Here is a 144,179-nt window from a genome sequence, read left to right as displayed (position 1 = left end):
ACGACAGGGGGATGACCTAAGGGGGGGGGGGGTGATCCCTTAATTGATTCTTAGGCTAAGTGGTGTATAAGGAGATCATACAAAATTCTCACCTGACGCACCTGTCAAACCCAAACTACACCGTTAATATGATAGATAATATGTTCCTAGTTAGACTGATGAACACTCAGGCTGAGGAGATGGAAAAGACGTCATGGAAACCTTCCCCTCCCTATCATCAACATGACCTTTGTCATATAGGTCATGTAGAGTGGTTATCAAACATACTCTGTGTTTAAGAGTTCGAAGTATCTCCTATCATGTGTCGCCATTCGTGTTATTCCATCATCCACATTACATTTACACATTTAATGTCCTGAATTTGAATAAAACACGTGAAAACTGTCAGCAGGCTGAAAGACAAGCCGTAAAAGGCAAGGCAGCCTTCACAGCAACACACCGTTGAGTAAGGTGATCTACAGCGTGGTTATCCAGTGAGAGTGTAACGTATATCAAAGATAGGCCAGAGACAATCACCAGGGTTACAGACAGCTTGGTCTCTCTCTGACACCACTACACCTCAGTTCTACTTGGCTGGGTAATGGCTGCAAGACACACATACAGCTCACCGGGGAGAGAGGGAGCAGAGAGAGAGAGAGAAGGAGAGGGGGAGACCGAGCGATGTCAAGGGGCCTGACGGCTTCGACAGTCCCAGCCAATATTTGTCACTTTCAGAGTGCATGAATTCTTGATTTGATGTGCCTTAATTGATTCAGCTCTGCTCGGTGCTGGCAGTCTGTCAGAGTGGGGCTTCTCTCTCTCACCCCACACCAGCCAGGCTGCTGAGAGACTCATATCCCTGGGACGTAGGAGGGATGAGGGTAGAAGGGAGGGATGGGAGAGGAAGCGAGAGTGCAGCCGGTGCCCTCGAGGTGACCCCTTCCATGACACCATGAGCCCCACACAGCAGACATGTTGGAGGATCAAGTGTTTCAAAGTGAAACAGACAGAGAGATAAAAATATGACTGTATGGCTAAGGCCTTGCTTGGATGGATTAGGCCAAGGAGCGTTTTCGTTGTATGAAGGAGTCGTCATGTGTCTGGAGCCCAGGTGTCAAGTTGCCCTGTCGTTAGGGTGTCACATGGAGGGGGAAATACAGGAAAACAGCCAAAGAATGTGGCTAGTATTGTCAGCAAGTCTTAAAGATTGAAGATGCCTCTGTCTTCTATGATGACTTCATTATGAACCATTTTTTTCTGTCATTGTGTCACTATAATTTCTCTGCCATGTTACTATGGTTTTCCACAAAGGTTAGCAACTATGTCTCTAAGGGTGTGCGGTTCAATTGTCTTACCAAGGTAAAGTGCTTGCATTTACCTTGGTTGTCCTCCCAAGCCTTGGCCCTCTCAAGAGGCTCGACCAAAATATATTTATTTTCTCCCTTTAAATTGTTGTGTCAGAAATGTACAATACAGCTGAGTGGTTTATCTTGAGAGTGCTGCCTTTTCCTAATAGCCTTGAGGTAAATTAATGGTAAAGGACTGAAGGACAAAGAATTTGTTTCATAAGAGCCTGTATGGAATAAAAAAAACTAATGTGTGGAGAGGAGAGAACAGTTCAATGACAAGCTGAGGGGGAGGGGGAGCATACAGACAGAATATATTCATGAATTTAATGTGTGTGTGTGTGTGTGTGTGTGTGTGTGTGTGTGTGTGTGTGTGTGTGTGTGTGTGTGTGTGTGTGTGTGTGTGTGTGTGTGTGTGTGTGTGTGTGTGTGTGTGTGTGTGTGTGTGTGTGTGTGTGGCAGTTGTGCATCAACGATAGTTATGAATTTATATGATAGTTATGTATAAATGGTAGTTATACATATCCAGTGGGGAGAACAAGTATTTGATACACTGCCGATTTTGAAGGTTTTCCTACTCACAAAGCATGTAGAGGTCTGTAATTTTTATCATAGGTACACTTCAACTGTGAGAGACGGAATCTAAAACAAAAATCCAGAAAATCACATTGTATGATTTTTAAGTAATTAATTTACATTTTATTGCATGACATACGTATTTGATACATCAGAAAAGCAGAACTTAATATTTGGTACAGAAACCTTTGTTTGCAATTTCAGAGGTGATATGTTTCCTGTAGTTCTTGACCAGGTTCGCACACACTGAAGCAGGGATTTTGGCCCACTCCTCCATACCTTCTCCAGATCCTTCAGGTTTCGGGGTTGTCGCTGGGCAATACGGACTTTCAACTCCCTCCAAAGACTTTCTATTGGGCTCAGGTCTGGAGACTGGCTAGGCCACTCCAGGACCTTGAGATGCTTCTTACGGAGCCACTCCTCAGTTGCCCTGGCTGTGTGTTTCGGGTCGTTGTCATGCTGGAAGACCCAGCCACGACGCATCTTCAAAGCTCTTACTGAGGGAAGGAGGTTGTTGGCCAAGATCTTGTGATACATGGCCCCATCCATCCTCCCCTCAATACGGTGCAGTCGTCCTGTCCCCTTTGCAGAAAAGCATTCCCAAAGAATGATGTTTCCACCTCCATGCTTCACAGTTAAGATGGTGTTCTTGGGGTTGTACTCATCCTTCTTCTTCCTCCAAACACGAGTCATCTGCGGAGCGAGTGGAGTTTAGACCAAAAAGCTCTATTTTTGTCTCATCAGACCACATGACCTTCTCCCATTCCTCCTCTGGATCATCAGATGGTGATTGGCAAACTTCAGATGGGCCTGGACATGAGCTGGCTTGAGCAGGGGCACCTTGCGTGCGCTGCAGGATTTTAATCCATGACGGCGTAGTGTCTTACTAATGGTTTTCTTTGAGGCTGTGGTCCCAGCTCTCTTCATGGTCATAGACCAGGTCCTGCCGTGTAGTTCTGGGCTGATCCCTCACCTTCCTCATGATCATTGATGCCCCACGAGGTGAGATCTTGCACGGAGCCCCAGACCGAGGGTGATTGACCGTCATCTTGAACTTCTTCCCTTTTCTAATAATTGCGCCAACAGTTGTTGCCTTCTCACCAAGCTGCTTGCCTATTGTCCTGTAGTTCATCCCAGCCCTGTACAGGTCCACAATTTTACACAACTTTACACAGCTCTCTGGTCTTGGCCATTGTGGAGAGGTTGGAGTCTGTTTGATTGAGTGTGTGGACAGGTTTCTTTTATACAGGTAACGAGTTCAAACAGGTGCAGTTAATACAGGTAATGAGTGGAGAACAGGAGGGATTCTTAAAGAAAAACTAACAGGTCTGTGAGAGCTGAAATTCTTACTGGTTGGTAGGTGATCAAATACTTATGTCATGCAATAAAGTGCAAATTCATTACTTAAAAATCATACAATGTGGTTTTCTGGATTTTTGTTTTAGATTCCGTCTCTCACAGTTGAAGTGTACCCATGATATAAATGACAGACCTCTACATGCTTTGTAAGTAGGAAAACCTGCAAAACCGGCAGTGTATCAAATACTTGTACTCCCCACTGTACAGTACCAGTCAAAAGTTTGGACACACTATCACATTCTTTATTTTTACTATTTTCTACATTGTAAAATAATAGTAAAGACATCAAAACTATGAAATAACACATATGGAATCATGTTCTAATAAAAAAGGTGATAAACTAATCAAAATATATTTTAGATTCTTCAAAGTAGCCACGCTTTGCCTTGATGACAGCTTTGCACACTCTTGGCATTCTCTCAACCAGCTTCATGAGAAATGCTTTTCCAACAATCTTGAAGGAGTTCCCACATATGCTTTTTAAAAAATTGTACCCTTATTTTACCAGGTAAGTTGACTGAGAACACGTCCTCATTTACTGCAATGACCTGGGGAATAGCTACAGGGGAGAGGAGGGGGATGAATGAGCCAATTGTAAACTTTTTTTTAACCTTCATTTAACTAGGCAAGTCAGTTAAGAACAAATTCTTATTTTCAATGACGGCCTAGGAACAGTGGGTTAACTGCCCGTTCACGGGCAGAACGACAGATATGAACCTGCAACCTTTCGGTTACTAGTCCAACGCTCTAAACACTAGGTTACCCTGCCGCCCCAAATGATTAGGTGATTAGATGATTAGGTGGCATGAAGGCCAGATTGGGAATTTAGCCAGGACACCGGGATAACACCCCTACTCTTATGATAAGTGCCATTGGATCTTTAGTGACCACAGAGAGTCAGGACATCTGTTTAACGTCCCGTCCAAAAGACGCCACCCTACACTGGGTATTTGTTGGCAAGAGAAGGTGTTCCTAATGTTTTGTATACTCAGTGTAAATGTACTTTATTTGTATATCTGGATAAATCCATATTTAAATGTAGTACAAAGTAGTGACACAGTGTAGCTTTTTTTTCTTGTTCTGACCCTATTGAGCATTTGGTGAAAGGTTGCGCTTGCAAAAAGTAAAAACCTACAAAAAAATCTGACCAATATATGTATGGCCACTTTCAACTGTCTCACAGTTAACATAATTCTAGTTCATCTGCCTTTTCATGTTGGTCCCACTCAAGGCGTCTGATAGCTTTAATCTTGGTCCAAGCTTGTCCTGCTTTCTGATTCATTGTGGATAACACCAAGCGAATCAGGGAGGCTCTCCCGACAATAAAGCACTAAGGAGGTGAACCAGAACTGTCACAGGAGAATTTAGATGTGTACTTGATTGCTTTTAAAGTGAGTGCCACGGATATCTTGTGATCATGTTAAGTCTCTCTTGAAGGGCGAAAAGAGCCAAAGAAAAGCTCTCTAAAAGGGGCCGGAAATGTTCGTCGCTGAGGAACAAGTTGCCAGTTGGAATAGTATTAAGCAGAGCCTAGAGGAGCCTGGCCCCCCGCGCATCATGTGTGTGTGCTAATGTCACATTGATTATGCTGGTCGTAAACTGCCTTTGTTTGTTCCTCCGTCCCCCTGTCCGTCACACGTCTGCTGGGACGAGCCACAGTCACACTAAAAGCCCTCTTTTCCGTGTTTGCCGCAGTTCTACGTTGCTGGGGAGGAGAAGGGCATTCCCATCGGAGGTCTCCCACTCACATTTGCCTCTGCAGTCTCATGTATTAATTGCTTTTTAATGTTTCCTTCTCTCCTGGATGCTGTTGAGTAAAAACAAATCAACAAGAATAGGGGCATAAGCATTTCTCTGTTTGGGCCACGGCCCTGACTAAGAGGGTAGCCACTGAATAAACCATAATTGTAAGCTGGTGAATGAGGGAATCAGGATGGTAAAATACAACGTAAAAACGGGAGCCTGCCGTATGCAGAGTCCCAAGTGTAACAGTCCCATCTGTGTACGTGCCACATGAAGGGAATCTGGTGTGATGAGGACGGAGGATTCTATGAACAAATGTGACATTTGTGACATGTCATTTCCCCCTTGGGCCACAATATTTCCCCCCATATGCACCAACTTTGGGCAAAATCCTACTTTTCAACATTCATTTTTAATATACGAACATGCAGAGAAACCTTGTGTACTGAGTTAATTGCACATTGGTAGTACCATCTGTATGACTGCAACTGAGTGCAATAGTACCTTCATTATAAACCAGAAGTATAATCATAAACATCATATGACTCAACCATCCACAATTAGTCACTATGGCCAGAACATTGGCTAATTTAATCGTAGTCCTTACATACAAACGTCACATAATTACACCACAACCTCCAAGACATCTCTTATCAGAACTGGTGGTGGTTGATTCAACCTAGGCTCTGATTGTGTAATTCATGTTCTGCAGGCCTATGTTCATCATCTATTCCTATCACACACACTGGACAGGACAGGACAGTGGTGGGTGTGCGCGGGGCAGAAATATTTGGTCTGGTCGTGAGCGCATAGGGCGTGAGGGGGACACAGAGTATTTGGGATAGAGTTACAGGGCTAGCATCTGCCATCTGGCCATCAGGCAGTCTTATCCATCATTGGCCAGCTCCACGACAAGCGTTTGTTTGGAGTCTCTGGGCCAGACAGGAATAAAATTAGCTTGATGATTAAGTTCCTCCTCAGCTCCGGCGGGAATAAGACCCACCATTTATTTTCATTACTTCCGCTAGTTGTATGGAGTCTCTCCATTAATTTCCCTGAACCGTCCGGATGCCTGCCTGTGAAACCTGTATCCCTCTCCTGAGCATGGATGGGTTGTTGCATAGGGGTTGTGATGTGTTGTCATTTCCAGCACTGTGCACGTTTAATCAAAGATATTCCCTCGTAAACACACGACTTTGATTTCTGGGCTCTTTGCATACATAATTGCACTCTGTATATAAGGTGACTTAATTGTTTGGAATCATTCCACATAACCTTATGACATTCAATATTGGCTTGGCCTTTTATAGCTATTCCTCAGAAAAGCTTGCAAATGGGCAAAGGTTATAAAGATGGATTCTGTCAGTACATGAGATTTTATTTGTATCATTAGTATGACCTAAACCTGGTTCTCTGTAACAAATGCGTTGCCACATGCAGGACTTGATATTTGAGTAACAGGAGCAAAAGTACTAACCTAACGTGTCATTAGAGAGTAGACCCATGCTACAGTCCCTCAATTTACAACTGAGATTAAGTTATCAACAGTGATACCAACAAACTAGACAAAGGCTCCCCTAGCCAAATCCACCCACTGTTTTCCAAGTAGTTAGTAACAGGTGCACAGAATCAATCAATAAGTCTGATCAAGGTCACAGAAACACAACCAATTGACAACTATATCCTATTCAGCTAATTAGTTCTACTGTCATCAGTAAATATTATCTCTCTCGGTACTGAATAAGGGGACTTGATCATGACCTTGCGATATTCATGCAATTGAAAGAGTGTCTGTGCATCATGTGCTGTAATCATGCCAGCCAAAGTGACTGTGTTGACCACTTATACAGCATGGCTGGGCTGGGCCTCAGGAGTGTAGAAGGACTTCATGGTGGAATAGAATGGAAGCCATAGCCAATCTTTGTCTTTAACACACACATGCACGTTTTGCATGCACAGATGCATACACAATGAGAGAGATAGCCCCTCTTCATTTCCTACACACACACACACACACACTCTCTCACCCACTCTCAGAGATTTGTTACAACTTTTACCCTGGGTGCCTGTTAGAGGGAAATGAAGACATCTTGTACTTCTTTAAAGCCTGTAGCCGTAACACCCTTGCCCCCAGTGTAAACCTGTGTGCTGAGCCCCAGTGAAGAGAGCGCTGTAGCTCTTTGTAATGTAGCGCTAACCCATAGCTTTTGGAAAATGTACTACACGAGAGCTCAAGGCTTTTAAGTCCAGCCTCCCCTCAACTGGGAGAGGAGAGCAGAGCAGAGGAGAAATAGGGGGGCAGGGATAGAGCAGAGGAGAGTAGGGGGGCAGGGATAGAGCAGAGGAGAGTAGGGGGGCAGGGATAGAGCAGAGGAGAGTAGGGGGCAGGGATAGAGCAGAGGAGAGTAGGGGGCAGGGATAGAGCAGAGGAGAGTAGGGTGGCAGGGATAGAGCAGAGGAGAGTAGGGGGTCAGGGATAGAGCAGAGGAGAGTAGGGGGGCAGGGATAGAGCAGAGGAGAGTAGGGGGGCAGGGATAGAGCAGAGGAGAGTAGGGGGGCAGGGATAGAGCAGAGGAGAGTAGGGGGGCAGGGATAGAGCAGAGGAGAGTAGGGGGGCAGGGATAGAGCAGAGGAGAGTAGGGGGGCAGGGATAGAGCAGAGGAGAGTAGGGGCAGGGATAGAGCAGAGGAGAGTAGGGGGGCAGGGATAGAGCAGAGGGACAGGACACGACAGGACAGGAGGTGTACAACACAATGGCCTTGAACTGGAGCTGTGAGAAGAAAGATCCATTCCCAGACTTGGCACTTTAACCCCAACATTTTTATTTTTTTCACTATTTTTTTTGCCTTGTCCAGCTCCCTCTCTCTTTCTTGTTCTCTCTGTCCTTCATTCTAATTATAATATGTAAACAATTCATTTTGTTATGATGAGATCACTACAATGGATGTCAGTTCTGTGTTAACACTTCCATCCTCAGATAGTGACAACAAACCATGAAGAGAGAGAGCGATAGAGGCAGAGAGAAAAAAACGAGAGAGCAGAGAGAGCAGAGAGAGAGCAGAGAGAGAGAATAGAGAGTGCGAGAGAGAGCATGGAGCAGGGTAGAATTACATTACTTCCCAGAACCATTGTTTGCCGAGGAGAGGAACCAATTTTCTCTAATGTGTTTCTGTGTTGTGTCCTGGTCCTCCCCCATTTTGAGCGTATGCCTAGAGAGAGGGGTCCTGGAAGATGGGTAAGAGGGGTGTGTGTGTGTGTGTGTGTGTGTGTGTGTGTGTGTGTGTGTGTGTGTGTGTGTGTGTGTGTGTGTGTGTGTGTGTGTGTGTGTGTGTGTGTGTGTGTGTGTGTGTGTGTGTGTGTGTGTGTGTGTGTGTGTGTGTGTGTGTGTGTGTGTGTGATACTCATAACGAGGATGTCAAATAAAGGGAAGAGAAGCTCCATTTCCCCGGCTGAAGGCACCCTGGGATGTGTAAGCAGGAGGAAATCTTAGAAGGAAGGGGAGAGAGTAGGTTACCACCGGTACCAGATTAACAGCTGCCCAGAGTAACAGCCCGGCCATGCTTATTTCTACAGACAGTTAAAACAACTTGCAGTCATGTTTCAACCGCAGGGCCCAGATTCCTCTGACCTTTTTAGCTCTCTTTCTCACTACAATGTTATTCTTGCTCCAAATTATCTAAATTATTGCTAAATAAATACCTTTACACTTGGTATGTAATCTGCTCTCCTGTTGGAGGACAATCATCCAGTCTCGTGCTTGTTCACCTTCCTCCGCCTCTCGCGTTTGACAATGTTATTATAAACCAGACCTCAGGTTTTTTCCCCACTTGTAATTATCAAGTTAAACTAATTTTGATAACCTTTTGCCATGCTGTCACACATTATTCTTGGTACTATGTAGTCCTAAGAGATACAGTTTACACACAATGAAGATTCCTATACATATGGTTGAAGTCGGAAGTTTACAAACACTTAGGTTGGAGTCATTAAAACTCATTTTTTAACCACTCCACAAATTTCAAGTAAACAAACCATAGTTTTGGCAAGTTGTTTTGGACATATATTTTGTGCATGACACATGTAATTTTTCCAACAATTGTTTATAGACAGATCATTTCACTTAAAATTCACTGTATCACAATTCCAGTGGGTCAGAAGTTCACATACATGATGCTTCTGATAAGCTAATTGACATAATTTGAGTCAATTGGAGGTGTACCTGTGGATGTATTTCAAGGCCTACCTTCAAACTCAGTGCCTCTTTGCTAGACATCATGGGAAAATCAAAAGAAATCAGCCAAGACCTCAGAAAAACAATTGTAGTCCTCCACAAGTCTGGTTCATCCTTGGGAGCCATTTCCAAATGCCTGAAGGTACTACGTTCATCTGTACAAACAATAGTAAGCAATTACAAACACCATGGGACCACGCAGCCATCATACCGCTCAGGAAGGAGACGCGTTCTGTCTCCTAGTGATGAACGTACTTTGGTGCGAAGAGTGCAAATCAATCTCAGAACAACAGCAAAGGACCTTGTGAAGATGCTGGAGGAAACAGGTACTAAATAATCTGTATCCACAGTAAAACGAGTCCTATATCGACATAACCTGAAAGGCCGCTCAGCAAGGAAGAAGCCACTGCTCTAAAACCCCCATAAAAAGCCAGACATGTTTTATTTTTATTTATTTTTTATTTATTTCACCTTTATTTAATCAGGTAACAAGTTCTCATTTGCAACTGCGACCTGGCCAAGATAAAGCATAGCCGTGTGATCAGACAACACAGAGTTACACATGGAGTAAACAATTAACAAGTCAATAACACAGTAGAAAAAAAGGGGGGAGTCTATATACAATGTGTGCAAAAGGCATGAGGAGGTAGGCGAATAATTACAATTTTGCAGATTAACACTGGAGTGATAAATGATCAGATGGTCATGTACAGGTAGAGATATTGGTGTGCAAAAGAGCAGAAAAGTAAATAAATAAAAACAGTATGGGGATGAGGTAGGTGGAAATGGGTGGGCTATTTACCAATAGACTATGTACAGCTGCAGCGATCGGTTAGCTGCTCAGATAGCTGATGTTTGAAGTTGGTGAGGGAGATAAAAGTCTCCAGCTTCAGCGATTTTTGCAGTTCGTTCCAGTCACAGGCAGCAGAGTACTGGAACGCAAGGCGGCCAAATGAGGTGTTGGCTTTAGGGATGATCAGTGAGATACACCTGCTGGAGCGCGTGCTACGGATGGGTGTTGCCATCGTGACCAGTGAACTTAGGTAAGGCGGAGCTTTACCTAGCATGGACTTGTAGATGACCTGGAGCCAGTGGGTCTGGCGACGAATATGTAGCGAGGGCCAGCCGACTAGAGCATACAAGTGGCAGTGGTGGGTGGTATAAGGTGCTTTAGTGACAAAACGGATGGCACTGTAATAGACTGCATCCAGTTTGCTGAGTAGAGTGTTGGAAGCCATTTTGTAGATGACATCGCCGAAGTCGAGGATCGGTAGGATAGTCAGTTTTACTAGGGTAAGCTTGGCGGCGTGAGTGAAGAAGGCTTCGTTGCGGAATAGAAAGCCGACTCTTGATTTGATTTTCGATTGGAGATGTTTGATATGAGTCTGGAAGTAGAGTTTGCAGTCTAGCCAGACACCTAGGCACTTATAGATGTCCACATATTCAAGGTCGGAACCATCCAGGGTGGTGATGCTAGTCGGGCATGCGGGTGCAGGCAGCGATTGGTTGAAAAGAATGCATTTGGTTTTACTAGAGTTTAAGAGCAGTTGGAGGCCACGGAAGGAGTGTTGTATGGCATTGAAGCTCGTTTGGAGGTTAGATAGCACAGTGTCCAATGACGGGCCGAAAGTATATAGAATGGTGTCGTCTGCATAGAGGTGGATCAGGGAATCGCCCGCAGCAAGAGCAACATCATTGATATATACAGAGAAAAGAGTCGGCCCAAGAATTGAACCCTGTGGCACCCCCATAGAGACTGCCAGAGGACCGGACAGCATGCCCTCCGATATGACACACTGAACTCTGTCTGCAAAGTAATTGGTGAACCAGGCAAGGCAGTCATCCGAAAAACCGAGGCTACTGAGTCTGCCGATAAGAATATGGTGATTGACAGAGTCGAAAGCCTTGGCAAGGTCGATGAAGACGGCTGCACAGTACTGTGTTTTATCGATGGCGGTTATGATATCGTTTAGTACCTTGAGTGTGGCTGAGGTGCACCCGTGACCGGCTCGGAAACCAGATTGCACAGCGGAGAAGGTACGGTGGGATTCGAGATGGTCAGTGACCTGTTTGTTGACTTGGCTTTCGAAGAACTTAGATAGGCAGGGCAGGATGGATATAGGTCTGTAACAGTTTGGGTCCAGGGTGTCTCCCCCTTTGAAGAGGGGGATGACTGTGGCAGCTTTCCAATACTTGGGGATCTCAGATGATATGAAAGAGAGGTTGAACAGGCTGGTAATAAGGGTTGCGACAATGGCGTCGGATAGTTTCAGAAATAGAGGGTCCAGATTGTCAAGCCCAGCTGATTTGTACGGGTCCAGGTTTTGCAGCTCTTTCAGAACATCTGCTATCTGGATTTGGGTAAAGGAGAACCTGGAGAGGCTTGGGCGAGGAGCTGTGGGGCGGCGGAGCTGTTGGCCGAGGTTGGAGTAGCCAGGCGGAAGGCATGGCCAGCCGTTGAGAAATGCTTATTGAAGTTTTAGATAATCATGGATTTATCGGTGGTGACCGTGTTACCTAGCCTCAGTGCAGTGGGCAGCTGGGAGGAGGTGCTCTTGTTCTCCATGGACTTCACAGTGTCCCAGAACTTTTTGGAGTTGGAGCTACAGGATGCAAACTTCTGCCTGAAGAAGCTGGCCATAGCTTTCCTGACTGACTGCGTGTATTGGTTCCTGACTTCCCTGAACAGTTGCATATCACGGGGACTATTCGATGCTATTGCAGTCCGCCACAGGATGTTTTTGTGCTGGTCGAGGGCAGTCAGGTCTGGAGTGAACCAAGGGCTGTATCTGTTCTTAGTTCTGCATTTTTTGAACGGAGCATGCTTATCTAAAGTGGTGAGGAAGTTACTTTTAAAGAATGACCAGGCATCCTCAACTGACGGGATGAGGTCAATGTCCTTCCAGGATACCCGGGCCAGGTCGATTAGAAAGGCCTGCTCACAGAAGTGTTGTAGGGAGCGTTTGACAGTGATGAGGGGTGGTCGTTTGACTGCGGCTCCGTGGCGGATACAGGCAATGAGGCAGTGATCGCTGAGATCCTGGTTGAAGACAGCGGAGGTGTATTTGGAGGGCCAGTTGGTCAGGATGACGTCTATGAGGGTGCCCTTGTTTACAGAGTTATGGTTGTACCTGGTTGGTTCCTTGATGATTTGTGTGAGATTGAGGGCATCTAGCTTAGATTGTAGGACAGCTGGGGTGTTAAGCATATCCCAGTTTAGGTCACCTAACGGAACAAACTCTGAAGCTAGATGGGGGGCGATCAATTCACAAATGGTGTCCAGGGCACAGCTGGGAGCTGAGGGGGGTCGGTAGCAGGCGGCAACAGTGAGAGACTTATTTCTGGAGAGAGTAATTTTCTAAATTAGTAGTTCGAACTGTTTGGGTATGGACCTGGAAAGTATGACATTACTTTGCAGGCTATCTCTGCAAAGACTGCAACTCCTCCCCTTTGGCAGTTCTATCTTGACGGAAGATGTTATAGTTGGGTATGGAAATCTCTGAATTTTTGGTGGCCTTCCTGAGCCAGGATTCAGACACGGCAAGGACATCAGGGTTCGCAGAGTGTGCTAAAGCAGTGAGTAAAACAAACTTAGGGAGGAGGCTTCTGATGTTGACATGCATGAAACCAAGCCTTTTCGATCACAGAAGTCAACAAATGAGGGTACCTGGGGACATGCAGGGCCTGGGTTTACCTCCACATCACCCGCGGAACAGAGAATGAGTAGTATGAGGGTGCGGCTAAAGGCTATCAAAACTGGTCGCCTAGAGCGTTGGGGACAGAGAATAAGAGGAGCGGGTTTCTGGGCATGGTAGAATATATTCAGGGCATAATGCGCAGACAGGGGTATGGTGGGGTGCAGGTACAGCGGAGGTAAGCCCAGGCACTGGGTGATGATGAGAGAGGTTGTATCTCTGGACATGCTGGTTGTAATGGGGGAGGTCACCGCATGTGTGGGAGGTGGGACAAAGGAGGTAACAGGGGTATTAAGAGTGGAACTAGGGGCTCCATTGTGAACTAAAACAATGATAACTAACCTGAACAACAGTATACAAGGCATATTGACATTTGAGAGAGACATACAGCGAGGCATACAGTAATCACAGGTGTTGAATTGGGAAAGCTAGCTAAAACAGTAGGTGAGACAACAACAGCTAATCAGCTAGCACAACAAACAGCAGGTAAAATGGCGTTGACTAGGCAACGGGCCGACAGATAAAACAAACAAGCAGAATGGAGTACCATGATTAATGGACAGTCCAGCGTGCATCAGCTATGTAGCCAAGAGATCAGTGTCCAGGGGGCAGCGGTGGATGGGCAGGGAAGCTGGACTGGCGAGTGTTATCCAGGTTTAAAAAAACTAACAATACCTAAATAGCTTGTAGCTAGTTAGCAGGTTAGCGTCTGGAGGTTCTTGAGTGTGTTCTAAAAATTTTAAAATAATAGCGATTCCGTATCACATTGGGTGAGGCAAGTTTCCGGAAGGTATAAACATATTAAAAATCAAAAAGAGATAGAGAGTAAATATGGGTCTAGTGAGTGTTTGGGACGCGGCGATTCAGACGGTTAGCAGGCCTGTGCTAACAAGCTAACAGTTCGTAGGCCCGGGCTAGACAAGGTAGCAGTTAGCGGACCGGAGCTAGGCAAGCTAGCAGTTAGCAGGGCGAATTAGCAAGCAGGGAGATAGCGAGGGCTAGAGAGTAGCCTTTGGGGTGAGTCTGTTTATTCCTCTTCATGCTGTGACATCGATAGACCGGTCGTGGGCCCGGGTATTGTAGCCCAGGAGTGTGCTTACAGGTGCTCTGGCCGGGCTGGCTTCAAGCTAAGTGGGTGGAAACGCTAGCTAGCTAGTTGTGAAGATCCAGCTGAAAAAATGTTCCGTTTTCCGTGGGAATCCGGGGATGAATCCGGGGATGAAAAATAAATAGGTCCGTTATGCTCTGGTTAGTCGCGTTGTTCAAACTGGCGAGAGCTTTCCGGGCTGAAGGTTAGCTGATGACCGGTTAGCTGAAGACCGCTAGCATAGCTGGTGGTTAGCTGGCTAGCTTCAGTTGAGGGGTTCCGGTTCCGAAGTAAATATAAATACTTTAGGAAAAATAGCTACATTGGGTGAGGCGGGTTGCAGGAGAGTATTTGGAAGCTTAGGTTTAGCAAAATGTTTTTAAAGATATGCGAAGAAAAATATGTAAAATGAAAAAGAGACGATATATACAGGGGACACGATACGACAGGACGACCTACTGCTACGCCATCTTGGATGTGTGCAACTACACATGTACTTTTTGGACAAATGTCCTCTGGTCTGATGAAACAAAAATAGAACTGTTTGGCCATAATGACCATCGTTATGTTTGGAGGAGAAATGCTTGCAAGCCGAAGAACACCATCCCAACCGTGAAGCACGAGGGTGGCAGCATCATGTTGTGGGGGTGCTTTGCTGCAGGAGGGACTGGTGCACTTCACAAAATAGATGGCATCATGAGGTAGGAAAATTATGTGGATATATTGAAGCAACATCTCAAGATATCAGTCAGGAAGTTAAAGCTTGGTTGCAAATCTGTCTTCCAAATGGACAATGACCCCAAGCATAGTTCCAAAGTTGTGGCAAAATGGCTTAAGGACAACAAAGTCAAGGTATTGGAGTGGCCATCACAAAACCCTGACCTCAATCCTATAGAAAATTTGTGGGCAGAACTGAAAAAGCGTGTGCGAGCAAGGAGTGCTGGTGGCAAGGAAGTCAGGAGCAGGAGAGTGAACTTGGTATAAACGGAGCAGTTTAATAAAAATGTAAAAACTCCAGAAACCAACATATACAAAATAAAATAAGAGGGTGCAAAAACCGTCGCACACAAGAACATAACTTGCACCAATACATACAACAAACAACCACTGACAGGGACATGAGGGGAAACAGAGGGTTAAATATACATGTAATTGATGGGTTTGGAACCAGGTGTAATGGAAGACAAGACAAACCTAATGGAAAATGAAAAATGGATCAGTGATGGCTAGAAGGTCGGTGACGTCGACTGCCGAACACCACCCGAACAAGGAGAGGAACCGACTTCGGTGGAAGTCGTGACAGTACCCCTCCCCCCGCTAAATCCCATAGACAATTTGTGGGCAGAACTGAGGACAATTTGTGGGCTCTGTCAGGAGGAATGGGCCAAAATCCACCCAACTTGTTGTGGGAAGCTTGTGGAGGCTTCCCGAAATGTTTGATCCAAGTTAAACTATTTAAAGGCAATGCTACCAAATACTAATTGAGTGTATGTAAACTTCTGACCCACTGGGAATGTGATGAAATAAATATTCTGACATTTCACTGTCTTAAAATAAAGTGGTGATCCTAACTGACTTAAGACAGGCAATTTTTACTAGGATTAAATGTCAGAAATTGTGAATAACTGAGTTTAAATGTATTTGGCTAAGGTATGTAAACTTCTGACATCAACTGTAAATATAAGAATGCTCTTTTGTCTTGAATTGACGTAGAACTTGGCAGACCCACCCTAAAACCTTGCTTCTCCATAAACGCCTGGTTAAACTGAAAAATACAACCTCTGTCACACCAGTCACAGAAAGCGCTGAAGCCAAGGAGACCCTGAACTGAACTTTTCTCGCTGGAACCTTTCCCTTTTGTATCTCTGCCGTCTCCATCCCATGTTGTGCTGCTGATTGCGATGCTGGAACCTTTGTTACCAGAGAGGTTCTTTGAGTTTGTCTCCTCGAGATTCCTCCCTGCGCGGCCAGGAATGACTGTCTAGCCCACTGGCTTTTTCATGTCGATGATTGGAAACAGATGTGGATGGCTTACAGCCCGGTATCATCACTCACCCCTTAGCTCCACCTCTCCTCCATCCCTCAGTCCCCCATCCCCACCAGGCCCTCAGACTACCTGCCTCCCCCTCCTCAACCCATCACCCCTTTAGGGGGAGACGATGAATGTCAATTGGGACAAATCAGTATATCACCAGACCTTGTGTCTGCTACCCACTCAACCCATCCCCAACAACCTCCATAGTGGGACGTTCAGTGCTACACAACTGGGGATTACAGCTTAGTTCACCATACATTCACAACATATCTTCTTCTGTTCAATCTAGGAACAGTAACAGTGGTACTAGTAGCAGCGATGGCAGAAGACTAGACCAAACATGGAGCGCATCTTAAGCTGTTGTTTGTACTGAACTGCCATTGTTATAGATATACAGTAAAGGAGAGGAAAAAGGAACTGTCACTCATACCTTTCTCCACCCATTTTTCTCCATTTCCCATCCATCCATTCACCCATCCAGTGTTACTCCCAGCCCAATCTGCTCCACTCTGACCCCAGACCGATGCACCTCCCTGGGCCTTTGAGCGAGACAGCCCGGTCTGCACCACACTCTGACAAATGAGGTGGCTGCTGAGCCTCTGTCTACAGGGGGCTTATTGGAAGACAGGCCTACTACCTGGAGGGAGGGTTCAGGGGGGAGCAGCCATGCAGCATGTTAGTTAACCTGCCTTAGACTGCTGCTGCCCATACAGGCCTCCTCCTTTACTCCCACACAAATCATTCCACCACCCCAGAACATTCTCAGAGGGATGGAGGGGACTTGGGTTGGGAGCAGGGGGAGAGGGGGAGAGGGGGGATGATGGGGGTAGAAAGACTCAGTGCCAGGCTGTGGGTCTCGTCGTGACTTTGCGGGGACAGACAGGGCAGCTGTCCAGCCAGTGGCGAGAGGACCATACGTCCACAGTTTATTGGCCCTGACAGCCTTCACACTGGGGCTGTTATACTAGTTGTGGGATTCATAGTTCGACACACATTTAGTGTAGTGGACAGCCACCACTGTGTCTGGACTGTTGTCAGGGCTTTTCTTGTCTTCTTCAGTCAAAGAGTAGAAAGCAGTCTGTGGTGGCATTACCAGCATATCAAGTCTGTTGCAGATTTGTTTGGTTTTATTGATAAGCTGTTGATCACCTGAAATGAATCCAATCAATCATTAGATAAGAAGGGAAATAACTATGTAGTTCCAACATAGTTCCCTTCAAACTCATCACTAAGCTGGGGACCCTGGGACTGAACACCTTCCTCTGCAACTGGATCCTGGACTTCCTGATGGGCCAGCCCCAGGTGGTGAAGGTAGGCAACAATCCCTCTGCCACGCTGACTCTCAACACAGGGGCCCCTTAGGAGTGTTTGGTTAGTCCCCTTCTGTTCTCCCCATACGGTGATGAGGTCAAGGACATGGCAGTGTCCAATCAAATCAAATCACTTTTTATTGGTCACATACATATATTTAGCGGATGGTATTGCGGGTGTAGCTAAAAGCTTGAGTTACTAGCTCCAACAGTGCAGTAGCATCTAACAATTCACAACAATACACACAAATCTAAAAGTAAACAAATGGAATAAAGTTGGAATAAATATTAGAACGAGCAATGTCGGAGAGGCTTTGACAAAAATACAGTAGAATAAAATACACGATATACCTATGGAATGAGTAAAGCAATATGTAAACATTATTAAAGTGACTAGTGTTCCATTAATAAAGTGACCAGTGATTCCATGTCTATGTATAAAAGGCAGCAGCCTCTAAGGTGCAGGGTTGAGTAACTGGGTGGTAGCCTGCTCGTGATGGCTATTTATCAGTCTGATGGCCTTCTGGAGAGTCCTGCGGTTGAGGGCGGTGCAGTTTCCATACCAGGTGGTGATACAGCCCGACAGGATGCTCTCAATTGTGCATCTGTACAAGTTTGTGATGGTCTTAAGTGCCAAGCCAAATTTCTTCAGCCTCCTGAGTTGCTGTTGTGCCTTTTTCACCACATTATCTGTGTGGGTGGACCATTTCAGATCGTTAGTGATGTGTACGCCAAGGAACTTGAAGCTTTTCACTTTCTTGCGGTCCTGTCGATGTGGATAGGGGCGTGCTCCCTCTGCTGCTTCCTGAAGTCCACGATCAGCTACTTTGTTTTGTTGACATTGAGGGAGAAGTTATTTTCCTGCCACCACACCGCCAGGGCCCTCACCTCCTCCCTGTAGGCTGTCTCGTCATTGTTGGTAATCAGGCCTACTACTGTTGTGTCTTCTGCAAACTTGATGATTGAGTTGGAAGCGTGCATGGCCACGCAGTCATGGGTGAACAGGGATTTTAGGATGGGGCTGAGCATGCACCCTTGTGAGGGCCCTGTGTTGAGGATCAGTGAATTGTAGGTGTTGTTTCATACCTTCACTACTTGGGGGCGGCCCATCAGGAAGTTCAGGACCAGTTGCACAGTGTGGGGTTCAGACGCAGGGCCCCAAGCTTAATGATGAGCTTGGAATGTGCTATGGTATTTAAGTCTGAGCTATTGTAAATTAACATAGGTATTCCTCTTGTCCAGATGGGATAGGGCAGTGAGCAGTGGAATGGCGATTGTATCATCTGTGGCTCTATTGGGGCGCTATGCAAATTGAAGTGGGTCTAGACCAGGGGTGGGCATTTCCAGTCCTCAGGGGCCTGATTGGTGTCACAGTTTTGCCCAGATACAGATATGACTCACTAAACACAAATGCTTTGTTTGTAAATTAGGTGTGTTGGGGTGTATCCCTTGCTATCTCTACATTTTAAAAAAAAACACTACATTTGTGCTGACTGGTTTGCTTAAAGTAAGGATTTTGAAATGATTTATATTTTAACATTTACTTTTGATACTTTTGATTTACTTTTGATAGAGTGTCTACCTCATGAAGCTGCTTGAGAGAATGCCAACAGTGTGCAAAGCTGTCATCAAAGCAAAGGGTGGCTATTTGATGTCAAATGTCAAATATAAAATATATTTTGATACGTTTAACACTTTTTTGGTTACTACATGATTCCATATGGGTTATTTCATAGTTTGATGTCTTCACTATTATTCTACAATGTAGAAAATAGCACAAATAAAGAAAACCCCTTGAATGAGTAGGTGTTCTAAAACTGTTGACCGGTAGTGTATATTTAAAACAAAATACTTTAAGACTTTTACTCAAGTAGTAGTTTACTGAGTGACTTTCACTTTTACATGAGTACATGACTTCTATTAAGGTATCTAAACTTTTACTCAAGTATGACAATTGGGTACTTTTCCACCAATGGTGGTTTAGTGGTTTTACCGGGGCAGCAGCATCAGAGAACAGGTGTTATCAGGGTACCAGTCAGGGCTCCGGCTCCCAGTGCTACCTACCTGCCTGCCTGCGAGATTTAGAGCTCAAGCTTAGTTGGAAAACACACTCACAAAGATGTAAGTGGAGAACACAGAGGAGTTGAAAAGCTCGGGCCCGCACTGAGAGATGGGAGATATGTGGACATTCTCTGTAGGAAGTATGTCTCTTGGTATGAGAATGAACTGCAGAATGGTAGCCTACCAGTTAAGAGCGTTGGGCCAGTAAGCGAAACGTCGCTGGTTCAAAAGAATCCCCAAGCTGACTAGGTGTTTGAATCTGTCGCATTGGATAAGAGCGTCTGCTAAATGACTAAAATGTCTAATGTAAAAATGAATGAACCCTCTTGTTTAACACACTGACTGCAGCAAGGAACAAAAACAACTAGCCCACACAATGTTTAGTTACTGGTTTTACTTACCATCTTCAGCGAAGCATGTTGGGAATCATATCAGAGTGTATCCATGGCTGATGCTACACCTTGAAAGCATTTCTGATGGAGAGAAACATAGACGCAGTCACTCCATCACCCGCCCACACATATCCACAAATACACACAGGCAAGACACACACATGCACGCACTCTGTGCAACACCTGCTTAAGACCTAAAGAGTGGATTGGATAAAATGGATACTCTGCAGGTGTGAGATAGGGCCTGGTCATCGTTTATCTGGGTCTATTTTGGTTTCAAAGAGTCCTCTGTCCCCTCTTATCTCTCCACCTGACAGTGCTGCTCTCCTCGCGGCATGCACGGGTCTAAAGTGCTTTCTGAGAACCGCCCAAGAGCCTGCTCTTCAGCTCCTATCTCTGTGCTCTTGACCCACAAGCAGCAGCAACAGCAGCCGTAGTGGGCTCAAATGGATACTCACTGCTCCGTGGGCTCACCGTCATCAACCTATTACAACTTTCCATCCTGGCACTAGCACAACTGAAAACATGTTGTTGATGATTCTGGGACGCTACAGGTAACAAGGGGGAACAAAAATAGGGTGAGGCAATGCAATTATTCAAAGAAATACCTTTTCAGTTTTTTCTGCAACAAGCAGTGCTTGCCTAAATGCCACTCTTTTAAGTGGCTATAAAACTTCAACACACAAGAATGCTTGAATTTTTTTTTAAATCCACTCCAAAAAATAATATATACATTTATACAATAAAGGAAGCATGGTCACTGCTTTTGTGCCAGCATCCTAAACAGGACTCCATACTCTGAGGAGTTTGTCAAATGGTTCTATGATGTGCCCTAACAGCACTCAGTGTTGTACTGACAGGGAGCTAAAAGCTCATATTTATCTTTAATTCCTCTTCAATGCGTGGCCCCTGCACCTTTATCCAGGATTTATATTTGACATCTGCTCCCCCCTGCAATTAACCTTGATGAAATTGGGAACACTATCTTTTGAGTGTTTTTCTCCCTCCCCTTCCTTTACCCCTCCATGTTACTTTTCAGCAATTGAAATCAGGGTAATGACTCTGAAAGGAAAAAGAATGTTCTTTCAATAGATAATTAGGGAGATTGGTTTACCAGGCCCACTCAAGGCCCATTCACATGCAGGGATTGAGCAAGGGCCGTTGTCTGCAGGGTCCAAGGGCTCCCCAGAGAGAAATTCCCCTCTATTTCATTTCTCTGAGCAGGTGCCTGGCAGGTAGTCAATGGAGACGCCGGCCCTGGAAATAAGAGGCCCCCGGCCAGAGGTCAACATCAGAGGTCAGGGGTCAGGATCCCAAGGTCATGAGGTCAGTGTTCATGAGGTCAATTGTGCTGGGCAGATGACTGGAAATGAATCTTGGATCTGCTTCTGTTTGGGTGAAGGAGATGTACAACCGGATAAGAAGAGGCATCCTCCAGTCAATGATTGATTGCTACGCCTCTCTGTTCCACTCACATTTCTAATACCGGTGCATATGCAATCAATGGGGGCACGAGCATACTTATGCACATATAACTGACATAGAGCCAATCCCTCATTGTTTTATTAGCTAATTAGCTACAATACTTTATCTAGACATCATTTCTTTTGCCCCCACTCATATTTTTCACATTTCCAGTGGAAAATCTTTGATTTACAGCTTCTTTGATATTTGTTCATTTTCATAACTTTCCCACAGTCATCTACATCCTTCTGCATTAACTCAATTGCGTAAGATGAACAGAATATTGATTGATTTCACCCACCTCTGCTCCCAATAGATTTTATAATAACAAATGTCCTCTGGCATTATAAATTTACACAGGGCCCAGTTCACCAATTAATACACTTGAAATTCCTCCGTGCGACAAGGGCGGTACAGGTTCCAGGGACAAGGGTCACGTGCGTTGTGATTTCTAATTAAATCTCAGATGAGGAAAAGTGATCTGTCATTGCCCGTAGGCTTCTATTGACTTGGCCTGCTAGTGCTACCATCGCCTGACACATGGAAAGCTAAACCCAGCCAGGCCAGGCCAGAGCCCTGGGGAAATACTGTACAAATGTCCGTACACTGAGAAGCCTGAGGAGCAAGCCACAACCAGGGGTTACATTCAGGGAAAAGCACAGGGAGTTCTAACCCTTTTCTATCCGTCAACATTCTGCCGCGATTCCTGGGGGAACAGGGGCTTGCCGGCTCTCCTTACATAGGGTCGGCAGTAGACTCCCGCTCCTGGGATATGTAACTAAATCTCTGTCCGACCGCAAACCAGGGTTGGCAACTTGGGCTCTGTTGCTCCTTCATATACAATTTGACAAACTATTGCAACTTTTTTTAAGTATTACCTGTGGCAGGCAGATATATATAGATATGGGCAATGTTGCCAACAAATCTTCACAACTTCACAGTACAGTTTTCAGTATGCATCAACAATGCTAAATAAAACATTATAGTCCTGTCTATTGGTTTCCCTCTCCTTAAATAGAAATCCAAGACATACAGTATATCTATCTCTTAAAGGGATACTTCTGAATTTTGGCAATGAGGCCATTTATGAACTTGTGGTGAACTTGTGGATACCATTTTTATGTATCTGTGTCAATATGAAGGAAGTTAGAGGTAGTTTCACGAGCCAACGCTAACTAGCAGGGGCTGTATAATAAACAGTGTCTGAATGAGGAATGTCTCTTAACATATCTGACTGGCCCAGCATATGCCAGTTATAGGAAACCCATAGCATCAGTCAGTGCATACTGCTCAGTGAGGTCAAAGGCTAGGAAGGTCAAAGGTGTAATCTTCCTCTCATCATGAAGTGCATTAACATCTTCTCTGTGTCCATCTGAGCCGGATGACTTAGCAGAACTCTGACAGCTGCTACTACTGTGCAATGTCTTGGGATGCAAATCGCTATAGAGAATATCATTCCATCTTTAAGAAATCATATATCAAAGGAATATTGCTGTGTGGATGGGTGTTCCTATGGGTGCACACCGCACAGAGAATTTATTTTACCATGATTTTACCAGGTAAATTGACTGAGAACACATTCTCAACCTGGGGAATAGTTACAGGGGAGAGGAAGGGGGATGAATGAGCCATTTGTAAGCTGGGGGACATAGGCAGAGGTTGTATGCATTCGCTCTCATTGATTCATATGGTTTGCGACTTAAACATGAACAGCTTTTTCTCTTCACCTCGATTGGAACGTTCCTCTTCCCGACTGCTCCTGTTTGCAAAGTCTAAGATTAGGAGTCTATGGAGAGGTAGTGAGCAATCATGAGGTCATTATTTCATTATGATACCATTACTGAAATTAGCCGCCTTGTTTGTTGCCATTGGCAGCAGACCATAATCCGTGAAGCAGCAAAGAGCTCTGAAGAGACTGGAAATGGCCCAGACAAAGCCGACAGGATGTGACTTCATAATTGTCTAAGTAATGGAGCCTTAACAGCTTAGGTCAGTGTATATGTGTGGTATTGTAACAATATGGCTACGAAAATGACAGGATTTCCTTTTTCATTTGAAGACATGGTGCATGACAGTGAAATACAAAATAGAACATCCCATAGTAAGAAAATGGAGTTTCCAGGCGTCTATAAATGATGACAGAAAATCTGCAAAGTGCAAAGAAATAACTTTCATCCTAGTTTTTTTTTTTATCTATCAAATTTGGTCCATAGGCTGAAAATCATAAATCATAGACACTCGACGACCAACCACTCGTTGACCAACACATAAATAGAAGAACCCCGTATCTCCCGTAGCCGAACACATTTGTTTACAGGGGCATGGCCTGCCAGGCATGCCTGTAGCCCAAGCAGTGGAGCAGCTACAAGTGAAACTGACATCAGCCCCCCGCTGTGAGCTTTGAGTCCCCCCTCCTCTGACCGGAGACCTCTGACTTGAACGCCTACTTGAACCTGCTGCTCTCACTCAGCAACACATAAATCACCTGGCTCTCAGCAACCTCTCCAGCCTACAGCGTACTGCTGAACTTGACTCCGCAGAAATAAAGTCTGTAACAGGATACAATAACTAATCTTGGCATGAACAATTGCTGGCATACTGGAGCCCAGAGGTGCTGATACCCAGTGATGAACACAGCCTCTGTTGTGAGGCCTCTTTGGCATCAAGGCACTTCTGGGTGCTAGCCTAGCCTAGCGCCTCGAACAAAAGGAACCAGGCAGGGGCCATCTGCTCTGTTGTCCTGCTGATGAAGACATACATGTAACACATGTCCTCTACTCAATGTCTGCATCTCTCTCACACACACACACACACACACACACACACATATATGCTCTCTCACTATCTATAGAGAGATGTTCTCTCCTCTACATACCTCCCCTTTCTTTCGCTCACACACACATCCACACACATACGTTCATATGTTCCCTCCACTGTCACTGATAAGGCAACAGGTCTCTATTAGTCCTAACAACAAAGCAACCCAATCAATATAAAAGCAACAATTGTCTCTACTTTGTCCACAATATTAAGAGTTCTCTGAGAGTTCATAACAATTCTGTGCTTTTAGGAGAGAAAAAAACACTGTCTGAAAGTATAATACACTACATATTTGGCAGTCTCTCTCCACTGAGAGACCCATTTATTTGTTTTATTCTATGCCCGACAAACTGCACAAACCCTGCTATCCCTATGACTGTTCAATTCCCTATATTTCTGTTTGTTTGACACAGGCCAGTGATGGAGGAATGTCTCAGTAGTCTAGTCTCCTCACTGAGCTGCTACTGTTCTTCCAGATAACATCTGGCACCATGCATACAGAGCCAAGGGCCCTGAGACCCTCATGACTTAAGTACCTGGCCTCATCAGCAGCCATCAGCTCAAAGAAGCAACCCAGGCCCTCCAACCTGTTTACCCCCTCCACCACCACACACACACACACACACACACACACACACACACACACACACACACACACACACACACACACACACACACACACACACACACACACACACACACACACACACACACACACACACACACACGCACACACACCCACATACATACACAAAAAAGGATCCAAACATTTCAAATGACACTCAAGAGTACAGAAAGCACCTGCTTCTCCAAACAGCTAGGCTGTCCATGACAGCTGAAACAGAGCAATACCTAGCCAATTGCTTTGCCCTAGTTTTTGTCAGGCCCGCAGTCTGCAGGCCACGCACTGTAAGCCTGTGTACGTGGCCGAGACTGCCAAATATCAGCACCACCAGCTTGTGCCTCCACCCAGGCTGTCTCAGCACCACGAGGGGCTGGTACTGAAGCAGCTTGTCAGAGAAGCCCTGCTCCATGTAGCCGTCCAATGAGCAGCCCACTTCCAAAATGAGCCCCCAGCAGCAATTCACAACACGGGCAATGGACTCCATTACATTTGACTCATGTAGAATGCAAAATGGGTCATGGTTTGCAGGATACCAGAGTGCTAGACTATATTTTGTTGGTAGAACTTGCAGCCTCGCCTTAACAGTAAAGGTGAGAATGTCCTCGCCAACGGCAGCATTCTGGTACATGTGATAGTAAATGTGATGGTACATGGGATGTGAACTTTGTAGAAATAAATGTTTTTTATTTTTATTTTCATGGAAATTGGATTTAATTTATTAGTGTGGATTTAGCATATAGTACACACACACACCCATCTGGAGAGCCGACTAGCAGGACGGCAGGGAAGGCCAGATGGCATAAATCAAATCTTCTGAATAGCTAGTGTGTAAACTGCCGTGCAACCCAGGGGTACAGCTAGGGCTTCTACTGATAGGTCTGATAGCACACCAGAGTCTATGTCATCAGCAGACAGACATTCTTATTGACTTTTAAGTTAAATATCGAGTGCAACAAGGACACATCACGACAAATGTAATTTTACTTTGCCTATGACTACATTAGAGCCCTGTAAATCAGAGTTCTATCCTCAAGTTAAGACGCTCAAGATCTGAGTTGTTTTACCACTAATCTACCTAAATGTTTTAGAATTACTCTACCACTAATCATATATAAAGAACTACGCAGGGCATAGTTGAAGAACCAGTAGTTACATTGCGACTGTAGGTTTAGTGTGTGCTAGGTACACAATCAAATTTAACACGGGTTAGATGTTCAGATACTTGCAGTCTAACCATAGTCTGGGTAATAAGACTTTTTTTAAGCCACAATCCAAGACTGAAACGCAATGACTCACATACTGTTCATCTCAAAGCAGCATGTTCACTGTATATGAGGTCAGCCAGGCCGTGTACACTTCATATGCACTGTATGAGTCCATATGTCCTTCCACCATGGCCTAGAACGAGAGCGCCTGACAATACATTAACCTCTCTATTGACGTCCAAAGTCAATCCACATTGAAAAATGGTACACTGCTGAAACTTACAAGGAGCGAGAAAGAGAGAGAGGGTTCATGAGTCAACTGCTCCTATTTGACCAAGAAGAATGAGTGTATCATGCGCTGTGCATTTTTCAGATGGACAGACCACTCCACTCTTTCTCAGACGGTCTCAGCAACAACAACAAAAGAGATGAGATGAGTTATCAGGGAGTGAGGGTAATACAATCAGAGTGTCTCGTTTAGATCGGGCCAGAGTTGGACGTTCTAAAAGAATGATGGCCGTTTGGCGACCAGAGACTCGTTTTAGCGAGAGCCGCAGATTTCTTTGAGGCAGCAGCCTACTCTGAAGGGGATTACAGTGGCTCTGTACATAACAATAATGTAGCAGACGTGCATTACGGGTGACGCCCACTGTCCCAATTGTGCCTTCCTTGTTAATATATACCCTAACAGTGCTTTTGATTTTATTTTTATTTTTCTCTTCCTCGTTCCTGAATCGGATTAGGATCGATCGCAGCAGCCGTGGGCGCGGAGGCCAGAATAGTGCTGCTGAGCGATTGTAGGGCCGATACGCCTCAGAAAGTATTCAGGCAACTAAATAGAATTATTTGCCCTTAGATGTCAAATTTCAGACACAAGGATGTCAATACCAATTAGATTGTCTACAGTTGCTGTAGTTACGCAGCTTTCCCCTCCACCTCACCCCAATCTCCACCCACTCTTTCTAACATTTCTAGCCTTTTTTGCATGGCAAGGTAGTTTTGCGGAGTGGTGGTCTACGCAAAACCTTTAGCTACAATTCTGTTTTCTGACTGGCCCTGTGCAGACATTACACCAGCTCCGTTAGGATCTCTGGAGGAGATGGCGTGAGGGGGGACTCAGGGACCATGGGGGGTGGGAGGAGGGGGGACATTGTCATCTACTGAAAGGTCCGTGTCTGCCGTGTTAAAGGTCCAGCGACGGAGCAAAAGAGGGAGGGAGGGAGGGAGGGGGGAGGGGGGAGAGGGAGAGGGAGGGGGAGACAGGAACCTTAAGTGCTAACATGACAAACAGATGTGGTCAATGCTGGCCACACACATATTACAACATGCCAGCCAGTTAGGACTAGACTGCACTAGACTTCTACTCAGGTCACTTCAGGCAATGCATGGGACTACATACACATATACAACAAGGGCAGACAGTAGTTGTAGCCTAACACACGCATAGAAAAGTACATCCAAAATAACATTCAAAATACATGCACCAAGCACACACATAGTCATACACACAGCGTGAGAAAGGGAAGCTGCTGTTAAGTTTACTCACGTCTACATACTGTACAGTGCACAAATGGGCAGACACCTAGCAACCTAGTACCTATGGCGGCACAAAAGACACAAAGCCTGTTCACAACAACAAAGTCACAGCTTAGTTAGAAGTAAGATAGAAATGGATATGTATGGACTGCATTCATATGGATCCTGGCTTGCCATGTAACTCAACTCCTGAAAGTATCCAACATGAATACAAGTATTTAACAGCACATTAATAAGCTATAAGATGTGATGATTAACCAAGGTCTTGCCTCTTAATAAACAACTGAATGACTAGCAATCAGCTAAGTGGACTGATGAATATCGCTTGGCAATGCTAAGGCCTAGCCAATACACGGTTACATCCTATGTGCTGATCCTAGTCATGGTACTACCTAGCAAATTGCATCCTATGTGCTGATCCTAGCCATGGTACTACCTAGCAAATTGCATCCTATGTGCTGATCCTAGCCATGGTACTACCTAGCAAATTGCATCCTATGTGCTGATCCTAGCCATGGTACTACCTAGCAAATTGCATCCTATGTGCTGATCCTAGTCATGGTACTACCTAGCAAATTGCATCCTATGTGCTGATCCTAGCCATGGTACTACCTAGCAAATTGCATCCTATGTGCTGATCCTAGTCATGGTACTACCTAGCAAATTGCATCCTATGTGCTGATCCTAGTCATGGTACTACCTAGCAAATTGCATCCTATGTGCTGATCCTAGTCATGGTACTACCTAGCAAATTGCATCCTATGTGCTGATCCTAGCCATGGTACTACCTAGCAAATTGCATCCTATGTACTGATCCTAGTCAACCCTGGAAGTGAGCATTTCTGAGGGTGGCAGTCATGAAGCGGATCAGAAACATATGCCACACATATGACAGGGAGCTCTGTGTTCCCAAACAATGTGCTTCTTCAGATTAATCAGGTCTGGCAAGAGAAACTCTGTGGTGATTAGTTGTCCTGGTCTGCGTCAAAAATGGCAACCTATTCCCTATATAGTGTACTACTTTTGACCAGAAGTACTGCACTATATAGGGAATAGGGTGCCATTAGGGACGCACTCCTGGTCTTATCGGCGTGGCCATTAGGACGTCTCGTCTGGCAGCTCATTCAGCTGTTGTTGTGTTGAAGCAGCCCCAATTCCTGAGAGGCCACTGAATCAAAGACCCTCTTCTTCACTGCAGAGCACAGCACAGACTCATTCAAAGGCATTTCAGCTTATTGGGTCAAGTTGTCTGTACTATGGCATTGGGAAACGAGAAAATGTGTTGTGTAACAGTAAAATCAATATTTTTTATCTTTAGACGAATAGAACTGCCCTCCGCATTTATTAATCATTTTTAAAAAACGTTGTCAATGACATTGAACAACAATAAAGGAGAATATGAATACATACAGTGCCTTGCGAAAGTATTCGGCCCCCTTGAACTTTGCGACCTTTTGCCACATTTCAGGCTTCAAACATAAAGATATAAAACTGTATTTTTTTGTGAAGAATCAACAACAAGTGGGACACAATCATGAAGTGGAACGACATTTATTGGATATTTCAAACTTTTTTAATAAATCAAAAACTGAAAAATTGGGCGTGCAAAATTATTCAGCCCCTTTACTTTCAGTGCAGCAAACTCTCTCCAGAAGTTCAGTGAGGATCTCTGAATGATCCAATGTTGACCTAAATGACTAATGATGATAAATACAATCCACCTGTGTGTAATCAAGTCTCCATATAAATGCACCTGCACTGTGATAGTCTCAGAGGTCCGTTAAAAGCGCAGAGAGCATCATGAAGAACAAGGAACACACCAGGCAGGTCCGAGATACTGTTGTGAAGAGGTTTAAAGCCGGATTTGGATACAAAAAGATTTCCCAAGCTTTAAACATCCCAAGGAGCACTGTGCAAGCGATAATATTGAAATGGAAGGAGTATCAGACCACTGCAAATCTACCAAGACCTGGCCGTCCCTCTAAACTTTCAGCTCATACAAGGAGAAGACTGATCAGAGATGCAGCCAAGAGGCCCATGATCACTCTGGATGAACTGCAGAGATCTACAGCTGAGGTGGGAGACTCTGTCCATAGGACAACAATCAGTCGTATATTGCACAAATCTGGCCTTTATGGAAGAGTGGCAAGAAGAAAGCCATTTCTTAAAGATATCCATAAAAAGTGTTGTTTAAAGTTTGCCACAAGCCACCTGGGAGACACACCAAACATATGGAAGAAGGTGCTCTGGTCAGATGAAACCAAAATCTTGTCCACCTACTCTTGCAGTTACCCTAAGATGTGTCAATGTAAAAATTATATGAATCTATGGGTCAACTGAACCCCGGTCACTTTCTTGTATGAAAAATTATTTGGTTGTATAGCTGTAGGGCCTCTATACTCTGTTAGGGGTATTTTGTATTTTACAGCCACACATTTTGCAACAGTCAAATTATTAAAGGCATATAAGGAAATTAAAATGGGTAGGTATAATGAACAATTTAAAGGCTATACTCTGCCTCAGATGGTAAGTTGGTGGTTGAAGATATCCCTCTAGTGGTGTGGGGGCTGTGCTTTGGCAAAGTGGGTGGGGTTATATCCTGCCTGTTTGGCCCTGTCCGGGGGTATCATCGGGTGGGGCCACAGTGTCTCCTGACCCCTCCTGTCTCGGACTCCAGTATTTATGGTGCAGTAGTTTGTCGGGGGGCTAGGGTCAGTCTGTTTATATCTGGAGTATTTCTCCTGTCTTATCTGGTGTCCTGTGTGAATTTAAGCATGTCTTTAATTCTCTCTTTCTCTCTCTTTTTTTCTCTCTCTCGGAGGACCTGAGCCCTAGGACCATGCCTCAGGACTACCTGGCATGATGACTCCTTGCTGTCCCCAGTCCACCTGGCCGTGCTGCTGCTCCAGTTTCAACTGTTCTGCCTGCGGCTATGCAACCCTGACCTGTTCACCGGTTCACCCTGTCCCAGGCCTCCTGTTTTCAACACTCTAGAGACAGCAGGAGCAGTAGAGATACTCTCAATGATCGGCTATGAAAAGCCAACTGACATTTACTCCTGAGGTGCTGACTTGTTGCACTTTCGACAACTACTCTGATTTTTATTATTTGACCATGCTGGTCATTTATGAACATTTGAACATTTTGTCTATGTTCTGTTAGAATCTCCACCCGGCACAGCCAGAAGAGGACTGGCCACCCCTCAGAGCCTGGTTCCTTTCTAGGTTTCTTCCTAGGTTTTTGCCTTTCTAGGGAGTTTTTCCTAGCCACCGTGTTTCTACACCTACATTGCTTGCTGTTTGGGGTTTTAGGCTGGGCTTCTGTACAGCACTTTGATATATCAGCTGATGTAAGAAGGACTATATAAATACATTTGATTTAAAATCAGAGAACTGAAAGTGAATGTATATTTCTTATTGCTTTTGTATGCTGTTAACTGTAAATATTTTGTTTTGGTTTTAAGTTACCTTGTACATATATTTAAGTAAAAAATGTGACAATTTATTTATGAGGTTGACCTGAAAAAAGAAATGTAATAATATATACAGTACCAGTCAAAAGTTTGGACAAACCTACTCATTCAAAGTTTTTTCTTTATTTTTTCTATTTTCTACATTGTAGAATAATTGTCAGAACATCACAACTATGAAATAACACATATGGATTCATGTAGTAACCAATAGTGTTAAACAAATCCAAATATATTTTATATTTGAGATTATTGAAAGTAGCCACCCTTTGCCTTGATGATAGCTTTGCACACTCTTGGCATTCTCTCAACCATCTTCACCTGTAATGCTTTTCCAACAGTCTTGAAGTTCCCACATATGCTGAGCACTTGTTGGCTGCTTTTCCTTCACTCTGCGGTCCAACTCATCCCAAACCATCTCAATTGGGTTGAGGTCGGGTGATTGTGGAGGCCAGGTCATCTGACGCAGCACACCAACAGGACAACGTTGGGTCATTGTCCTGTTGAAAATCAAATAATAGTCCCACTAAGCGCAAACCAGATGGGTTGGCGTATCGCTGAAGAATCCTGTGGTAGCCATGCTGGTTAAGTGTGCCTTGAATTTGAAATAAATCACTGACAGTGTCACCAGCAAAGCACCCACAAATCATCACACCTCCTCCTCCATGCTTTACGTGGGAACCACACATGCAGAGATCATCCGTTCACCTACTCCGCGTCTCACAAAGACAGAGGTTGGAACTAAAAATCTCAAATTTGTACTCATCAGACCAAAGGATAGATTTCCACCATCTAATGTCTATTGCTCTTGGTTCTTGGCCAAAGCAAGTCTCTTCTTCTTATTGGTGTCCTTTAGTCGTAGTTTCTTTGCAGCAATTTGACCATGAAGGCCTGATTCTTGCAGTCTCCTCTGAACAGTTGATGTTGAGATGTGTCTGTTACTTGAACATCTACTGAAGCATTTATTTGGGCAGCAATTTCTGAGGCTGGTAACTCTAATGAAATTATCCACTGCAGCAGAGGTAACTCTGTCTTCCTTTCCTGTGGCGGGCCTCATGAGAGCCAGTTTCATCATAGAGCTTGATGGTTTTTGCGACAGCACTTGAAGAAACATTCAAAGTTCTTGAAATGTTCCGTATTGCCTGACCTTCATGTCTTAACGTAATGATGAACTGTCGTTTCTGTTTGCTTATTTGAGTTGTTCTTGCCATAATATGGACTTGGTATCTTACCAAATCAATCAATCAAATGTTATTTATAAAGCCCTTGTTACATCACAAAGGGCTATACAGATACCCAGCCTAAAACCCCAAACCCCAGCAAGCAATGCAGATGTAGAAGCACGTGGCTAGGAAAAACTTCCTAGAAATGCAGAAACCTAGGAAGAAACCAAGAGAGGAACCAGACTCTGAGGGGTGGCCAGTCCTCTTCTGGCTGTGCCGGGTGGAGATTATAACAGTACATGGCCAAGATGTTCAAACGTTCATAGATGACCAGCAGGGTCAAATAATAATTATCACAGTGGTTGTAAAGGGTGCAACAGGTCAGAGCCACAGGAGTACATTTCAGTTGGCTTTTCATAGCTGAGCTTTCAGAGTTAGAGACAGCAGGTGCCATAGAGAAATAGAGTCCAAAAACAGCAGGTACGGGACAAGGTAGCACGTTCAGTGAACTGGTCAGGGTTCCATAGCTGCAGGCAGACCAGGCAAACTGGAGCACCAGCACAACCAGGTGGACTGGGGACAGCTAGGAGTCGTCAGGCCAGGTAGTCCTGAGGCATGGTCCCAGGGCTTAGGTCCTCAGAGAGGGGAGGGAGAGGGAGAGAGAGAGAATTAGAGGGAGCATACTTAAATTCACACAGGGCATAGGATAAGACAGGATAGTTCCCTGAGACAAGGCTGTGTATAGCCCACGAAGATCTCCCCACAGGCACGTTCCCGAGGGGGCTCCAAACCAGGACAGGAAGATCACTTCAGTGAGTCAACACACTCAAGTGATGCATCCCTCCTCGGGACGGCATTGAAGAGCACCAGTAAGCCTGTGACTCAGCCCCCGTTATAGGTTTTAGATGCAGAGAGTCCCAGTTGAGAGAGGGGAACCGGCCAGGCAGATACAGCAAGGGCGGTTCGTCGCTCCGTTGCCTTTGTGTTCCCCTTCACCCCCCTGGGCCAGACTACACTCAATCATAGGACCTACTGAAGAGACAAGCTTTCAATAAAGACAAAGGTTGAGACCATTCCATAAAAATGGAGCTCTATAGGAGAAAACTCTGCCTCCAGTGGTATGCTTAGAAGTTCTAGGGACAATAGGGAGGCCAGCGTCTTGTGACCGTAGCTTACGTGTTGTTATGTACAGCAGGACCAAATCAGAGATAGGTAGGAGCAAGCCCATGTAATGTTTTGTAGGTTAGCAGCTAAACCTTGAAATCAGCCCTACACTTAACAGGAAGCCAGTGTAGAGAGGCTAGCACTGGAGTAATATGATCTCATTTTTGGTTCTTGTCAAGATTCTAGCATGTTTAGCACTAACTGAAGTTTATTTAGTGCTTTATCCGGGTAGCCGGAAAGTAGAGCATCGCAGTAGTCTAACCTAGAAGTGACAAAAGCATGGATAAACTTTTCTGCATCATTTTTGGACAGAAGGTTTCTGAATGTTTCTGATTTTTGCAATGCTGTCCTTGAAATATTCTTGATATGTTCGTCAAAAGAAAGATCAGGGTCCAGAGTAGGGCTATCTTCTGTATACCAACCCTACCTTGTCACAACACAACTGATTGGCTCAAACGCATTAAGAAGGAAATAAATTCCACAAATTAACTTAACAAAGCACACCTTTTAATTGAAATGCATTCCAGGTGACTACATCATGAAGCTGGTTGAGAGAATGCCAAGAGTGTGCGAAACTATCATCGAGGCATAGGATGGCTACTTTGAAGAATCTCAAATATAAAATACATTTTGATTTGTTTAACACTTTTTTTGGTTACTACATGATTCCATATGTGTTATTTTGGGCTCCCGAGTGCCGCAGCCGTCTAAGGCACTGCATCTCAGTGCAAAAGATGTCACTACAGTCCCTGGTTCAAATCCAGGCTGTATCACATCCAGACGTGATTCGGAGTCTCATAAGGCAGCGCACAATTGACTCAGTGTAGTCTGGGTTTGGCCAGGGTTGGCCGTCATTGTAAATAAGAATTTGTTCTTAACTGACCTGCTTAGCTAAATGAAAACATTTTTTTCAAAATGTTGATGTCTTCACTATTATTCTACAATGTAGAAAATTGTAAAAAAAAATAAAGAATAACCCTTGAATTGAGTAGGTGTGTCAAAACTTTTGACTGGTACAATATACAGAACATGGGGAAGTGATATGTTTGGAGTATGTGAAACAGCACCATATTTAACTGCATGAAAATAATTGCATATTTTTTTACAAGTAATGGTTGAGGAACACTCAAACTGAAACATTCTTCAAAGATACAGTACTGTTTTTCAGTCAGTCACTTGTCAATAAAGCCATGCTCTTGTAACGAGTGCGCTGCAAGTCGGAAAACAAGCTCAGGGAGTGTTTTAATAAATAAAATAAACAATGAACACGAAACACAAACAGCGCACCGACATGAAAACAGAGTCAATAACCAAGGGGAGTGACAGATATAGGGAAGATAATCAAGGAGGTGATGGAGGTGAGTGTCATGAGGCTCCGGTGCGCGAGACGATGGTGACAGCTGTGCGTGATAATCAGCAGCCTGATGACCTAGAGGCCGGAGAGGGAGTATACATGACAGTTCTGTACAAACTTGCCCTCTCTGTAGCTCTTTCCTGCAGTCAAATGACCAAATCACCGTCTAGTGGCATCAAGGGTGGAACATTATTCATATTTTTCATAATTTCATAATTAATCAACATTATTATGTTTTTAACTCTACAGTTGAAGTCGGAAGTTTACATACAGCTTAGCCAAATAGTTTTCAACTCAGTTTTTTTCAATTTCATCCTAGTAAAAAATCCCTTTTAGGTCAGTTAGGATTACTACTTTATTTTAAGAATGTGAAATGTCAGAATAATTGTAGAGAGAATGATTTACTTCAGCTTTTATTTCTTTCATCACATTCTCAGTGGGTCAGAAGTTTACATACATTCAATTAGTATTTAGTAGCACTGCCTTTAAATTGTTTAAATTGGGTCAAACGTTTCAGGTAGCCTTCCACAAGCTACCCACAATAAGTTGGGTGAATTTTGGCCCATTCCTCCTGACAGAGCTGGTGTAACTGAGTCAGGTTTGTAGGCCTCCTTGCACGCACACGCTTTTTCAGTTCTGCCGACAAATTGTCTATGGGATAGAGGTCAGGGCTTTGTGATGGCCACTCCAATATCTTGAATTTGTTGTCCTTAAGCCATTTTGCCACAACTTTGGAGGTATGCTTGGGGTCATTGTGCATTTGGAAGACCAATTTGCGACCAAGCTTTACTTTACTGATGTCTTGAGATGTTGCTTCAATATATCCACATAATTTTCCTACCTCATGTTTCCATCTATTTTGTGAAGTCCCTCCTGCAGCAAAGCACCCCCAGCAACATGAAGCTTCCACCTCCGTGCTTCACAGTTGGGATGGTGTTCTTCGGCTTGCAAGCCTCCACCTTTTCCTCCAAACATAACGATGGTCATTATGGACAAACAATTCCATTTTTGTTTCATCAGACCAGAGGACATTTCTCCAAAAAGTCGATCTCTGTCCCCATGTGCAGTTGCAAACCGTAGTCTGTCTTTTTTTATGGCGGTTTTGGAGCAGTGGCTTCTTCCTTGCTGAGAGGCCTTTCAGGTTATGTCGATATAGGACTCGTTTTACTGTGTATATAGATACTTTTGTACCTGTTTTCTCCAGCATTTTCACAAGGTCCTTTGCTGTTGTTCTGGGATTGATTTGCATTTTTCGCACTAAAGTACGTTAATCTCTAGGAGACAGAACGCGTCTCCTTCCTGTGTGGTACGACGGAGCGGTATGATGGCTGTTTATACTTGCGTACTATTGTTTGTACAGATGAACGTGGTATCTACAGGCATTTGGAAATTGCTCCCAAGGATGAACCAGACTTGTGGAGGTCTACAAATTATTTCTGAGGTCTTGACTGATTTCTTTTATTTTTCCATGATGTCAAGCAAAGAGGCCTTAAGTTTGAAGGTAGGCCTTGAAATACATCCTCCAATTGACTCAAATGATGTCAAATATTCTATCAGAAGCTTCTAAAGCCATGACATCATTTTCTGGAATTTTCCAAGCTGTTTGAAGGCACAGTCAACTTAGTGTAAGTGAACTTCTGACCCACTGGAATTGTGATAGAGTGAATTATAAGTGAAATAATCTGTCTATAAACAATTGTTGGAAAGTTACTTGTGTCATGCACAAAGTAGATGTCCTAACCGACTTGCCAAAACTATGGTTTGTTAACAAGAAATTTGTGGAGTGGTTGAAGAACGAGTTTTAATGACTTCCAACTTCAACTGTATATATGACATGGTACAGGTGTCTTCGTTTTTTACAAGTTATAACCATGTGTGTGAGGTGTATGTAGATTTATTGAAGACTACCAAGAAACACTCTGTTTGACCATGATTTAGCCCACTGCAGCAAAAGGTCAAACACACTGTGAACACCCAACCAGAATAAGATTCTGACATTGTGATGTCAGCCAGGATCTCTATGGTCATCCCTTATCGTTCAATTAGTAGTGAACATTCTCTCTATTTGTCATCACTAGGTTAAAAACCTGATGACAGTTGCTGCAAGGGGTGATAGTCCAGGCTCTTATGGAAATTGTCGGCCAAACTCCACAATTAAATCAAGGAAGTAGTTATTGAAAGTGGTAGAGATTACGGAGTTTTTGTCTTGGAGACTTCCGTCAACCTTCAGTTTTAGGTCACCAGTCTTGACATGGCCTTTTCCAGTCAGAATAAAGGTTGGCTAAAGCCAATGAAACTTCAATTAAACCCCTTCGATCTCTATATAAACAGGCACTGAATTTTTTGACAACTTTGTTTTTCTCAAATGTCTGTCTAGTTTATAAGATTATTAACAATGTTGCACCCATACCTCTGAAATATTTTGCCATATTAAAGGGATAATCCACCCCGAGGAATACAAATCATAAAACTCCTGTTAACATGGTGAAAGCCTCTGTTCTGTCAGTGGGTCAAATAAAAAAATGCTCCCATGAATTAAATCATGTAGGAACACGTCATAGTTTTATAATTCTCATCACTGGAGATAGGGGACAACACACTATCACATTTCATAATGCTTTTAAAACAATTACCTGCACTCCAGATTGCCAAACCAGCCAATAGACGGTATGGGCATACTTATCTAGAACACATACATCCGTTTATATCGTCCTGACAAAGTATATATTTTGCTTAGATGTGTTCAATCTAAACAGAGTACCAAATTATTCAACTCCGTTTCTCCTTCAAGCATCATATCGCAATGCGCCCTGTGTCTGTAGGAAACAGAGATAAGAAAGGAGGAGATAGGAATCCCTTTGGGCAATCAATGGAGAAACGCCCCACTCAACTCACATTGTCTCAATTCTCATGCAATCCCTTCTCAAAGTCTGAGTATAAATCGAGAACCTGCCTATTTTCCTCAAAAGCACGTAATGATTCCAAAGCTACAGAGAAGAAGTTAATTATCTCACATCTTGGAAAATATTTGCAAGTTGTATTCCTTGTTCACTTAATTCATGCTAATGTTAGGTATTTGAGCTAGAGCCCAATTTACTCACATTCACTCCTTGAAGGAGAGCTCTCCTTGTCCCAGAATCGCCTAGAATGCAGTGCGTGGCCCATTGACAACTTATGGGCAAAGTACACAATGGGTGATAAAACGATTCTAATGGAGTTTCCGATCTCCTCAAAAGTATCTCTGTGGGAAACCAACGTTACTCTACTCTCGCTCTGGTGCAGAGACGCCGTTTATAGCTTAGTAGCAGAGACGATTTGCAAAGTGAACTCAGTGAGTAAGACTTCTAAATTGATAGTGCAGTTTGTTTAGGCAATATTACAGCAAGCTTGCTACTTCACATGCTGATATTGACTTTGATTTTTTTTTTTTTTTTCTCTGAAACTGGAAACACTTATCTCCCTCACTAGCTTTAAGCACCAACTGTCAGAGCAGCTCACAGATTACTGCACCTGTACATAGCCCACCTATAATATAGCCCAAACAACTACCTCTTTCCCAACTGTATTTAATTTATTTATTTATTTTGCTCCTTTGCACCCCATTATTTGTATTTCTACTTTGCACATTCTTCCATTGCAAAACTACCATTCCAGTGTTTTACTTGCTATATTGTATTTACTTTGCCACCATTGCCTTTTTTGCCTTTACCTCCCTTCTCACCTAATTTGCTCACATTGTATATAGACTTGTTTAAAATGTATTATTGACTGTATGTTTGTTTTACTCCATGTGTAACTCTGTGTCGTTGTATCTGTCGAACTGCTTTGCTTTATCTTGGCCAGGTCGCAATTGTAAATGAGAACTTGTTCTCAACTTGCCTACTTGGTTAAATAAAGGTGAAATAAAATAAAACAATTAAACTTTGGTATTATTGTGTGTAAATATGTTTTCTAGCTAGCTAGCTACCTAGATAGCTAGCCTGCCAACCAAAAGAGAGAGAGCATTGCATTGTGGGTTTTGTAATAGACTTGAGCTGCAACAGATTTCCAAAAACCAAACTTGATATAATGACAAAATAAAAATTTCTTCACAAAATTGATTGCTTTCACATATTAGTGTTATTTAACACTATGCAATGCTGTTATTTAATGGAATTAGTGGTTCGGTTTGGATTATCCCTTTAATCTCTTAACAAAACAGCAGTCACCCGGACCTCCACAAGAGGAGAATGCGTCATTCCTAAAAGTACAAACACCTTTGGGCAGTCAGCATTCTCCACCTTAGGCCTTGGGAAATGGAATTCCCTCCCCTCTACCTTAAGAAGCACTAGTGACTTTAAATCCTTCTCCATGGAGGTCAAACTGTGGATCAAGGCATATCAATCCTTCTTACATTGACTAATTCTTAATGCACTCATTTGTTGTATTTCATGTTTCCTTAATTTGTTTTAATCTGTTAAATCATACTATACTACTGTATGAGTGATGTGTATTTAGCTATGTTTATGTATTTAGTTATATTTAGTTAGGGACTGAGAAGGAAAAAAAGATGTGCTAACTCTGGTGCAAACATCATATTTCACTGTTTTAATTGCATGGTCCCTTTAAATAAACTTCTACTCGCCCTCTCTTGCCCTACATATCGGAGGATACGGAATCAACGCCACACAATCTATTTGTCAGAGGGAATGGAAGCAGGGCTTCCATTTTAAAGTTGGCTTAACCTTGCAGTGACACCTACTGTATTGCCGAGGCTTTGAAATGGTCGTGGAGAATAGTTTCCGCATGGCGGAATCTGCAATTAGACATGCCTGAATGAGCAAGAGAGAGAGAGAGAGATGAAGGAAAATAGGAAGAAGAGAGAGGGAGGAAGAAAAGGTCAAGATAAAGGGAGAGTGAGAAGGAGAAGGAGAGGAAGGAAACATTTAAAGGGAATGAGAGAGAAAGAGAGTGAGAGAGAGAGAGAGAGAGAAAGAGAGAGAGAGAGAGAGAGAGAGAGAGAGAGAGAGAGAGAGAGAGAGAGAGAGAGAGAGAGAGAGAGAGAAAGGGGTGGGGTGGGAAAATAGAGACACCCGTAAGTCTCAGATTTATGAGCAGATCATCAATTAACCACTCCAATCACAATGGATCAAGCTATTAAAGGAGCATTTAGTATAAAGTACATCATGACTGACAACCCCCTCAAGTCACCAAATAGACCCTTGACAAGCAACGGACATATTCAAATTCTCAGACTAAATCTGGTCCAGTTTGTAAATCTGAAAAGGCTGATGAGGACAAAATTAATGTCACTATCCACTCCACTTGAATCATGTGTATGGTCCGACCTGTAACATCCAGCTGCTGTACCATAGACAGGTAAACCTTTCTGCTCTATTGTTGACATATTTACCTCACTATTTGTCCTCCGCCTGCTGAATAAGGGCAGAATGTGTCAATTAAATATATTGCTGATGGCGAGACAAGAGGAGGAAAAGATCAATATGCAAGTGAACCCCTTTCCTGCAGGCAAATTACCGAATCGTCCTCTAGTGACCTCATGGGTGGAATGTTATAAAAAAAATCTGTATATAATTTCAAAAAATTATTTCAGAAAACCCACTGAAAATCCTGTATTTCTATGTCAAACGGTTTAGTTATTTTGCAATTGTCTGTGATGTATATAAAGTGTAATATTGGGATGCAAACTCAAAATTGAATACATTTGAACTCATAAATGTAAATGTAGATCGTACAGGTGTCTTCTTTTTTTAAACCCATAACCATGTGTGTGAGGTGTATACTTTTGTTTCAAAGCAGATGTGTTTAAGGCTGCCAATAAATCCTCTGTGTGACACTGATTTAGCCCACTGCAGTAAAAGGTTAACAGTGGGCTGTATTAAGCCTTGGGAAATTCACTGTAACAGTGTACAAACCAGGATGCCGTATATAGTAGTCATAGAGACTATTTCATTTCACGAAGCACTCTATTCACACAAACTCAATCAACTGGTTTCCAAATAAATATACTAGATCCAAACAATGTTGCAGTGCAACAAAAATACAATGAATTGCATATTAATTCAAACATGCTTTGTTGAAAATATCGTTGCTAAAATCAACAGAAAACAGTTTTATTACTCCCCAAATAAATCATTCAATATTGACATGAATCAGAGTCCCTTGATCAGAGTCCATATACCCAATTCATCCTAACATCCTTATAACATTTAACTTAGTGTGGGGACCTCAGACCTACAGTTGAAGACAGAAGTTTACATACACTTAGGTTGGAGTCATTAAAACTCATTTTTCAACCACTCCACAAATTTCTTGTTAACAAACCATAGTTTTGGCAAGTCTGTTAGGACATCTACTTTGTGCATGACACAAGTAATTCTTCCAACAATTGTTTACACACAGTTTATTTAACTTATAATTCACTCCATCACAATTCCAGTAGGTCAGAAGTTTACATACACTAAGTTGACTGCCTTTAAACAGCTTGGAAAATTCAAGAAAACGATGTAATGGTTTTAGAAGCTTCTGATAGGCTAATTGACATCATTTGAGTCAATTGGAGGTGTACCTGTGGATATATTTCAAGGCCTACCTTGAAACTCAGTGCCTCTTTGCTTCACACCATGGGAAAATCAAAAGAAATCAGCCAAGACCTCAGAAAAACAATTGTAGACCTCCACAAGTCTGGTTCATCCTTGGGAGCAATTTCAAAATGCCTGAAGGTACTACGTGCATTTGTACAAACAAGAGTATGCAAGTATAAACAGAAAACTGCTCAGGAAGGAGATGTGTTCTGTCTCCTAGAGATTAACATACTTTGGTGCGAAAAGTGCAAATCAATCCCAGAACAACAGCAAAGGACCTTGTGAAGATGCTGGAGGAAACAGGTACAAAAATATCTATATCCACAGTAAAACAAGTCCTATATCAACATAACCTGAAAGGCAGCTCAGCAAGGAAGAACCCACTTCTCCAAAACCGCCATAGGAGGGACTGGTGCACTTCACAAAATAGATGGAATCATGAGGTAGGAAAATGATGTGGATATATTGAGGCAACATCTCAAGATATCAGTCAGGAAGTTAAAGCTTGGTCATAAATGGGTTTTCCAAACGGACAATGACCCCAAGCATAATGTCACGATTGTCATCGGGAGAAGGAGAGGAGGACCAAAGTGCAGCGTCGTATGTATCCATAATCATTTTAATCAACAATGAATACACGAACAAAACGATAAAAGAACAGTTCTGATAGGTGCAACAAACACTAGCCAGAAAATAATCACCCACAACTCAAAATGGGAAAACAGGCTACCTAAGTATGGCTCTCAATCAGAGACAACGATAGACAGCTGCCTCTGATTGAGAACCATACCAGGCCAAACACATAGAAAAAGAAAGAATACCCACCCACCTCACACGCTGACCAAACTAAAAATAGAAACATACAAAGCAATCTACGGTCAGGGCGTGACACATACTTCCAAAGTTGTGGCAAAATGGCTTAAGGACAACAAAGTCAAGGTATTGGAGTGGCCAATACAAAGCCCTGACCTCAATCCCATAGACAATTTGTCGGCAGAACTGAAAAAGCGTGTGCGTGCAAGGAGGCCTACAAACCTGACTCAGTTACACCAGCTCTGTCAGAAGGAATGGGCCAAAATTCACCCAACTTATTGTGGGAAGCTTGTGGAAGGCTACCTGAAATGTTTGACCCAAGTTCAACAATTTAAAGGCGATGCTACCAAATACTAATTGAATGTAGGTAAACTTCTGACCCACTGGGAATGTGATGAAAGAAATAAAAGCTGAAATAAATCATTCTCTCTACTATTATTCTGACATTTCACATTCTTAAAATAAAGTGGTGATCCTAACTGACCTAAGACAGGGCATTTTTACTAGGATTAAACGTCAGGAATTGTGAAAAACTGAGTTTAAATGTATTTGGCTAAGGTGTATGTAAACATCCAACTTCAACTGTACCTTCTATATAAAGCCCTAGTACTTTCACCACCATTCAAACATAACACCAGGCCGACCTACTATATAAAGCCCTAGTACTTTCACCACCATTCAAACATAACACCAGGCCTACCTACTATATAAAGCCCTAGTACTTTCATCACCATTCAAACTAACCTCAGGCCTACCTAATATATAAAGCCCTAGTACTTTCACCACCATTCAACCCTAACCTCAGGCCTACCTACTATATAAAGCCCTTGTACTTTCACCACCATTGAACCTGGGCCAATGTTCCCCCAGAGGAGCTGTTAGTGGACAAATCCCTGCCATTGACCAGGTTCTGTACCTCCTGCTCTGGGATGATTGACACGTCACCCCGCTTTGAAGTTCCACAGCCACAACAGAACAGCACAGGCAGCACTTCTTCCTCTGGAGCTCAGAGCGTGTGTTTGTGTGTTACCTCTTTCATGGAACCAGAGAGAACCAGAAAAAAAGGCCCACAACATAAAAAATAACCCAGATGTTTGCTACTTTACTTCCTGTCCCAAAAGCCGGGACAAGAGGAGGCCGTGGGCCTGCATTAATGAGGCTGGGTCTTCATCTGTGGATCTGATAGGGAAGGAGATGTACTATGATAGGCCATGGTACATACAGACACTCACCCGGTCACATGTGTTAGCCATAAGCTAGCCTTGCCACCTTAGTTAGGTTAACAGATGGACTGGGTTAAGCTTGCTTTAACTGAGAGCTGAAAGCGAAGCTAAAGGGGGGGTTAAACATTAACCATACACACTTAGAAAAAAGGATTCTAAAAGTGTTCTTCAGCTATCCCCATAGGAGAACCCTTTTTGGGTTCCAGGTAGAAGGGTTCAACCAGGAACCAAAAGGGGTTCTTCAAAGGGTTCTCCTTTAGGGACAGAAGAATAACCCTTTTAGGTTCTAGACAGCATCTTTTTTTCTAAGAGTGTAGAAGCGATAATGTAACGAAATCAGATAAAAGTGAGGTTACTTCACAATCACTCAGTAACAACTAGGCCTATGTTGATACGCATGACATGGACCTGCCAAAGATCAAAACAATTGTAACTCTTTGATGGAGAGTGTACATAATATTATATATAAATTAATGGTCATGTTTTGAATATTCCTGATTATCCCTAATGACAACTTCTAGGTTTTATGCACTGAAATTCCTCTCCATTTCCATTTTGTAGACATCAACAAGCCTTACAGGCTAGACAGAGCTGCAGTGGGCCAGAGATAAAGATGGACTACTTTAAGTTTGAGCTTGACTTCAGTAGGACTTGTTTGTGACTGATAGAACATCATTGGTACAGCCATTAAGTATACCTGTAGCCTGTGCTGTAATGATTAAGTTCATCATGTATGTACAGTGGGGCAAAAAAGTATTTAGTCAGCCACCAATTGTGCAAGTTCTCCCACTTAAAAAGATGAGAGAGGCCTGTAATTTTCATCATAGGTACACTTCAACTATGACAGACAAAATGAGAAAAAAAATCCAGAAAATCACATTGTAGGATTTTTAATGAATGTATTTGCAAATTATGGTGGAAAATAAGTATTTGGTCACCTACAAACAAGCAAGATTTCTGTCTCTCACAGACCTGTAACTTCTTCTTTAAGAGGCTCCTCTGTCCTCCACTCGTTACCGGTATTAATGGCACCTGTTTGAACTTGTTATCAATATAAAAGACACCTGTCCACAACTTTTTAAGTGGAAGAACTTGCACAATTGTGGCTGACTAAATACTTTTCCCCCCCACTGTATGTCAGGGCTGTTGCCAGTGTAATTGCCTTGTATTTTCAGTGGAGCCCATGAATCGGCCTTTTAGCTGGGTCTATTGTTGAGAATCCTCCCTTACATTCTAGACATCCTCCGTTGCCATCTCAAGACAGAGAAAGAGAACATTAAGCGTCATCTGAAATAATTATCCTGTAATTGCTAGGATGAAATGACAAAGGCTTGAACTTTTGCCTGTTCTTTACCTGAGCTATATGAAGCCAATATCATCGCAATCATCCAATCGGATCTGAAATAGTCAGACAGCAATTTTTACCACTGCCTGCAATGTAATATTCTGAAACCATGCTATGGTGAACCATCAAATGTCTGAAAGAAGTACTGAAAATCTCGTGAAAGATTTGTGTTATTTTTCTCCTGCTGTCTATTCTAGGATAACTATTTTTCAATTATATTTTCCATATTCTTAAATGATGAGTTGTACAGTCTTTAATTGCATAATCACCTTTGTTCAACCTTTTTCCAAACAGGTCGTGTAAGTAAAAAGACAATGTGTTCTCAATGTGTTCTCAATTATTTACCCGGCAAGAAAAAGAAAGAGATGTCTGGCTGCATGATCATGAAACTTCTGCAAGGTTGTGTTTTTAAAGAAAGACATGTCTGGCTGCATGATCATGAAACTTCTGCAAGGTTGTGTTTAAAAAAGAAAGACATGTCTGACTGCATGATCATGAAACTTCTGCAAGGTTGTGTTTAAAAAAGAAAGAGATGTCTGGCTGCATGATCATGAAACTTCTGCAAGGTTGTGTTTAAAAAAGAAAGAGATGTCTGGCTGCATGATCATGAAACTTCTGCAAGGTTTTATTTGTTTTTTTTAAGTAAATAAGCCAAATAATAAAACGGTTTATTTTTTGCCTCCAAAATAAATATTACTCAAATTGTTATTGCAGTCTAGTTGTCTGATGTAGGCATTTGTCTCATCACCTGTGACAAATGTGAGGTTTGTATGGATAATTAATCAACTTGTCTTATACTTGTTATAAATATATATAATTTAACAAGTTATAAGCCAACATGAAATTATCCATTGGTAAGGATGGCTTGGTAAGATTGAAATGACTAAGGGTGGCAGCTAGCCTACTGGTTAGAACGTTAGACTAGTAACAAATCTGTCGTTCTACCCCCTAGGCCATTATTGAAAATAAGAATATGTTCTAACTGTCTTGCCGAGTTAAATAAAAGACAAATTACAGCCTACTTCATGTTAGTTTAACCTGAAATACTAACTCTCAGATTGTCACTTAAATTACTATAATTCAAAGTGAAATGAATGGATGACTAATATTGAAAAACTGACATTAGCCAGTATGGTTGAAGGGCAGGGAAGCATTGGAACTGTCAATCCTTAAGATTCATCACACATGCTTCACACCCAGTGGTCTTAGACTCACACCTGTTTCATCTAATATCAGATACACACAATACATAGTGAGTCGTGTCTAAATCATGGCTTTACCAAGTATTTCAATTTGCAAACATAACAGTGCAGATGTATCAGCTGAAGCTTTTACACTCGCTCTGAAAAGTTACGTTAGTAGCAACTCCTTGTCTAAAAGTACAGTATATAAGAGGGAAGAGTGAGGATGAAGAATGGAAATGTAAAGATTGCATGGAATGCCCCGGCATGAACTGTGAATGAACTCCTGAACCCCAATCTCCACCTACCAAAATCTGTCCTCAGCCTGATATATAGCCATAGAAAGCTTGTAGCAAGCACACAGGAATGTAATCTACAGATTAGAGATGCCTCTCAACGGGCTTCACAAAAAATATTGCCTTCCCGAGAGGAGGTGCTATAGAAATATTATACAGCCCCTTTTGTGAGGATTATTCACTGTCCAACATTATGTCTTTATGTTTACAGGAAATATCAATAGACATGATACTGGAGACTCAGGCTCTCATGAGAGAAATTAGTGACAATTCAGGAGTGTCTTCGTTCATGTTCTTTACAGTGCAAAGAACAGAGTAGTACCATCAAAACTAGTGCTCTGTGATACATTGAACAAGACCCTATAAAAAGGATATATACTAACCCCCAACCAGATACTAGATCTTTTAAACTTCCATTGCCTACTTCACAAGTCCAACAGCTGCAGCACAACCTTCTGACAACCTTACTCAACACATCTGTAACCACTACCGCAAGACCCTCAGTCTGATCCCTTCGATGCGATCATCAGTGACAGACACAGGGTTAAAAATTAGATTAATCAATGTAATTAAGATAACCACAGTAGCACAGCAAGAGTGGTATTTAACACTCATAATGCTTTGTTTGTTTTTCCTGTGTAATCCCCTGTGGTGCTCTCAGCACGTTGAGAGGCTGATGAGTGGCAGGATTAGGCCTTCTAGGGGGGTTGTTTTGAGACACTCCCTCCCTGAGAGGGGCAGGTCTCTCTCTCCCTCTCTTTCTGCCTTTCTCCCTCTTCCTCTTTCTCACTGTCCTTCTCTCACTTTACTTCTCTTCCTCCCTCTCACCCCCTCCTCCCTCCCTCTCACCCCCTCCTCCTTCCTCCCCTCTCACTCTCTCTAGCTCTCCCTCCCACAGGAGGCTGTGTTGCATTCCTTCCAGGAGGGGCAGAGGTGTCCGTGGAAGAGCCATACGCAGTCTCCCCTACCCCCTCCCTGGGAAGACTCAGTGCGCCCTCCTCCTTGGCAAAGCTCTGGAGCTCCTTTGAGCTCGCTGCCAGCAGCGGCAGCAGAGATGTAACATGATTTGTTTGTCTGCTGCTGCATGTTTGCACCGATCACAGCCCAGCCCATACCTCCCCCTGCTCCCATCCAGGGGCTGCTTGGAGAGTGGCTGCAGGGCTGGGGAGTGGGGGTTAAAGATAGTTTGGAGTATGATCCACGGTATGGAAGCATTAATCATCCCAAAAATGTAAGCCTTGCTTGCATCCTTGCCCAGTTTGTATGAGTGAGTAATAAAAAATTGCCATTACCGTTCAAATATCCTCTGTACAGTGTGTGAGGGTTTTCCCATCTTTTCTTATTGGCTTGTTTCCTGGTGCAGTGGTGCAGTGGAGGGTATACTGTAGAGGCTTCCCAGTCCGCCCATTGATCCATAGAGTGGGCTGAAGGCGAGGAGCAGCCCTTTTTTATGGCAGCCCGCTGGAGCCTGCCTATGATTGTTCCTGGTTTCCTCAGATTGGTTTTCATTTAGTCAGGGTGCAGTGCCTCGCACATTCAGAAGGTGAGGTGAAGTGCTGCAGACATTTAGGGGAGCACCTAACAACTGCGCTCTGGGTAGGTGACACAATGGTATTCGGGTGGTTTGCTGATACAATGTGTGTGCCTGTGTGTTGATTGTGTGTGTGTGTGTGTGTGTGTGTGTGTGTGTGTGTGTGTGTGTGTGTGTGTGTGTGTGTGTGTGTGTGTGTGTGTGTGTGTGTGTGTGTGTGTGTGTGTGTGTGTGTGTGTGTGTGTACGTGCGTGCGTGCGTGCGTGCGTGCGTGCGTGCGTGCGTGCGTGCGTGCGTGCGTGCGTGCGTGTGTGTGTGTGTGTGTGTGTGTGTGTGTGTGTGTATATACATACTTGCATGACGGCCTGTGGCTCTGAGCCTTTGGGTCAGATGCTGTGTTGTGTATCGTGTCAGAAGTGGACAAGAAGGAAAAAATCAAATATCACAATAATATACAGTAACTGTAAATAAAAAATCTATATGAAACAAATTATACCTAAGAAGTTTACAAACATTTGACAAAAGAGAGCTATAAAGATGACAAAATGTAGGTATAAAGAATTGTCAAAGTAAATATGTCTATGCCATATGTTGCTAGAAATTCAAAACAGTTGCACATGGCAAACAATTTATATTATTATCAACAATAATCACCAAAAGGTAGGATGTGGAAATTTCCCTAAGGTCTCTATGTTTACATGTATTTATTTACATGTTTCAATCAGGAGAAAAGAGGCTAGAACGCTCTGGGTTGGTGGTCAGAATGTCTATGCGGTATCCAATCAGAGAGTGGCTTTAATATGTGGCTGTGGGCCTTGATATCCCATTGCTCACAACCACAGCAGAGATCAATTCTCCTGGAGGGCCCTGAACTTGGTCATCCTGTGATATCTTTAGCTTCTACTGGCAGCTCCTGGAAGGCTCCGGGGGGAGATGGCCGGAGAGAGATAGAGAAGAAAAAAAACCTGACTCCATATCAGAGGATCAATTTTCACTGGACCTTGAATATTTCATGTAGCTGGTCTTACAGCAGACACACAGAGGAGATAAATGGCAAACGACCATGTCCGTAAACCCCACTCATCCACACAGACAGCACACACCCACCCAGCCACTTCACCCCATGGGCCACGCCAGAAGAATCATGTCTGGATCAGATTTCTGGTCACACTGACCATGTGGTTTATGTAACGCTCTAACACTGAAACATCTGTTAAGATGCACCAGACCAGAACATCCACATGTCCCATACATTAAAAACAAAGTAATGTCTTAAATTTACCAGAGATTATAGTTTCTATACAGTGGTTTAGGCTTAAGGCTACAAACCACAAGGTTTTAAGATATCATTGATATCATTGATACAAATTCAAGATTATTTTGTTCAGTTCAAATGTTGTTCATCTTTCTGATAGATGTGTGCATAAAAATAACACAAAATGACAGCAATCACATGAAAGGGGGATTTTGGTTGCCAAATGTTTTTCTTTCTAATATTTTCAATATGACACCCTGTTCCTTACATACACAAAACTATGTCCCACATATTTGAAAATGTAACAGAATTTGCCAGCTAAATGCTATAAAATAAAAAACAAATAATTTCAGAGAAGCCAGGATATAACCAGACAAACTAAGTACAGTAACTATTGCAATTACGCAAAGATGGTATGGGAAAGACCATCCACCCACATACATGCTACATTCAAATATTACTCAATGCAAGAAGTGAATAACTTACGCCCAGGAGCCGACAGGCCATCTTGCATTTCAGGCAAATGCCATATGGGCTTGTTCATTTTTAGCCTAGTGGGCCTGTCTAACTTGATCGTTATCTGGCTAATGATGGGGGCCTCTTGCCTGGCTAACCATCCACATTGCTCCAGCCAACTGACATTTCTTCTCCACAAAGATTCTGGATTTTCTTCCCTTTCTGACGATTTCTAGAATGCAAACACATTCTGACTATTCTGATTGGTCCCAGAAACCAATGGGTTGGGCCAGAGCCGGCATACATGATGATGTTATCAACGTTGATACTCTGGTTGGTTATATTTATTAGAGATGATCCAGTCACTGATTCATTTGTTTTGTACAACACCCCTCAATTCGAAGTCACACAAACAACTTCTAGCGTAGCAGTTTCAGACTGAATGTATGTAGCGATCAATAGAGCACCTGAATTCAATTCAGGGTGAGTCGTCAGGCAAGGAGGCCTCAAGGTAAACAATGTGCCGGTGTGGGGACCTCGAGGAGAAAATGGGCCAGTGTGTTAGAAATGCCAGGGTCGATTTCTGGTCCCAGTCTGCCCCTGCCTACCCCTGACCTCAAGACTATAGTACAACCTACTATAGCGATGCCGTTTCACTGCCTGCTTCCAAATACATTCCTCTCTGAAACGGGACAAGTCAAACCCTGTATTTGTTTATTATGTAAGTATGCTTTTGACCTGGCTTTCTCCCAAGATGGCTGTAACTGAGAGATTTGTTCGTGTAGGCATCAGTGCTGGCTATCAGTGGAGAATTATTTATAGAAATCCTCCCGTCCGAGATAGATGAGGGGAAAGTATAGGTTAGGGTAGATTTTGACAGGATGTCACGAACATCGATGTGAAGAACACCTTCGACATCAATGAATTATAGAAAATGTAAATGTTATACGTTTAGATTACGGTCATCTCATTGCAAACCTCTTCTATTATATCGGTGTAATGTAGGCCTATGAGGCCAGATCACCCAGCAAGCTTAATAAATATGCGATACACATAATGAAAAGGGCCTGTCAAGCCGACCATGTCTGTGTTGTAGAAAGAAAATACTCATTTCAAGGGGACGCACAAAACAAAACCTTTAACTGATCAAATCTATTGCATTCATTTGCCAATTAAAATAGAATGTAGGCCTATCATCCATTATGAGGAGAACTGAAGATTAGGAGTATTGACATAACAAACACACACACACACACAATCATGTCTTATTTAGGAAGTGGGTGTAAGTGACTCTTATGGATAAAAGAGACTCCAAATGTTTCTGATTTAGTTCATATATAATCTATAACTGCTTTATCAGTTCTCTAACTTTACACGTGTCACAGTTTTTTTTAAACTTTCCCACTTGTTAAAGCGCAATATACTCTGTCAGTACATCCTTAAGAAATTTGAAATATGTCTTCTGTATGAAACAAATATGATATGCTGCAGTGCATATATTCACAGTGTCTTGGACCTAAGATTCCATAGTGGAGCTCCAGTGATTGCAGGACACTCTTGATAAGATGTCCTCGCTCTCTTTCTCTATCTCTGCCTTCGGCCATAATAGAATACGTGAAGGCCTTGAAATCTGACAAGCCAAAATGTATTTAGTATTGATGTCCCTCCCTGTCAGATTCAACAACAAATCAAATTGGCTGATTTCTCCCCTTTTTCTGAATGTTTTTATCTGCAGCAGAAGGGCCTGGCCATTGTCATTCAACGGCAGAACCATTTTGGAAATCACTGCTCTCTTTGTGCTCCCTCTCAGTCTCCTTGTCTGTATTCCCTGATGGGCTGTCCTAGATGGAACACTTCCTTTTGTAATTTCCAAGTTATGTATACAAATCCCCCTATGGCAGAGAAAGGAAAGGGGGAAATGAATGAATGAATGAAAACCTCTCAGAGTGAATCAAATTATGGCTTACGTTTTTAGATCATTTTAGTCATTCTCTCAGCATTTCAAAATAGAATACATGTTGGAGTCTCCAGAATTTACATGACCTGACTTTACATGAATTAGCTGTGCCACAAAATGCATGTTCAACTAAAAACTTTTCCATTATCAATAATGACTGATAATTGTGGATTTACTAAATCACCAACCCTATCAATAATTTTCTCAGCATGTCAAAACATGCACTTAAGAGTGTATAAAATAAGAATGAAATAGCAGGACCACTGCGAATGCTCTGCATAGAAAAATGATCATGTTTAACTCTTTTTTTAAACTAAACAAACTACATAAAGCTCTGTGATGCATACATGAGTGTGATTTTATACCAAATACAAATACAAATGCACATGACTGACATATGGATGGATATAACTTCAATGAATACAGGTTTGGACTGGAACCTTAACAGCATAAGCAGACTATGACACTATCACACACGCAGGGAAAGTCTATGAGTCAACGATATTATTGAACGACATCAATAAAAGGGTCAGCTAAAAACACTAATCCATTCAAAGTCGTAAAACATAGTAAAAACCAAAGAGGTTATAACAAAAAACAAACATTGATTTTCCTATTTCCTAGAGCCTGCAGTGCATTCAGAAAGTATTCAAACCCCTTGACTATTTCCCAATTTTGTTAAGTTACAGCCTTATTCTAAAATGGATTAAATTGTAACTTTTTTTCTCATCAATCTACACACAATAGCCCATAATTATAAAGCAAAAATAGTTTTTTTAGAAATGTTTGCAAATGTATTTATTTAAAAACGGCAATATCACATAAGTATTCACAAAGGTTTTCAGACCCTTTATTCAGTACATCGTTGAAGCACCTTTGGCAATGATTACAGCCTCAAGTCTTCTTGGGTATGACGCCACAAGCTTGTCACGCCTGTATTTGGGGAGTTTCTCCCAGTCTTCTCTCCAGATCCTCTCAAGCTCTGTCAAGTTGGATGGGGAGCGTCACTGCACAGCTATGTTCAGGTCTCTCCAGAGACGTTTTCTTTCTTTTAATTAAATGTTTAAAACATACAATACACTTGTAGTGAAGCCGCTCAACAACTACATCACATTAGTCATCTAACAGCCTCCCATCCAGAGCGACACACAGAAGCAACCAGGGTCAACACTCTGCTCAAGGGCACGTCGACGCCCTGCTCAAGGGCACGTCGTCAGATCTCCAACAAGATCAAAAAACTGGGACCTGAACCAGCGATCCATCAGCCACCGGCCCAAGTTCCCAACTGCCAGACCTCCAGAGATGTTAGATTGGGTTCAAGTCCGGCCTCTGGCTGGGCCACTCAAGGACATTCAGAGACTTGTCCAAAAGCCACTCCTGCGTTGTCTTGGCTGTGTGCTTAGGGTTGTTCTCCTGTTGGAAGGTGAACCTTCGCCCCAGTCTGAGGTCCTGAGCGCTCTAGAGCCGGTTTTCATCAAGGATCTCTCTGTACTTTGCTCCGTTCATCATTCCCTCGATACTGACTAGTCTCCCAGTCTGAAAAACATTCTCAAAGTATGATGCTATCATCCTCATGCGTCACCGTAGAGATGGTGCAAGGTTTCCTCCAGACGTGACGCTTGGCATTCAGGCCAAAGAGCTCAATCTTAGTTTCAACAGACCAGAGAATCTTGTTTCTCATTGTCTGAGAGTCTTTAGGTTCCTTTTGGCAAACTCCAAGCAGGCTGTCATGTGCCTTTTACTGAGGAGTGGCTTCCGCCTGGCACTCTACCATAAAGGCCTGAATGGTGGAGTGCTGCAGAGATGGTTGTCCTTCTGGAAGGTTCTCCCATCTCCACAGAGGTACTCTGGAGCTCTGTCAGAGTGATGATTGGGTCTTGGTCATCTCCCTGACCAAGGCCACTGTGTTCTTGAGGACCTTCAATGCTGCAGAACTTTTTGGTACCCTTCCCCAGATCTGTGCCTCGACACAATCCTGTCTCGGGGCTCTATGGACAATTAATTCGACCTCAAGGCTTGGTTTTGGCAATGTCAACAGTGAAACATTATTTAGACAGGTGTGTGCATTTATAAATCATGACCAATCAATTGAATTTACTACAGGTGGACTCCAATCAAGTTGTAGAAACAACATCAAGGAGGATCTATGTAAACAGGATGCACCTGAGCTCAATTTCGAGTTCCATAGAAAAGGGTCTGAATACTTATGTAAATAAGGTATTTCTGTTTTGTTTTTTAAAATAAATTTGCAAAAATGTCTAAAAACCTGTTTTCGCTTTGTCATTATGGGGTATTGTGTGACGATTGTAGAGGAAAACAATAATGTAATAGACTTTTAAACAAGGATGTAACATAACAAAATGTGGAAAAAGGGAAGCGGTCTGAATACTTTCTGAATTCACTGTATATCACTCCACTCTAAGGTATTCATAGATGTGATGATGACTAAACGCTGAAAGCAAAAGACTGTACAATAATCGTCCTCCTTATTTTTAGAGCAACCTGTTGGTAGGTTATAATTGCTGTCAGATATCAGGGACTTTCACACTTGTTGTTGCCTGCATGTAGCATGCGCCGTAATCACAATGTTTCATTTGGCATAATGTTGTGTTACTTCAACTGCATTTGGAACTGCTGCACACTCTCCAACATGTCAAGGAAAGAAAACTAGTATTTTCCCAATGAACCGTCTTTAGACATTTCAATGTGTTATTGGTAAAATAACTACTGTGGAATATTCATATTCCATGTTAAGTAAATTGTCATGATCAGCATTCTGTTAACTTGTTAATTTTATTTTACTTTATTTAACTCTAGGCCTACACCCCTAAGTGATCCCAGAAATATTTGTAAACCCAACAATATTAATGAATAGCCTATATAAAAAATATTAAATGCAATTTGGAAACATTTTTTCGTCTTATCCAGTCATGATGTAGGCATACAGACAAAAGTCATGAGTCATCAGTCATGATGTAGGCATACAGACAAAAGTCATGAGTCATCAGTCATGATGTAGGCATACAGACAAAAGTCATGAGTCATCAGTCATGATGTAGGCATACAGACAAAAGTCATGAGTCATCAGTCATGATGTAGACCGACAGACAAAAGTCATGAGTCATCAGTCATGATGTCGGCCTACAGACAAAAGTCATGAGTCATCAGTCATGATGTAGGCCTACAGACAAAAGTCATGAGTCATCAGTCATGATGTCGGCCTACAGACAAAAGTCATGAGTCATCAGTCATGATGTAGGCCTACAGACAAAAGTCATGAGTCATCAGTCATGATGTCGGCCTACAGACAAAAGTCATGAGTCATCAGTCATGATGTCGGCCTACAGACAAAAGTCATGAGTGTCATAAATCATAAGATTGGCCCCAAAAGGTTGATCTTTAGAATAACATCCATTATAACTGCATTGTAACAACAGTATTGATTAATAATTATTTCAATTTCAATTCATTATAATCATGTATTCTTATGAATTAATGATGGTGATCACGTAATTTACAGTGAAACATTATACTCAAAGAAAAGCCAGAACACTTGAGCATTGGGGCGCTTGTGTTTGTGTGTGAGGGTTGAGCCTTAGGAAGCTTCTGTGTGGGTGTATGAGGGCTGTGACTAAATGTGTAGTGTTAGCAAATAGTGATCTCCCTAAGGATTAACATCAGGGCAGCGTAATGACCTAATGATCAAGCCACGTCCTCTATAATCCCGCTAATTGTTTTCACCAGGTTGAAGGATTTGGGAGCCGCCCCTGCACCGAGCATTTACCTCCTGAAAAAAAATCGTAAGGGAGGCGTTACAACCATTTTGTAGTCATGGTAGGATGCACTAACATGTTGTAACATCCCTAGCCTACATACATATTAGTCCAGAGCCTAGACCCTATGTTCAGGGATTCATCATTTATGTCAGTGAGGACATGAAGTAGGCTAAATAGGTAAAACTGTGGACAAACGTAAGTGAAATGCTGACTGGGCTAGATGACTTTGAGTTACAAATTATAACGCTACCTATAGGCCTACGACATATATTTATATACATATTATGTATATGTATTTTCGACGTTTTTTAGAGAGAAACGTGTAATCTCGAGTAGCCTATTAGTTCGTCATCCTGCAGTGATAGCCTATATTGTCGATTCCACCAAAATACCCTGATACATTTCTTCTCCTGTTAGGCTCTAACCTATGCCCGGATGATTGAGGTATTAGTCTCACGGGATACATTTCAAGATGATGCAAAATTCATTTTTTTTGCTGAAAATGTGTCACCCAATAACTGTTGCTGTGTGTTGACCTATGTCTGATGAACCAAAATTATTCTAAATTAAATGGCATTGATTCCTCTCAGTTAGGTTACTACCGGTTAAGATTTATGTTAATGCAGATACAAATCAAATAAATCAAATCAAATTGTATTTGTCACATGCGCTGAATACAACAGGTGTAGTAGACCTTACAGTGAAATGCTTACTTACAATCCCTTAACCAATAATGCAGTTTTAAGAAAATACCTAAAACAATTAAAAATAAAAGATAAGAATAACAAATAATTAAAGAGCAGCAGTAAATAACAATAGCGGAACTATATACAGGGGGCACCGGTGTCGATGTAATTGAGGTAATATGTACATGTAGGTAGGGGGGGTGAAAATAGTCTGGGTAGCCATTTGATTAGCTGTTCAGGAGTCTTATGGCTTGGGGGTAGAAGCTATTCAGGAGCCTCTTGGACCTAGACTTGGCGCTCCGGTACCGCTTGCCATGCGGTAGCAGAGAGAACAGTCTATGACACGCGTGGCTGGAGTCTGACCATTTTTAGGGCCTTCCTCTGACAACACCTGGTATAGGAGTCCTGGATGACAGGAAGCTTGGCCCCGGTGATGTACTGTCCCGTACGAGTTTAGTTATACGAGTTTAGTTATTAGATTATTTATGAATATTCAACAGCTGAACATGGCTTTTACTTTTCATATCAGAAAGCTGCTTTGCGAAGTTAAAAGCCCAGAAATAACAGGTTTGTCAAGAAGTTACTCTGTCTCGCAGAGATTTCTTTTGAAACAAGTGACCCGCAACAGACTGGAGACTCCTAAACCCATAGCCATAACATCAAACACTCTCTACTATTTACACCGCAGCAGGGCGAGCCGGTCGCTGCCCAGCAAAATGAGAGAAGGTTAGTGCACACATGTCAGCGGTGGGGTGGGCCGACAAGTACAAGGAAGAGAGAACACTGGTCGCCGGCGCTCTGCGATTTGTGCTGCTCCATTTAAATAACTTGCATTTAAACATGGTAGTGGAGCGCCAGGCACCCAGCATAATCATTGGTTTACAGTGCGCGCGTTGATAGTACTTTTTTATGGTGACGTTTAATCCAGACTCGAGGGGAGGTGTCTTGCAGAGCCCAGACAACCTGGCTCCACCGGCCATCTCTATAGGCTATATGGCTGTCTATTTGAGGAGACATGGTGTAAATCTCTCTGGCAATCTTTACTTTACACTCCCTGTGACACTCACCTGAAGGTAACGAAATGATTTATGGCCAATCAAATGAACCACCTTTCTTTCCCTGTACCAAGAAGGACAACACGATACTGCATACTTGGAAGTTCATAATTTTTCAGACGTGTTGGGAGTTATTGATTTTTTAAGTTGGAGTATTCACTGCATAGCTGCTTCAAACTAATATTTATGGTTGTTATCTTGATAACATGGACATTAGCAAGCCAATGGATATTTTATTAGCAATGTATTGTCCATGAGCAAAGTTTATTAAAGTTCATATAAGCCTAAACAAGCACAATCAGTTCCACGGGAATTTATTATGGACCAACAACTATTCGTTTGGAAATTTGGAGAGAAATGGTAACTTGCAAAATAGTTTTCTATTATTTAAACCACCATCTACAAAATTAGTCTCCCCATTCAAGGGTGATTAGACCAATCTCCACAGTAATATAATAAGTGAATATGTAAATAAATAAACTAAGAGTTAAATAAACATCTGCAAATGGCTCCACTTTAGGGCATAACATTGTTGTTGCTACATTATATCTCACCCTTGATGATAACTCTAGCACTCAAACACAAACACGACACATGAATAAAGCCAACCTGGACTCAGGGGTAGACATAACATAGTAAATGTAAATCCGGGCCCTCTAATCAGCATGAGATGTTATGTTTCGTATGGTATGTATTAATGTCCATCATCCATTTTGTATGATATGTTACGATTTACAAATGTAAGGAATTGCAATTCATACAATATGTTACGAATTTGCAAAACGTATGATATGTTCTGAATTCCAATTTGTTGTGGCTAATGTTAGCTAGTTGGAAAACACTAACATTAGCTAGGTGGCTAACGTTAGCTAGGATAGGTTAGGTTTAAGGTTATGGTAAGTATTTAGGTTAAGGTTAGGGTAATGGGAAGGGTTAGGTAACATGCAAAGTAGTTGCAAAGTAGATTTTTAAAAGTTGTAAGTAGTTAAAATGCTAAAGTTGTCTGTGATGAGATTTGAACACGCAACCATTAGGTTGCTGGACATTCACGTTATCCACCCACATAATCCCGAAGCACCCCTACTTTCGTTTTTGTCATAAGTAACCTTCTGTCTCATGTAACCTTACCAAATGTAACATATCATAGTAATTGAGTGTCCCGGATTTACATTCACTATGTTACGTCTATGAGACCAGGCTGATAAAGCATGATCATTCAATTGTGTTACTTTTAATGCTTGGCTCAAAAGTGTTGATCTCCTAACTGCAACCGTCTTTATATTGTTGCACCATGGGCAGAGAGAGGAACTTGAGTTAGTGTAATATTTACTGTTCACGTTTTATTGTTTATTTCACTTTTGTTTATCCATTTCACTTGCTTTGGCAATGTAAATATATGTTTCCCATGCCAATAAAGCCCCTTGAATTGAGAGAGAGAGAGAGAGAGAAGCCCCTTTAATTGAGAGAGAGAGAGAGAGAGAGGGAGGAGAGAGAGAAAAGCCCCATTTCACCCAGTGCTCAGCAAAGTAGGTCTGTGCCACTCTTGATTAGGGATTGTTCCCAAAAGATGGTTTCAGACATGAGATAATGAGGTCCTGATAATGCGGGTCTCCTTTAAGTTTTTCCCATGAATCCGAGCTGTCGCCAGTTCACTAAACGACACTGTACATCGGCACCAAGCTACTCACTTCTAATTTGTTGCGCACAAAAGCTGATCCACCCCAAATCCCTACTAACAAACGAGGGGCAGGGAACAAATCATATAGGCCTAAAGTTCAATCTTCCTCATTTCTCGACTAATTAACTGGAATCCCACCTTATTCTTAATACAGTGACCAATTAATTTGCGATTTATGTCAAAGGTCCAAGGGGCCCAAGTAGGTCGCCAGGAACATTTGTGAAGGCCTGTGGCTTCACTATGGGCTATGGATCTTATTAGGCGGATGACCCTGGTGCGTAAAGGTTACAGGCTTTTTAGTGCCACGGTTTGAAACCTAAGATTTTTCCTAAACGGATTTTAATTGGTTGGTTGAATGGTTTGTGTGCATGTGTCTTGTATGCATCAGATCCATCCGAATACACACACTGACATTTTAGCACAGAACTGAATGTTTGCTTATCTGCACAACAGCACACAACTACAAAGGCCTGGGAACGTTACAGGTTTCACTATCAAATTGGAACAGGACAGGAGGCCTACAACAGGTGTTAAAGTAGGCCCATAGTTGTATTTACAATACTTTTCTATCATTGTTTTAAATAGCCTATAGTGGCTTAAACTTATCTGACAATGGCAATTGCTTAAATTGTTAAGGAATGTGCATGCTTGTAAGCACGTGGTGTTAATGCATGCTTGCAATTGTGTGCCCAAGTATAACTTTTGAATGTGTATTTTGTAATCACGTTGTTATTAACTGTTTAGGTGTGCATGACAACCAATGATATCACCATAACAGTTCACTTAAAATTCAGTCACATTTTTCCTCCAGCCAATCTTTTTTTCAACCTTTGCAACAGTTAATGGAGACCCTAACCCTCCTATTCTATTTGATGTTACAGTAGATGCTCGTCCAACCAGGTTCAGTTGACGTTCAAACACTCCCCCTCATTACACCAAAAATGTCTTTATGCAAAACATCTGTGGGTACTTCAACAAGGCAAAGCACAACTTCTGATCGCATCCTACTTATCGTTCAGTTGTATTGTCTGCCTTTGTAAATATGGCCAGCCGCATGTTTCAAATGTCACAAGACTCTGACAACTTTAAATGTGGAAACACCAAGTAAAAATAGCCTATAATATGCAGGGAGCCAATGGAAAATCCGGCTGCAATGTGACTTTTATTAAAGTAATGTTCTATGACTTGAAACGAACAAATCATTAGGCCATTTTAGGATACAAACGAGAAAACAACCATTTTGATTGTAAAATAAATGGTGTTATTTATGGAAGAATTGTACGTGTTTAAACAGTTATGTTTGTCGGGGGGGGGGTGGATTGTTAGCATGAAGCATGCATATGGTCACTAAAGTGGTGTATGAATCTGACTTTGGGATCATGCCACTCAAATCTCCAAATCCCCAAATTGTACACGAGTCATGTCAGTGTTTGCACTAACATAGACCGAATTTTAAATGAAATGTAAACACATTCAATAGGCCTAGATAGGTATATTATTCAATTATAACTTGTGAGTTGCTGTTGGTAAATGTCAAAAAAGATTATCATCTCAAGTGGAAGTAACTGTCGCTTAAATTACTGAAGATATGGCAAACACATAAACGAAAGCATGTACAGACTGCTAGATAGTTTACGTTTTCAAAAGTTTTATAAGTACAGGAATTAACCCTGCATGCCAGCAGCGCTTCCCAAACTTTAAAGCGCTTCCATAACTTTAATCTATATGTGGCATAAGGTTATGAGTTCCTTATACAGATAGAGATATGAGTATAGGCGTGTAGCATATGCTTTCTTTTATTAGGCTTCTTCATTATTAAGATGAGCATAACGCTTTTATTAAAACCCATCAAATATAGCATTTTTCAGTATTGAGTATTGAGTATTTTTCAGTATTGGGTATTGAACTACTGTTAGCCAATTTAGGCTATACACATTCATAGATGTTGCTAAAATAGGAAGAATGAGAATATAAACGGTGAGAATATAAACGGTATGTTTGTTCTTGGGTGATATAGGCCTAACCTAAGGCGGGATGCCCAGAGGAATTACCAATAAACATCCAGAAGGCATTATGGCTGAATAGTTTGGAGAGGAATCTATCCAAATCACAGAGGAGCAAGTGATGGATTCAATTGACCGCACTCAACCGTTTTAGTTCGCCGTGTAGTTTAGATTGTTGTTCCCGCTGCTGACAAACCCGTTAATTCACCTAGTAGCAGAGGCAAGGGAACTGGCAGGCAACTCCCAAAACATTTGGATTAAACTGCAAACTCTACTCAAAATCACGTCTAGCCAATCATGTCCCTACATTATTGTTTTTTAATATAAATATCCTAAATGAATCACGTGTGTTGGAGCCTATATCCTTTACGGTTGGTGGGTGTTGGGGAGAGAGAGCCCCACTGCAAACGGTTGAATGCGCAATGAACACTAAAACTCACACTAAAAGCACGAGATGTAAGCCTATAGGTTTTCACCCTTTTTTCTGATGAAGCTTTGAAACATTAAAAACATAAAGGACTTGCTTCACAGCATGTTTTTCCAAAAGGTAATTTAGTTATTTACAATTAGCCTACTACACTCTAAATAAAAAAATAACTAAAACTTGTTGAAATGAATTAACTTTTTCCTCCAAAATGTGTTTATGCTATTAGATCAAAAATATTCTGTTATTAAATGTTTTATAGACTCTCTAGTTCAGCCATTCATTTCGTGAGGACTTCGTCAATATTTCGTTTTTATCGATTTTGAATCGCGGTGATGTAGGTAAGCCTATGTTAGGCTATATCGGAAAAATAAACATCGTGGTGATTCCCACTTTTTTAAATGAAATAAAATAGACAGTTGAATTGTATAAAAACACAGATTTGGGACACATTTGATGTAAGATTGCATCTATTTCTCTGGGGAAAAACATATAATGTCTTAAAATTACTCTACAGCTCACCATTACTCATTTTGTGTCATAACATAGTTAATCAACCATTTCATCTTATAATACATTTGAAAATATCTTACACTTGAGCCTGTCACCAAATAATTTATCACATACTCATAAATCAGAAAGTTAAACCACAGTATTCATTCTAGAATACAATATTCTTCAATCCACATAGTTTCCTAACAATTAAAAAAAAGTGTATCCTTCATATTGTCATCCATTTAGCCTTGCTTGGATGATATCCAACAGCACATATTCCCAAGAACTCTGCTCTGCTGTACACCTAAAATAAATCACAATTTTCAGACCAAAAAAACAACAGCTATTGTAGCCATTTTGAGTTCATCCAGTTGCCCCTGAAGCCCATGTTGAATGGGATGGATTAAGGGGCTCAGCCCAACAGCCTGGGGAGCTACAGGAGAATCCTCCTCATAATGAAGCAGAAAAACCCTCTGAGAAGGTATGCATAGTGCACCGGAGACATGAATCGCTAGACTCAACCCAAAGCTCCTGGACGGCTAGACTCAGCCCAAAGCTCCTGGACGTCTAGACTCAGGGACGTCTAGACTCAACCCAAAGCTCCTGGACGGCTAGACTCAACCCAAAGCTCCTGGACGGCTAGACTCAACCCAAAGCTCCTGGACGGCTAGACTCAACCCAAAGCTCCTGGACGGCTAGACTCAACCCAAAGCTCCTGGACGGCTACACTCAACCCAAAGCTCCTGGACGGCTAGACTCAACCCAAAGCTCCTGGACGGCTAGACTCAACCCAAAGCTCCTGGACGGCTAGACTCAACCCAAAGCTCCTGGACGGCTAGACTCAACCCAAAGCTCCTGGACGGCTAGACTCAACCCAAAGCTCCTGGGTGGGACGTCAAAGTCCTCTCCACAACCTTTTAAGGCTGACAAGATATTGGGTTCTAGATTTTTAAAAACAATAATCATGTTAGTAAGTGATTACTGAATACATGAGTTAGTAAAAGAGCTGTCTGGTGTTTCAGGAGGGAAATTGTGACCACTAGGATGCATGTTTAAGGCACTGGATTGGATTTAATGCTCAGCAATGTACTTGATATCTACCCAACGACAGGGAGAGAACTCAATACTCAAGTAAATATTCATTACTCAGAATGGTTACTCAGAATGAATTCCAGAGCATGAAGACCTATTCTACTGTATTCAAGCAAACCATGGAAATCCGCTATAGTCCCCTTAGCCCCTCAGACTACATGGTGCTTGCCTTTCTGCCTATTGTTTTCCATTTCCAAGGTCTCTATCTCCATGTACATTCCAAAACCATGTAATACAATCTGACCCCATTGCACATTTTCCAGAACTATGGGGGGGGCAGCGTTTTGACATGAGCCACACTCTTATCCCACTTAACCTGTTGAGAGTACCCACCCTAACCCAATCGTAAGATTATTTCTGTAGGATTGCAAGCTTTATGCCGCCCTCAACCTAAAGACAGAGAGTCTTGGTTAAATATTCAATGGAAGGGCCCTGTAGGGTCCAGAGGTACTATAAAGCCACGCAATCAAGTGCAATGCCTATTGCCATGGCAGAGAACTAAATGGACAGAAGATATCCCCATTAGGCCTTCCTTGTCCCATGCAGCAGCAGGGAACCATACTCAAAAACAATGCACTCCCCATCAACGAAAAAAGCTTAGTCTGTGCAAATGTTCCTCTTGTTCCTCTTGTCTAGAAACATAGTTGTATATTATTTACAAGCCCAAGGGCTTATATGAAAACCACACCGCAAACAAACTATATACAATACATACGTACAAAAATAGAAAAGGTTTGTCAGAACAGATAACACATCCTACTACTTATAAATGTATAAATTAATTGATCAGTAATAGAAACCTGTGGTGAGAAATAGATGTTATTTCTAAAGCGGGCAAATGACCTGCGGATTGCTGTCTTTTATGCACTCTCTAATTGTGTATTGTTTGTAATACTGAATGTGATTCTATCAACAAGAGCAACCTTTTCAGTAGAAATATCTGAGTTTTGACCAATTGCTGATGAGTGGTGGCAAATAAGACAAAATAAGGTGTTTCACATGAATGGCCCACATCTGAGTCATTTACCACTGGAATGTACTGCACAGCTACAGGGAGTATAGCCTACTAACATACTATTTTCACTACTTAAAGTATATTTCACTATTACTGCAAACCATTCAGTCAGAAACCAGCATCCATTGCTGTTTTGAAAACATTAGCCAAGGATTCAAAGGGCATGTGTAATGTTTTGTGGTACTTATTACCTGAAGATAAGCGGTTTAGTAAGCAGTTAGTGAGTTCATGCTCTTGTAATATTGCCTCAATATCAGTAAATGCTGCCAGACATTTCAACTACAACCTCTCATACTTCAGTAGCTGGACAGAAATGTGTTTTATCTCATATTTGACTTGACTTACATTGGTGAATTTACAACATTTAGTAAATATGAAGTTGTAAGTCAAGGTTAAGAGTAAAGCTCACTGCAGATGGACCTCATCAGTCAGAAGAGCACAGGTATTCCCAGTGCCATTTTCTATTGCTCTCTGAACTGAAGTAAATCCATTACTTTGACATGCAGTCATTAAACACATCCCCCTAATTAACTCAAATGTTTTTCATCAAAATCGGTAACAAGTTCCTGCAATAATAGAAGAGAGCAAGGGTTGACTTGCATAAAAATGAGTGACAGGCCAGAATCATCGACAGGTGAGAGCTTATCATGTTTCAAGAAAATTGACTGAGTATGGTGCTGATTTTGGAAAGGGCATTTCGCAACCTCTGCATTTGGATCAATGGTCCACATGAATCAATTTGAAAACAGTGATATTACTTACACCTTTGGGGTAAATAATACATGTTAACTATGTTGTCATTGCAATACCTAAAGAACAGGTACGACAAATGTATATTGACACATATTAATTTCAAGCATTGCGCAACTTAATTGACTAAACTTGTCCCTATCATGTGAAGTTGTGTCTAAATGTTCCAAAAGAACAACAACGTTGTCATTACTCAACCCTGCACCTTAGAGGAATGGAATCACTGGTTACTTTAATAATGGAACACTAGTTACTTTGATAATGTTTACATACTGTTTTACTCATTTCATATGTATATACTGTACTCTACTGTATTTTAGTCAATGCCACTCCAACATTGCTCGTCCTAATATTTATATATTTCTTAATTCCATTATTTTACTTTTAGATTTGTGTGTATTGTTGTGAATTGTTAGATATTTTATTCACCGTTGGAGCGAGGAACACAAGCATTTCACTACACCTGCAATAACATCTTCTAAATATGTGTATGTGACCAATAAAATGTGATTTGATTTGATTTGACATACTCCACTCTCAGGTAGTGCCATAAAGTCTCATCCCATTTATCATTTACAATCTGCAAATAAAGACGGAAAACATGAAACACGGGACCCCCATAATCAATTCTCAGAAAGACTAAAAAGTTTGACTTGATAAACATACAAACAATATACATTACATTGCTCCAGTGAGCTATAGCTTTAGTCTCTGTAGGTATTACTGACTTATATCCAGTCTTTAGTTTTTCTGACTGTACAGAACACCTAGGGAAAGGACAGTGTGTATCAAGTGAGAGAAAACACTACTTGATAGTGTGTGGGCATTACTTGTACCAACAAAATTTCTGCTTTTGTCCAGCATAGATAACATTAATTATAAACATTGATAAATAGATATACATGATTCATTGACTCGTCTCTCGAAACAAAAACAGTTATTTTCTCTAAATGTTATTTCTTAAAACAACATTGTCTATGCCTATACTATAACAAACACACTATTGATAAACAATAGGGCATATAAACAAGTCACCTTTGTATTTAACAGGCCCAAACTACTTAGTATACCTACAGTCTACTACACAGACCGGAAACAAACAGAATGGGATTTCGGAGCCTATTAAACAAATATATAACTTTTTGATTGTGATATACATTATCACTCTAGATATGAAAACATTGACAACACCACCTCATCAATCAGTTGTGTTAGGAATGCATTTGTATTGACACTTGGGAGTCCCTAATAGCCCTAACCCTGTAAAACTTTATATAGTGTATTGACCGCTCTCTCAGGGCTGCTTAGCTAATTAAGCCTGGTGGCCACAAAGAATGAAAGGGTGCCGCTCTGTCAACAATGCTTCCTATTTGGTGACATCTTACACTAAATTGAAATGTGCTGCTAATAGGGGTGAGTGACCTCTTAAGGACTGGACCCTTTTTTTCAATTTTCGTTAAAATGACATAGCCAAATCTAACTGCCTGTAGCTCAGGACCTGAAGCAAGGATATGCACATTCTTGATACCATTTGAAAGGAAACACATTGAAGTTTGTGGAAATGTGAAATGAATGTAGGAGAATATAACACATTAGATCTGGCAAAAGATAATACAAAGAAAAAAAAGTGTTTTTTTCCGATCATCTTTGAAATGCAAGAGAAATTTCACAATTTATTATTCCAGGTTATGCACAATTTCAATGTTGACCACTAGATGGCAGCAGTATATGTGCAACGTTCTAGACTGATCCAATGAATCATTGTATTTCTATTCAAAATGTTGTATCAAGTCTGCCCAAATATGCCTAATTGGTTTATTGATACATTTTCAAGTTCATAACTGTGCACTCTCCTCAAACAACAACATGGTATTCTTTCAATGTAATAGCTGCTGTAAATTGGACATTGCAATTAGATTAACAAGAATGTAAGCTTTCTGTAAATATCAGATATGTCTATGTCCTGGGAAATGTTCTTGTTACTTACAACCTCATGCTAATCACATTAGCCTACGTTAGCTCAACCATCCCGCAGGGGGGACTCTGATCCTGTAGAGGATATAGAAGAATAAGCATGTAATCGGCACAGGCCTGACCTCACAAACACAAAGAGGACTATAGACCTACTGTATGTGCCCTTTTAATAAGTGAACAGCATGTTCAGGCTAAGATGACTGGAGGGAAGAGTTTGCCATAGCTTAGTAACCATAGGCCTATAGTTTGATCAATGCTGAATTGTATTTAGGCCTATTGTGTCAGCAGTTATCTCATTAGTTAGTCCAGCAAATATCAATAAATATTGACACCTTACAATACACAATATATGCTGCCCTCCCCTAATTAATCATAGAGACACAAAGGATAGCTTGGGGACAGTTTCCCTGCTCTGACATAGCAGCTGACAAAATAAATATTCATTGGCAATAACTAAGCTACACAAACACATTTTTTTTTTTTTTTATTTAGGTTTTTTTTGTAACATTTATTTTACTAGGCAAGTCAGTTAAGAACAAATTCTTATTTTCAAAGGGTTAACTGCCTGTTCAGGGGCAGAACAACAGGTTGTCAGCTCGGGGATTTGAACTTGCAACCTTTCGGTTACTAGTCCAACACTCTAACCACTAGGCTACCCTGCCACCCATAAAGTCTGAAGAACTGGACAGTGAAACTGCAAACTGGTTGTCCCTAATAATTGCATTCAAATGTTTAAGATTAACTTCATAAATACAACACAAGGAAACTATTTACAAACTGAAAATGAGGATAACCCTACACTGTTGCAGAAAACTGTAATTTATACAGTCATTTTAGGTATCATCAACAGTCAAACATTCTGAAACGTTTTACTGCAGCATACTGTAGATGATGGTGAATTGTGGGAATATTGCTGGATTTCAAATGGTACTGTAATTCAACCCCACAGAATACAGTACCGTACCCTATCTTTAGAGCGCCAAAAATCTATTGACCACTAGTGGGTGCATGGTATTGTTGTTTCTGGCTCCTTAACATATTCTGTGGCACACCTTGTAAGAGGCTATATTTGTTGCACCAATTTATCTCTTATGTGGTTATAGTGCACCATCAAATAAAATGTATAGGGGACAGGATGTGGCAGCAAATCTTTAAATGGTTTAACATTTTGCCATGTCCTTTTGGTCTGTTTTGCCCTGTAGCTGTCGTCAGTTTGGAAGCCTTTTGTTTAGGCCTCTAGAAGTGCAAGTGATATAAAACACCAAATATGAATTAATGTGCTGTAATGTGTTTTAACACTTTACCTAGCAGCCAATCTGCTTGCACCAATCACTTTCCATACCCAATTCCGATTACGTAGCATTTACTTTTTTTTACAGTATAGTACAGTCAATTTGATGGTATTGTACTGTGTGTCATTACACAGTGCTTGCTTTGATACTGTATGTATTATACGGAGGGTGTACTGTACTGTAAAATACATAACTGTACTTGCCACTGAGCTGCCTGTAAATTACTGTCAAATTCATGGCAGTCCCTTTACATTGTAGGGACCACAACTCTCCTGTCACCAGGAGCTGGTAAGACTATTGGGTATGGGGGGCATTCAGACACGCAATACATTATGCCTCATGCAACTAACTACCCATGCACTCATACCATCAAATAGTCTCCTCAAAGGACCATGTCACCAGCCTCTGTCTTAGATTGCTCAGTCAAATTGACAGTATAAATAGGTGCGTTTCCCCACTAACAATCGTTTGGTTAAAGGATAAAGAACGTTCATGAAATAATGGATAGTACTAGTTCAAAATCATAGCTCAGAAGATTGGCAAGTCCCTATAGTTCAACCTTGTAGGCCTACGATTGGATGGGATGTTATTTGGTCAATGTTTGGTCAATATGGCTGACCACTGCCACTCCCTCTGTAGTTTACTTGTAAATGAACCCTTAAATATTTGGCTGGTGCAGCTGTCCAGACTTGCGCTTAATGTGCTTAATGTCCCATGAATGACCAGATAAAACCAACCCGTCTTGATAAGTGATCCAATATCACCAACATATTATCACCACCAACAACGTTTTTAGTGGGTTTTATTTTCGAAATATTGTTATATCAGTGTGTGTGTGTGTGTGTGTGTGTGTGTGTGTGTGTGTGTGTGTGTGTGTGTGTGTGTGTGTGTGTGTGTGTGTGTGTGTGTGTGTGTGTGTGTGTGTGTGTGTGTGTGTGTGTGTGTGTGTGTGTGTGTGTGTGTGTGTGTGTGTGTGTGTGTGTGCGCGTGAAGAGAGAGAGAGTTTTATTCACGCTTTATTCATGCCTTAAAGTGTGTAAAGCACAGACAAAACCACACACTACCGGCGCCATGCATTCAGCACACGGAATGACCCTGTCATCTCTTCACATTCAAGGTAAAATGAATACTGCAATTCGGAGAGTTAATGTCGAGTGATGCTTAATGATGACAAAATTGGCTATCAAACGCATCACTGTAGGCCAATGTGACAGATTGAATCAACAATAAATATTATATGCAATGAAGTGTCAGCAAACATGAACATGATCGTTTATGTAACGTATTGTCATATTATTAACATAGTATAGCCTATGCTAACTGGACATCGGGTCATCGCGCGACAACCGGTCAAAATACACTATAATATTTCACGAATATGGTGCTGATAATGGTAGCTTGTCGTGCTGCTCAAACATTCCTTTCCGGTGTTGTAGATCGCTACAACAAAGAACAACGGACAACGGACGATTTCTGTTCATCAAATCAATTCCAAATGATCAAATCAGCGACGATAAATTATGTATATTCATTCACTCCATATAGTCTAAATAAAGCGTCCACGACTTCGCACAAACATTTTGTCAGTCAATATTTTGATCACGGGCCAACCCTGCCGCTCTGACTGCACACAAGACAGTACTATCTTACGGACAAAGCAACTGAGACTGGCTACTTTTCCTTTGCAGGGTCCCACAGACCGAGTGATCGCACTAGTTCTAATGATGTTGACATATTCACACAATATTGACTTAGGCAGTGGTTTTTCACAGCAGCATTTGAGTTTCCAAACACCTTTTTATAAGTCTGAAGTCTGTCCCCTCCACCCGACCTGTTAAAACCACGCCTACGAAGCCACACAATTGGTCCAAAAGCGTGAAAGAGCCAATCAACAGAGCCCAGCTTCTCGTAACATGCAACACATCCATACAGTTTGAAGCCTATGGGACACAGAAGCGCTAGGAATATCTTGGTGCTGGGACCTTACCACCTCTCTGCCGTCAAACGACTCCTTTCTCTGCATAAGTCTTTACTGAAATGTGTGTGTGCGTGAAAGAGAGACGAAGAAATAGTGTGCGTGCGTGTGAGAGTGCATGTCTGGAACAAGTAAAGACAGAGGAATTATTCCGCGCTATCGAAATATTTCAACACATCGCTTTTGCAGGAGGACTGAAGCCAATGAAAGCGAATTCATTTGAAGAGGAATGCCGATATTGTAGCCTAGACAACAGCAAGACAATAAGGCAGCAGTCAATTAAAGCGTAGTTACTCACCCGTGTTGGTTTAATTCGAAAATTGTTCGCAAGACAACGCATAGCAAAGTGCTCAACGCCCGTCAATCTCGGAAGAAAATCTTTATCTCAACACAATTGAAGACTAATGGAGTGCATTTGTTCATTTCTCATTGCAGACACTTTGTTGGAACTCATAGAACGACAGTAAAGATAATTCATACCATCCAGCCGAACACGAGTGGATGCTTACTTCTGCAGTGGTGACAGTGGACTTCTCAAGACTTTTCAATTTGAGACAGTTGTGCTCGTCAACAAATCTGCATAGACTGACTATAGTATTCAACTAAATAAATCCATATATTTGGTACCTGCCTGGACTTGGATGAGCTTCCTGATGAGAGATCCAGTCATACAAGGAACGAGTATGGCATACCATCCGTTTTTACCTCACCGGGGTCCGGAATTTGCCATGAGTGCAATGTTGGGTCACCATCCTCCATTTTTCCCGGCCCTGGCGCTACCTCACAACGGCTCCCTCTCTCTCCCTGGCGCCCTGGGGAAGCCTATCATGGACCAGCTGATGGGCGCCGCGGAGTCCGGCCTCCACTTCTCCTCGCTGGGGCACCAGGCAGCCGCAGCCCATCTGAGGCCTCTGAAGACTCTGGAGCCTGAAGAAGAGGTCGAAGACGATCCGAAAGTTCACCTGGAAGCAAAGGAACTTTGGGAAACGTTCCACAAGCGAGGCACTGAAATGGTTATCACGAAATCCGGAAGGTGAGCTCAACTTTGATGTGTTCGAATAAGACATATTTGAATTCTGCAGTCGAAATACATCAGTATGCATCTTGTTATTATGGAGATCATTCTGATCATCAATACGATGGCATGCCTCTCGAGTGAATTGATTTAATGATGGGTGCTTGGAACTGGACCTCCGCGAATGGTGGCCAACGTTTTGATGTCAAACTAGGGTGGTTATAGGCTACGTGTAGGCTACTGAATAGAATAGCCTAACTTTGTCCTATCGACAGAATCTGTATGGCCACATTGCATGGTCATGTAATCTCAACACGAGATAAAATAAAACCCAACCCAAACTATAAAAATATACAACACAAAAGGCTGTTACATTTTAACTTCTTATGACACAATACAAATGTGAGCAATTCTAAAATGTACTCTATAAAACAATTTGTCCACGTTTGTAAATCTAAAATCAGCCCACAATTACTAGGCTATGAAACGGAAACATGTATGTCTATATGCCTATTATACCAAAGTGTAATAACAAATGTTATTATCACACCAAACAAATAGTAGGCCGTACAAATACATTTACACAATGCATGCTGTACATATTATGCGATTTTTAAAAAATATTTCTAGGTGGCAGATATTTGTGGGTGTTTTATGTTCTCGCACAGCTTCTGTTAGATTAATAATTTCTTCATTCACTAAATCGTATGGCTGACGCATATACGTTAAGGCTTACAAGTAAATGTAAAATGTGTAATATTTGAGTATTCGCAGTGTTACATTTTCATTATCATAACCAGTATAATAGCAATGTAAAGATAGCTGCTCCATATGTATGTATGAACATAGGTTAACAATATTCAGTCACAGTGTAAGGTAGCCCACTGTTTTTAAGTGATTTTCTCATTCCATTTCACAGGCGAATGTTCCCTCCGTTCAAAGTGAGATGCACAGGCTTGGACAAGAAAGCAAAGTACATTCTGTTGATGGATATTGTTGCAGCCGATGACTGCAGGTATAAATTTCACAACTCGCGTTGGATGGTGGCAGGGAAGGCCGACCCCGAAATGCCAAAGAGGATGTACATTCACCCGGACAGTCCGGCTACTGGCGAGCAGTGGATGTCAAAAGTCGTCAATTTTCACAAACTCAAGCTAACGAATAACATCTCCGACAAGCATGGATTTGTAAGTTCATCTAATGTATGTTTTTTTCTTATTTGCATGCTTCTCGACATTTTTAGCATGTATTGTTGTTATCATGATTGTTATTAGTATTATCAGAGGTATTATTATTAGTAGCCTAATATTAATAAGCCCGTTAACGTTGACTCTCTGTGGTCATATGGAGTCCAGGGCTGAAAAGGCTTCACCAAAATATACAGGCCTAATTTCAATTGAATAGGTTTGTGTCCATCATGAATGAGGTTTTAATATTTTCACTGCAACATGTTTCTCCAACTTTTTCCCCAACTGCTTCGGCCTATATAAATGAGAACTTTCCAATACAGCCCATTGCATCAATTAGGCTAGGCCTGAACTACGATTGAGTAAGCTACAAAAATGGCTAATCTTCATCAAAAGTTAGAAATCCGTGTGTGCTTATCTTTTTTTAAATCCAGAATTCTTTCCTGTTCCAGACCATCCTGAATTCCATGCACAAATATCAGCCCAGATTTCACATCGTGAGAGCCAACGACATTCTCAAACTGCCCTATAGCACGTTCAGGACTTACGTTTTCCCAGAAACGGATTTCATTGCTGTAACTGCCTATCAAAATGACAAGGTAGGCAGAAACACACTTTCCTCGTTTATTTTCATGAAATTTGTTGGATGTTTATTTTTCATCCATTTTTAGTCAAACAGTTTATACATAGCCAATGCTAGCACTGCGCCATTTGCCATCATAAAATATGAAAGATTTGTTTCATCTTGTTTGAGTGTTGGGCTTACAAGCTATCGTGTTAGATAAATGTAAACCTCATCTCATGCCGTGTTTCCTACAAAAGCAATTGGGTCAGTATTCTCAGGAATGTATGTAATACATAATACTTCATTATATTTAATCACATGGAAAGGATTTGGCAACGACCCAGACTGTGTGTGTGTGTGTGTGTGTGTGTGTGTGTGTGTGTGTGTGTGTGTGTGTGTGTGTGTGTGTGTGTGTGTGTGTGTGTGTGTGTGTGTGTGTGTGTGTGTGTGTGTGTGTGTGTGTGTGTGTGTGTGTGTGTGTGTGTGTGTGTGTGTGTGTGTGTGTGTGTGTGTGTGTGTGTGTGTGTGTGTGTGTGTGTGTGTGTGTGTGTGTGTGTGTGTGTGTGTGTGTGTGTGCGTGTGTGCGTGCGTGCGTGTGTTTGCGAGACATTCGGAGAATGGGGGAGGTAGAGTATGAGAAAGAGAAAGAGAGGGGAACAGAATGTGCAGTTACTCAGAGAAAAGAGCATTTTGATTTTAACAGGCTGCGCTGGTGGTAACATTTAATTCCACATGTGATACACCGCTAATCAAAATCATCTCTTATGTTGGCTCTTTGATATAAGGGAGAAATGTTAGCTAAGTGTTACCTCTGGGCACTTGGGTCAAGCAAAAATGCAGTTAATGTTTGGCAGCCACATGAGTTGAGGAATATTGTCAATCGTGCCAAAATGTGGACTTGGGAGGGGTGGAAAGCGAGAGGAAGTGAGTGGGGGGAAATAATGTGCTCTGCGAGGTTGACATTCAGTATGCATTGCACGTGTGTGTGTGCATGCGTGCGTGCGTGTGTGCGTGTGTGCGTGTGTGTGTGTGTGTGTGTGTGTGTGTGTGTGTGTGTGTGTGTGTGTGGAAAATAAAATGGTCTCTAATAGCATCAGACCTTAAGCTCGTCACTAGTTTGAGAGTCAATTATCAACGAATTTCCAACCATTCAGATGGTGGCTCAAATATACAATTTCTAAATTTTAAAAAATGATTGCACTGAGATGCAGCAACAATTAAGGTTAACTGTTGAACTTTAAGAATAGAAATCGAGGGTAAATGTCACTAAATTTACCAACATTTATTATATATTTAATTAGGCAGGTCAGTTAAGAAGAAATGCTTATTTACAATGACGGCTTAGTGGGTTATTTGCCTTGTTCAGGGGCAGAACGACAGATTTGACCTTGTCAGCTCGGGGATTCGATCTCGTAACCTTTCGGTTACTGGCCCAACGCTCTAACCACTAGGCTACCGGCAGCTACCTACAAATATTTATAACTCTGATTTCTTTCAGATTACACAATTGAAGATTGACCATAATCCCTTTGCCAAAGGATTCCGTGACACTGGCAATGGAAGACGAGAGAAGAGGTAAGGAGAATTTTAAACTATTCCCTAACTGCGCAACAAACATTTTACGATTTCTGATGTCGGATTTTATAGAAGCAATGGCTGACAGTGATCTTAGTGAATTCCAAAAAGCGGTACGACTGTCTTTGCAATTGCACAACCCCTTCAACCTAAAAGTATGCTATGTAAGTTCACGTTTTATTAATGAGTTGGCAGAGGTGATATACATAGCTTATCATGTTGTATTTACATTGTTATGGTTCTACGAGTGCAGAGGTCTAAAGAGCAAAATACAATTTTGAAACTCCTACTTTAGAAATAGTGTGGAGTTATTGATAGTTAGCTCTTCAAAAGCTTTTCTTTACCGTTTTGACAACATAATACAAGAAAATGGTTTGGGTGGTGGGTTATTAGTGGTCTACAGTGGGTTTGAATAGCATGATTTATTCGAACAGACATATATATTGATTTATAAAATGCATCTGGATAATCTGCATTCAAAATGAACTGCAGGCCTGTGAATTTGCCTATACGCAAAGACTGTACATAGGCAAGCCATGTCCTATGCCTTGAATAAATGATCCGTTTTCTTATAGATCGTTTTTTTTATTACAAAATAATAGTAGTGATGACCAATAACCTGTCTGTATAATGTAGGAAACAGCTGGCCCTGCAGTCAATTCGCTCATATGAGGAGCAGCAGAAAAAAGAGAACGGAACATCCGACGACTCCTCCGGCGAGCAGGCCTCATTAAAATGTTTCGACCAGGCCTCGTCTCCCGCAGTGTCTACCGTGGGGCCTCCCAACCTGAAAGGTAATGGAGCCCACAGCCTCTGCTTGGGTTAAGATTCAGAACTAGGCCTACACGTTCCGCATCCCACAGACCCACATAGCATAGACACCTACAATAACCTATGCTTGTAAAAAAAAGTGTGCTGTGAAATATTTTCCAATTTGCTACATTTTGGATTTAGTTTGAATTCAGTTGGATGTCTTTGGATATCAGTAGACAAATTATATATATAATTATATACTTTTGTCCAGCACCAACATTAACATACAAACTATACAAACTATGTAGCCTAACTTTTATGTAGGCTCATTCTTGTAATTCCCATTCACATGATGGGTCTTTCGTGCTAAGCATTTAGCAATAAAATGAATCATACAACTGCCAGAATGATATACTGGATATAGATATATATATATATATATTTTTTTTTATAAAATAAACTTTCGAGATGTAGGCGTAGTCAGTTAACTGAATTACAAAAATCGTTAGAATTGTGAAAACATGCCATCGGTTAAAATGAGGAAAATTTGAAGGACTTGATCATATGCTGAAGGTTAATTTAAAACTAAAAATACATCTGTAGCCTATGGATTTCAATGTATCTCAATACATTATGAACACTAGCCTACGTAGCTTAAAGTATTAGGCCTAGTCCTTCTTACCATGATTAGCGTACAGTATCCTACAGATAATTACATCTCATTGACAGCGCAAATTACGATCCTCCAAACCAGCATGGATTCAAATCTTGGCATATTTATTTATATGATACATAATTTTGACGATACTGATTATATATCTAGTTGTACATTTTTATTTTCATTTTTTTATTAATATGACATCGAAAGTGATGAAGAAAATGTAATAAAGTTGGCTATATGAGAATTTAGGAGAATAAAACCAAAAACTAAATGATTCCTGATTAACTTTGATCATCATTTATGATGTATCACTAACTTTTGACTCATTCCTGATAGATTTCTGCGAGAGTGATGAAGACAGCGACGATGAAAGCAATGGAAACCTAAAGGATGGGCCGGACTCCAGTAAGATCTCAACCACTACGGAGGATGGGAAGGATCGTGGGGCAAGCCAGACTAAAGGCCATCAATTTGGTGGCAGTGATTCTAACGGCCAGTCTCGGGAAAGCGCCCGGAGGACTGAGAAAAGCCAAGCGGACTCACGACAGAGCCCCATCACGGTGATCTCCAGCACGACTCGGTCCGGAGAAGACTTCAAGAGTCCAAACCGGGACCAGCCCAAAGCGGACGAGTGCAGGTCTTTAAGCAAGGAGAACTATATGCCTTTGACTGTTCAAACTGAAAGCAGTCCGCACTTAAGTCAGAGTCACATGCATCATTTTGGATTTCCACCGGGTTTCGCTGGACAGCAGTTTTTCAATCACTTGGGGGGCGCGCATCCCTTTCTTTTGCACCCCAGTCAGTTCAACATGGGAGGCGCGTTCTCGAATATGGCCGCGGGCATGGGCCCCTTACTGGCAGCGGTGTCCTCTGCAGGGGTTAGTACCATGGACACGGCCAGTATGGCGTCACCCTCGCAAAGCCTGACGGGAGCTCATGGACTGCCTTTTCATCTGCAGCAACATGTCTTGGCATCACAGGTAAAACCTGTTTTATTACCACCAGCAGTACATTAATGCCTGTGTAAAACACATGCTATGTGCTCCTGAGTTTTTCGTTACATTTTGACGCATATACTGGACTGTGGCCTATTTCATCTTAGGTGTCCTTGTCCCCATTACTTTATGTGGAAATGTCAACATGGTGTAGAAGAAAAATAGTATAATTTCCATGTAGTTTTAATAGCCTAGTTTATTCCTTATAGTGTTCAAAACCACAACAGGGGCGAGCATCGCCTATTGTAGACAGTTGTGTTATAGCCTAAATAATAACCGAATGTGTTTTATAGGGATTCAAGTTTTATTTAGATTTTAGGAAGGTGTGGATATTATTTGTCTCAATTGTTTACAGCATATGCTGGGATTTAGGCAGAGACCACCTAGGCCTTACAACAAAAGTTTTAGGCTAGTGTTGATATGAACTCATTAATTAAGTCTGTGTTTTAGAGGAACATGGCGAATGTGCTTAGTTCTTCACTGGTTCTGGGAGGGAAAACAACTTCTCCTAAATACATAACAGATTTGCTGTTTCCATCTAGTTTCAAAACACATGTGTTGCAGAAATAGTTTCTTTTAAATTGCTATTTTATTTGCATTCACAATTCATTAACTATTTGCAAAGCTACACAAAACCCGATAACACAAAAAAAAATCGAAATATTTTGTCAATTTGATTCTCGTAATGTTTTCATGGTTTTACGTGTGGATATCGTTATATATTCCATATTTAAGGCTAAATTCAAGAAAATGTATTGGTAATGGTTTTACACCCATCTATGTATAAAATCAGTACGCATAGACACAGAAAAGCATAATCATGAAAATCGCTTTATGAGAAAAGTGAAAGGAGGCTTACACAGCCACATAACATTTCCCGTGAAGCTCACGTGTCTGCTGGATTCATTATTCACACTCAGTCACTACATGACCTCAATTCAATATATAGGCCTACATAGACAGTGTACATTGTGAACAATTTAAGTGTCCATTGTGAACAATTTAAATGTAGCATATTTTTCCTGTTTTGCTGTGTTATTATGGTGACTAGCGTCTGTTAAATTTGTGCATAGTTCTATTCATATCATTCCCCTCCTCTCTCCCCAGGGCCTGGCTATGTCTCCATTTGGGGGCCTGTTCCCTTACCCTTACACGTACATGGCAGCAGCCGCGGCAGCCAACTCCGCAGCCTCCTCTGTTCACCGACACCCCTTCCTGAACGCAGTGCGCCCCCGTCTCAGGTACAGCCCTTACTCCATCCCTATGAGCGTTCCGGACAGCAGTCTGCTCACCACAGCCATCCCCTCCATGGCGAGCAGTGCGGCGGAGCTGAAAGGGGACGGCATGGCCACGAGCCCCGTCTCCGCCACCCTGGACTCCACCTCGGAGGTCACCAGCAGGTCATCCGGCTCGGTCTCCCTGTCCCCAAAAATGTGCTCTGGGAAAGATTCCATGAACGAGTTGCAGAGCATTCAGCGTTTGGTCAGCGGACTTGATTCCATACAGGACAGGTCACGAAGCGTGTCCCCGTAGATTTTAATGTTGTTGTTTTTGTTGTTGTTGTGATGATCATATAAGGACGATGAGGATGAGTATGACGACACCCTTCTAGAGAATGCGGGTTTAGAAAACGATCCTATTGAACAGTTTAGATTTTGAAATGCACTTTGGTTAAATACACATCTCATATGTATATTTCTCTTTTGTTAAATTAAACAACACGTTTGAAATTTTCCTGTTATTTGAATACCATACAAGTATTGAAACTGAAAGGTTGACATGGATAATACTCACAGATCTTTGATAAGTTGCTGCTGTGTGATGTCCTATGTATACGTTTGTTTTACGTCGAGTTGCTGAGGTAACGAAATTTGTTTGATTTAATGTGCACTCTGAATTGGTTATAATTATTTGAATTCACTTCTCTTTATCTTATAAAGACTGCTGTGTTTGATGTATTAACTGCATAACTATTTGAAGCATATCATTATGCTTATCGGGGGTAGGTGACACTTTGCATGCCCTACAAAACGCTACATGTCTCTTTTATGACTGTCAGTTTGTTGTTATGATTTATTTTCACGACCAAATTCAAATGTTACGAATAAGGCTAAAGGAATGCTTCAGGCTGATCTTAAAACCAATCTGGAGGAGAGAGAAAAAAATAGCTCCCTCCCTTTTTTTCTAAGGAATCAATCAATTGGTCTTCGGTTATTGATTTTACGAACGAATGTCTCTGTTTGTCAAATTATAAACGCAGGATTATGCTGCGAAAATCCATATGCTGGCACTTGTTTGAAGTATGCCAAAACAGAACCGAGGTTATAAACTTCATGTGCGAGTGGTTGAGACTGTCCTAATTTCGCATGCCGAATCCAACATAAGTATTCAACTGGAAAAGGGAATCTGAAATACAATTGAAAAGGTAATATTGATTATAAATGTAAATAGTGATATATACAAATATTTATGTAATTATTTCATATTGATATTGCGTGTAAATACAACGGAGTAGTTTGATTTTAGGGATCTGTCCTTAATTTATTGTCGATACCTGTGTAAAGATAGTTCGTGGGCTATTACCCTTGTTTTTCCATCTGCATTTTATATCCCCCTGAATACGGATTTACCTGTACCTCAAATATCCACAGAGCTAGTTGTTTTAGCGGACACACATGTGCCATTGTACCTCTAGCCTACCTGTTGTCTCTGTGTGTTAAGTGCTACTGTTCAGACGAATGACAGCGAGAGCACACATCAACAGCTTTCTGAAAAGAAAAAAAAACATTCGTCTAGGTGTGTGTCAAATTGGACGAATTTTCTGTTTAAAAATGCTTTGCGGCCTGATAGTAAAAATGCTGCATCTTATTGAAATATGAAGGTTCCTTTTGTGTTTCTAAAGTTGTCATTGGGTTATGTTGTATTCGGTTTTTGTCTAGTTTACAACACCAACGATGTGTTCTTGAAAGTGTCAATAAAATAGTAAAATGCAGTCTCGATACGCTTCCGTGTGCCCGTTTCTTTAGGCCTACATGCTATTATTTAAACCATGATGTAAACTCTGTGGATAAATACAAAGTGATGTAATTGCTCAAACTAAATTTGTGTTGCTTCTTCTCTATCATGCAGTGTGGCATAGCCAGTCTTTCTCTTTCCACACTTTGTTCACTTTAGCATTTAGGGATAGAGGCGTCGAGACAATGATCAAAGAGTTGAGAAATGTTATTAAGATAACCTGAGAGAAGGCACTGGGATACTCTCAACCTCAGCTATGATACCTGGAATTCCTTCCTGGACGCAAGACCGCGCCAGAGCGAGTCATTGTGCGCGCGTGTTTTATGGGCTTGCTGAGTAGCCTATTGACTAATTGTTTATTTCGGCCAACGTGAACCCTAAAGAATGTAAAATAACTTGATTGCGCACTCCATTGCGCCTAGAATCATGAGTTTATTAACTTCATATCTTTATTTGTAAATTGTATGGTTAATAAGTAACGACAGTGGTGCTAGGGAATATGAGTAAACATGACACAGAATCTCAATTGCTCTGTCTATTGCTCACCTGGCGCCTTCGATATCTTACTGGATTTCATTGCACGGAAGGCGGCAGTGCGTCTGCTATAGCCTAATGTTGAACAGGATTCTTACGTTGATATGCAAGACGTAACGCCACCTAGTGAACACTACACAAACTACACAACTACATGACAAAGTACTGCAGGATGATTACTTTGAACAGTGTCAATGCTATTGGGGATCATTGGGACGTCCAAAGTCTAAGTCCTCAACCTAACCGTAACTCTACCCTTAACATAACGTTAACCCTTACCAAACCTTAACCCTTACCTTAAACATTTTTAATTTCAACTTCAGTGGGGGGTAGAGACGTCCCAAGGACCTCGGATAGCACTGACCTTTTGTATACTGTGGACTCTGACCTGATGAAGCCTACCTTGGTGTACGGTGACGATATTATTCAACCAGATATGGAACATGTGAGTGGAGAATAGTTACGGCAACCTTTTTGACACCTGAGATTAACCAGACCATTGCTAGATGTGTGGTTTTCTGGAAATGGAGAGAGAATGGGCACAACCAAAACAAATACAACACAACAGGCCTACAAGAATGGAGAATTGGCATATTAATGTAATTACAGTGTGTCTATAGTAATCATATATAATATAAAATATGTCACACTTAATGCTTTGCTTATGCCTTTGACCGTATAAAATTAGAGGAGAGGATGAATGTCGGCCTACTGCGCTTTTTACGCATGCGTCATGCTTAATTTGTCATTCATTTAGAAGCCTCCAAACACCTAATTCATGTTACGCCTACCTCGCTTCGTTTCATTGTCCAATATTGGTCATAAACTGAATCGATTGCAGTGTTAGGTTCTACATTTGGATTTTGGACCTATATCTCGAGAAATCCGACTAAGGTGAAAGCCTAGGAGGTGCATTTCACAAAATGATATAGGCAACTGCAGTATCCACCCGGACTTAATAACCCTATTTTTGTCATTCCCTCTCACTTTTCTCTCTCTCTCTCTCTCTCTCTCTCTCTCTCTCTCTCTCTCTCTCTCTCTCTCTCTCTCTCTCTCTCTCTCTCTCTCTCAAACACAAACACACAGAGAGAGAAATAGGTGTTTATATTTTCAATATTAGGCGCATGCAGTGCAAATAGTAGCATCATCGTCCACAGCAAAGTAGAAGTGTGCCAAACATCTATTCATGTGGATCCATTGTATTTATTCGAGGCAATTGACCTGGGATATCATTTTCAATTCTCTGCGAATGGGGTCAGACCTTGGAAGAGTATCCTTTATAATAAAACAGCTCCATTACTCAAGCACCTGACAGCTTGGGCGAAGTTCTCCCGTGTCCTTGTTAACACCATTTCCATCACAGCGCGCATGCGACTTTGCTCCAATAAGCACCTGCTCGACGCGCTTAGCACGCGGTACTGGTTGCTCATACTATAGCGCGTTTTAGGACAATGTCATTACAGTTGATTCATACATAGTACCCATATATTGTGTATGTTGTGTCAGTATGTCTTATGTTGTCTATTTTTCTGACTGTCATGTATGCTATGTCATACGGCGCAAGACAATAAAATATGAAATACTTTTCTATAGCTAGGTCTATGTGATACTGGTCAACGGGATTGAGATGTCCAGTGCCCCAGAGACCTACAAAATAACCAGGTGTTTCACAGGCCCACAGTCTGATATTAGTTTCAGTCAGTGTAAACTAGGCTATAGTGCTGAGATTAGAGTTTGAGTTTTTTAAAACGCATGCCACAGTTTTATGCCGCCACTCAGTGGCTATGCAATAAGACTTTGGTATAACATCAAGTCAATGATTTACAAGTCAATTACGTGCATTTATTAAAAAAGGATGTATTCTCAATTAAAAGTCATTAAAATTGAGTGAAAAAATACAAATTACGTGAAATTATTTATCGATTAACATATAGGCCTACATCTATTGATATAAGTTCCTATACTAATTTCATGACATAATCACACACTTTTTATGGTGTCTGTCTCCCTCATCAGGTAGAACTGGGATTTACTATAATACTATGGCTTTATTTTGATCATTATTTAAGCATGTAGCACTGGACTGGCCTTATTAAACCACATACAACACTAACGAGTCATGGTCATCTTGTGTTCATGAGTAATAACAGCTGGTATCACTGTCCCTAATGCATATCATTAAAGTTATGTGGCCTAACATTGATAGTTAAACCTACACAACTGCTATAAAACACCCTACAACATTAAACAATGAGAATCACACATTTTGTACTCAAAGATTAAATTTGAGAACTGAGTTTTTACACCGTAATAAATATTTTTGAATGATACTTACATTTAAGAACTGATTTTTACACTGTAATATATATTTTGAATTATACTTTTGTGTGTCTTTTTTTTGTGCTTGTACGAATGAAAACGATATATTTTGCAATCTCAAGGAAGTTTATTTAAAGTTATGAATTTTTCTCTGTACAATAAGTAAACCCAGTACAAACCACATGTGCACATATTGTTTCCAATGATTCCTTTAATGTTTACTGGTTGCCTGCCGTAAACATTAACCATCTTTATGGCATTGCTGATAGATGATTCACACTCGTGCACAGAGACAAAACAAGGGTGAATAGTGATAAACAATGTTCCCTTATTTTTTTGTAGCACTAAGTAAATTTCAGGTCTGCTGAGCTCATACTTGAACTTTTTGAAAATGATGTGCAAGTTCCAGGGTGAGTTTACTGTGAACACTGAGGCTGTACCTGCTTTAAGTTACAGTTTTAACAGTGGCCATGTAGGCTACTGTGGCTATTTGATCATAATGTAGGCCTACCAGTGTGGCCTACCATCAAAATCAATGTAGAAAATGCCTCCCATAACATTTCAACATGGAAATAGCTGTTCTATCATTCAGCCTACAGTAGCAGCCAATGTGGTGTTCAATGTAAGCCTACATTCCATGAGACTTTGGGGGTGAGCGGGGGGCATGCAGGGCTTGACATTAACCTGTTTATCCACTTGTCCTTCAGACAAGGAGGTGACTGGAAATGTTGTTGTGTTGTTTGATGCAAGAAACCACTTTACAAAATAAAATGTGTTTTATTCACATGCCACTATTACAGATAATCAGACAAATTATGCTACCCTCTGACTATTGCCTAGCTTATTCAAACCTGTCTCAAAATACAACACTGCCCCTTTAAGACAAAAAAAAGCTCTTTACCTGACTGGCTTTTCATAGATGTCTAGAAATGTATACATGTTGTGCTCTTGTATACATGTTGTGCTCTTGCTGACTACAAATGATTTATAACTGGGCTAATAACTCACTAACTAGCAAAGGATATAAACAAAATGTGCACATAGGGCTACATGCAGCTCTCGCTTTGATCTCAAAACAACAGCATCTACTCATGACCACTCATGCTGTAAACACAGTCCAGATCAAAGTAAATGGCAAAGATCCATATATGGCAATGGTCTATTTAAGCAATAAGGCACAAAGGGGTGTGGTATATTGCCAATATACCACGGCTAAGGGCTGTACTTACACACGACCCAACATGGATTGCCTGGATACAGCCCTTAGCCGTGGTATAGCCATGTACCACAAACTTCCGGAGGTGCCTTATTACTATTATAAACTGGTTACCAATGTAATTAGAGCAGTAAAAATAAATGTTTTGTCATACCCGAGGTATCAAATCAAATCAAATGTATTTATATAGCCCTTCGTACATCAGCTGATATCTCAAAGTGCTGTACAGAAACTCAGCCTAAAACCCCAAACAGCAAGCAATGCAGGTGTAGAAGCACGGTGGCTAGGAAAAACGCCCTAGAAAGGCCAAAACCTAGGAAGAAACCGAGAGAGGAACCAGGCTATGTGGGGTGGCCAGTCCTCTTCTGGCTGTGCCGGGTGGAGATTATAACAGAACATGGCCAATATGTTCAAATGTTCATAAATGACCAGCATGGTCGAATAATAATAAGGCAGAACAGTTGAAACTGTAGCAGCAGCATGGCCAGGTGGACTGGGGACAGCAAGGAGTCATCATGTCAGGTAGTCCTGAGGCATGGTCCTAGTGCTCAGGTCCTCCTTGACAGGGCCAAACAGGAATGATATAACCCCACCCACTTTGCCAAAGCACAGCCCCCGCACCACTAGAGGGATATCTTCAACCACCAACTTACCATCCTGAGACAAGGCTGAGTATAGCCCACAAAGATCTCTGCCACGGCACAACCAGGGACGGTATGAGAGAGCCCCAGTAAGCCAGTGACTCAGCCCCTGTAATAGGGTTAGAGGCAGAGAATCCCAGTGGAAAGAGGGGAACCGGCCAGGCAGAGACAGCAAGGGCAGTTCGTTGCTCCAGAGCCTTTCCGTTCACCTTCCCACTCCTGGGCTAGACTACACTCAATCATATGACCCACTGAAGAGATGAGTCTTCAGTAAGGACTTAAAGGTTGAGTTTGCGTCTCTGACATGGGTAGGCAGACCGTTCCATAAAAATGGAGCTCTATAGGAGAAAGCCCTGCCTCCAGCTGTTTGCTTAGAAATTCTAGGGACAATTAGGAGGCCTGCGTCTTGTGACCGTAGCATACGTGTAGGTATGTACGGCAGGACCAAATCAGAGAGATAGGTAGGAGCAAGCCCATGTAATGCTTTGTAGGTTAGCAGTAAAACCTTGAAATCAGCCCTTGCTTTGACAGGAAGCCAGTGTAGGGAGGCTAGCACTGGAGTAATATGATCAATTTTTTTGGTTCTTGTCAGGATTCTAGCAGCCGTATTTAGCACTAACTGAAGTTTATTTAGTGCTTTATCCGGGTAGCGGGAACGTAGAGCATTGCAGTAGTCTAACCTAGAAGTGATAAAAGCATGGATAAATTATTCTGCATCATTTTTGGACAGAAAGTTTCTGATTTTAGCAATGTTACGTAGATGGAAAAAGCGGTCCTTGAAATGGTCTTGATAGGTTCTTCAAAAGAGAGATCAGGGTCCAGAGTAACGCCGAGGTCCTTCACAGTTTTATTTGAGACAACTGTACAAACATTAAGATTAATTGTCATATTCAACAGAATATCTCTTTGTTTCTTGGGACCTAGAACAAGCATCTCTGTTTTGTCCTAGTTTAAAAGTAGAACGTTTGCAGCCATCCACTTCCTTATGTCTGAAACACATGCTTCTAGCGAGGGCAATTTTGGGGATTCACCATGTTTCATTGAAATGTACAGCTGTGTGTCATCTGCATAGCAGTGAAAGTTAACATTATGTTTTTGAATGACATCCCCAAGAGGTAAAATATATAGTGAAAACAATAGTGGTCCTAAAACGGAACCTTGAGGAACACCGAAATTTACAGTTGATTTGTCAGAGGACAAACCATTCACAGAGACAAACTGATATCTTTCCGACAGATAAGATCTAAACCAGACCAGAACTTGTCCGTTAAGACCAATTTGGGTTTCCAATCTCTCCAAAAGAATGTGGTGATCGATGGTATCAAAAGCAGCACTAAGGTCTAGGAGCACGAGGACAGATGCAGAGCCTCGGTCTGATGCCATTAAAAGGTCATTTACCACCTTCACAAGTGCAGTCTCAGTGCTATGATGGGGTCTAAAACCAGACTGAAGCATTTCGTATACATTGTTTGTTTTCAGGAAGGCAGTGAGTTGCTGCGCAACAGCCTTTTCTAAAATATTTGAGAGGAATGGAAGATTCGATATAGGCCGATGGTTTTTTTATATTTTCTGTGTCAATGTTTGGCTTTTTCAAGAGAGGCTTTATTACTGCCACTTTTAGTGAGTTTGGTACACATCCGGTGGATAGAGAGCCGTTTATTATGTTCAACATAGGAGGGCCAAGCACAGGAAGCAGCTCTTTCAGTAGTTTAGTTGGAATAGGGTCCAGTATGCAGCTTGAAGGTTTAGAGGCCATGATTATTTTCATCATTGTGTCAAGAGATATAGTACTGAAACACTTGAGCGTCTCTCTTGATCCTAGGTCCTGGCAGAGTTGTGCAGACTCAGGACAACTGAGCTTTGAAGGAATACGCAGATTTAAAGAGGAGTCCGTAATTTGCTTTCTAATAATCATGATCTTTTCCTCAAAGAAGTTCATGAATTTATCACTGCTAAAGTGAAAGCCATCCTCTCTTGGGGAATGCTGCTTTTTAGTTAGCTTTGCGACAGTATCAAAAAGGAATTTCGGATTGTTCTTATTTTCCTCAATTAAGTTAGAAAAATAGGATGCTCGAGCAGCAGTAAGGGCTCTTCGGTAATGCACGGTACTGTCTTTCCAAGCTCGTCGGAAGACTTCCAGTTTGGTGTGGCGCCATTTCCGTTCCAATTTTCTGGAAGCTTGCTTCAGAGCTCGGGTATTTTCTGTGTACCAGGGAGCTAGTTTCTTATGAGAAATGTTTTTAGTTTTTAGGGGTGCAACTGCATCTAGGGTATTGCGCAAGGTTAAATTGAGTTCCTCAGTTAGGTGGTTAACTGATTTTTGTCCTCTGGCGTCCTTGGGTAGACAGAGGGAATCTGGAAGGAATCTTTGTGTTGTGAATTTATAGGACGACTTTTGATGTTCCTTGGTTGGGGTCTGAGCAGTTTATTTGTTGCAATTGCAAACGTAATAAAATGGTGGTCCGATAGTCCAGGATTATGGGGAAAAACATTAAGATCCACAACATTTATTCCATGGGACAAAACTAGGTCCAGAGTATGACTGTGACAGTGAGTGGGTCCAGAGACATGTTGGACAAAACCCACTGAGTCAATGATGGCTCCGAAAGCCTTTTGGAGTGGGTCTGTGGACTTCCATGTGAATATTAAAGTCACCAAAGATTAGAATATTATCTGCTATGACTACAAGGTCCAATAGGAATTCAGGGAACTCAATGAGGAACACTGTATATGGCCCAGGAGGCCTGTAAACAGTAGCTATAAAAAGTGATTGAGTAGGCTGCATAGATTTCATGACTAGAAGCTCAAAAGACGAAAATTTCATTTTTTTTTTGTAAATTGAAATTTGCTATCGTAAATGTTAGCAACACCTCCGCTTTTGCGGGATGCACGGGGGATATGGTCACTAGTGTAGCCAGGAAGTGAGGCCTCATTTAACACAGTAAATTCATCAGGCTTAAGCCATGTTTCAGTCAGGCCAATCACATCAAGATTATGATCAGTGATTAGTTCATTGACTATAATTGCCTTTGAAGTAAGGGATCTAACATTAAGTAGCCCTATTTTGAGACGTGAGGTATCATGATCTCTTTCAATAATGACAGGAATGGAGGAGGTCTTTATCCTAGTGAGATTGCTAAGGCGAACACTGCCATGTTTAGTTTTGCCCAACCTAGGTCTAGGCACAGACACGGTCTCAATGGTGATAGCTGAGCTGACTACACTGACTGTGCTAGTGGCAGACTCCACTATACTGGCAGGCTGGCTAACAGCCTGGCCTGCACCCTATTTCATTGTGGAGCTAGAAGAGTTAGAGCCCTGTATATGTTGGTAGATAAGATGAGAGCACCCCTCAGCTAGGATGGAGTCTCCTCAGCAGGTCAGGCTTGGTCCTGTTTGTGGGTGAGTCCCAGAAAGAGGGTCAATTATCTACAAATTCTATCTTTTGGGGGGGGCAGAAAAAAGTTTTCAACCAGCGATTGAGTTGTGAGACTCTGCTGTAGAGCTCATCACTCCCCCTAACTGGTATAGGGTCTGATATACCACAGCTGTCAGACAATCAGCATTCAGGGCTCAAACCACCCAGTTTATAATTGCATATACTGTAGGCCTACTGCAGCTCTGATTGTTTATGCTGCACCAGTCTGTGTAGAGTACAGTCTGAGTAGGCTGTGTGAATGCAATAGAATCCTACTCTGATGCGTTCTCGCCTACAACAAAATCTCTTGCATAGTTTGTTTTGTTTCAGTATATTGCATTGAAAGTGGCATATATTGCATTGATTTGACCACAGTAGAGGGAAATGTTGATAGTGTTAACAGGGAAAACTCTAGAGCAGTGGTCACCAACCTTTTTTGAATCAAGATCACTTTGAATCAAAATGCAGATTTATTTTTAACATGACTCAAAAAACATAAGCCTATGCAACATTAACCAATTAAAAACAGTTCTGCAGCAATGAGGTTTGTGCAGTAGGCTATAGGCCCAATACATTATCACCGCATATCAGCTTTGCTTGAATTGCCCTGCCAATGCACTGTTGTTCGGGCCACTTAATTAAAAAATATGTATTTCAAAATTTGAGGTAGGCTATATGAACACCCCGGTAATAGATCAGTTGTTGTATTACTTGTGAAGCACAGCTGAGTGAGCATACATTTAAATCATTTGCGTTTTATTTTTATTTTATTGGGCGGAAGGTGCCTGCATCTGATGGTCCGTCTCAGAGGAAGGAGAGAGCAGCAGACTGAGTGTCCGCCTCTCAACATCCCTCTGCTCTCCTTTTCCTCCACTGACACCTTCCAGATGATGGAAAAACTTGAGAAATTCATGTTGTTACTCCTATGAACAGAGAACGTGAAATATTACTCAATATTAAAAAAGACCAAAGCCGCTATTAATAACAACAACGCATGGCTATATATACATTTTCCTACTCAATAATTACTGCTGCAGTGCTTGTTGTAGCAATGAGTGGAAATAGACAGTGTTGAGTAAGAACTTAAACATTAACTCACTCATAAAAACAGTATATATTTTCTTTATTCGTTGACAGTCTCTATCTTGTCATTGTTTTAAACGTTCTGAAATCTCACAGTATCAACTTTGTTGTAGCTATCTTTTATGCCGTGCTACATTACTGCAGACACCGCCATCTGAGTCATCCGTTCTGCCAGCAGTAGACCTTTTGTGCAGTTGATTTGCTCTCTGGGCCCGCCCGGGTAGACAGAAGTTTGTACCTTCAGACACATACAATTGTTCAAAATGGCAACAGTTCGCCTATCTGACGCACAGGGCAGCTGGATTGGGTCCACATACAGCCAACAGCCAGAGACGAATAACAAGAAATTAGGAACAGAAGGCTTTATCGTTGGGTTTTTTACATAAATATTTGGCGATCGACTAGGAAGGCCTTGTAGATCGACCAGTGAGCGCGATCGACCGGTTGGTGACTACTGCTCTAGAAAGTTGATTGAAGTCCAATCTTGTGCTTCTCTCTGTGAGTTTATATTTCTGCTCGGCAGTCCCGAAGGAGCAGCTTGGTAGTCTCGGAGCTACTGCACGCGCCCAGTTTAGAGACAACATTGGTGAAAAGTGGCAATGTAATATGGTGTTCTAGATGTACAGAACACTGTTATGCAACTGATAGTACTCCTTGCCTTAGAGAGAAAAAAATCAGTGCTTTTGGGCGATGTAACAGAACATCAGAGAGAACGTGACGTCAAAGAACAAGAGTTTAAAGGAACAGAACTAGCGATATGTAAATCAAACCTATGGATGTCAGTATCACTGGATAATTAGGCCTGGTACCCCATGACGGACCTGGTGGAGAAGATTTGGACGCGTTACACGATTTCCTTTCCTGTGCATAACATTAGTTTATGAATGTATGGTCCTAATTACAATCACAATAGAACATATGAAGCGCCATTGTTCCTCATGACATCCTATAGGAGAATGTAGTCAGCAGCACGCCCACGATCCTTAAGACCTACCTTAATAAGCTGACGTCATGGCCGTTGGCACACCAGGCAGGAACAAGTCGCATCCATCGTTGAATCATAGCTGACATAAATCAATCAATGGAAACAGTCAAAAATAATTAATTTAGGCTAGAGTCAATCATAGGTCATTTTTACCATAAGGACAGTTGTTCTATCTGTATAGTTGTTTACATTGTGAATGACTTGTTTAAACTGACACAGTTCAACTCAATTTCACACCTGCTTGATTCGCCAGAGTAATAAAAAGCATATTGTGTTATGCTGATGATACTCATTTTCACTAACAAGTACAGAATGGAAAATGTATTTGTTAGTGTGGGTAAGCGGTGTATTGTTTTGGACTTTCTTTCCCTCATAAATGCAACCAGAGAAGATAGCTGAATTGTTATGGTTAAGTTGACATCTTGAATTCATAGTAATGTGATGTATAATGAGCAGAGAAAAAAATACAAATTGGCACCTATAATTAGTGACTCATCTCCATTTTCCTCAATCTTACTGATGAGTGACTACACATGCAATCTTTTCCGTTGTGCTGGCCACTTCATAATTGCCAGGCAATTAATAGAGATGTAGCATTAGCTGACAACTAGAGGGATGGAGTTGATTTAGTTTCTAGTCTGGAAAAATATTTTGAATGACAATTAAATGTTGAAAACAACAGGCTTTATCCAGGTGCAACTATGATAAATTGACATAATTAAAGTTGGAAACAAATGTGGTTATGGACAGTGTAAAGGAGAGGCCTTTACACCAGGTCAGTGGTGCTTGGAAGTAAGCATGATAGATCACAATAAGTTATTGGCTAGAATATGATGCCACCATTGAAAAGCAAAGATGCACTTGGTATTACTGTATCGGACAGTAGGGGGTAGCATTTGCCTTGCTTGTTCACAGTAAATATGATGTGGCCTATAGGTCACGTGTTCTACATTTTGAGCTGCAAACCAATGTCGCTAAACCGTTTGTCCTTTGGTCAATATCCCACTTCAAGAGAGACTTTTATTCAATAAATTAAATCCTAGAGTCCAACCACTATTGTTATTGTATCCATGCTTCAAATATACTACAGAAATACCTCATCTAATTACACAAAGTGGCTGGATGAGATTCCTTAAATGAAAAAAAAAATGTAAACCCATTTATTATACGATGAAACTAAAACATTAGCTAGTAAAATAGTATAGATTTAAAGTAATTGTGATCAGAAACGCTTGTGACTCATTAGTAATACTACTTTAAACCACATGGTGGAGACATCAGTTCACATTTTGAATTCAGGATCCCAGAAATGTAGTCAAAAACTTTACTATATTAACTCAGTCTCTGTGTTTTAAAACAGACATCTGGAAAATATGTATACACAGGGTAATAGACAATCCACGCGATATGGAGACAGAGACTGAGTTAATATTGTAAATGTTTGATTACATTTTTGGGGACCCTGATTTCAAAATGTGAACGGATGTCTCCACCATGTGGTTAAAGGTGGGATTACTAATGAGTCACACACGCTTCAGATCACAATTACTTTCATTTCATACTCTTTTACTACTTCATGTTTTTGTACATATTTTCCAGATATCTGTTTAAAAACACAAAATCATGTTTCGTAAATATGCATCAAAACGTTTTTGGAATCTAATCCACTGTTTCTCAAGTCAATGATGGGGAACCCTCATTTTTGTTCTAACCCACTACTAACACTAACTCAATAAACCAAGGGTCTGGTGATTAGTTGAGTAGTCTAATCAGGTGTGTCAGTGCTGGGTTACAATAAAGATGTGTACACCATGAGGGTCCCCCAGGAATTCATTCAGAAAAACTTATCTAATCTACCCATCCACATATGGCTTTTTAAATATATTTATTTTATTTGATTTTATTTAACTTTTTAAAAACTAGGCAAGTCAGTTAAGAACAAATTCTTATTTACAATGATTTACAAAAGGTCTCCAGCGGGGAAGGGGGCCAGGGATTAAAATAAATAAATACAATATAAATATAGGACAAAACACACATAATAATAATAATAATAATATATGCCATTTAGCAGACGCTTTTATCCAAAGCGACTTACAGTCATGTGTGCACACATCACAACAAGAGAGACACAACCCTACATAAAGAGAGAACTAAGACAACAACATAGCAAGGCAGCAACACATGACAACAACATGGTAGCAACACAACCTGGTAGCAGCACAAAACAGTCCAAACATTATTGTGCACAGACAACAGAACAAAGGTCAAGAAGGTAGAGACAACAATACATTACACAAAGCAGCCACAACTGTCAGTATGAGTGTCCATGATTGAGTCTTTGAATGAAGAGAAACTGTCCCGTTTAAGTGTTTGTTGCAGTTCGTTCCAGTCGCTAGCTGCAGCGAACTGAAAAGAGGAGCGACCCAGGGATGTGTGTGCTTTGGGGACCTTTAACAGAATGTGACTTGCAGAACGAGTGTTGTATGTGGAGGATGAGGGCTGCAGTAGATATCTCAGATAGGGGGAGTGAGGCCTAAGAAGGTTTTATAAATAAGCATCAACCAGTGGGTCTTGTGACAGGTATACAGAGATGAGCAGTTTACAGAGGAGTATAGAGTGCAGTGATCTGTCCTATAAGAATTACTAAGCATGTTTAATCTTGTTAAGCCTTTGATGTTACCTTTATCATTTTTGGAACATTTATTTTACTCAACACCTTTTTACAAACAGGAAGTTTGGGGTAGCCTACACATCATTTTGTCATTGCAACATCAAGATTTGGAAATAAGTGAAATTCCAGACTACACTCATGTAATTGCATCATTGCAAGCAACATGTATGTGCATTGCATGATGTAGGCCTACAGTAAATGTACATTTCACAATCAACCAGTTAAATGCAACTAAATGTACAAATATTTATATATATTTTTATCATCTACATAATCACCAAAAGTAATTATTTATCATGAGAGGTCCATAAACAATAACTAGTAATGCTGTATACTCAAAGAAAGGTTCAAATCTCAACCTATCTCAACCAATAGTTGTAAATTGCTGAGGTGTAGTCACTTTGGAGGACACAAGCTCAAGTACACAGTACAAATATGATACAAGATATAAAAATATGTAATATTTTATACTTCCTATTCAACAAAGCTGTATGAATAAGGCTTGAAATGACTTGTAATGTTTTCTAAATATAGCATAATCAAATTATAAAATGACTAACTAATATTTCATCTTTCTTTTAACTGTAAAATACATATTTGTATTTTTAGTGTTAGAGAAAATGTGCATATTTTCTAACGGTTTCTCTTGATCAAAAAGTTTGCCCCCATCATTGTGAAAATATAGTATCACAGAGCTCAAGGTTCCTGAACTCCATAGGAACTCACCTTCAGTCTCATAATCTTGTCCGTTTATGGCTAACAGAAAGTGTTTTTGTTTCACATCAATGAATGATTTCAGATGAATGGCTATAAATCGACCTCTGAATGTGCTACCATGATGAAACCGCTCTCTCCTGCTGCTCTACAATATAACCATTGCAGACATGTGCTTGGTCTGTGGCTGTGATGTAGGGTTCAGCCAGGAGTTGATGGACAGTCGGAAGAGCCAATTAAATGGTGGGAGGGACATCCCAGCTTCAAGTGGTTTCAGATTTCACATCCTACGTCACACAGGCTCAGAAACATACTACTGTGTCGGTGGGAACCAGGGCTAATGCGCAATGCAAGCAATTTCCATCTACTGGATCCACAGATCGATTTATAAGCAAAAATGTCAGTCGGCACATGTGGATGAGCTGCTGGGAATGATAAAAGGAAAATCTCCATCTCCTGAGAGGCCTAATAGTCTCCAGCACCAGCAGCACTTCATACACAACCACTGTTTGCAGATTAGAGGGAGTCATACCACACACACACACACACACACACACACACACACACACACACACACACACACACACACACACACACACACACACACACACACACACACACACACACACACACACCATGAAAGTAATGTGAAGTGTGAAGCATGACAACAGCTTTGGCCTTTCACCTGCCACTTTCAATCAATGACAGATTCCCTGGACTTCCTTCTTTTGAAGGAGCAATGAGCTTGTACTTTTGTGAAAAAATATAATTCACACGCTTAGTGTATTTCAATTGTCTGAAATGCTTTGAAGGATGCTTATGTTCAACAGAGATCCCTCCAGAGTTAGGATATGGGTTTACTGCAATAATATACACTGAACTAAAATATAAACACAACATGTAAAGTGTAGGTCCCATGTTTAATGAGTTGAAGTAAAAGATCCCAGAACACAACACAATGCCATAGATGTCTTAAGTTGAGGAGGTGTGCAATTGGCATACTGACTGCAGGAATGTCCAGCAGAGCTATTGCCAGAGAACTTAATGTTCATTTCTCTACCATAAGCCGCCTCCAACGTTTAGAGAATTTGGTAGTACATCCAACCAGCTCCACAACCGCAGACCACATGTAACCACACCAGCCCAGGACCTCCACGTCCGACTTCTTCACCTGCAGGATCTTTAGAAGGGGGGTATTTCTGTCTGTAATAAAGCCCTTTTGTGGGGAAAAACGTATTCTGATTGGCTGGGCCTGGCTTCTCCATGGGTTGGCCTGGCTCCCAAGTGGCCCACCCATGGCTGCGCCCCTGCCCAGTCATGTGAAATCCACAGATTAGGGCCAAAGAAATGTATTTCAATTGACTGATTTCCCTATATGAACTGTAACTCAGAAAAAAAAATTGAAATTGTTGCATGTTGAGTTTATATTTTTGTTCAGTATAAGTGAAACACTACAGAAAGTAGAGCAGGAAAGTGTTATTATCCTGACTATTTAGAAAAGTGTGTATGTGTGGCAATCAGGATTTGTTTGCTTATGACCAAATGCACAAGATGGATGTCATGTGCACAAGACTAAAGTCTGCAGGTGTTCACATGGTTTTGCACATGTGTCAGGTGATATAACTGTCAACTTCAGAACTGGGGCTCTAATTAGTCGAGTAAACACATTTTCCTTTCGTCTCAAATTTCAACCTACCACACAGACAAGCCATAGAACAATTAGGCTAACATTTCAGTTCGGGCTGGCCTAGTGCAACTATTTTAACAAACATTGTTTTGTGCTTGGTTTAAGTGGGTAGCCTAGCCTGCTTTACATATGAACTCATGAATGTTCACTACACCACAGGAGTTTGGTGGCACCTTAACTGGGGAGGACAGGCTCGTGGTAATGGCTCGAGTGGAATAAGTGGAACGTTATCAAATACATCAAGCACATGGTTTCCATGGTTTCCAGGTGTTTGATGCCATTCTATTTGCTCCGTTCCAGACATTATTATGAGCCGTCCTCCCCTCAGCAGCCTCCACTGCACTACACTTAGAGGCAAAGGTGTTCCTGGATTTCAACGTTTACCTTCTCTTCATTGTTAGGGTTAATCCCCATCAAAATGAGTTCAGTGCCAAAATGACAAGTACTATTGTTTATCTATAGTGAGGATTCTAGTGGTTTTTAGAGGTTTTTGGCCCCTATGTGGCATGTTGATTATTTTTTCTTCATATTGGAATTTGGTACAACATATTATGACCCCATTCCTGAGAGCTATGACTCTAACATGCTGACCAGACCGGACACTTCGCGTGCGCGAGCGTCGCAAAATACATTTTGAAATCCATGTTATTCAATTATTGCACCCACACTGCTCGCGCACCCCTACGAGCATCTGCGACGCCAAGGGCTAAAATAGAAGTAATTCATATTTCTGACGCAGATCCCGCTGCAAGTTATACGTGGTTATACCCACGTGGGGTGATTGAAAGACAAACTGTTTAGTCCTGGTAATACAATGACAGTTTAGATGCGATCACCATATAAATTAAACGATGAAAAAGCCTGGAAGGAGGAGAGATGGCTAGAAACGATTCGGTTGGCCGTTTTAAGTGTGGATTAATTGTCAGAGTAGAGGTCCTTGTGCATTTCAGGTAAAATAACAACTCAATGTTTTTATCCCAGGACAAATTAACGTTAGCTAGCAAGTGCAAGCTAAATTGCCATACATGTTTAATGCTTTTCGACCTGTCCCCATATTAATGTAATGGGAGGGGGGGCAAAATAAATATATGCACGATAGCGCACGCGCGCAACCGGTTTGGGTTCCGTGTAAGAAACACGTATATGCTTTCTGTTTTGTACTCACAAGGACTCCCAGAACCTAAATCCCTGTAAGGACTGCCAATTCTGGACCAGACCAGACAGATCAAACCATAAGTTTCCCATCCCATACCACACCATAAGTTTCCCATCCCATACCACACCATAAGTTTCCCATCCCATACCACACCATAAGTTTCCCATCCCATACCACACCATAAGTTTCCCATCCCATACCACACCATAAGTTTCCCATCCCATACCACACCATAAGTTTCCCATCCCATACCACACCATAAGTTTCCCACGCAACTCACTTTACTCAGTCTCCCCTAACTGTGTTCTGTTCTGCTGAAATAATCTTCATAGTGCCATGGTTCAAACAGGACAAATGGGCAGGCACCATCTGATATAGCTTCCCAAACAACATTCAGGTCAGGGAGACATCCAACCCATATCTCAGTTGTTTCTAGTTTTCAAGTAGGCACCGTATGCACGTGATATTTAACTATTGACTGATTGATAACTGAATACTTCTTGTGATGTATGTAGTGCAATGTCTGCTTTCTCGCTTGATTCTATTGAAGTCGATTTTGGTACGTCAGTCTTTTCTCTTTTTCACATGCCAATGAACAAAGAGTGAAGGGCCAATAGAGGGCAGCAGAGTACATGACATGTAAAATAATGTCCCATAATGAAAGGGGAAATGATGTCAGAAGATCAAGTCGATTTCAATGATGATAGGGAAACAGGGAATATAAACAGGGAATATAAAATATGCTTGCAATTAATAATATTGTAATTACCATCAAAATTATTATGATTAATAATAATTAGTGATTTATGTCTGAATCCGCATGTTTGATTTGAGCATATCTGGCCTACAGCTGCAGAGTTCCACTGAGAGCCAGCTGGGGGAAGAGGAGGGCTGTGAATGAGAGGTTGTGGGTAGAGAACGGGATCAGGAAGTTGGAATGTGGGTCCCTGTGTGTTATGTGATTGTTAGCAGAAATGTGTCAGCCCAGCCCCACCACTCCTCGGAGCAGGGCTCCGTGCAGCCTGCACAACTCAGAGCCAGGCTAGAGGTGTGGGGGACTCTGCCTCTGAACGCTGCAGTGCCGTGCAGCCCCAGATAACTTATCATCCCTGTCTCTAGTGGAACAAGCATAAACCCACAGGGAGGAGGAAGAAGGGGTCTTAGTGGAAGGCTGAGCATAGAGCCATGTGTGGCCATGGAGGGGTCTACCCATTCTGCGGAGGGTTCGGTGGGTCACCCCCTCTCTTGGAGAGGCCTGGAGCTGGAAGTACCGTGTTGGCAGGAGAAGGAGACTCTGTGATGGGATCTAATCAGGAAGGAGGACACAAGGCACACAGACAAATGAGGCATCAATCAGGACACAACACATCACTTTCTAGTCATTATGCAAGACTGAAAGAGATGGGAGCTACAGTATGTCCATGAAACTTAGGCTCTGACACATTCTTTGAAGGTGCATTTCTAACACTATTTACTCGTTTTACTTTCTTGGAATGTTAGAGGAAAGATGGATGTTTACATTTCAAAAACTTGTTCCCAGAAAACCCATTCTCTATAGAATGATGAATGCTGTTCTATAGTATATGTTTTGGATTGGACCTAGATGAACAGAAAGTAGTTTTGCCTAATAAGAATAGAATCACATTTGTGCATATTCATTCAATCACAGAAGGGTCACACAGTCCTGAGGTGAACTAGGTTGATTGAACCCAGGTTGCTTTCTGACATGTCCTGTATCTCTGTCCCAGACTGACTCTTCTGGCCCTATCAATGACAAACTCCATGTCACAGTCACACATGGGAAAGTCTCAGCCTGAAAAATGCCATCTCAACAACTTTTGTTCTTCTTCTTTCTACTATTCTCCCCAGGTCTTGTGACCCAAACCATAGCTGGGTTTTCACCCACAAACCACAGCTGGTTAGGAGCAGCTCTCCTCACCTCCAAGTCAGGGGCAGACCTGCAGTTACCCAACAGCGCTTTCACCTGCCTGTCTGTGGGATTCCAGACAGATTCCAGACACTTCCCAGGCCATCCATCACCCATGGGAGCGCCACATGGAGCGGAGTATCAGACCACACAATCACCCAACATACTGGATGACCCTGAAGAATAGAACACGCAGAATTTATCTATGTGTGTGTGTCCATTTTCTCTTCAGGGCGAATAATATGTAGCCAAACCCCTTGCATATTTCATTCTGTCTAGGCTTTCCATGTACCTATTATGTGTGCCTCTCTCCACTGGGAAATCAGATGCAAGCCTCAACCTAACATAATATGAGATTTTGGGCAACCTGTGATCATTGCATGGGTGAATGGACTTTGTAGTTTTGCATGATCCTAATTCGTTATTATTAAAGTGGCTACAATTACCAATCCCACAACCAGCGCATTAAAAGTCTGTCGTTAATGCATTATAATTAGCCTTTTAAAGGGAATGAATATAACACACACTCAGTGCACAAAACATTCGCATCACCTTCCTAATATTGAGCTCACCCCCCTTTTGCCTCAGAACAGCCTCTACAAGGTGTCGAAATGCGTGCCTTAGGGATGCTGGCACATGTGGACTCACAGTTGTGTCAAGTTGGCTGGATGTCCATTAGGTGGTGGACCATCCTTGATACACACGGGGAACTGTTGAGCGTAAAAAACTCAGCAGCGTTGTGCCTGGCACCTACTACCATGCTTCCGGTGGCGCTGCACAGCCATTTTTTTGTGGTTTCAGTTATCTTTTTCTTGTTCTATATGATACCCTAATGTGGATTATTCCCCTTGTGGATTATACATATAATGGACGTGATACGAACTGTATCCACATGTGTTGTCTGCTGTAGTTATTGCTATGGATTTATTTATGTATTATGCATCTATTGGTGATGCTGTGCTGTTGTTTGTGGGGATGCAAGACACCAAAAGGGACACACATAAAATAATTACTATTACCCCGTTCAAAGGAACCTAAACATTTTGTCTTGTCTCCTCCCCTTCATCTACACTGATTGAAGTAGATTTAACAAGTGACATCAATAAGGAGATCATAGATTTCACCTGGATTCACCTGGTCAGTTTATGTCATGGAAAGAGGAGGTGTTCCTAATAAGGTTTGTACATTCCGCATATAATACAACATTCAGAACATATTTAGACACAATGCTTTTGATTAAGTTGCGCTCTCGGCTCCCAATGGTCTCTTCTGTAGGTAATAACATGGTAAATATACCTGCATTATGTACGGCCCTAATTGGTGCAAGTGTTCGATGGTCTTAATTTAAACATTATTGTAAATGTTATGTATATTCTCTCACCACGTGAAGATTAGTTAATTATTTCAACATTAATAAAATATAGCCAAATGTTTGACATTTTTGAAGATAACCTTTTGGAAAACTTTTGCTGCAAATGTTCACAAGCGTGATGTTAATAATATTAAATGTTTTTCGATCCGTTTTATGAGAAATTAGGCCTAAACTTTCACTATGAATCACAACCACAATTGTTCAGCAAAAGTGAAAATGAGGGACAGTGCCTTAATTCACAAATAATTACAAATTAGTTTTTTTTTTTTTTAAATAATGCAAAAAAGCGTTAGATTTCTAGGTCTGAAATTCACTTCTTGCATACATTTTGCACTTTTCCATTGAGCATTGCCAAAAGGCCCATTTTATTCTAAGCACACCTCTGGCTGTGACCTACACCTTTATCTGGCGATTAATTCATTTGTCAGTTTTGTGCACGTGCAATTAGATACCAATTATTAAGAACAGACTTCGATAAATTCATCGGAATTGCAGTGTATTGAAACAAATTCAAATCATACACAAATGCGTCACGATTGTCATAGTTTAGGCTACGGTATTAAAACAGTTTTTTGTTATATATTTTGCATTCGAAATTAAGCCTGATACTGACAACCAAGCATAATAGCAAAAACATTTGTTGTTGTTTTTTGTGTGGAATTGTGTGGCTCTCATATGTCTAATTCAAGCCATATTCTTTTCTGATCAGACTTTACATTCAATTCCAAAAAATAAGATGCAGGGCCATGTCGCTTACATTTTTGTTTTTACATCTCGATGCAATTACATGTAGGTCTAATTACACTGTATAATACGTTTTTCCCCAGTTTCATTACAATCAATCATTATTTATTGTAAGCTGATTCCAAAGGGCCTTGCTGAGTAATGACGTTCTAGTTGTACACGTAGTTAGGCTATAGAGTAACTAACTACATGGCATAAATGTAACCTAATAAAGGGTTGACACTTTATCCTTGGTTTTGAACTACCCGACCATTCTGCGTTTCTGTACCGTTTGGTCGTGAGATATTTTCACACTGGTGTCGTTCATGCGTTATAGACAGGCTATCGAACAGAACAATCAAGAGGAATTGGCATGTTGTTGAACTTTCAATATCATTCATTGCAATAAAATATGCAGTCAACAGTTTTACATTTGAAAGTTAATGTCCAACAGCTATTTTGAAACGACTTAGATGCAGTCCTTTTACACAGCGAAGTTGATTAGTGTTTTGTTGTTGTCCTTTTTCGTTATTACTTCATTAAATGTCAGGAATCAGAATGTAGACAAGCCCATGTTGAAAATGAATTGCTTTATATATATAGTATCATCTCTGATCATTTGATATATCCCGAACTGACAGTTATTAGCCAGTAACGTTCAACGAAAACGTTTGGTCCGTAAAACTACTTCCAGACTAATTTGTCAAACCAAGGGTTGAGTCCCATTACGCACATGTTTACCTGTTGTTGACGAATATGATTATGAGGATGAGGATAATGCCATGATGATGATATTGAGGATGATGATAAGAATAGTGATGGTGAGGATTATGATGGTGAAGACTGTGATGATTCTAGCAGATTGTGGTTGCACTTTTGGGCATCAGTAGTTGTGTTCTCATGGGAAGTGAATGTTCTGGTCAATCATTTGGAGGAGGAAAAAAAACATATCATGAACATGCTTGTGCATTTCGTCAAATTAGAACCAATTTGGATTTACGCAATCTGGCATGATTAGCCCCATATCACCTCCATGCTAAACAATGCAGTATGAGAGTTTACCTTCCAGTGGTGCGTTGGGTGTAATGTTGACACAGAATGCAGTGAGCGGTGCATCACTCCTATAACGTTGTGCTGCCTAAACACAATTCAGAATTTACGTTTCCCTTAGGGAGTCGGTAATAATAATTATTTATTTTGTCTCACGCACATGCACTGTGTACGATCTTGAATGGAAATAGTGTATTTGACAACAACAAAAAAGTGCATCGTTTGTGCACTTTTTTTATAACGACTGTCTCCTGTAACGCTAATTTTATTAAATGCATTACTGCTGTTAAATCATGTAACGTCCATATTTATTAGACAGAAAGCATTAAGTAGCCTAGAAGTTATATGCCCTCGGGTAATGTGGCGTATTTATTATTGAATACTTATTCGTCACTTGGTTTTAATTTCACGAAGGTCTTACAGTATTAATTATTAGAGGAAGGCGACACTATTTGATTGACCTGCGGTCACAGAAGTAGTAGTAAATGGAATATTGATCTACAACGACTTACACCAATATAGTATGTTAAACATTGGTACACCTCTTGACATGCATGCGCTCCATAGTTGTCTCGCAAGGTCAACCTCTCTCATTCAATTAGATTTGCAACTTTATTTTTCTCCTCAGAATGATCAAAAGAGGAATGCCATGGAGCGTCCTAGTATGGGGTAGTCCTACAGTTCAGTGCATATCATAATGCATGAGGCGGCCAAGAACTGGGCTACTTTAGCATGAGTTTCCTGGATCTGCATTGTATCATTGCAAACAACCGGTTCGCACAAACGCCTGTGTGAAGCAACGGGTTATCATTTGCTATATTAGGCCTATAGGCCTAAAGCTGATGAGTTCATTTAAAGGACATTCATTTAATTACAAACGTTGTCTTTTTGGGGTAGGCCGACTTTCTACTTTGGTGATGTGTAATATTTTGACACGTGTGAATAGAAATGCTGTTTATGATGAGTCCTAGCCTAACTGTAGCGGTCACTCGTCACATGTGTGGTGTAAGTGGGGCCAGGGTGTGGGCTACAGGGTTATAGCAATTGCCATAAGAACCACTGACATCTTAGAAGTCTAAATATTGACATCGTGCACACTTAACTGACCCAGAACAGCATATGGGGTCATACCACGCAGTGTGAGGTGGCTTTCGTCCCATATTGTTTTTGTCACACAGTTCTTCCCATTCGACGTCTGTCACAACGCGCTGAATTAAGTCAGGGAAATTGCCTGTAAACCAAATGTGGTTTTATCAGAGGCAGTGCGCCTGCATTCTGGAACGATAGCCTCGGGAAAATCAAACCTGATGTAGTGTGCACAGTGCTTCATCTTAACAAAAAATCAGGAAGCTCACCATAAAAAATCCATGTAAAATAGAGATTTCGGTGCTGTCCACATAAGAGTAATTAAATACTAGTATTTCGTCATTTTGTGATCCCTGATGCTTCCTGCGAGATCAACGACAACAACTCTCCATATTATATGACAATATCCCTGCGAACAATGGAGAATCTTCAGTGTAATTTTGTATTCAATATCGATTTGTACGATATCTGGCCTTCAATGAACATTATAGGCTTACTCATCCTCGTGGAAGTGAGGGCATAGCCTATACAATTGTGCTGTGCTATATTGTAAAGGTCATTCCCTCAATAGAACGTTCCTCTATGAATGCAAAGCTGGGCTGCCGTGGCCCACTCCATGTTCACCTAATGTTACACATTCACACATTGCATGGATATTTTCTGTACAATCCACAGTTGTTGCCTATTACCCACATGCACTCCCATTTGTTGCCTATTACCCACATGCACTCCCATTTGTTGCCTATTACCCACATGCACTCCCATTTGTTGCCTATTACCCACATGCACTCCCATTTGTTGCCTATTACCCACATGCACTCCCATTTGTTGCCTATTACCCACATGCACTCCCATTTGTTGCCTATTACCCACATGCACTCCCATTTGTTGCCTATTACCCACATGCACTCCCATTTGTTGCCTATTACCCACATGCACTCCCATTTGTTGCCTATTACCCAAATGCACTCCCATTTGTTGCCTATTACCCACATGCACTCCCATTTGTTGCCTATTACCCACATGCACTCCCATTGCCTATGCTTTTGTTGGCCATTGTTTTTAGATCTTCCCAAAGTATCCCATCACAAAGTGTCATTTTCAGTTATCTGATGCAGGATGCCGAGGCAAATTTATAAGCACATACCATTTTTTCAATATGATGGATGTGCTCTTACACGTCTGTATCTGTGTTTGTCTCAATTGACGGCGATTAGTTATTATTGTAAACAAAATCCCAATGGCGAACGTTACTGAGTCTGCTCAATAGCAAAATATATCCGGAAGACTTAGCAGTGAAGGATAGGTTTTGGAGAGAGGGCGGAAGGGGTTGAGGGACGCGGGAGGGGGAAGGGGGAAGGGGGGACCTGAATAAGACTATTCTTGGGGTAGACCATTGCTGTTCAGGCACTGGATATGCAGAGAGGACAACCCAAACTAGCCTGCGCTGCTCGTCACAGACCCAGCGCTTCCGCGTCATAACGCGTACTACTGTGGGCCATTGGTGCGTAGAGAGAGAGAGAGAGTGAGAGGAGGGAGGGGAGAAGGTGGTGACGGATCTGCTCCTCTGTAACTTGCTATACTGCTATGTGCTATCAGCAGGGAAGGCTTCGACTCTAAAATGTACAATAAATGTACAATAAAGTAACACCGCGTGCTTATTTTAGCCATCTTTGCTAGACTCCTGAATATTCCTTCACCTGTGCGTTTTCGCTTGGTTACCGTACATTTGGACTTGCACTGAAGATAGAGAAAATCAATGGGGATATTAGATAGCCTTTTCGGGCTACACATTGGGATTATACATTGAATTGGGTGGACATTTTTCTCAAACACTTTCCATTTTTGAAGAAACGACCTCTGCTGTGCCATATCTTCACGACATTGAAAGTGACGTATCTGGTTACAAGGTAAATCCGTTTTTACTGTGCGGAGTATTCCGCGTTCCAGTGGTCAGTGGTTCACTATTGTCGTTGTTATCGCAGGTCATTTTAGTGTAGGACCTCGTAGTGGAAGAAAATAGTCTGTTTTTGCATGGAGCCACGTCGTGCTCTCTGTTTTTATGCCTACAAATACATGTATATGTTTTGCAGTGATGGTTCTTACCAACACCATCTATGGTAGGCTATTGTTTTTTGTTTCCATTGGCATTTTAGGAATACACAACCTATAGGATCTGTCCCGAATGTATATTTGTTTGCGACCAGTTGTCTATATTCTCTACAAATATGAACAATGTCAGCATCATCAAATTTAGAATCCTTCAATGAGTGGTGTCCTTGCTATGAATATATCACAATTGGTATGCTCATTATAGCCTAGCCTACTTTTTACAAGTAGCCTTCATCATTATTTGTTTTGTAATAATTTGTGCTGTTATTGAAGTCTTTATATTATTCTTTATTGTGGCCTATCAGTTATAATGAAACGCAAGTCATTTGTCCAAAGGGTGAAATATATTAGAAGAATAAAGACAGTGCAAAAACGTCCTTATCCTTATTAATAGTTATTTTTACTGGTAATTAAGTTATATTTTAAGGAAAAATATTGACTGATATTTTCACAAAATTAACCTAAATAAGTTGTTTGTGATCAGTGTGTGTGTGTGGGTGGGTGTGTATGTGTGTATGTTTGTGTGTTGGCCATGTTAATAGCAGGCCATGTTGTCTAATGATGGCTACATTTTATTTTGGCCTGCAACTCATTAAAGACGACCAATGTCACATCAAAAAGTTATGCGCATATTCAGGACAGAGAATGGGAGGTTAAAATGCGCTTTTGTTTCGATCTGACAGTTGGGGCCTTGGTCTCCGGAGCTACAGACATGGCAGACCAGAAGGAAACATTTGGACTGCAAAATTCGCCCAGCGGGTCAGAGTCAAAGGAATTACACACTGAGAGTAAAGCAGAGAAACAAAATGGAACTTCGAGCAAATCTCCATCCTCCCAGACGACATATATTCAACAGGTCAGTTTTACACGCTATTTTGTACTTCAGGTCTCAAGTCACTGCCTAGGTGTTGTTCTGGACCTGTATCTAGGCCTACGTATTAAATGTGGATATCTGTAAACGACTCATAAGAGGAGTACGTGCACTGCAAACTTTTCAGACCTTAGTGTGCATAAAAACGTAGAATTACCATTGTTTTGAACTATAGCCTATAGGCTACAAAGTTCCGTGAAATGATCATGTCAATCAACTCGATTAATCGCTTGGTAGTTGGTTACCGTAGTCTAGTCCTGCAATTATTGCAGTTTCGTGTATTTTCTTTGTGAGATTTTATTATCTGCCTATTTATAGTCAAATCACATAATTTATAGGCTAGTTATATAATAGGCTTAATGGAAAATGATGGTATACTATTTCAGAATAGTAGCCTATTGTTTCACGAGGTAGCCCAATGTGAATGGTAGGCTAATATGAAATTATATTATGTCAAGGTTTTTGTTAAACTATTATTGAATTTATACCACAGTGCAACATTTATCCTGTATGAATGACATGACATATGCTTAATACTAACTGGGCTAAATAAGCTTACCAATTGGTCTCCACTGCAAGAAAGGTCATATTGATATTCCTTTAACTTGTCTAATTTTGAAGGGAATGGAGGGGATAAAAGTGTACCTGCATGAGAGGGAATTGTGGGCGAAGTTTCATGAGGTGGGGACGGAGATGATCATCACCAAAGCGGGAAGGTAAGAGAGCAACAACTGCTAATACTGGCATTAACGGATTATGCGAATACCTTTGAGAAACATACAATTGCATGTGAGGTTATGTTTTAATCATTATTAGTAAATAAGAATGGTCAGCATTTAGTGGTTTTAGTTTTGACAGTGCTGTCTGAAAAAGTTATTTCGTCCATACATTTGCTGTAGACCTATGTCCACGGAGAAAATAGATTTTTACTAATCTTTTTGTGTTGCAATAGTGATAGCTATACTGATGATGTACTCGTTTTCTAGAGGGAGGCCTACTGTATTTACACTTCATTCTCTACCAATGTACCACGGCATAGTTCCCTAAATACATCTAAAGGGATAATAGTCGGTTTGAGACTAGTTTTGGGGCAGATAAATGTACACTAAACATGCTTTATAGCCTATATATCCTCAATTATTTTAATCCTGTCATTTTTTCCACCCTTTTGTCGTCTTTTTCCAAATTGGATGTATGATATTACTTTTTATTTATTTATTATTTCCTTATATTCTCCACGTTTGCCATATTGAAAGCATTATCGAGTGACTTTTCAAGACAAAAAGGCCAACACGGCAATTGGGCTTATTGGGTAGACCTGTCCTGCTCAGAGTCTCTCACGGAATATGGTTGAGATATTCTTCTACCTCAACTTGGTGTGAACTTGAATATGCATGATGGTCGGTGGTCTCTGCTCATGTTAACAAATCGTCTTGTGGCTCTTAGGTAGTAGCCTATTTATTATTCATTTCAGCTATGTCTCAATATCCTTCCAGTCTGCACTAGGTTCGTGTTTTTTTCTCAACTGCATAAAGCAGTCTTTATATTCTGTCCATTCATTTTCCCGTTATTGGCTTGAGACGTTATTATCCCTCCCGCCCTCGTTACCTTACCCCTTTCCATCACCTCGCGGCTGCCTCTTTATTCAGGCAGGTCACCCGTTTGAGAAACAGCTTGTAGGCCTGGAGGCTTGGATACCAATCGGCGTGCGACAGCAATTTCTGACGTTTTTCCAACCTGATAGACTCCATTTCATCAGGGTACTTGTGTAAACGTTCTGAACATATGCACGTATGTTACCATGCATCTGGTTTTAGTGACGCATTTGATGCAAAAGCAGCTAACGTTTATTTCACCGTGAAACTATAGGCTCTTCCTTAATACATGTTTTATTTTGTTGAAGTATGCATTCGCTTCAGTTGTTGCATGTGTGAAATTATGCAGTTGTTTCCAAACGAACAAAATATATATTAGGCTACCTAATTCCCTTACATTTGATTATGTTTGATTGATTGTCGTTCTACCTTTCATTTGGTTATGCATAGGCTATCTGACGTTGATAGCATATACATGCATTGTGAACCAGTGGGTTCACACCCTGACCCACCCCAAAAGACGTGCAGTGTATGCATAGTTGGTCATAAGTTGATATTTTAAGATAGCTAAGTTTGGAACAAGTTGTGGGCTTCTATGCAACGACTGTGCGTCAAGGTCGTATAATTTCCTTAAATTTTACAGTGTGATTTCGGAAGTAATCAATTGATATTAAATTGAGTTGAATATCGACTCTTGTCCATAAATGTGATTGCATAGACTGTAAATAATCAGAAATGTCCTTAAGGAAATATACGGTAACTTCAATCACCAATAGCCTATAGCAGGCATAATGTATTAATGTATGCACTTACATTGTGTAACTATATTGTTTCATTTGCAGGCGAATGTTTCCCAGCTTCAAAGTGAAGGTCACTGGTTTGAACCCTAAAACGAAATACATACTCCTGATGGATGTCGTGCCCGCGGACGACCATCGCTACAAATTCGCCGATAATAAATGGTGTGTAAGACTTGAACAAATACAGTTCCTCTGGGATCGCATCAGAGATAATGTCCACAGCCTTATGACAATAAGTAGCCTACCTGTATACAAGATATGAACATGTCATATGTAGCCTATTTTTGACCCAGGATGTTTCACTTTGTCATGAGGTGTTTTCTGTTTGCAGAGTGCAACACCCCGACTGAGTTTGAATAACTTTTCAATGCATTTCTGGAGCATATGGGTCTATAGGCATCAGGCTATTGCATATAGGTAGAAGGAAACTGTAGTCAATGTGCAATAAAGTAGCCTAGTATTAGGTCGTGTCCAGTTTATGTAAATAAAGCATTATACTTCACACATTGGAATGAGATTTATAATCAGTCCGGGGACTAAAAACGTTTTTTATTGAAATTAGGTTGGCCTACGATTTATGGCTCAGATTATATTCGAGGGCATTTACTGGTTCTTTAGCAAACTATTCATTATAGCTCAAATGTCTCAAAACGTTGATGTTTTGAGATATGCAGCCTTAGCTTAAGTACTAAACGTTTACCAATTCTGAAGAAGAAATAGCTTCCGTGTGGTGTAGGGGGATCCTTGGCAAATGCTGGGGAGTTGTTCTGACTACCGACTAGAGGTGGTTTATGCGAATTAATGAACTCATATTTGTGTTGATGTTTCCTTTGGTGAGGGTGTAGATCTCTTTAGACAGCTCTGAAATACAATATTCACCATCAGCGAAACACAGCCTATAAACACTAGTTGTTAGTGTCATGTCCATCTGGTCAAGAATGCCTTGTTTGGGTCAGTGGTTTTCAATGGCGAATACCGCGGATAATGATCCGTTCAGCGCATGTTGTGGAACTAATCTGTTTTTGGTCAAGTAGCCTAGGTTACTGTAAGAAAATAACGTTCGCCCTTGCAAAATAGCATGCAGGTTATTGGTTATGCTAATTGGGCTGACCCAACCCAACTGTCCACGTAGCACGACACACCTAATGTAGACTATAAAATAAAAAAATAAATAAAAAAATATTGTCGCGCAATAGCCATTTTTACAATTCTTCGTCATTCTTATTCCAACGGGTTGAGAGTACAGGCTAAACAAAATTAGGCTATAGCCTACGCGGACAATACTACAAACCAAAGGCTAGGCTACAACTAAAGGCATTTCTCAAACCTTACATTTCATTAACTGGATAACCTTGATAAAATCTCCAGTTTTGGAACAAACCCCAAGCCTACTTCCAAATAGCCTAACTGAATTTATTTCGAAGAAGCCTTGGCTACATATTAGCCTAAACCACTATTTCCGATGAAAGGGGAAAGGGAGCCTAAGCATTTTCATGAACAGCATATTTGAATTGTGAGAAAGTATTTTTCATGAGTGGAACAACTTTGTAGGTTAGAGGTCGCTTTTATCTGCTCACATAAGCGTAGGCCTATCGTACCATTTATAGTTGGGTTAATTTAGCTGTGATTTGAGTGTAAAACGCAGACTTTGGTTCTGTGATTCAGGTCCGTGACCGGGAAGGCCGAACCTGCCATGCCCGGGAGGCTCTACGTTCACCCGGACTCTCCTGCGACAGGGGCGCATTGGATGAGGCAACTTGTCTCTTTCCAGAAGCTGAAACTGACGAATAACCACCTGGATCCTTTTGGACACGTATGTGTTACTTAACTCTTCATATGTTACGGCTTTGTCTTGCAAGATGCTTGATGAATTTCGTAAAGGATTATAATGATTAACACATCATCTGCATGCATTAGTACAGACAAGAGGTCAGATGGCATCTGCTTCTTTCTTTTTAACGACCTATTATTATGAACTCCCAAGACCCCAGATTTTGTGATCCATGTCGGAAACAAAACAGCACACAAAAACATCAATTACATCATCTATTTTCTTCGATGTTAAAAATTGTGATTTTGGCTAGATATTTTATGGGGTCGGGGGGTGTGGGTAACATTTTGGCCAAATTACACATCTCAACAGAGAATGCAGGATTGGACAGATTACAATAACATACAATACAACAGTCATATCACGTATAGGACATAACAACAGCCCCATGCTATAGTTGACAACCCAAAAAACAAAAGTGGTTGTTATATAACTTGAAATAAGGAAGTAGATTATGCACAAATAAACAAATTACAAATGATATAAAGCTAAGTGATGAACGTCCTCTATCCATCTCTTGAATTATGACAGGCAAGAAAGTGTCAATATTGGTCACTTCATTGTTACTTCTATGAAGTATGAAGCTGATACGAATTGCAGTTGGTGGAACCTACTCTTTCTGCCCAGAGTGAAGCAAATATGTGATATTACTTCAGCATAACACACTGGGTGCAAACTAAACCACTATAAAAGGTCAGCACAGAATCAGTCACAGATTTAATAGCGACTTGTAGTCATTGACGATAGCTGTAGTAGGGAGTATGTTGATTGGAAATCATTTTGTATTGTTTGCATGTGTTGAAGTCAGTAATAGGCCAGATTTTACTCTCTTTGACTATCACTTACAGCACTATCTTCTGCCTGATCACATGACTCCATTGGCGGTGTGTGAGAATTGATAGTGATTGTTGCCTTGCCAAAACCCAGCTAGTAGAATGAAATTGGAGCTCAGTTCAGTTGGAATGTGAACGGTGTTGTAAATTTCGCGGCCAGAATTCATTTTTGATTGGTTGCAGTGGTTCCTGGCTTGCCCTCTTTCGTGTCCAGGAAGTACCATGGGATTCATAAATGAAATACTGGTGCCGAGCCAAAAAATATTCCATCAGCTTGTTGGTCCAGCTGGCTGAAATAACTTTTAGACGATTTATAATTACTAGCTTCGGACGTGGAGCTAAAACATGTCGGTGAGGTAGTTTGAGCCAGGAGGGACCTGAAACGTCTGGAAATTAGACAGAGCAGAGCAGGACCTCACCTCCTCAGCCAGAGAGCATGCTGCTATAGACCAGTGTCTCCTATAGCGTTTTGAAACCATTTTAATTGGTTGAAATTCATGTTTTTTATTACTGTATGTTTGGAATTGACTATGAATGTGAGTTTATTGAAGGGATGTCTGATATTCCTATGATAGATTTCTACAGTTAATTGTATATGGTCAATGTTAACATGCATCTTAATGACTATCTATATATATTGTTTCTTATTCTCAATAATTTAGATGGTATAATCTCAGCTATTTGGGTTACATGTTGCTAATTGAGCCTTTCGTGTCTATCTGATACCAATAGTATGCATATAAACATACAGTATGATTACCCATGTTCAACTTAGCACCTACGGTTTATCCAACACAACACTTATCACAAACCTAAACTATGGCTTTGATCTTCCTCTAGAATTGCGAAACATTTTTCCACGTTATTCATCTTCTCCAAAATGTGCTGGCGCTAGTGCGCTCGTCCAGTCCTCCCCACACATGTTTTTGCCAGCTGGGTGGGTTGTGGATATCTCACTGTTTATGTTCGAATGGCAGTGTGAGATGAGCAATAGATGATGGTGTACAAATTCTGCTAATCCAAAGTCTTCAGAAAGCTCTCTGATGTGGAGGAACTTGAAAGGCAGCCGCAGGGGACCCAGGGTGATCCCTCACTATCATTAAATACTATTATACAGAGTCGGGGGGAATGGAGATGCAGAGAGCCAGGCAGCAGAGAAGGCGTGTGCTGGAGGCCTAGTGGGTGGTCTGGTCTGCTCTACTCTGGTCGCCCCTTCATACAGACAGACAGACATGCAGGGAACCAACCCACAGTATGTCTGTCTGTGCTTCTTGTTTTTGTTTTGTAAGAAATTAACACAATAGTTTTAGTGTATAGGTTACATGACAGACGTGGGAGTTAATTGTAACCTTGTCTTCTATCTACATGTTGTAAATCAAATCATCCCAATGGTTTGTATCATTGTGAATCTGTTAGCCAGATAAAGGAAAAGGGGACACCTTTCAGTTGTTGAACTGAATGCATTCCACTGAAATGTGTCTTCCGCACTTAACCCAACCCCTCTGATTCATAGAGGTGCGGGGGGGGGTGCCTTAATCGAAATCCACGCCATCAGTGCCCGGGGAACAGTGGGTTAACTGCCTTGCTCAGGGGCAGAACGACAGATTTTAACCTTGTCAGTAACTTGTACATTTGCAGTGCAGCTGCAACACAGTCTCACAATCAATTTGTGCATATATGTACAAAATGCATTTCAGCAAATTTCGTGCGTTATTGTGCGTTTTTCTGTTTTAATTCGTGAGAAAAGACACGAATTTATGTGCAACTCAAGGGATTTTGCCTGATCCTACATCGAGTTTAAGAACACAAATTAAATATAAACTATCGCATATATATGGTTGTTGCAAAGGCTTGTGTGACTACTGGTTAAATTAGTGTCTTTTCGCACGAATTAAGTAGCACATAAATTAATGTATTTTCGAACGAATTGAACCACACAAAAATGCACAAAAACGCACGAAATCTGCTGAAATACATTTTGTACATATATGCGCAAATTGGATGTGAGGCTGGGCTGGCAGGTGATATACGCTGATGTTCATAATTTATTTTATGTCCCCAACCAACCTTCATTGAAGGCTTTGTGATGGGATTGGTGAATGTGAAGATACAGTGCCTTCGGAAAGTATTCAGACCCCTTGACTTTTTCCACATTTTGCTATGTTATAGCCCTATTCTAACATGTATTCAATTGTTTTTCCCCCCTCATCAATCTGCACATAATACCCCATAATGACACAGCAAAAACAGTTTTGTTAATGTTTGCTAATTTATACAAAAATAGAAAACTGAAATATCACATTAATATAAGTATTCAGAACCTTTACTCAGTTCTTTGTTGAAGCACCTTTGGCAGCAATTACAGATTGAGTCTTCTTGGGTATGACGCTACAAGCATGGCACACCTGTATTTGTGGAATTTCTGTCATTCCTCTCTGCAGATGCTCTCAAGATCTGTCAGGTTAGATGGGGAGTGTTGCTGCACAGCTATTTTCAGGTCTCTCCAGAGATGTTTGATCGGGTTCAAGTCCGCGCTCTGGCTGGGCCACTTAAGGACATTCAGAGACCTGTCCCGAAGCTACTCCTGCGGTGTCTTGGCTGTGTTCTTAGGGAATGTTGTCCTGTTGGAAGGTAAAACCTTCGCCCCAGTCTGAGGTCCTGAGCACTCTGGAGCAGATTTTCATCAAGGATCTCTCTGTACTTTGCTCCGTTCATCTTTCCCTCGATCCTGACTTGTCTCCCAATCCCTGCCACTGAAAAACATCCCCACAGCATGAAACATGCCACCACCATGCTTCACCGTAGGGATGGTGCCAGGTTTCCAAGAGTGACGTGTGTCATTCAGGCCAAAGAGTTCAATCATGGTTTCATCAGACCAGATAATCTTGTTTTTCATGGTCTGAGAGTCTTTAGGTGCCTTTTGGCAAACTCTGTCATGTGCCTTTTACTGAGGAGTGGCTTCCGTCTGGCCACTCGACCATTAAGGCCTGATTGGTGGAGTGCTGCAGCGATGGTTGTCCGTCTGTAAGGTTCTCTGATCTCCACAGAGAAACTCTAGAGCTCTGTCAGAGTGACCATTGGGTTCCTGGTCACCTCCCTAAAGAAGGCCCTTCTCCCCAGATTGCTCAATTTGGCCGGGCGGCCAGCTCTAAGAAGAATCTTCTTCCATTTAGAATGGTGGAGGCAGCTGTGTTCTGGTGGATCTTTAATGCTGCACACACTTTTTAGTACCTTTCCCCAGATCTGTGCCTAGACACAATCCTGTCTCGGAGCTCTACGAACAATTCCTTCGACCTCATGGCTTGAATTTTACTCTGACATGCACTGTCAACTTTGGGACCTTATATAGACAGGTGTGTGCCTTTCCAAATCATGTCCAATCAATTTAATTTACCACAGGTGGACTCCAATCAAGTTGTAGAAAAATCTCAAGGATGATCAATGGAAACAGGATGCATCTGAGCTTAATTTCAAGTCTCATAGCAAAGGGTCTGAATACTTACATAAATGAGATATGTTTTTTATTTTTAATACATTTGCAAAAATGTCTACAAACCTGTTTTCGCTTTGTCAATATGGGGTATTGGGATTTGTTACATTTGATTCCTTTTTACAATAAGGCTGTAACATAACAAAAAATGAAAAAGTCAATGGGACTGAATACTTTCCAAAAATATTCACACCCCTTGACATGTTCAACATTTTGTTGTGTTACAACCTGAATTTAAAATGTATTTAATTGAGATCTTTTTTGTCACTGGCCTACACACAATACCCCATAATATCAAAGTGTACTTGTGTTTTTCGAAATTTTTACAAATTCATTTCAAATGAAAATATGAAATGGCTTGAGTCAATAAGTATTCAACCCCTTTGTTATGGCAAGCCTAAATAAGTTCAGGAGTAAAGACGTGCTCAACAAGTCACATAATAAATTACATGGACTCACTCTGTATGCGATAATAGTGTTTAACACTCCATACATACAATTATCTCTCAGTCGAGCAGTGAATTTCAAAAACAGATTCAACCACAAAGACCAGGGAGGTGTTCCAATGCCTCGCAAAGGCACCTATTGGTAGATGGGTAAACAACAACAACAAAACACACATTGAATATCTCTTTGAGCACGGTGAAGGTATTAATTACACTTTGGAAGGGGCATTAATTAATACACCCAGTCACTACAAAGATAGAGGCGTCCTTCTTAACTCTGTTGCCGGAGAGGAAGGAAACTGCTCAGGGATTTCACTATGATGCTGCCATTAACAACATTGTAGTTACTCCACAATACTAACCTAATTGACAGAATTAAAATGAGGAAGCCTGTACAGAATGCAAATATTCCATACAATGCATCCTGTTTGCAACAAGTCACTAAAGTAGTACTGGAAATACAAAGTGTTATGTTTGGGGCAAATCCAATACAACACATTAGGGAGTATCACTCTCCATATTTTCAAGCATAGTGGTGGCTGCATCATGTTATGGGAATACTTGTAAACGTTAATGACTGGCGAGTTTTTCATGATAAAAAAAGAAACGGTATGGAGCTATGCACAGGCAAAATCCTAGAGGAAAACCAGGTTGAGTCTGCTTTCCACCGGACACTAGAAGATTAATTCACCTTTCAGTGTGACAATAACCTAAAACACAAGGTCAAATCTACATGGGAGTTGCTTACCAAGAAGAGAGTGAATGTTCCTATGTGGCCGAGTTACAGTTTTGACTTAAATCTACTTCTATGGCAAGATCTGAAAATGGTTGTCTAGCAATGATCAACAACCAATTTGACAGAGATTGAAGAATTTTGAAAATAATAAGTGGGCAAATGTTCCACAATCCAGGTGTGGAATGTTCTTAGAGACTTACCCAGAAAGACTCACAGCTGTAGTCGCTGCCAAAGGTGCTTCTACAAAGTATTAACTCAGGGGTGTGAATACTTATTTGAATTAGATATTTCTGTATTTTATTTTCAGTAAATTAGCAAACATTTCTAAAAACAGGTTTTCACTTTGTCATTATGGGTATTGTGTATGAGTCAGAAAAAAAAATATTTAATCAATTTTGAATTCAGGCTGTAACAACGACATTTGGAATAAGTCAAGGGGTATGACTGAAGGCACTGTAGTTCGTTTTCTCCCACAGTATTTATCTGATTCAGTGTTTTATAAATCTCAAAAATACTTCAGCTTTGACCCATTGTATTATCATGTAGAAAATCAACCTGAGTTATAATGTTGGCTGTTGGCTGTTGAAAGACGTTGACCCATTTTTGTTAAGAAGACAATCAATTTCATTGTACCTACTATCAAGGTGCTTTTGGAAAATTCACAGTGGATCCCAATTTACTCTCTATTTTGAGGTTAAATTGTTCCATCAGTTGTGAGAATCCATTGAGGTCATGTCTTTGTAGTCAGCGCATCCTCTCCCTTTTTTTCTCTGCAGCGTGCTTGAAAGGAACACAAAAAAACCTACAGATAGGAGGAATACCCAAGGGGCAAGGGTTCCTGAGGAGGTGAAGGAGAAAAACACTGTTTTGTTATCTCTAAATTTAATGAAATTAAAAACCATTAGATTGCTCACGGCTGATGCCCATGACTCCATAGTATGTCAGATCAATTAAGACTAAAGCCTGAGAAGAGTTCATGGCTCAAGTTCAACTGGGTGGACCGCCGTCTTAATGTCGCCAGCCTGGCCAGTGGTAGTAGTCATCACTTGGCACAAACTAGGTCAGGGGTCAGGGGAAAAGCATGGAAAGAGAAGATGTTCACGTGTTACAATGGGAACTCATCTCTTTTGACATATGTGCACTATCATGTAATGTAAACAGCGTTGTATGTATGTGTTTATTTATTACTGTCATACCCTTCAGTGATGGGCTTGTAGAGTTAGGCAACATATAAACTATGCACACATTTAGATTTTGACTGTACATTCTATCGGCTTATATATTTACATGCTTTTTCTTTCGAATTGCTATGATTAGGCCTATTGGTATATTCATGGTTTTATGATATACGTTGTATGTTCTATATTAGTATGTTTTTGTTCAAAGCAATAATATTATCTTCATTGTCTTGAATGGGTTTGGATTTATTTGAATGTGATTTTGATAATATCAGAATTTGGGTTTTGGCGGGATTATGCATCAAGAGAAATTGTCAAAATACAAAAGGCGCTTAATGGAATACATTTCTCTCTTCAGATTATCCTCAACTCCATGCATAAATACCAACCCAGGATTCACATCGTGAAAGCGGATGAAAATAATGGCTTTGGCTCCAAAAACACGGCGTTCTGTACCCACGTATTCCCCGAGACTGCCTTCATTGCGGTAACATCTTACCAGAACCATAAGGTAGGCCTACGCCTTCGATTTTGGACATATTTACGCCGTGGTATTATGTATGTAAGAATAGCCTAAATTGGTGTGAATTTGCAAGTGCATTATAAATGTATAAGCCTAATTACAATCAGTTTAGAACAAATGAAAACGTTTTGGCATATAGAGAAATCGAATTGTTGCATTGCCCCTGCCTGCTCAATTAAAAGTAACAACGTCACAACACATATAGTCTATAAAATCACTTCATGGATAAATCGAAATCAGTTCCTGAACATCAGAATGTAGGCCCACATTGCTGCTAAAGACGTGCCGGGAAGATTGAAAACTGATGAATGGGCTGATTATCAAAGATTGAATAATAAAGCGGATGGAGTGTATCCTTTCGCCACAAATGGAGTCTGACGTAGGCCTATGTCACCATGGCAGTGGCAGAACATGAGGTTCATGTCTGATTATCACTGATATCATATTCAGATCATTGACAGATGTGAATATGGGTCGGGGAAACCGCATGTCCGAAATATTGGACAAGGCACGACCTCAAGACACTTTAGGAAATTTCAACTGGTGCAGTTTCATTACATTTTTGTGAATGATACGGATTGCAGATAAGGCTCAGGGCGTAAGTATAACGTTCATACATTTTGAACGTTTTATTATATGCTTAAATGTACTTTATTATGTTCGAGCTTTATAAATAGTGTATTATTAACAGGCTACTACAGTTATTATTATGACTATGCATATTATTTATAATATTAGAGAAAATGTATGTGTTAGCCTATAGCCTGTAAGAAATAAGCCTAAACCAACTTGTTTTTTTAGCCCGAAGTTGCAATACATCTCGAAATAGTATATATTGTGATGAATATCGATTACAAAAAATATATATATGCATGCATGTATTTTATTTGTATAATGTAAATGTAGACTAATAATTCACAGGTTCGAACATGATTTCGCACATGAACGAAAATATGAACTGTTTAGCTCCTACTTTCTTTAAAGAATATTTAAAGTACAATTTTGTCACTGAATTAAGAGCATTTCAGTATTTAATAATATTTATTCGTCTTTATGCAATTAATGGTTACGGCTAGACACAATCCGTCTCCCATGGTACGCTCAGGGTTATTAATTAATCAGAAAGCCAACTTCCTCACTTGAATTTATTATTTGCTCAAATGTGATGTAGGCCGATATACATTATTTTCAAAATATTTTCAGACTGAAATGAAACCACTAAGAAAAATATAGGCATAGTCTATTTACAAACCTGCACTTAAATCCCTGGAAGATAAATGGTTAAAGTGTTGTAATTTACTTATTAAGTAAGTTTTAAATTCAAAAGTGGGTATATTTTCAATCATGTAGTGTGATATTGTCCTCTATGAACGTTCAAACATGCAACCACCTGTTGCATGCGCTTTATTTTGGCTGCGCATTGGAACGTTTATTTACAAAGAGAAGACAAAAAGAAATAATTTCAAACGATTACATTTTCCTCAAATCCGACCAGGCATACGCATAATCTTAGGAGTGTTGCCCAATCATTTCTGCGTCCGTTTAACATCCGTTTTTAACTATGTCTGAGTCAGATTTTACTGTGGGACAGAGGGAATGTGCAGAGGGTAAGGACCCTTAATGTGTCCTGAGCCAATCCGAATTCCCAAAGACTCTGAGAAACAGGAAATACAAATGACTGAAACTCTGAAGAAAACATTAATTAAAATCAGGGAGTTTGAGGGCTCCTGAGAATGCAACATGGGCTAATTATTATTATTAGGCCTGCCAGACTTCCAGACAGTCTATTCTGATTTCCTCAACTTTTACCACGAATACCTAATCAAAGAATGTTCCATCTGCCAATTAAGCTAAGAAGAAGTTATCATGCCATGCCTTTTGGGGGAACTCGCACCACCTGTTAACAGTTTATTCAGAACGGACAAACTTGCCCATAGCTATACTTGAATTGAAAACAAAACATTTCCTTCTGAATAAACTATTTCGAAAACAACTCGCCTTTTCACATCTTCTGTTCTCAAATTAGTTAGTTCTATACAGGTTACAGAAAACACTGGGCCTATGAATCTGAACGTATTGGCTACCTCTTAAAAATTATATTTGCATTATGGTAAATAGGGCTGATTAACAAATGCAGTAATCTATTATGGCTGAATGTTTGTCATGATTGCTATCCTTGGTAGTCAAGGCAAGTAGGCTATCTAACGACCCAGCATTGGTAACAACTTGCTTTGTATTTAACGGGGTGTTTAGGCCTATAAATGTCTCCAGAATTGTTAGGAAACTGTCACCCCAGGCTTGTAGTTTTTTTCACACGAACAGGGTTAGTTCATGCATGGCGCTTTCATGCAACGGCACACTATACAATATGTATACCTTTGGGCTCAGTTTGGAAAAATTCCCACATTTGTATAGTCTGGTATGAATTCGTCCAAGTGTAAATATGCTGTATGTAACCTGGTTGACCATTTTGTGCCATTAACATTTGCATTTACTATGCTATTCAAATTTGAAGATAGCATTCTTTTTCATGCCACCCTTTGTAATTTCATAGGCCTTTTCACCTGAAACACCTTAAATTATCCTGCATAGGCCTAATTGGTTTACAATTAGATAGGGATATTAAGCGATTAAATATCAGTTAGGCTTTTAGGTAGGCCTGTAGCCTATTTTGTTGAGCATGTGTAGGCTACAAGTTATTTTTGCAAACATTTTGTACCACCAACAGTTATTTTCAAAATGATTGCTTTTTTAATAAGCTAGTTACTTTTTGAGAAATAATTTTGAGAATCATGTTATTGAAATATGGTAAGATTCAATACCCTCATACTCCTGTATTATCCACACTAAATTCTACATTTGCTTCCCAAAGAAAATCTAGACGTTTGCCAAACGGACAGTGCATTAACGAGAAGCTAAAAACGTGTATGTCTCAATGAGATATATTTTACAAGGTTTCGTAGAAAGTGAAAGCCACCGCGTGGACAAAAATCCAGTCTTATTGTGAGGCATGAAACACAGCAGACCAGCCAACTAATTAGGCCTACCTGCCAGAAACCGAGTGCCCTGCATTCTGTTTAATCTCAAATCGTAATATTTGCGGCTGTTAGAACTTCATTCCATTATCCATTATCCATTATCCAAAATCTATGGCTTTGGTCCAATCTGGAAAATAATATAATTGTTTCCTAGATGGGCTACTTGCTCTCTACGCTGTAAAAAGTAACTGCTTAACCCATTAAAGAAATGGATTAGTGGCTACTAAAATGTATCCAGTAGTCATTAAAACTCAAATCGTACTAACTCATATGTCATTAGGATTTCTTATCACTTAATATTTTTCGAGTACTGTTTATTATTGAGTAAATAACTTTGTGTTCTGCTAATATAGTTCGTTTTTACAAATTATGATTAATTAAGGTTTTAAAGTCAATCTGGCATTTATTAAATAAATTGTCCTTTCTTGATTTCAATGTTTTACATATTTACTTAATATAATAAAGTAGTAGTCAGACATTGATCTCTGAGTAAAAACACTGGATTTATCTGTGTTTTTCTGATGTATAATTATTACATTTTTGCAAGTTATGAATTCCTAATAGTGCCATGTGGCTCTGTTTTTAGAGGATTGTGGGTAATTCAAAATGTTTACACTTTATGATACTTCTACACAATGTTGTATGCATGTTTGAAGAAAGTAAATTATATTTCTAAAATAGTATTAAGCAATATGTTGTGCTCAGTTGTAATTGATCATGATGAACACATATCAAAACCATCAGACAAATTGATGTTCAATATTGAGATAAGTCATTCCCACCCGTCAACAAGGTGTGCAGCAATCTTAATGAGAGGTATATGTAGCATCCTGTAATGCTCACAGCTCTACCTCCACTTACTGATAGAGGAATGAGTATTGTGCTCAACAATGCCTGCTAAGGTGGGTTAAAATACTAAATCTTCAAATAGATACACATTTTAAACATGAAGACACGATCACTCAAAATTACCAATCAGAACTACTTACGCTTGAAAAAGAAATGTCACAAAGGTAAATCATTTAAGTAGAAGGGACCCTAAATGTATATGTTCACTACAACAAAAATTAATGTTCAGGTAATGTCAAAAGTTATAGTTCAGAAAACAATGCAATTTAGTGTCAAAAAGTTCACACAAAAAAAAACAGTTAAGAATTTTACAACTTAAAAAATGAAGTTCTAAAGTGACATCACCATATATGTTTTGAACACTGAAATACTTTGAGTTGGGTTACTCGAATGGTTCTAGGCAAGGGTTTCCACACAAAAATAATTGTTAGCAGGACTAATTACCTTTTACAGTATATAGCTCCATGGGAAATTACGTTTCTGGCATCAACTTTAGATCTGTAGCCTGATCCACTTTAATATGTATAGAGTTGTATAGTACAGCAAGCAAGCTAATGTTAGATGATAGAAAGTTTTCATATTTACATTAAATTAATGAAATATGTTTTTCCGAATTAAATTGTGTGCTTAATGGTCTGAGCACATGGTAATTTAATCTACATGTTAATAACTAAACCAGGGGCACAGCAACCCACTAGTATAGTAGGCCTATTATGCCAATGCTTTTGTGAGGTTTCTTTCCTTTTGAGTGCTTATTTGAAAAGTTAAGATTGTCATACAACTACTGACCAGGGTGTGTGTGTGTGGACCTATGGCCAGTGTTTCATCCTAAAACCATCTTGATGCTTTATGATGTTCCACATGGGAGGGTGAAGAAGCAGGTTTTGAGTGAAGATGTCTTTGAAGAGGCTTTGAAGGACACAACAAGTCCTTCTCACAGAATATAGGAAAAAGGAAATGTGTATGACATTGGGATGCAACATTTTCTTTTTACATAAAATTGTAGGCTAATTGACGGTTGAATCACTTATGACAAATGTGCGGTCTGTTTTTCAGATAACCCAACTTAAGATAGAGAACAACCCGTTTGCCAAAGGCTTTCGTGGGAGTGATGACATGGAGCTCCACCGGATGTCCAGAATGCAAAGGTAGGACCTATTACAGGCACAAAGAGACCCATGATCGCCAATGGCTAAGCTTTGATTCAGTGGTTGACTTTTCTAACTCTAATAATCCAATATTACCATCATTAGAGGTTGTTTGGCACACTATATGGTAAACTGGAAGCATGCATTAGACAATGTAACCACAATTAGATAAGGATTACTGACATTCTAATCACAGTGTCACTTCACAAGCACCATTGTAATCCCTGAATCAGTGAAATGCAAACCAGATGAGTGTTATTTTCAGTGAGACCCACCACCCCCTGCCCCCCTCTCCCCAGCTGAGTAAGTGTAGTTCTTGAGCAGGGGCCAGTCTTCATGTCCCAGGGCTTTTTATGGCTGATCTGGCAGGGCCTTCTGAACTAGCGACATCTCCCTCTTTACCGGGAGGGATATTCCTACCAGTCGTCTGTGCATTGATGATATGGCTGGTCCAGCATTAGCATCGACCACATGGCTCTTTTCCCTATTCACTCCAGATGAGTACTTTCACATGCATCCACACAGTGTGGAAAACACATTTTCAAAGAAGAAAATCTGGTTTGAAACTTGCCCAGATCGGCCAACAAAGGCGTTGCAAGGGCTTTCAAACAGAGGATTCCTAAATCTGAGAAAAATGTTAAAGGAGTTTGGTTTACCATGCGCAAGGACACTTTGCCTCCCATACATTTTATTTGGAATGGGAGAACAGAACATTCTCTCTAATTAGCCACTGCAGGTGAATCTAATTTTGGTAGTTTTGGTTGACTATGATTTTCCACATTCGGTGATGTGGTACACATTTAACTAATTTCATAATGGAATTAGTGAGAGAAGACATAACAGTTTGGATGTTTGTCCTTTTTCTCCAAAACTATTTTACCTGCACACATAATCCATTTTTTATTAATCACTGGGGTGTTCACAAATCTATATTGTATATTTAATATTGAGTTATCTCAGTCAGATGTTGATTAAGTTGGTTTAAGTCACAATATAATACTTCTGCAAGTGGGATAGTTATTTTGTATAGACATTTGTAAATTGATTTCAATTGGCCAAAGGCCAAACCACACCATAACTCCGACATGCCACTGTCCTGTCTTGCCAAGTACAGTAAGCTCAGCACATCTGGTCTTGGTTAATATTTCCAAGGGAGAGCTTATTGCGAGATGAGGTCACTGGTTCAAAAGAAACAGTCAAAGAAACAGAAGTAGCAAAAATGGTCCATTCATAGATCCTCTAGATTAATGCAACTGGAATAAATGCCTTTCTTTCCACTGGAAACCAATCCTCCCGAACACTTTCTCAGTGGATCCTAAGTGGGTGTGACTCATTGATAGTCCATGTGGTTTGTTAGTACTGAGAAGGGTATAGTGTCAGATCATTGGATGAAAGAGACAGTGTATACAAGTCAGCCATGGTTAATGACTGAGGTCAGGGGCAGTTCTCAAGTAACATATCTATCTTCTTTTGCATGTGAAAAACCATGGTGAATGCAAATAAATGAACAAATACTAAAGATAATTAGGATGATTGATTTAGGATAATTAGGTGATGATTAAAGGTCCAATGCAGTCATTTTTATTTCAATATCAAATCATGTCTGTGTAACAATTAAATACCTTACAGTGATTGTTTTCAATTAAAATGGTTAAAAACGTTTTTTTAAATAGCTTCTTAGCAAAGAGCAATTTCTCAAGCAAGAATTGTTCTTGTACTGTCTTGGAATGGTCTGAATGGGGAAGGAAACCAAGAAAACAAGAAATAGAGTTCCAAACAGCTAGTTGTCTATGAACTCATTTACTGGCTGAAATTCAGGCCGTCTTTTCAAACAGCTCTTACACAAACATTTTACAATTTCACAGGATTATTCCAACCTCAGTGTGGAAATATATATAAGACACAAGAAAATCACATTTGACTGCACTGGGTCTTTAATAATCACTACTATTAGTAATAGTAATGGTAATTATAGTAGTTGTAGTAGTAGTACTAGTGGTGGTGATATATACTGTGTAGAAAACATTCTTTCCATGACATGGACTGACCAGGTGAATCCAGATGAAATGATCCCTTATTGATGTAACTTGTTAAATCTCCTTCAAATCAGTGTAGATGAAGGGGAGGAGACAGGTTCAATGATTTTTTTCAAGCCTTGAGACAATTGAGACATGGTTTGTGTGTGTGCCATTCAGAGGGTGAATGGGCAAGACAAGATATTGAAGTGCCTTTGAACGGGGTATTATAGTAGGTGCCAGGCGCACCGGTTTGACTGTGAAGAACTGCAACGCTGCTGGATTTTTCATGCTAAACAGTTTCCCGTGTGGTCCACCAAGAATGGTCCACCACCCAAAGGACATCCAGACAACTTGACACAAATGTGGGTAGCATTGGAGTCAACATGGGCCAGAATCCCTATGGAACGTTTTGACACCGTGTAATGTCCATGTCCCGGTGAATTAAGGCTGTTCTGAGGGAAAAGGGAGAGCGACTCAATATTAGGAAGGTGTTCCAAATGTTTTGTACACTCAGTGTAAATTGAAAAAGCATACAGTACGATAAGTGTTATGATAATTTCGTAACCCTGTGTGTGTGTGTGTGTGTGTGTGTGTGTGTGTGTGTGTGTGTGTGTGTGTGTGTGTGTGTGTGTGTGTGTGTGTGTGTGTGTGTGTGTGTGTTTGCAGCACTAAGGAATACCCAGTGGTCCCTCGCAGTACGGTGCGCCAGAGGGTGGGCACAAGCCAGAGCCCATTCAGTGGGGAGGTGCAGGTTATGGTCACTCCCAGTGGCCTGGCCTCCCAGTACACCCAGTGTGAGAATGGGGTCACCAGCACCTCACAGGACCTCCTGCCCCAGTCTGGCTGTTACCCCCTCCCCCACGAGCACAGCCAGGACTACCATTGCATCAAGAGGAAAGGTGGGCCAGGCTATCATGATATATGCATGCCAATGGGATGGGTTGTTGGAAGCATATAAAAGGGAAAACATTGATCACTAATGTATAAATATATAAATTGTTTTGCTCAGCTGATTAGTCTACAATATGTGTAAATATTGCAGCTGTAACTGTTTCCTGTCTGTCTGTAGTGGATGATGACTGTCACTCAGGGGAGCACACCTACAAGAAGGCTTACCTGGAGAGCTCCTCCAGCGAGGACGACCATTACTACCGTCCCGTCAGCTACCCACAGAGCCTGGGCCTGCCCGGGGGGCCCTACAGGACCGAGTCTGGCCAGAGGCAGGCCTGTATGTACGCCAGCGCCTCCCAAGGGGCTGAGCCCGTCCCCAGCCTGGAGGACATCAGCTGCAACACCTGGGCCAGTGTTTCGCCCTATGGCAGCTGCTCCGTCACCTCCATGCAGCCAATGGAGCGGCTGCCCTACCAGCACTTCTCCGCCCACTTTACCTCGGGGCCCCTGGTGTCCAGACTGAGCGGGGTGGCAAGCCACGCCTCCCCGCAGCTGGGCGAAGCCCACCACGCCATGTACCAGGGCCCCATGGCCCACCAGACACTGGGCCGCCAGTGTAGCCCTGGGGCAGGCATCCAGTCGCCCACCGCAGGTCTCCAAGGCAACGAGTACCTGTACTCGCACGGGATCCCGCGCACGCTGTCGCCTCATCAGTACCACACAGTGCACAGCGTCAGCATCATGCCAGAGTGGAATGAGAGCAGCTAAAATAACTTTCTTCATAGGAAAGGATGGAGAAGTTGGATAAAAAAAAGTCCCTTGATAAGGTTGGGCTTTAGATAAATCTATATTTATATTTTTGAAGCAGTACAGTACGGCAGTGCAGTCTCATGAGATTAATGAGGCATGACCGCCTAGAGCATTGGACTTTGGTGCTCAGAGGAACTGCGTGACTGTCTTTGCAGTTGACTTCTTACTGTGCCGAAAGGCAAACATCATGAGGCAAAACAAGGTGGAGAAAAGCATTGGCCATGAAGTTAAGGAGACTTATAAGGAAACTAAACACGTTTAAAACCCAATGCTTTTGCATGAGTAACAGAAGCACAGAAGTGGCTTCATCGGGAGACCCCTATTTTAAAACTGTTCTGTTTTGATAGTGTATTTTACATCTTGGTGTTGCATTATCAATGTTTTTTTTCTGCTGCCAATAGAAAGCTCTTTTACCTTTATCCTGTAGATTTGTAGATTTAACATTTGGTGAAAATAAAATACCTCCCGGTTTTCATTTTATTCGTTTTTTTTGTTGTGAACTGCTTACCTTCTATATTGAACGAAAATAAACGCAACATGCAACAATTTCAACGAATATACTGAGTTACAAGTTCATAAAAGGAAATCAGTCAACTGAAATACATTTATTAGGCGCACATCTATGGATTTCACATGACTGGGCAGGGGAGCAGCCATGGGTGGGCCTGGGAGGGCATAGACCCACCCACTGAGGAGCCAGGCCCAGCCAATCAGAATATGTTTGTTTATTTCCGCACAAAAGGGATTTATTGCAGACTCATCAGTTTCATCAGCTGTCCAGATGACTGGTCTCAGACAATCTCGCAGGTGAAGAAGCCAGATGTGGAGGTCCTAGGCAGGCGTGGTTACACATGGTCTGAGGTTGTGAGGCCGGTTGGATGTACTGCCAAATTTTCTAAAAACGACTTGATGCGGCTTAAATAAGCCGACTTATTTAATTCACTGGCAACAGAGCTGGTGGAATTTCCTGTAGTCAGCATGCCAATTGCACGCTCCCTCAAAACTTGAGACATCTGTGTTATTTTGTGTTATAACAAAAGTGCACATTTTAGAGTGGCCTTTTATTGTCTCCTCCACAAGTTGCACCTGTGTAATGAGCATGCTGTTTAATCTGCTTCTTGATATGTTACACCTGTCAGGTGGATGGATTATCTTGGCAAAGGAGAAATGCTCACTAACAGGGATGTAAACAAATTTGTGCACACATTTTGAGAGAAACACACTTTTTGTGCGTATGAAACATTTCTGGGATCTTTTATTTCAGCTCATGGAACACTTTACATGTTGCATTTATATTTTGTTCAGTATAAAACCGTTCTACAGAAATTCAGAGGCTGGGATTATTTTTTGTGGCTCTTTTGAAAAAAGTACTTGTTGAATTAATGGGTGATTTGTCAATCAACATTTCTAAGAGTAGAAAACATACTAGATACTTACGAAAAACATTGCATTGGTCTGCATTAGTTTGAATACTATAGCAGAAAAAAAATAGTCCTTAGAGTGACAGTATGTGACAGTATGTACTGTAGAGGAAGTGTGTATTGATATCCTCTCTAACTCTGGCATGTAGCAACACACACTTTGACATGGAAACAATTTGTTATTTGCAGTAAGTCTAGGAACAGTGTGTGAAAAATGGACCCAGTATTCGCCTGCAACAACCCACATGAAAAAATACTATAGTATATTATGGCATGAATACTAAAAGTATTCACTAGTGTTTTTGCCAACTTCACTGTAGTATACTGTAGTATTTGCAGTTAAAATAACGAGTGTATATACTATAGTAATTAATGTAGTGTTTTTGCAGATTGTAGTATACTATAGTATTTACTGTAGTATTTACTATAGTGTTTTTCTTTTATTATCTTTGACATAGAAATGGAGGATTTCTCCTAGAGTAAACCTACTAGAGAAATATTAAAAGGCCAAATTTTCCACAACCTGTAGGTACGACTGGGGTCTGAACAGATAGTTCAGAGCTCCTGCTCTTCTCTATAACCTGTAGGTACGACTGGGGTCTGAACAGATAGTTCAGAGCTCCTGCTCTTCTCTATAACCTGTAGGTACGACTGGGGTCTGAACAGATAGTTCAGAGCTCCTGCTCTTCTCTATAACCTGTAGAGAACACACTATATGGTCTATACTTGGAATGTAGGTTTCTCACTTATGGGTGGCACAAATTGGGATCTGGGGAGGGGAATGGTAAGGGTATATGCAATTAAATACTTTAGTATTTACTATAGTTAAACTCTAGTGTTTTTGAGGACTGTAGTGTTTAAGGGTATTGGTGAAAACCACAGTATTTATTTTGCGGATAGTACTGTAGTATTTACTATAGTATTATACACTATGCTACCAAATTCTACAGTAAATACTACACATGATCGAGGGATACTACAGTGTGTAGTATAGTATTCTACAGTATACTAAAACATTCTATAGTAAGTACTACTCATGATCGTGGGATACTACAGTGTAGTATAGTATTCTACAGTATACTACAGTTTACTGCAGAATAATATAGTAAGTACTGTAGTATTGTATAGTAAACTGTAGTATTTTGCAATGTGGAGAAAGCTAAGAAACAAGAAACCTTCTCAAATAGCAGGTATAGTTCTCATTCAGACACGGCCCTTATAAGAGATTGAAGCCAGCATTGCTGAAAAGGTGATTGCATATTATGAAAACTTTTTTTAATCCAATTTTTATTAGTTGACTTCTTTTCCATGTTGTACCGAGCAAATGTGTTGTATATCAATATTTTCATTTATGTTTTGACAACTGGCACTTCTCCCATGACTACAGTCATAAACTCAAACTGAGCAAACAACAAAGATAGGTATGGTATATATGATTTAACAATGTGGAATGTAAAGGACGAGAGGCACAGATTATTAATGACAAACCATGATCATGTAAAAGCATGGTCACTGCAGAGATTAAACACGATCTAAACATGCACATCAATACATACATTCTGCCAATATATGGAAGTCGTGGTATATGTTAAAGGTGAGTTTGACGAATGTACAAAGACTTATTTTTGAATTACTTGTAGTCGATAGAATGCTACTTGTCAATAGTATTTATTTGTTTCCCATATTCTAAATCAACTTGCTCCTGTTGTATCAAAAGTTGAACCTGTTATTCGGTCCTGTTCTTTTTGTTTCTTTGTTATTTAGGCTCCATTTATTTTCTTTTTTAATCATACTGCTTTAGAAATCAGGACATTCATTTAGATGGCAAAAGTCTAAGAGAGAGAGAGAGAGATGGATTATGTTGCTGTAAATAAACACGTGTAAATAGAATAAAGAATACTTGCAATACATTTAAGAGCATTCTGTCTTTTCTCATTTGACCTCTTTTTTTTTTAATGATGCTTTTTGTCCTTTGTTTACATACACATCATTTGTATAAAAGCAACAAGTTGAACATCTTGTCATCACAGTGTAGGTGGCAGCAGTAACTAATTGTGCCTAATTGTCCCCAGCATCTCTTGATTCAACTGATAATCCTGAGGATGAAAGGTCTACTGTCTGGCCAACCACTCTGAGCCCCTCATAAATTGTGTGTGTGTGTGGTGCTGGTTCACACCCTCTAGTCAACCCCTCAGGTGCAGTTGACCGGTTACCTTAGACATCGAGGACATATTGACCAGAGTGCACCACTCCTTGACCACTGTTTCAAACCACAGCCTGATGCACACATTGTATTATTTTACAGAACAGTTTGTTGTTGGACAGTCTAAATCAGGCTTGGAAGGTTCTCACTCACATTAATTCACTTCATGATCAGGACCATTTATGATGAAGTGTCCTCTCCTACATAGCACACCGTTTTTAGAATGATCTAATTGAAAGCTATATCAATTCATTATACTACAAACAATTTCTGTAAAAATGTGGATGTGGACAAGTTTGATGTTGCAATGAGTAAAGAATGAGATGCAGCGCAGGGAGTGGCAAAGCTCTATCAATCAATGTGAAATTATTTTCTTGGTTGGGTTAGTGGAAGTATACAGATGTGGATCTTAATTTGATCACTCTGTTGTTGCCGATAATTTTTGCTGTGCTGCAGGAAGTACAGATGAGCTTCGTGATTTGCATAAATTCACTGTAAATCCACACTAAACAGAGTTATATTAACAGTAATCCACTTTTCATGTAGCCTCATTTTGACCAGCTAATAGCCTAACCACTGATCAAGTAACATTATGGAGTAAACGTTCAAATCCTGTTGCTACAGGATTATTTTGCTGTGACAATACAGGTCAAATTAAGATCCAAAACCTGTAACAGTTCATTTCACATCCCAGCACACATATGTGTCACTCGGTATTAGAGGATATCACAAGATGATACATTAGATGACCAAAAGTATATGGACACCTGCTCATCGAACAGCTCATTCGAAAATCTTGGGGATTAATATGGAGTTGGTCCACCCTTTGGTGCCATAACAGCCATAACAGGGACTTGCTTCCATTCAGCCACAAGAGCATTAGTGAGGTCGGGCACTGATGTTGGGCGATTAGGCCTTGCTCGCAGTCTGCATTTCAATTCATCCCAAAGGAGTTCGATGGGGTTGAGGTCAGGGCTCTGTGCAGGTCAGTCAAGTTCTTCCACATCAATCTTGACAAACCATTTCTGTATGGACCTCGCTTTGTGCACAGGGGCATTGTCATGCTGAAAAATGAAAGAGCCTTCCCCAAAATGTTGCTACAAAGTTGGAAGCACACAATTGTCTAGAATGTCATTGTATGCTGTAGAGTTAAGATCTTCCTTCACTGGAACTAAAGGGCCTAGACCAAATCATGAAAAACAGCCCCAGACCATTATTCTCCCTCCACCAAACTTTACAGTTTGCACTATGCTGTCGGGCAGGTAGCATTTTACTGGTATCCGCCAAACCCAGATTCATCCGTCCGACTGCCAGACGGTGAAGCGTGATTCATCACTCCAGAGAACGTGTTTCCACTGCTCCAGAGTACAATGGTGGTGAGCTTTACACCACTTGTAAGGGGTGTCCATTGAAATGTGTCCAGGTCTTCTGGGTGTGCTCTCTCAGGTACTGAACAGATGACACTAAAGACAAAAGTACAATGAACTTGTAAATAAAAAAACATGACAATCATTGGGAGCCTGGGACCTGAACTGGACATCCACATCCGTCAACAGTCAAAGGACAGACGGATACACTATCCAGAACCTTCTTGTGGATCTGGTAGGACAAAAAAACATGGTTTGGTCCTGTGCCCAATTTGCAACACTGTTTTTTGTTTCCCCTGCGTAAAATGCTACAGGCAAACTAGCTGTCTACCGGTAGCTAGCTTGCTAGCTCGTACGACTATTTCAAGTGTAACTAAAGTTACTGGCAAGCTCATCATGTTTATAACATTATGTTAGCTAGCTATCCCCCGTTTAGATCATTTGTTTTCACGTCGCATCTGCGCTCGTTGCGTTTTCCTTGTGCTTGTCCGATGCACTGTGAGCTGGCTGATGCTTGGGGCCTTGTTCTAAAAATAGAGCACATTAGCAGCAGCGGTGATTTTGAACAGGCAAATGTGAAATAGGCGTATATATGCTATGGTTCAAACGCACAGATCACTTTATATAGAAACCAGGGAATTTGAAAACATTATATAATAATTCTGTCATGTGCTTTATTGACTGGCCTCCACTCCACTGTTTACCACGTTATGTATCTTGATGCCCACCGCCACCCCACAGCCGGTGCATCATCCTCTCATTTACCCAGACATGCACGAGTGGGCAAGCCCGGCCAGGAATGATGATGCAAAAGGCTCTTTAAACATTTAAAGAAAGTCAGCTTTCAAAGAGGGGAGCGAGAACTGTTGGCCACTGGTTCAGTCATCATGGTCAGTGGTTGAAAGCAGAGAGATACATTGAAGGGAGAAGGAATGAATGTCTAATGAACCAAAAGACTGAATTATTAATGAACACTGATACTGACACTTATTGACATGATGACCATATAGATATGGAGAAAAGGGAGGAAAAGTATTAAGTAAAATAAAATAAAAACAATGCATCTTCACTGATTTGTGCCATGAGTTGTGGCTTCGCTTCTCTTCAATTAACTCAGGTAATTTTTTCCTTCCTGTTTAGCCCTGTCCCTGAGTATCATCGGATGGGGCCACAGTGTCTCCTGACCCCTCCTGTCTCAGCCTCCAGTATTTATGCTGCAGTAGTTTATGTGTCGGGGGGCTAGGGTCAATTTGTTATATCTGGAGCACTTGTCCTGTCTTATCCGGTGTCCTGTGTGAATTTAAGTATGCTCTCTCTAATTCTCTCTTTCTCTCTTTCTTTCTCTCTCTCGGAGGACCTGAGCCCTAGGACCATGCCTCAGGACTACCTGGTATGATGACTCCTTGCTGTCCCCAGTCCACCTGGCCGTGCTGCTGCTCCAGTTTCAACTGTTCTGCCTGTGATTATTATTATTTGACCATGCTGGTCATTTATGAACATTTGAACATCTTGGCCATGTTCTGTTATAATCTCCACCCGGCACAGCCAGAAGAGGACTGGCCACCCCTCATAGCCTGGTTCCTCTCTAGGTTTCTTCCTAGGTTTTGGCCTTTCTAGGGAGATTTTCCTAGCCACCGTGCTTCTATACCTGCATTGCTTGCTGTTTGGGGTTTTAGGCTGGGTTTCTGTACAGCACTTTGAGATACTAGCTGATGTACGAAGCGCTATATAAATACATTTGATTTGATTTGATGATTTAATTTAGTTAATCTTCTAATAGTTCTGTAGAATTACAGTTAAACATAAATGCAATACAGTAGAGAACCCCACAACACTGTAGATCCAGTAGAGAGAATATTTTAAAAGCAGAGTCAACGTAGAGTGAGTCATGGCCTGAGCCAACCTTAAATGTGAAACCAAAACAAATCACAGCCAGGGTGCCCCGCATGACAAAGGAGAGGAGCGCAAGAACAAGAGCATTCCTACCGGGAGAAAAACGAGCAAGGGATTACTTTATTAAGCTTTACTGAAAAGCTGTTCGCCAAAGATAGATGGAGCAGTTCAAAAAGCAGGGTTTTGGGGAGAAACAAATCCATCTCGTTTTGGAGACACACATCTGCTTTGAAAAGACAGCCTGAGCCAAACTGTAGCAGCTTCAGAGGCATCATTCGAAACTGGGAGCTATTCCTATTCTGACAGCCCCTGGACAGCAGTCTGAGACCACAGTGTCAAAGGGCTCTCCATGCCTGTAAAGAGAGAGAGAAGCTCCATCTCACCAAGGGGCTGAGCTTCTTGTCACACCCCAATCTGGAGGCTTGATTCTGGGCTTCGGCACAGGGAGGCCTGTGCTGCCGTCCACACACGGAGGCCTGGGCTGCCATGCACATGCGGAGTAGAGGGCTCGCTCTACTCTGTGCTGGCAGGTAAGAGAGGAGAGTTGCAATCTCTTGGCAGGATCCCAGGGCACATGCTGGAGGCCAGGCCTGAAGGTGGGAGTGGGGTCTGGAATTAGGAGAGCCCTCCATCAGATAACACATTTTCTGGTTCATGTAAAGACATTGGGCGTATCAACAGAGACATGCATCACCCTGATGGGGCTCCAGCATGTGTACGAAGCCTTCGGCTCTGGCTCTGTGGCCAGCCAGTGCTGAGATGGGAGCAGAGGCCCTCCAGCTCCCACCATTCAGTCTTTCAGCACCAGCCTTTGTCAGAGCCTGAGGAGGGGGGCTCCTCTCTGGGGGAGGCAGGGAAGGAAGGTGGGGTGTTGATAGGGTGAGAACCAGAGAGTGTCGCAGCGCTAAGAAAGAGGGATGAAGCTGTTAAGCCTGGACGTACAGTAGCATTGAGCTTTCAACTCAACTCTTGCCAGGGTGTTTCCTCTAGTACATGGTAGAATCTGAACACTAACACATTTCCATACAGTACTGACAGATTAAATCAGAGTTTATTTGTCAAGTGCGCCGAACAGTGAAATGCTTACTTATAGGCCCTAACAGTGCAATTTTTAAGTAAAAAAATAGGTATTAGGTGAACAATAGATAAGTAAAGAAGTAAAAACAACAGTAAAAAGACAGTGAAAAATAACAGTAGCGAGGCGATATACAGTAGTGAGGCTATAACAGTAGCGAGGCTATATAATGTAGCGAGGCTATATACAGGCACCGGCTAATTGAGGTAGTATGTACATGTAGGTATGGTTAAAGTGACTATGCATTAAATGATAAGCAGAGAGCAGCAGTAACAAAAAGAGGGGTTGGCGGGTGGTCTTTGACCATTTTTAGGGCCTTCCTCTGACACCACCTGGTGTAGAGGTCCTGGATGGCAGGCAGTTTAGCCCCAGTGATGTACTGGGATGTAATCACTGCCCTCTGAAATACCTTGCGGTCGGAGGCCGAGCAGTTGCTGTACCAGGCAGTGATGCAACCAGTCAGGATGCTCTCAATGTTGCAGCTGTAGAACCTTCGGAAGATCTGAAGACCCATGCCAAATCTTTTTAGTTTCCTGAGGGGAATAGGCTTTGTCGTGCCCTCTTCACGACTGTCTTGGTGTGTTTGGACCATTCTAGTTTGTTGGTGATGTGGACACCTAGGAACTTGAAGCTCTCAACCTGCTCCACTACAGCCTCAATGAGAATGGGGGCGTGCTCGGTCCTCCTTTTCTTGTAGTCCACAATCATCTCCTTCGTCTTGATAATGTTGAGGGATAGGTTGTTATTCTGGCACCACACGGTCTCCTCCCTATAGGCTGTCTCGTCGTTGTCGGTGATCAGGCTGTTGTGTCATCTGCAAACTTAATGTTAGTGTTGGAGTTGTGCCTGGCCACTCAGTTGTGAGTGAACTGGGAGTACAGGAGGGCACTGAGCACGCACCCCTGAGTGGCTCCAGTGTTGAGGATCAGCGTGGTGAATGTTTTGCTACCTCCCCTCACTACCTGGTGCAGCCCGTCAGGAAGTCCAGGATCCAGTTGCATAGGGAGGTCTTTAGTCCCAGGATCCTTAGCTTAGTGATGAGCTTTGAGGGCACTATGGTGTTGAACGCTGAGCTGTAGTCAATGAATAGTATTCTCACATAGGTGTTCCTTTTGTCCAGGTGGGAAAGGGCAGTGTGGAGTGCAATAGGGATTACATCATCTGTGGATCTGTTTGGATGGTATGCAAATTGGAGTGGGTCTAGGGTTTCTGGGATAATGGTGTTAATTTGAGCCATTACCAGCCTTTCAAAGCACTTCATGGCTACGGACGTGAGTGCTACGGGTCTGTAGTCATTTAGGCAGGTTGCCTTAGTGTTCTTGTGCACAGGGACTATGGTGGTCTGCTTGAAACATGTTGGTATCACAGACTCAATAAGGGACATGTTGAAAATGTCAGTGAAGACACCTGCCAGTCGGTCAGCACATGCCCGGAGCACACGTCCTGGTAATCCGTCTGGCCCCACGGCCTTGTGAATGTTGACCTGTTTAAAGATCTTACGTCAGCTACGGAGAGCATGATCACACAGTCGTCCGGAACAGCTGATGCTCTCATGCATTCCTCAGTGTTGCTTTACCTCGAAGCAAGCATATAAGTGATTTAGCTGGTCTGGGAGGCTCGTGTCACTGTGCAGCTCGCGGCTTTGCTTCCCTTTATAGTCTGTAAAAGTTTGCAAGCCCTGCCACATAAGTTGAGCATCGGAGCCGGTGTAGTACGATTCAATCTCAGCCCTGTATTGGCACTTTGCCTGTTTGATGGTTCGTTGGCGGGTATAGCAGGATTTCTTATAAGCTTCCGGGTTAGTGTCCCGCACCTTGAAAGCGGCAGCTCTACCCTTTAGCTCAGTGCAAATGTTGCCTGTAATCCATGGCTTCTGGTTGGGGTATGTAAGTACAGTCACTGTGGGGACGACATCCTCGATGCACTTATTGATAAAGCCAGTGACTGATATGGTTTACTCAATGCCATCGGAAGAATCCCGGAACATGTTCCAATCTGTGCTAGCAAAAGGATTGAATTGTGGTCAGATTTACCAAATGGAGGCCGAGGGAGAGCTTTGTATCTGTGTGTGGAGTACAGGCGATCTGGCATTTCTTCCCCTCTGCGCATTTAACATGTTAATAGAAATGAGGTAAAACTGATTTAAGTTTCCCTGCATTAAAATCCCCGGCCACTAGGAGCGCCGCCTCTGGTGAGCGGTTTCCTGTTTGCTTATTTCCTTATACAGCTGACTGAGTGCAGTCTTAGTGCCAGAATTCGTCTGTGGTGGTAAATAAACAGCCACGAAAAGTATGGATGAAAACTCTCTTGCTAAACACAGAATGCGGTAGAGTACAGTAGGGGAATGGGTAGCAAGGGGAATGGATGGAGTGGAAATCTAAATCCTATTCTATTTTCATATCTATCTGAATGTGGGAAAATGTATTGGTATAACTAAAAATAATATTGATAGCGAGATCATACTGTGGGTATCTGGACGCAGAATGTATTTGATGGACAAATCCTCCATTATTATATATTTTTTTACATTGTTATTCACGCAACTTAGCTATTTATTATCCTAATCAGCTCCATCGGTGGAATGCCAAACTTTACTATAAGATTATATCTAATTTGAACTGTAAAAAGTTTGGATTAATGAAGAGAAAGGGATACACATCTATTGATCATTTACTTAGTACATCTATTTATCATTTAATCAGTGGAATCTTAGTAATGATTTATTTTCAACACAGTAAATAATTCATAACATTTTAACATGAGGCTTTCATCATACAAAAAGGGTTTACAAAGACTTGCCATGACACGGGCAGCGCTCGACTCCAACGGTGAATGCTCTGTCTACGACAAAGAGATAACCAAGAATGAGTGAAATAATGGCATTTGTGCAGAAAGACATTCATATCAGATTTGAATGCATGGCTAATGTCGGAGCGGTCCCATCCGTCCTTGTCATGGGGAGTGTGGGTAGGACAGGCCATGGGGGTTTCAAAACCTAATCTGGACCAGGCTGGAAAATGGCTTCCAGCTGTCTCATCATTAGAGTTGATAAGACACCCTGGCTCCCTCCACTCTCTGTCAGAGGTGGGAATTAAAATTAGAATCCTGAGGTAAGGAGGAACACACAGCAGAGAACAGTCCCCTGTAAGTCTGTTGGGAATTAAAAGTAGAATCCTGAGGTAAGGAGGAACACACAGCAGAGAACAGTCCCCTGTAAGTCTGTTGGGAATTAAAAGTAGAATCCTGAGGTAAGGAGGAACACACAGCAGAGAACAGTCCCCTGTAAGTCTGTTGGGAATTAAAAGTAGCCCTAGAGTCCTGACGTTGCTGTTTACTTTTTACATTTGAGCCTTTGTGTAATAATAGTAATACATTAGATTTCTATAGGGCTTTTCATAGAATCTCAAAGCGCTTCAAGAGGAAAAAAACCAATCAAGCAATATTTCATGACAGGTCAACAGATAGAGGCGAAGTGTTTGAAAGTTGCATTCTCCGAAAATGGAGAGGTTCAGTTCATAGCTTGAGCGGAGACAGCTGGTCAGAGGATGGTAGATGATGGCGATGGAGTCTGCTGATGATCTTGTAGAGGGTAGGTCTGGGAGGACTTCTCCCCTTCCACTCTGTGCACCACCCACTTGGGTGATGCTTCAGCAGCTCTGGGCACCAGAAACTCACCACACAAAGTTCAGAATAGTAGCCAGTCGTCCTTACTAGTAGCCCTCTGTCCCAGCACTGCTCTATTGGATGTCTATTAAGGCAGCCCCCCGCACCTCTCTGATTTAGAGGGGTTGGGTTAAATGCGGAAGACACATTTCAGTTGAATGAATTCAGTTGGACAACTGACTAGGTATCCCCCTTCCCTTATTCCTCAATTTCCTCTCACGCTTCAGGCAACTCTTTAAATGATGTTCTCAGAAGATCATTAATTTTCACTACTTAAAGTGGTGTTGTCACTACAAAAAGAGCTAAATTGTAATTATTTCCATCAAGCCTTTTGATACTGGGTCTGTTTTGTCTGGAAGTGACTGTTAAGTCTCACACCAAGTAAACAAACAGAGGTCAACCGGGGTCAAATAATTGTCTGCTGTGGGAATGAGCCTTATGATGCCTATAATTTCCATTCAAATGTACTCATACTTTTTTTCTCGTTGACCTGGATTCAGTTTGCATTTTTGACAATAGCAGTCCATGAATCACTATTGACAAACATACGACATATGCACTTCCATAGTATTTTGATTAAGGGGCTCTGATTTCATCTCATTCGAAGTGACAGAATTGATTCAAGTGGCCTGTATCGGAAAATCTCTCAATACACAGTAAGTACATAGGTGGGGAAGAATAATCAGGGCGCTGATCACATCTAATCTGATGCCAGCAGGACACATTGGGTGGAAGTAATCTGGTCACGGAAAGCTGTCGATGGGGCAGGATTGTGACAGGCGTGGCCTGTGCCCTCTTGCAGAGGCCCTGTAAGACATGGTGCTCCAGCTATGGGATACTCTAGGAAGGGGCCACCAGGCTATTGGAAAAGCACAGCTGAGGATAGGGAGCTCTACAGGGAGCCCTGTAACCCCTGCCTAGGGATCAATTGTGTACCTGCAGAGTGGCGGTGCCCTGGGGAAGCAGAGGTGTGATGGCATAACCTCACCCAACAATCTGATCCCACAGAGACACAGACAAGGCCCCAGGTCAATGAGTCAATGAGTCTGGTGGCAGCAGCATGGGGCCTGCATGTTTTGGGCAGCACGTTGACCCACTATGGCAGCCTTTTAACCTGGTATCCATCACCAACAATACATTTCTTGAAAGAGCACATTGTGATGCCTCAAAACAAACAGATTTCCTTTCAGTTGAAAGTAGGTGTTTTCAAGAATTGAGTACGTGTTTAAGTATTTATTTCCAAGAAATATGTTTCAGTGTGAAAATGATTAACATTCAACACAATCAAATGTGGTACAAAAGCTCTATTCCTACACGTTGCTTTTTTATTTAGAAGAAACGTGTTTTAATTGTGTTGGAGGTAAAGGATCCGAAATAACCAAATAACTTAGAGTGGACTATATCAGGTCATGCTCATTCTATTAACACCAGTGCTCAGTCGATACGGACCTGTCTCCTGGGAGGCCCTGAGCTGTTAGTTGAGGGTTATTGATCTCCCTTAATGCAGGGGCCTCCATGCTGATCTCTGAGGAGGAACAACGTCCTGCTATGGCTACCTCTGCCCCTTTCCTTCTCCTTTCCTCTCCCTCTCTCCCTCTGCCCCACCACGCTAACAGGGCCAGCCAGAGCCTCCTTCACCTCCACAGAGGCCAACGTGTGACTTGATGCCATCAATAAAACTACCGCCTGAGATGGACCTCGGTCACGTCCCTGCACAGTGAGACAGGCTCTCTACAGTGACTCAATGGAGGACAGCCCTCTAGGAGACAAACACTCAATATCTCACCGGCAGGTCTGTTCTCTCGGATCCATACAAGTTCATGTCTCAGTTTTTTCCCCTCCCTGTGTTCTGGGTCTTCAGGGTTTGGGTTATTGGTTAGCGCCACTTACATAGGAGAAAATCTGAAACTATGCACGTCCAAGGTGAGCTATGGAAGGTAGTCGTGGTTACATTGGGATTTGGGAGGTGGGGGAACAAACATGGCGGCATACTACAGACTATGAATTAATAAACTGCTGTAATTGGCAGCTGATTACCACATTTCATCACAACCAAATAGCATGTGATTTGTGTAATGCTCAGATAATGACATTGCAGTGGAGTGACAATTCATACTCAAACAGGAAAAGTCACTCCACTTTAAGCTTAAATTGAAGTGTCCAGGCTTTAACAGAAATATTGAAATGATTGGTCAGTGTTTCCCCTGGATTTTAGTATATTTTTTGTTCGTGGTGGCAGAGGTGGCAGAGGGACCTGCCATTTGTTCATGGTGGCAGAGGTGCAGACTGACCTACCATTTGTTCATAGTGGCAGAGGGACCTACCATTTGTTCATGGTGGCAGAGGTTGCAGAGGGACCTACCATTTGTTCAGGGTGGCAGAGGTTGCAGAGGGACCTACCATTTGTTCATGGTGGCAGAGGTTGCAGAGGGACCTGCATTTGTTCATGGTGGCAGAGGTTGCAGAGGGACCTACCATTTGTTCATGGTGGCAGAGGTTGCAGAGGGACCTGCCATTTGTTCATGGTGGCAGAGGTTGCAGAGGGACCTACCATTTATTAATGGTGGCAGAGGTTGCAGAGGGACCTACCATTTATTAATGGTGGCAGAGGTTGCAGAGGGACCTACCATTTGTTCATGGTGGCAGAGGTTGCAGAGGGACCTACCATTTGTTCATGGTGGCAGAGGTTGCAGAGGGACCTACCATTTGTTCATGGTGGCAGAGGTTGCAGAGGGACCTCCATTTGTTCATGGTGGCAGAGGTTGCAGAGGGACCTACCATTTGTTCATGGTGGCAGAGGTTGCAGAGGGACCTGCCATTTGTTCATGGTGGCAGAGGTTGCAGAGGGACCTACCATTTATTAATGGTGGCAGAGGTTGCAGAGGGACCTACCATTTATTAATGGTGGCAGAGGTTGCAGAGGGACCTACCATTTGTTCAGGGTGGCAGAGGTTGCAGAGGGACCTGCCATTTGTTCATGGTGGCAGAGGTTGCAGAGGGACCTACCATTTTTTCATGGTGGCAGAGGTTGCAGAGGGACCTACCATTTTTTGTAGAACCATTGAGAAAGTCAGTTCTGGTGACATTTTAAAATGACATTCTACTCAAATTAAAACATTTAATTAAATAAATATACTGATGCCGACAGCATCAAAAATAGTCAAGGTGTCTGAATATTCCAAATGTACTGTAGGTCCTGGATGGCAGGAAGCTTGGCCCCAGTGATGTACTGGACCGTAGGCACTACCTCTGTATGCCACGCAATTGCCATAGCTGGAATGATGCAACCGGTCAGCATGCTCTCAATAGTATAGCTGTAGAACTTTTTGAGGATCTGGGGACCCATGACAAATCTTTCCAGTCTCCTGAAGGGAAAAAGGTGATGTCATGCCCTCTTCACAACTATGTCGGTTTGTTTGAACCATGATAGTTTGTTGGTGATGTGGACACCAAGGAACTTGAAACTCTCGACCCTCTCCACTACAGCCCCTTCAATGTGAATGAGTACAGGAGGGGTCTAACCACGCACCCCTTAGGGGCCCCCGTCTTGAGGATCAACATGGCAGAAGTGTTTTTGCCAACCCTTACCTGGCGGTGGCCCATCAAGAAGTCCAGGATCCAGTTGCAGAGGGAGGTGTTTAGTCCCAGGGTCCTTAGCTTAGTGATGAGCTTTGAGGGCACTATGGTGTTGAACGCTGAGCTGTAGTCAATTAACAGCATTCTCACCTTGGTGTTCCTTTTGTCCAGGTGGGAAAGGGCAGTGTGGAGTGCATTTGAGATTGAGTCATCTGTGGATCTGTAATGGCAGTATGAAAATTGGAGTAGGTCTAGGGTTTCTGGGATGATGGTGTTGATGTGAACCATGACCAGCCTTTTAAAGCACATCATGGCTACCGACGTGAGTGCTACGGGGCGGTAGTCATTTAGGCAGGTTATCAAATAAAATGTTATTTGTTACATGCGCCAAATACAACACTTGTAAGTGAAATGCTTACTTACAAGCCCTTAATCAACCATGCAGTTCTAAAATAATCCCCCCAAAAAGTAAGAGATAAGAAGACCAAATAATTAAAAAGCAGCTGTAAATGACAGTAGCGGGGATATATACAGGAGGTACCGGTAGAGAGTCAATGTGTCAATGTGCTGGGGCACGGGTGTTGAGGTAATTTAGATAATTATGTACATGTAGGTAGAGTTAAAGTGGCTACGCATAGATAATAACAGAGAGTAGCAGCAGCGTGGGGGGCGGGTGCAAATAGTCTGGGTAGCCATTTTAGTAGCTGTTCAGGAGTCTTATGGCTTGGGGGTAGAAGCTGTAGAAGCCTCTTGGTCCCAGACTTGGTGCTACGGTACCGCTTGCAGTGTGGTAGCAGAGAGAACAGTCTATGACTAGGGTGACTGGAGTCTTTGACAATTTTTAGGGCCTTCCTCTGACACCCCCTGGTATGGAGGTCCTGGATGGCGGGAAGTTTGGCCCCGGCGATGTACTGGGCCATTCTCAGTACCCTCTGTAGTACCTTGCGGTCGGAGGCCGGGCAGTTGCCATACCAGGCAGTGATGCAACCAGTCAGGATGCTCTTGATGGTGCAGCTGTAAAACCTTTTAAGGATCTGAGAACCCATGCCAAATCTTTTCAGTCTCCTGAGGGGGAATATGTTTTCTTGGTGTGCTTGGACCATGTTAGTTTGTTGGTGATGTGGATGCCAAGGAACTTGTAGGTCTCAACCTGCTCCACTACAACCCCATCGATGAGAATTGGGGCGTGCTCTGTCCTCCTTTTCCTGTAGTCTACTATCATCTCCTTTGTCTTGATCAGGTTGAGGGAGAGGTTGTTGTCCGGGCACCACACGTTCAGGTCTCTGACCTCCTCCCTATAGGCTGTTTCATCGTTGTCGGTGATCAGGCCTACCACTGTTGTGCCATCAGCAAACTTAATGGTGGTGTTGGAGTCGTGCCTGGCCGTGCAGTCATGAGTGAACAGGGAGTACAGGAGGGGACTGGGCACGCACCCCAGAGGGGCCCCCAGAATCAGTGTGGTGGTCACCTTTGTTTTCTTGGGCACAGGGACTATGGTGGTCTACTTGAAACAAGTAGTCAGCTGTTGCTTTCATGCTTGCTTTATTGTTGCTTGCCTCGAAGTGAGCATAGAAGGCATTTAGATCATAGGTGCCGGATACCGGTCCCGGCACAAGTGAAACCCTGGGGTGTAGGAGTGACAGGGCCAGAAAGGTAAGGGATGGAGAGAAATAGCCAGAAATAAGGTCTGAAGAAAGGTACCAACCACATAGCTCTAAATCCACAGATGAAGGTTTCTGCTAAGGTGTGTTTCATATTGTCACAGAGATCATTCTCCAATGCAGGGCAGTGAATCAGCTGCTCCTTTTATCTTATCCGTGACAGGTTGTTTGGCTTGTCTAGCAGCTTAGCTATCGCCCGAACAGAATAGTCCCTTTCTTCTTCTTAGCCTCAATGTGTATAGGCAACGTGTGTGTTTGTGCGTGTGCATGTGTGTATAACATTCTCTGGAGAGGGTTTGAAGGGTCCATTTTATCTTGTTGGTGGTCTGATTCTCCCACACACTTCAAAACAAATGGTCCCTGAGACAATATAAATGATTGTTCTGTGTAAAACAAAATGTTCAAGGGCTATCAAAAGATCATCATCTTAACGATAGCTTTTCTAACCTATTCATTACTTTGACTGTTTTTTGTTTTCTGTTTGTGTTTCTAATAAAAGAGAGTGGTTTAAGAGTCCCCATTTGTCTCACTGACAGTTAACTCACGTCTTGTTCTCTCACTTCACTGTAGTATGTCTAGATTGATCCTACTTCTATAATCCAATTAGTTAACAGCATTGATTGATAGTTAGAATTGCTACACTAACACTTGACAGGTGACAATAACAATGTGGAAGAGAGCCCACAGCCCCATATCTCAACTGAGAGCCATATCAATATAGATTGGCTTGGCTGGACAGTGGATGGTTAGACAGCTATTGATAGGAAAACAAACAGACAAACAGACACCCAGACAACAGCAATGATAGGCAGGACTCTGGATGCCATCCGGACACACAGCACTGTTATACCAATCATACTGTATTGATGTGTTCATCTTCAACATCATACCAAGAGTAGGTTCTATTCCTCAATATGACAAAAGGGCATTTTAGGGGAAGCTGTAGGTTCACCTTCTTCCCTTCAATCTCACTATCATTGAAGGGTCAATATAGTAACTTCCTACACCTTATCGTTTATTTTATTTGACATACAGCTGTTAGGGTTCAATTGTAACTAAATGTAAGCTATGTGTTCCCAAAGAAAAGGGGTGTCTGTTCAAACATTTACACTTACAAGTAGACAACACATCCATTTGCTGGAGTTTATACAGGCTTTCTTGTTCAGCTCTCAGCTCTTCCAACCCCTAGACTCCAGGTAACTTACTTCTGCAGTGTTTGGGTCTGGGAGAAGGCCCAGAAAACAGTGGAGATGGATGAGTGTGTGGCAGCGCGCTACTCTCGCTCTCCCAGGAAGGCTCCGGTCTGCGGCTGGGCCGGCTGGCTGTGTGTGTGTGTGTGTGTGTGTGTGTGTGTGTGTGTGTGTGTGTGTGTGTGTGTGTGTGTGTGTGTGTGTGTGTGTGTGTGTGTGTGTGTGTGTGTGTGTGTGTGTGTGTGTGTGTGTGTGTGTGTGTGTGTGTGTTCGCTGTGTAAACTCACCCAGAGGGACACCAGGCCCATGGGAGATAAAGAATTCTCTCAGAATGTAAACAATGTGTGAATTGGCAAGGGGGCAGCTGTAGTCACACACAGACACGTTTGAGAAGACTCCCAGCCGGGTCAAGGTTAAACAGCGCTCTGTTTCAGGGCCCGCTTTCCCTCTTAACCTTTCTCGCCGGGGTGCATGGATCTGTGGGGAGGTATTGTGATGACGTGAAGGGTGCCGAGATCAGGGAAAGAAAAGTGGAATGTTCAAAGTATGGTTTGGCCTTTTATGTCTACGGAAAAGCAGCGATGGGGGACACTTCTTAAGAAACTTGTTATTAGGTCATAGTGTGTGTGTGGGGGGGGGCAATGATCTTTGTCATAGGCATCATCATCATCATCTTTGGTGGCAAATGTTTGATGTCTTCTGGACAGGTAGATAGATATCTGAGGAGATGCATTCTCCTCTGACCCAGTTCTTGAGTACAGAAGACGGTTCCCAGCACGACTTGTACAAAGATCTTTCACCATCAGTCTGGTTCAAGCAGCCGTTGAGGACTGACTTCCATGACATGTTTCCAATGACAGAAGCAAACAAGCTAAATATTGTTATTTAACCAAAAGAGTTCCCGTCCAGTTGTGGAGTCATTACAAAAGATGAATCCTGAATTCAAACATTGTCGTAGAAATGTTCACATGGGTTTATTGTCATATGCCAAGACAGGGGAACTTGCTTCATTCATCATGCATGCATATTTACACATCCGTTCCACCTACAGCGCAACTGAACTGAGCCTGTCATCTTAACTACACATCACACTGAGAAGTGTCTCTAGCTGTTCACACTTGTCCAACATGAAGTGTGTTG

General features: G+C 41.6%; 2 protein-coding genes and 2 long non-coding RNA genes across 9 annotated transcripts; 2 read left to right on the top strand and 2 right to left on the bottom strand.

Moving 5' to 3' along the window:
- Nucleotides 1-31,039: 31,039 nt before the first annotated feature.
- On the bottom strand, nt 31,040-47,482 carry LOC127906767 (uncharacterized). Its single transcript, XR_008062801.1, has 2 exons — nt 47,349-47,482; nt 31,040-32,723 (listed from the first exon to the last, which is right to left on the bottom strand). It is a non-coding gene; the product is annotated as an uncharacterized LOC127906767 (long non-coding RNA).
- A 52-nt stretch (nt 47,483-47,534) lies between these two features.
- Nucleotides 47,535-79,218, top strand: LOC118373207 (T-box transcription factor TBX3-like). Of its 5 annotated transcripts, none has more exons than XM_035759297.2 (7): nt 47,535-47,652; nt 71,405-71,687; nt 72,107-72,271; nt 73,736-73,812; nt 74,449-74,606; nt 75,563-76,206; nt 77,329-79,218. In XM_035759297.2, exons 2-7 carry the CDS (start codon nt 71,409-71,411, stop codon nt 77,752-77,754), a joined length of 1,749 nt encoding a protein of 582 aa, XP_035615190.1. In that variant the 5' UTR covers nt 47,535-47,652; nt 71,405-71,408; the 3' UTR covers nt 77,755-79,218. The 5 variants fall into 5 exon arrangements, with proteins under 5 accessions (XP_035615190.1, XP_035615186.1, XP_035615188.1 ...); XM_035759293.2 differs by lacking the exon at nt 47,535-47,652 and adding an exon at nt 68,864-70,503; XM_035759295.2 differs by lacking the exon at nt 47,535-47,652 and adding an exon at nt 69,183-70,503 and having other exon boundaries at nt 72,125-72,271.
- A 9,280-nt stretch (nt 79,219-88,498) lies between these two features.
- Nucleotides 88,499-92,974, bottom strand: LOC118373208 (uncharacterized). The gene is made up of 3 exons (XR_004823375.2): nt 92,833-92,974; nt 89,442-89,511; nt 88,499-89,268 (listed from the first exon to the last, which is right to left on the bottom strand). It is a non-coding gene; the product is annotated as an uncharacterized LOC118373208 (long non-coding RNA).
- A 10,377-nt stretch (nt 92,975-103,351) lies between these two features.
- LOC118373209 (T-box transcription factor TBX5-A-like) lies at nt 103,352-128,321 on the top strand. Of its 2 annotated transcripts, XR_008062800.1 has the most exons (10): nt 103,352-103,731; nt 104,617-104,789; nt 105,426-105,520; nt 107,242-107,361; nt 108,865-109,012; nt 116,072-116,224; nt 121,180-121,271; nt 123,956-124,188; nt 124,359-127,056; nt 127,115-128,321. XR_008062800.1 is itself a non-coding variant. In XM_035759298.2 (9 exons), exons 2-9 carry the CDS (start codon nt 104,646-104,648, stop codon nt 124,946-124,948), a joined length of 1,575 nt encoding a protein of 524 aa, XP_035615191.1. In that variant the 5' UTR covers nt 103,352-103,731; nt 104,617-104,645; the 3' UTR covers nt 124,949-128,321. The 2 variants fall into 2 exon arrangements, 1 of the variants encoding a protein (XP_035615191.1); XM_035759298.2 differs by having other exon boundaries at nt 124,359-128,321.
- Nucleotides 128,322-144,179: the final 15,858 nt, after the last annotated feature.

Source organism: Oncorhynchus keta, chromosome 13 (genome assembly GCF_023373465.1).
Source record: "Oncorhynchus keta strain PuntledgeMale-10-30-2019 chromosome 13, Oket_V2, whole genome shotgun sequence".
In the NCBI taxonomy this organism is placed as follows: domain Eukaryota; kingdom Metazoa; phylum Chordata; class Actinopteri; order Salmoniformes; family Salmonidae; genus Oncorhynchus; species Oncorhynchus keta.
Note: the sequence above shows the minus strand (reverse complement) of the source record. Positions and strands in the feature narration are given on the sequence as shown.

Coding starts and splice junctions, on each gene's coding strand:
- LOC118373207 (XM_035759293.2), top strand. CDS start 70,112: ATGAGCTTCCTGATGAGAGATCCAGTCATACAAGGAACGAGTATGGCA. Junction 70,504..71,404: donor GTTATCACGAAATCCGGAAG/GTGAGCTCAACT, acceptor TCCATTTCACAG/GCGAATGTTCCCTCCGTTCA. Junction 74,607..75,562: donor GGGGCCTCCCAACCTGAAAG/GTAATGGAGCCC, acceptor CATTCCTGATAG/ATTTCTGCGAGAGTGATGAA.
- LOC118373209 (XM_035759298.2), top strand. CDS start 104,646: ATGGCAGACCAGAAGGAAACATTTGGACTGCAAAATTCGCCCAGCGGG. Junction 109,013..116,071: donor ACCTGGATCCTTTTGGACAC/GTATGTGTTACT, acceptor TTCTCTCTTCAG/ATTATCCTCAACTCCATGCA. Junction 124,189..124,358: donor CCATTGCATCAAGAGGAAAG/GTGGGCCAGGCT, acceptor GTCTGTCTGTAG/TGGATGATGACTGTCACTCA.